This window comes from Vitis vinifera, chromosome 4 (genome assembly GCF_030704535.1).
Source record: "Vitis vinifera cultivar Pinot Noir 40024 chromosome 4, ASM3070453v1".
Classification (NCBI taxonomy): Eukaryota; Viridiplantae; Streptophyta; class Magnoliopsida; order Vitales; family Vitaceae; genus Vitis; species Vitis vinifera.
Genome location: NC_081808.1, coordinates 6611013 through 6733358, shown reverse-complemented (window position 1 = coordinate 6733358; position 122346 = coordinate 6611013). Strand labels below are relative to the sequence as shown.

At 32.2% G+C, this 122346-nt stretch overlaps 8 protein-coding genes and 3 non-coding genes across 20 annotated transcripts; 6 read left to right on the top strand and 5 right to left on the bottom strand.

The window, feature by feature from the left end:
• Positions 1-24438: 24438 nt before the first annotated feature.
• LOC100261065 (probable protein phosphatase 2C 60) lies at positions 24439-40736 on the top strand. Of its 5 annotated transcripts, none has more exons than XM_010650456.3 (12): positions 24439-24919; positions 25682-25780; positions 25968-26090; positions 32713-32776; positions 34516-34624; positions 34851-35007; positions 36275-36400; positions 36742-36865; positions 37170-37246; positions 38230-38282; positions 39756-39810; positions 40365-40736. In XM_010650456.3, the coding sequence occupies exons 3-12, from the start codon at positions 25974-25976 to the stop codon at positions 40554-40556; spliced, it is 1074 nt and encodes a 357-aa protein (XP_010648758.1). In that variant the 5' UTR covers positions 24439-24919; positions 25682-25780; positions 25968-25973; the 3' UTR covers positions 40557-40736. The 5 variants fall into 5 exon arrangements, with proteins under 5 accessions (XP_010648758.1, XP_002285549.1, XP_059592269.1 ...); XM_059736287.1 differs by lacking the exon at positions 24439-24919 and adding an exon at positions 25048-25120; XM_002285513.5 differs by lacking the exon at positions 25682-25780 and having other exon boundaries at positions 24441-24919.
• A 6687-nt stretch (positions 40737-47423) lies between these two features.
• LOC104879036 (UBP1-associated proteins 1C) lies at positions 47424-60071 on the top strand. Its single transcript, XM_010650455.3, has 3 exons — positions 47424-47706; positions 47804-48174; positions 58653-60071. Exons 1-3 carry the CDS (start codon positions 47613-47615, stop codon positions 59748-59750), a joined length of 1563 nt encoding a protein of 520 aa, XP_010648757.1. The 5' UTR covers positions 47424-47612; the 3' UTR covers positions 59751-60071.
• A 2335-nt stretch (positions 60072-62406) lies between these two features.
• LOC100266275 (uncharacterized) lies at positions 62407-64777 on the bottom strand. The gene is made up of 4 exons (XM_002285510.4): positions 63973-64777; positions 63439-63509; positions 62997-63219; positions 62407-62731 (listed from the first exon to the last, which is right to left on the bottom strand). The coding sequence occupies exons 1-4, from the start codon at positions 64078-64080 to the stop codon at positions 62597-62599; spliced, it is 537 nt and encodes a 178-aa protein (XP_002285546.1). The 5' UTR covers positions 64081-64777; the 3' UTR covers positions 62407-62596.
• A 1704-nt stretch (positions 64778-66481) lies between these two features.
• On the bottom strand, positions 66482-73066 carry LOC100247529 (pentatricopeptide repeat-containing protein At4g31850, chloroplastic). Of its 6 annotated transcripts, none has more exons than XM_059736283.1 (5): positions 69336-73048; positions 68992-69161; positions 67241-67413; positions 66942-67038; positions 66482-66868 (listed from the first exon to the last, which is right to left on the bottom strand). In XM_059736283.1, the coding sequence occupies exon 1, from the start codon at positions 72742-72744 to the stop codon at positions 69403-69405; it is 3342 nt and encodes a 1113-aa protein (XP_059592266.1). In that variant the 5' UTR covers positions 72745-73048; the 3' UTR covers positions 66482-66868; positions 66942-67038; positions 67241-67413; positions 68992-69161; positions 69336-69402. The 6 variants fall into 6 exon arrangements, with proteins under 6 accessions (XP_059592266.1, XP_059592267.1, XP_019075112.1 ...); XM_059736284.1 differs by having other exon boundaries at positions 66959-67038; XM_019219567.2 differs by lacking the exon at positions 67241-67413 and having other exon boundaries at positions 66959-67038.
• Positions 73067-83393: 10327 nt separating this feature from the next.
• Positions 83394-85509, top strand: LOC100243947 (uncharacterized). Its single transcript, XM_002285504.5, has 5 exons — positions 83394-83645; positions 83728-83783; positions 84114-84168; positions 84872-84952; positions 85069-85509. The coding sequence occupies exons 1-5, from the start codon at positions 83453-83455 to the stop codon at positions 85299-85301; spliced, it is 618 nt and encodes a 205-aa protein (XP_002285540.1). The 5' UTR covers positions 83394-83452; the 3' UTR covers positions 85302-85509.
• Positions 85510-93570: 8061 nt separating this feature from the next.
• On the bottom strand, positions 93571-94465 carry LOC100249108 (early nodulin-like protein 13). The gene is made up of 2 exons (XM_002285502.5): positions 94182-94465; positions 93571-94081 (listed from the first exon to the last, which is right to left on the bottom strand). The coding sequence occupies exons 1-2, from the start codon at positions 94366-94368 to the stop codon at positions 93732-93734; spliced, it is 537 nt and encodes a 178-aa protein (XP_002285538.1). The 5' UTR covers positions 94369-94465; the 3' UTR covers positions 93571-93731.
• A 331-nt stretch (positions 94466-94796) lies between these two features.
• TRNAA-UGC (transfer RNA alanine (anticodon UGC)) lies at positions 94797-94869 on the bottom strand. Its single transcript has one exon. It is a non-coding gene; the product is annotated as a tRNA-Ala (tRNA).
• Positions 94870-96578: 1709 nt separating this feature from the next.
• On the top strand, positions 96579-97219 carry LOC100254214 (uncharacterized). Its single transcript, XM_002285498.4, has one exon. It carries the CDS (start codon positions 96755-96757, stop codon positions 97061-97063), a length of 309 nt encoding a protein of 102 aa, XP_002285534.1. The 5' UTR covers positions 96579-96754; the 3' UTR covers positions 97064-97219.
• A 435-nt stretch (positions 97220-97654) lies between these two features.
• On the top strand, positions 97655-97814 carry LOC132253703 (U1 spliceosomal RNA). The gene has a single exon (XR_009465589.1). It is a non-coding gene; the product is annotated as a U1 spliceosomal RNA (small nuclear RNA).
• A 5380-nt stretch (positions 97815-103194) lies between these two features.
• Positions 103195-103354, top strand: LOC132253704 (U1 spliceosomal RNA). The gene has a single exon (XR_009465590.1). It is a non-coding gene; the product is annotated as a U1 spliceosomal RNA (small nuclear RNA).
• A 2973-nt stretch (positions 103355-106327) lies between these two features.
• On the bottom strand, positions 106328-114113 carry LOC100259324 (transmembrane 9 superfamily member 9). The gene is made up of 7 exons (XM_002285490.5): positions 113826-114113; positions 110029-110193; positions 109829-109938; positions 109619-109727; positions 109421-109533; positions 109173-109323; positions 106328-108040 (listed from the first exon to the last, which is right to left on the bottom strand). The coding sequence occupies exons 1-7, from the start codon at positions 113934-113936 to the stop codon at positions 106883-106885; spliced, it is 1917 nt and encodes a 638-aa protein (XP_002285526.1). The 5' UTR covers positions 113937-114113; the 3' UTR covers positions 106328-106882.
• Positions 114114-122346: the final 8233 nt, after the last annotated feature.

Genomic DNA, 122346 nt, shown 5'->3' with positions numbered 1-122346 from the left:
GGATTTCATTTTATCTAGCTATACTCTACTTTCTTGTTTTGGAAATATGTAGTTTCTTGATTGCTCAAAAGTTTTCACTTCATAATTGCACAATTTCTAGGGAACACTTTCCACTTCATTTAACTTGCTCTAATTCTCTATGAAGTGTCATCTTCAAACTGTCAGTTATGGGTGATAGGTATAAGGTCATGATTAGCATCTCCAAGCCATAAGTTAATTATACCCTTGTTTATACTTATCACTTCATTCAAGTTACATTACATGAATTTTTAGTCAGTCATATGACTCATGCCCTGCCTGCTTCTAATCTTATTAATAAATTTTTTCTGGTTAGACTTTCTCCGAGTATATATATTTAATTAGAATAACCAATCCATTACTATAAACTAATAGTTATAACAAAGGAGAAGAAGTCCTAAAATCTACAATTTAATACAAAAAAGGAAAAAAATAAAGTACTAAATTTAAACTACTTCAAAAGATAACTAAATAAGCTCCATGGCTAACTAGGCCCATTCAAGAAAGTGGGGTTGTGTTGGGGGGTGACAGTGCTTCAACCTCAACTCAAGAGGGGAGTTTTGGTGGCCTGGTTGTTGAGGATCTGCTTTCAGACAAGGACTTCACCAAGCTTATTGAATTAGCAGATTTTAGGGAATGCTAGTTGAGGGTTTGAAGAAGAAATCTGGTCTAAGAAGGCTGGATGTGGGACCCCAAGTAAAAGGCGGAAGAAGAAACTGGTGTCTTCTTCTCGTTTCAAAAGGGAGCTAAGGAGATTGGGTTGTTCGGTTAGTCATGGAGGTTCTTCTCTCTAGTCCAAAAGGAGCAGCAAGAACTATTGGGAACTAGTTCTAGTTGATTGATGAAGATTAAAATCCTTTCATGGAATGTAAGAGGGCTCAACGATGGTGAGAAAAGGAAGTTAATCAAGTCTATGGTTAGGACCGAGAAGGCAGATCTGGTATGGTTTCGTGAGACTATGGTGCAAGAGATGTCATTAAAGGTGGTAAAAAGCTTGGGTGTTGGAAGGTTTTTGAGCTGGGGTGTAGTTGATGCAAGAGGAGTGCCAGGAGGCATTTTGATTTTTTGGGATAATAAAGTTTTGGATCTACTGGAGTTGAGTGTGGAGGGTTCTCCATATTTGGTTGTTTTAGGAATGTTGGAGATGGTTTTGTATGGGTGTTCACAAGAGTCTATGGTCCAATCTTATTGAGGGAAAAAAAGGATTTTTGGGAAGAATTGAAAACTATCAGTGGTCTATGGGATGATCCTTGGTGCATAGGAGGGGATTTCAACTTTGTTGGATTAATAGGAGAAAAAAGGAATGATTTTAGATTCATGGCAAATATGAGGAGGTTGTTAAATGTCATTAAGGAGTTGAGACCTTCCTCCTTCTGGAGGTCAATTCTTGTGGTGCGGTGGTTCAAATTCTCAAGTAACTTCTAGGTTGGACCACTTCTTAGTCTCTAATGAGTGGGAGGACCATTTTTCAGGTATTTCTCAATTTGCCTTTTTTGTGATTGCTTTTGATCACTGTCCCATTATTCTCAAGGGTGGAGGGGTAAAAAAGGGCAAGACCCCCTTTAGATATGAGAATATGTAGCTCTTGATGGATGGGTTCAAAGAGCTAGTGAGAAATTGGTGCACTAGGTTTACGGTTATGGGTACTAGTAGTCATTACCTTGTTGAGAAATTAAAGGCTCTTTAAAAAGGATCTTATAATGTGGAACAAATAAGTTTTTGGTAGTGTCTCCTTTAGCAAATCAGAAGCCTTTTCTCGTGTTCAATCCTGGGCCTCTAAGGAAAGAGGTTGTCCTCTTTCTCTTGAGGAGGTAGAGGCTAGAAAGGGGGCCTTGGAGGATTATAAGAAGTGAACTTTATTAGAAGAAACTTCGTGGACACAAAAATATAGGGAAATCTAATTAAGGGAGGGAGAAAAGAATACCGGGTTTTTTCATAAGATGACCAATGCTCGTGCAAGAAGGAATTTGTTAGCCAAGGTGAGAATCAATGGGGTTACACTTACTGATGATGAAGAGAATAAGGTTGGTGTGTGAAGGGCTTACTAGACTCTTCTGTTTGAAACGGGGGATTGGAGACTGAACATAAGCATTTACGCTTCAAAGTGTTGGGAAAAGATAGTTCCAAAAGTCTAGAGGTGCCTTTTTTCAGAGGATAAAGTTTTTGAAGTCCTGAGTAGTCTCTCTGGTGATAAAGTTCAAGGCCTAAACAATTTTACCATGTCTTCTTGGCATTTTTGTTGGGATTTTACAAAATAGGGATTATAGCTTTCTTTGGAGAGTTCTTCTGTCATGTTATGTTCCAAAGAAGCCTTGATTCCACTTTTCTGGTTTTGATTCCAAAAAAAAGGAGTTGAAGACTTGAAACACTTTAGACCAATAAGTTTGGTTGGGGGATTGTACAAGCTACTTGCCAAAGTATTGGCAAACCGGCTGAAGACAACACTAGGGGAGGTGGTTTCAGAGAATTAGCATGTCTTTATTCAAGATAGACAGATTTTGGACGTTGTGTTCATTGCTAATGAGGTTGTTGATTCTGGGTTAAAGAGCATATCTCCGGTCTTCTTCTAAAAATGGACATTGAGAAGGCTTATGATTATGTTAACTAGGATTTCCTTCTATTAGCAATATCTAAAATGGGGTTTGGGCAAAGGTGGATTAGTTGGATCAATTAGTGTATTTCCACAGCTAGCTTTTCAATTTTAATCAATGGAACTCTTTCGGGCTTTTTCCATAGCTCTAGGGGCTTGAGACAAGGCAACCCATTATCTTCCTATATGTTCATTTTGGTCAGTTTCGAGCCAAATGAGGGGGCTTCATTTTTGGGTTTAAGGTGGGAAGAAGAAGTTGAGAAGGGGGGTTATGTCACATCTTCTATTTGTCGACTGCATGCTAATCTTTTGCGAGGCCAATAGTAATCAATTGAGATATTTGAGTTGGGTGTTTATGTGGTTTGAGGCACTTTCGTGGTTAAAAGTAAATATGGATAAAAGTGAGGTTATTCCTGTAGGAGGGGTAGAGACTTTGGAGGATGTTGCTTCGGTGGTGGGATGTAGAGTGGGGAAGCTTACCACTTCTTCCTTTGGGTGTCTCTTTTAAATTTGCAAGGGTGTGGGATGCAATGGAAGAAAGATTCAGAAAAAGATTAACAGTGTGGAAGAAGTAGTACCTTTCTAAGAAGGGGAGGCATATCTTGATCAAAAACATCTTATCAAGTCTTCCAATTTATTTCATGTCTCTTTTTGTCATTCCTAGAAAGGTGTGTGCAAGACTCAAAAAGATCTAAAGGGCTTTTTTATGAGGTGGTGGTGCCATAGGGAAAAGGCCTCGGTGAATTGGAATTTAGTTTATGCAGATAAGGAGGGAGGCCTAGGAATTCGTAATCTTGTGGCCCTAAACAATGCTTTGCTCAGGAAGTGGAGTTCAAGATTTGTAGAAGAAAGGGAGCCCCTTTGGAAACAAATCATCATCGAGAAGTTTGGAGTAGAGGAAAAGGGGTGGTGTTCAAGAAGAGTGAGGGGTGGCTATAGTGTGGGGGTGTGAAAAGCCATCAGAAATGAAGGAGGGCATAAGATGTAGATCCCGCTTTATAGTAGGGAGCGGGAAGAGGGTTAAGTTTTGGAAAGATTTTTGGTGTGAGGACCAAACTTTGAAAGAAGCTTTCCTTAACTTATTTCTATTAGCAATTAATAAAGATGGTCGGGTGTCAGAAGTTTGGGAGGAGGGCGGGGATTTTGGTAGTTGGAGTCCTTGCTTTTCAAGACATCTTATTGATTGGGAGATAGGAGAAGTGGAGTCCTAGTTTCGGAAACTACAACCCTTGGTTGTGAGAAGAGAAATGGAGGATATTTTGAGTTGGAGAGAAAATAAGAATGACAAATTTTCAGTTAGATCCCTTAATCACTCCTACACGAGGGCTTCTAGAGATCATTTTCCATGGAGTATTATTTGGAAGTCTTAGGCTCCAATGGGGGTGAGTTTTTTTTGCTTGGAAAGCGTATTGGAACAGAATTATGACCATCGATAAGCTGAAAAGGAGGGGATGAAATATCCCAAATAGGTGCTACTTGTGCAAAGAAGAGGAGGAAATCATTGACCACCTAATCCTGTTTTGTTGCAAGGCTAGAATGTTGTGGAATTTGATCTACTCCCTTTTCAATGTGCAGTGGGTTATGCATTCCTCAATTAGGAGGAATCTGTTAGGCTAGCACGATTCTTTTGTGGGTAAAAAAAGGGAGAAGGTGTAGAGGACGACCTCCTTATGTTTAATGTGGACTTTATGGAAGGAAAAGAATGGAAGAGTTTTCAATGATATTGAGTAATTCGACCAAGCTATTAAGGTTTTTTTTTCTTGTATACTTTTGTTAATTGGGCTAGGGTGCATATAGAGGATCACACTTTATCTATGATTGACTTTATAAAGTGGTTGGTTTTTTTAGTAAGGGAAATACATTTTTTTGTCTCTTTATTACCTAGTTTTTTTGGCGTGTTTGTATATTTTGTGTGTATTGTTTTTACTGCTTTTGGGTGTTTCTAATGCAAAACCCTTTATTTACCTATCAAAAAAGGAAAATGTACATCCTCAAAAAAACTCTATACCGTTTACAAGGGTAAAATTGTCCTTTACAAAATCAAGAAACTGCAATAGAAATAATAGTGATTCTTTGTCTTGTTCAATAAAGAACTACTAAGGAAAATAAATAGAGGAGAGAACGTAATTCCCTTCCTCTAATTATGGGATACAGAAATTTTAAACTTCCTAAACAGATTCCTCTAAAATAGGAAACAGAGTAAACTAGGAAAAAAAAAGGAATACAGTAAAATCCCTTAAATTACATGTTACGCATATTCTTGACTTTCTACACAAAAGAAACCAACTGGTTGGGTAATGGCTTCCCTTCTAGCTAAGCGTAGAAAAAAGATCAACAACTTCTCAGATCTCTAGAGATATCAATACATCGGAGTCAGCTATCAAATTTCCATAGGTCTCTTTCCTTTTTGGATGCCAACAAGGTAACAAAAATTGAATGCCCCTCCACCAAGAGATTACAGAGGCTCATATCATTACCTTGTAAATATCTGTGTTAATGGTCAAACCCTTTTCAATAGGCTTGGATTAGGCTCTCAACAATGTATGATTATGATTTTTGTCAATCCTCCAATCCTAGGCTACCCTAGTATACCATGAGTACTCCCATCAGAATTTAACTTAGGAAAACCCTCTGTGGGTGGAGTCCATACCAGCTGTCCTTCCTAATTATCCTCTTGGACTTATTAATAAGATTCCATTTTAGCAAAAGGATATTCAATGGAGTTCCCTCAAAGGCTTTAGAGGCAAAGGCTGAAAAGGAAGGTAAACAACAAAAAATAAAAATTCTGTATCCTACACTGCCTCCACAAATCTCCATGTATCTTAAAAATTTCTAGCATTTTTCTCCTGCCAGATTTACCCAATCAAAGTGAGGCTAACTGCATGAAAATGTACCCTGCCTTTGGGGATCTCTGAAAACCCTTGAGGGAGATGATCATCATATGTATCATGCTTGTAAAGGATGCCCAATCTGTATCCCAGTAAGTCTGGAAAATTTATATTGAAGTTGTAGGCCTACTGAGCGGTGAAGAAAAGATAATAAATAGTTTTTCAACTCCTTAAACATGTTGCACAATGGGTTGACTGAGGATTTTTATAAAGCCGTTACCATTGGGATGACCACCTTATTAGCCCCATGCCATGCCAAGACCTTTACCTTAGAAGGAACTTGGATTTCAAATGATGTAGTTGGAATAACGAGGATTGGGTAGAGGGGCTCTAGATATTGAGCAACTCAGAGACCAAACCCTTACAGTAGAGAATGTAGGCATTAAATATTCATACCTCATCCATTTCTTGATCAAACAAGATGTGGAAAAATTAGAGCTCCAAGGCTGGGAGGGAGAAGAGTAGCCTAACATGAAGATGAAAGAGGTTTTAGACTTCACCCTTTGAAAAGATTTGAGAATTGACCACGCAGGGGTTGCTTGATCCGCCTAAGATCTTCCACAAAATGAATTTTGTGCCACCATTTGTTGAAAAATGGGAAAAAACTGAGAAAACTTGTACAATAGCCGTTCCAAATTGAACAATGCTGCTACATGGTAACAATGACAGTGTCCTGTCCATTGTGGTGAGTATCAGAATGACCTCATGCCATAAAGCATTGATATCTTTCAGGAAAAGTCCATAATGACTTCCACTGAAAGTCTCTACTTCTTAAGGTGATCCGGCTCCTCCTCCCTTAGGCCAAGATGCTTTGATCCCAATTGATAAGGCGGTCCTTTTTCCCATCCTCAACACCCCACCAAAGAAAATTCCTTTGTACATCTTTTGCCCCTGATGCCACTCCTATTGAAAATCTTAAATATTAAAGTGATTGGAAATGACAAGCAAAACTGGAAAAGAGTTATTCTTTCACCGGGGACATATAGGCTTTCTTCAGACATCTAGTCAAATGGAAATTCTAGCCAACATTGTGTCTTCTCCCTTCCCTTCCGTATCAAAGGTGCCCATTGGAGATCCTACATCTTAAAATGTTATACATACATGTTCTGTGAGGTGCTGTCCCATTGTGTCTTCTCCCTTCCCTCATCGTGTCTTCTCAAATGGAATCTTGTACGGGATATTGTCATGTGGGGAATCAATTTACATATACGTTCGTGTTATAAAAAGGTCGGGGATGATGTTGCATCTGGTTGGTGACCAATCATATTATTGAACCTCATACCTCCAGTAGAGTTGAATGTAGAATGGAGGTTTGCATCTGGTTACGTTACGGAAATATACTTTTTCGGTATTTATTTAAAGACACCATCGATCCAGTGATGTCACATATATAATTTTAAGTCTCATTGTTTGCATCTACCTGTGTATTTTATCTTATTTAACTATCCAGATCTCATTATACATATTAAATGATTCAGATTTTTTTGTTCTTATCACTGTCCTTGAGTTCTTGCTTTGATTGAAAAATCAAAAGTTGTGACATTGATTTAAATAAATCAATTAGTTCGACAGCCAAAAGAGTCATAATGAAAATACTACATGTAATAAGTATGGATGCTTTATCTTGTATGGGGATTGGTGGGTAAGTGAAATGGAAAGACATTTAGGTAAATTGGGTGTGGTGAAGCATCATTCTGACCAACCCCATGGATCCCTTTTTCTCCTTTTCTTGCCAAAAATAATTACAGCTTTGCCATGCTTACTAAACTTTTGAACAAAGAACCTAAAAGAAAAGGAAATGAGAATGAAAGGAAATAAAGTACACCAATAGAATAAAATTGTTACAATCATTTTAATATTATATTTTAAAATAATCATGTCATCCTTGAGATATTTTGAATCGGCATATAAAAATCTTAGATATATGTGATCAAAGTGAAATTTAAATTAAAAATATTTTTATTTTACTTTTTAAAAATATGATTCCAATGGGCCATTCCAAGAGATATTTGTATGTTAAACTTCCTCAACTAATCCCATACTTGGTGGCACCTCACAATGGTTTCAATGGATGAGAATAAGATCCTTGTACAAGTATACAATACAAGATGCAACTAAAATTGAGGGGTCTAAGATCAAATGCAAGCTTTGGAACAAAATGTACACAAGAACTCTTGTTTAAGGCTTAAATGGTTTTTAATAAAGATTTGGGACTCTTTCATGTAATATACATGAACCATGGAGCCTTTATATAATAGTTGGAGACTCAAACTAGCCATTTGGAATAGTTTAGGATCGACTAGTCAACCTTTCGATCAAATCAACTATTGGCCATTAGGTGGCATAAGATGTTTACATTAAGTGATTGTTTAATTATAGGAGCTCTATTGGTAGATTGATGTTCAACTAACCCTCAACCGTTTTAATAAATAATCTCCATTTGGTTTAATGAATATGAACTTATTCAACGGGTTGAATAGTAAATCATTAAGTGAAAAAGAATATTTTCTTTTATTTGCTTATACAAACTATTAGGATCGTTTTCTTGAGAGAAGAGTATTCAATTAAATGAAAAAAAAAAAGAAAAAAATTGTGCCAATTTGCTTCTTTCCCTTTCCAAAAATAGATAGTGCCTTGCTTTGAAGAAACCCAATAATTGATCATCTACAGAAGAAAATGAGATGATTGAGATAATTTGACAAAAGTTTTGAGGAGGACCACTTAGCCCCAAAACAAAAGAAATCAAGTGAGAAAGAAAAGCCTAAAAGGGAGGAAAGGGGATTAAGACTTCTGCTGATGCTGATCCTTTCAGCCTTTTCTGCTCTCTCTCACACTCTCTCCCCAGCGACCTCTTCTTGGTCATGGACTTGATTATGTTATTGGGGATTTTTTTTTTCTTCCTTTTCAATATTTACATCAGTGTATTTAGGAGATTATTGGAATTTAAGGGGACAGCATAATTTTATAGATATGTAGGCCATGTGTGGATCCCCAATTGGCTGCACATGGCAGAATCAACCTTTTTGGGGCTCTCAAAAAATATCACAATTAACTATTTGACAAATAATTTATGTAATCATCGACCTGCAAAGCTAAAACATTTTTAGAAAATTCCAATATGAATTTAACATAAGATCCCAAGATTGTCCCAATAAATATAGTATGTAAGTTGCTAAATGTTAAGTTTGTTTCTATTTATTTTTTTTAAATAATTGCATTAAAAATAAATATATTTTATAAATAATTAAATATTATAAATTTTTATAATTTATTTTATTGAATGTGGTTTTTATTATCTTATATACATGTTAAAACTAAAAAAATATTAGGCTATTTTTAATTTAATTATATGTATTATTATGAGGGGTTTATATAAGGTAATGCTAAAATCTGTTTCTCAAACTCACGCCTAATCCATTTATTTTAATTCTAAACTCCTCGGGCCATTGTGGGAAATAAAGAGTCATAGTGAAGGAGGAGGGACGAAAAAGGAATATGAGAATAGCATGCAGCATATTTCTTCTTAAAATGGTTTGCCAAAATTTATACTATGTCTCATTTGCAGTAAATGAGTAGGAAAATTAAATGGGAGGGTCTCTACTAGACTACCATATAAAGGTTGGCCCATCACCAGACCTTCCAACCTGCAGACTGCAACAGCCATGGCTTCCTTTGCTAAACACATTCCCTTGCTCTTGCTGCTTATTGCCCTCTTGTCTAATGTTTCTGCAGGGAGTTATGGAGAAGATGACTATGGGGTTTCCAAGCAAGAAGAGGGAGAGCCAAGCTTCTTCCCGAATACTGGAGACAACTATGGGCTTGGCAACAACCCTTTCACCTTAGCGAGCAGTGATGATGCTGACCTTAGGAAGTCCATGGAAGCCTACGAACGAGGCATAAAATATGCCAAGCTGATGATGATGAATGGGATGAATACTTATGGTGTTAAGGCTGTTGATAACAATGATGATGATGATGATGATGACGACGACGACGACGATCTTATGAAATCCTTGGATGCATATGGACAAGGCATCAAATATGCCAAGCTTGTAAAGAGTCAGATGAATAACTATGATGTCAAGGCCATCAACAACAACAATGATGATGATGACGACGATGACGACTATCTTAAGTCCTTGGATGCCTATGGACAAGGCATTGAAAATGCCAAACTTGTAAAGAATCAAATGAATAATTATGGTGTGAAGGCCGTCGACATCAACAATAATGATAATGTTGATGATGAAGACGATCTTAAAAAGTCCTTGGATGCCTATGGACAAGGCATTGAATATGCCAAACTTGTAAAGAATCGGATGAATAATTATGGTGTTAAGACCATTGATGATGATGACTTGCCATGATCATGAAAAAGGGTTTACTAAATTCAACATTGCTTCAACCAATATAGTGATGATTGTATAATAAAACTTTGTTTAATTTGAGAATCTTTGCCTCCATTTTTGGGATTGGTGAAGTGGGTTGTTGGCTTAGGATGAGGAATTTTTTTTTTAAAAAAAAAAAATTGTTGAATGGGAAATTGTTTGACCATATGATTATGTGCTCCAAACTTTCTTTAAGGATTATGTGAATAATTTTCTTTTTTTTTTTTCATTGAGAAAAAAGTTATATGAATGAATGTGAGTAAGATCATCTCTCACTTCAGGGGCTTGAAGGATGTTTAAATTTCTTACCAACCTCGTATGGTTGACAAATGCATCTTTGAAAGAATGATCAACATTTTTCAAAGACATGGAATAAAATGTGTATTTGTTAGCAAGAGTTTTGGGTTTTTTTTCTTTTTATTAAGTTTGATAATAAAAAAAACAGAAAATAGTTTTTATTATTAAAAGCAAAAAAACATGGTGTTTTATGACAACATCATTTAATTATTTTTTAAGGAATATTTAAAAATAATAATTATAAAATATAGAAAATAATTAAAATAAAATACTATAAATAAATTTTTTTAATAAAAATATTTTTAAAAAAATATAGAAAATAGGTTAAGAGGATATTTCAACTTCTTAAATATTACTTTGATTTTATAAATATGAGAATAGTTTTAAAAAAACATTATTTTTCATAAAGGTTTTGGAAAACAGTCCTCATATGGAGTCATAATTTCTTTTGAATAAAAAAAAAACTCTTTTAATAATTTTTTAATCTCTATCTCACGTCAAACACTTTTTGAAATAAAAAATAAAATTGTCCTTTTAAAATTAATATTAATTTTTAAAATAACTATCATTTACTAATCAGGAATAATCATTAAAAATATATTTTAAATCTTTCCTATAATGTTTTTATAAATAATTATTAATATTTATATACATAAAAAAGTAAATATAAAAATATTGATAATTAATTTTCCTTTTATTTGTATTATAGGATTTGATATTATTTAATATACAAATATTTTCAATTTATAAAAATTAAATGAATTAAGATTGACCAAAAAATAATAATTAAAATATGCATTAAATGCATTAACCTAAGTTATCATCTACAAAATCTCTTAATTTAAAACTTTAATAATTAAGTATATTATTATCTCAATTAAAAACAATTAAAATAATTAAAAACATGTCATTGCTTTTAATATATGACTGTAGAAATCAAATTTTTAGTGAATTAAGTTATCACTAAAATGGTCTTTAAAATTGTGACTTCCCAATTCAACAAAAATTGGACTTGGTAAGTGATTGGTCACACGCGCATTTGACATGTGGTAAAATTTGGAAGGCTACAATACTTGGTGTTATAAATAAATTAAAATCTTTCAATTGAAGTCAAAAGAGAATTAAAAAATAAATATTCTCTTATTGACAAATTTCCATAATGAAGAAGACAAATTGTTAAAATTAAAGAACCAAATCCATTGACTTGAACAACTAAATCTTGGGAGATTTCAAATTTAATTTCCTAATTTCACCTATAAACAAGGGTAACTTCCTTCAATGAGAGAACTTCTTTGGATCGACAACATGACTTTACATTGGAAAAGAGGTTTTACAAAGAAGAAAAGACTTCACAAAATCTTCCTACAAGTTTGAAAAATGACAAAAGTGCTACACATGTAATCTTTGTCTTTCAACGAGTTCATTCAGGAACAAACCACTTATGACCCTTGATTGATATTTGAAATCAAGAAAAAGTTTTCATTGTTGTCTTTCAAATTATGATAAAGGTAAAAAAATCATAAAGAAATATTATTTTGTAAAAAAAAAAAATATTACCACAATGATTGTATCCCCATAATTATTAATTTTAATAAAATTTATGTTCGCATTATTTTTCTATAATTTTGCTTATTTTGCAGCATGAAATTTAAAATTTTGGCACGCTCAATGAAACATTTTTACCTTTTATCTCTTTCATTAAGAAATTTATCACTATTAAAATGATAAGAGTTAAAAAAACTCAAGTTGTGTATGTCAACAAGGGTGATAACAAAATTATCATTACGCAAGCGACATGTAGTACTTCTACGGGTCCCATGACTTGTAGCAATGCGAAATTGACTACTACACCTTTAGCAAAGCTAGCGAGTAAGCACCCCCATTTAATAAAATTGGTGAGGATATACAACACTTACCAACCGCTCATCACCTTAGCCTTTTTTGGGGTAAAGAGTCAAAATCCTCATAGTTGGGAAAAAAGCCTTTCAGCACTAAAGGACCTTCATTTAATAAAATCAATGAAGACATACAACACTTACCAGTTGTTCATCACCTTAACCTTTTTAGGGGTAAATGGTCAAAGTTCTCATAGTTGGGAAAAAAACCTTTCAACACTAAAAGACTTTGGGGATAAGTCACTCTACTCTTGTTGTCGATGCCAACTCTAGCATCAAGTCACGCTTTGGATCACCAACTAAGATGTCAAATGAGGACGAATCCTCTAACCATTTTGACTTTTTTACTTTTTCATTTGTGGTAACTATGTCGGTAATGACAATGAGCACTACATCCATGGAAAAACAATTAGCTAAAATGACTTGTGTCATTGCCAAACTCACCAAAACCATCGAGGAGAAAGATTTGTAAATAGCATCCCTCACAAGCAAAGTTGAGGCAAAAACATAAAATGCAATTGAGACAAGCCAAGGACTTACTCTCCAAAGATCGTGTCTTTAGGTGATGCACCCTATGCTTCTAAGTTAATGCAAATTAGAGGGTAAACTATTGAATCTACCTTAGTGATGTCACTATTTGTCTAACAAATTTAAGACATGATAACTAACATCATTAGAATGCAATATGGCGGACCTTCACAATATACACTTTGTACTCTAAGCCTTACATCAAGAGAATTGATAACCTACATATATCTATGAGTTATCAACCTTCAAAGTTCTAGTCATTTGATGGAAAGGGAAATCCAAAGCTACATATTACCCATTTCATTGAAACTTGCAACAATGTAGGTACAAAGAGTGATCTCTTAGTCAAACAATTTATTCAACCCCTCTAAGAGAATGCCTTTTATTAGTATATCAACCTTGCACTCAAGTGCATTGATAGTTGGGACCAAATGGAGCATGAATTCCTCAACCGCTTCTATAACACCCAACAAACCATAAGCATGATGGAGCTTATCAATATCAAGCAATGGAAAAATGAACTAGTTGTTAACTACATCAATCGTTTGTGTTCCTTAAACCTTAACCATGAGATGTCAACTATGGAGATGTGCATACAAGGCATGCATTAGGATCTTCTGTACATTCTCTAAGGGATGTGACCCTACACCTTCAAAAAGTTAGCTACATTGAGCACATGCCATAGAGCTTGTTATAAAAACAAATGAAAGTGAAAGCATGTCTATGGAAGAAATTGAAAATGATGGCACTAGGGGCAAAAGAATCATTGATGAGGATGAAGAGCACTTACATCAAATTTCACTATAATTATTTTTAAATCTCGACATTATATTATGCTCTAAAAAATAAAAAAATCTTCAATTAAGCAAGAAGGGATAAAATCTACTCTTAAGTTGGAGTTCAGTTCGTTTAGAAGAGGTGTCACTACAAATGTTCAAATAGTAGACAAGGTGAAGCCTATGGATCCACTTTAATTGTTCAATACAACAAAAGTTTGAAAAGTAGCGATGCTCTTTAAAGCATGAGATCAAATTGCATATTGCTCCTAACCTACGAGAACTTAAACTATGGTAACAATATAAAAAAAATAAAAAAAATCAAACTTATACCTAAGAAATTTTTTTTAGAAAAAAAAAAAAAAAACTTTATTCACAAACTTTTTGAACCAAGCAACAACTTCTTTGCATTAAAGAAGTCAAATTCAAAGAATCTCTAACTTCTCTAAATGTAAGTGTTTTTATTCAGCATGAGACATTCTCAAACCAAAGTTGTAACTCAAAAGCTAAATCCACAAAATGAAGCTTCAAAAGACATAATCAAACTCTAAATATTCTTCAACAAACTCATAGAAGAATATCAAAAGTGTCATTCATCAACCTTCAAAGCCAAAGAAAATAAAGTCGGGTTCTTTAAGACACTCGAGTAAGACACTCGCGGACATTATTGATAAATTTATTTGAGATCAATTCATTATTGACCCTCGATTAAACTTTACTCCAAGAATACATGTTTAGCATCCTTGGATTGAAATCAAGTCTAACATTGACATATTCTTCAACAAGTCTATGGAAGAATATCAAACACAATACAAAAGTGTCATTCATCCACCTTCAAGGTTGAAAATCAAGACAAATTCGAAGGACATTATTTTGTTCTTTAAAATACTTAAGAAAAATCTTCACAAGTTTGGTTGAGAATATATCATCTTTAATCCTCAGTTAAACTTTGTTTCAATAACATACATTTATTGTCCTTGGATCAAAATCAAGACAAGTGATGCTCCTGAAAGCACGAGCCTAAACTGCATGATGTTTTTGGCCTGTATGAGTTTAAATTGTGTATGACCAAAAAAAAAAAAAAAAAGTCTGCTAAGTTGAAAACTCGAAAAAGACGACTTAAGTAAAAGTTGTGACGTATACTTACAAGATTAAATTTTTTTAGTCTTGGCAAAGTTAGAGTGTAAATAAAAAAACAAAAAAAAACTACAATTGACTTTATCCTTACTCCATTAGGGGTACGTAGGCAACTTGAGGAAATTACCCAAGTTTAGTCACCACCATATAAAAAAAAAGTGTATTAAGTGCGAATCCAATTTTAATTAATTGTAAAAAGTTGTACACCACGTAGTCTTAAGGTTATGACTTGTATATATAGGTGTTAAGTGTAGTTCCAATTTTAATTAAATATTAAATTTTAAACATTATTATGCACCCAAGTCAAGCTAATTCACATGAGTGAAAACTTTAGCACTTAAACAACATTAAATGTCAAAAGTACAACACCATGCAACATTAAGGTTATTACTTGTCTACATAGGTGTTAACTATAATTCAAATTTTAATTAAGTTTAGATAAATTGGATATCACTATGCATCCAAGTAAAACTAATTTGCATGAGTGAAGACCTCAACACTTAAACTACATTAAGTCTTGAAAGTACAACATTGCACAATGTTAAGGTTATGACTTGCCTATATAGGTGCAATTCCAATTTTAATTAAGTTTTAAGAAGTTGGACATCACTATGCATCCAAGTCAAACCAATTCGTATGAGTGAAGACCTTAACACTTAAGCCACATTAAGTGCCAAAAGTACAAAATTGGGTGGCTTCAAAGCCATGACTTATTTGCATAGGTATTAAATATAATTACAGTTTTAATTAATTTTAAAAGTTGAACATCACTATGCAATCAAGTCAAGTCAATTTGACACTTAAACCGCATTAAGTGTCAAAAATACAATACCACAGAAATCAAAGTCATGACTTGTTTGCATAACTATTAAATATAATTTTGGTTTCAATTAAATATAAAACTTGAAGACACCGCATGAGTCAAACCAATTCGTATGAGTGGAGACTTTAGCACAAAAGTGTCAAAAACACCACACCGCTCCACGTCAAGACTACAACTTAATTATATGAGGGTCAAATTTTAAATATTCATAATTTTTTATGGATATTTAAGTTTGTAAAAAAATTCTTTTGAAATGTTGAGGTAATTTAAAAAAAAAACTTGAAAACAAATTTGTTTATGCAAATGATGAAGATCAACATATGTTTAGGAATGGTGAGTCTTTTTTTTTCCTTGAGAAAAAAAAAATCGAACAAAATTCGCAAGTTTAAAAATCGAGCAAGGGTGAAAGACTTCTTGTGGAGAGTTCAAAATGGATTTATCAAATTTTTGTCCTCTTTATATATAAAAGAATATATATGGAGGGTGAATTGTAAGAGAAAATGTTTATGAATAAAGGAAAGTGAATATTTAAATTAGAAACGTTCTTGTTAACATAAGACCTTCCTTTGATGCCAAGTAGAAAAGAAAGGAAAGAAACAAAATAATGTTTGGAAAAAATTGGAAAGAGGTATTTTAAAATTGGAAATTCTTATTAGAATATTTCTTTGAAAAAAAAAGTTTAAAGAAGAATGAAAGGTAACTTCAAGACCTACCTCATACATGTGACAAGGCATGTATGTAACACGTCTTGAAGTGAGAACATTTGTAAATATCAAAATTTTTAGTGACTTAAGTTATCGCTAAATTGGTCTTCAAAATTGTGGTTCCCCAATTCAACAAAATTTTGATTAAATAAGTGATGAGTCACACATACATTTGGCACATGACATGTGTTAAAAAAGTATCACGTACAATGACAAATCAATATATTAGTTCAATAAAATTAAATATATCTTTACATTTAATTTAAAATAATTACATTAACCCCGATGATATTTTTGTTTAATTTTCATACATAAGAAAATGCATTGGATTTTTTCAAGGAGTTTCAAGGAAACCTATTCTTATTTTGGAGAATAAGATTCCTAAGTAGGTGTTACATCTTTTATTGATAGTAAGTTTAAATTACCATTAAACTTACAATACCATATAAAAAAGAAAAATCAAAATAGAGTAAATTCTAGTTTTTATAAAAATAATCCAAATGCATTAATGAATTCTTTTATTTGCTAATACAAAATATGATGTATAATTTTCATGAGAGCTGAGTATTCTTGCCAGTTTGTTGCTTTTCCTTTCCAAAAATAGATAAAATTTAAGGGAGAAGTCCAATAATTTACCTACATAAAAAAAATAAAAAAATGAAAGGTAATGATTGAGATAAATTGAGAAAGCTTTGAGGAGGACTAACAAATAGAAAAAAAAAAAACAAAACAAAAGAAATAAAGTAGGAAAGAAAAAAGAGAAAAGGGGATAAAGATTAATAATTTAGTAAGGACTTGATCATGTTAGGGATATAGGAGATTATTGGAATTAAGGGGACAACATAATCTTGATAGATAATGTAGGGCATGTGTGGCTTCACACTTGATTGCACATGACAGAATCAGCCCTTTTGGGGTCTCAAAAACAGTCACAACTATAAACCATTAATTAATGTTTAGTGTTGTTTTAAATTATTTTATAATTTATATTTGGTTAGTAATTTTAATTTCTTTGTTAATGAGATTCATGATTAAAATATTTTAAATTTATAAATAAAATATTAATATCATGTTATTAAATATATAAAAAAACATTTTATACATACTAAATAATATTATATTAGTATTATTTTATATTGTTTTGTATTTATTTTTTATTTTTTAAATTTAAATTTAATTTTTTTAATCATTTTTTTTTTGTTTTGCTTAATATATGACATAAAAAAAAATGAAAGAAGAGACTAAATTTGTAATCCACGTATCTTAAATTAGAATTCTTATATATGATATAAAAACGATATCAAATATTATATTTAAAATGAAACATGATAAATGATGAAATAACTTAATTTATCATAACTTATTTTATTTCATCATCTATTAGATATGATATATTATCTTGTATCTTACTTGCCTAATGCTATGTTGGATCGATAAAAAATTGCCTAAAATTCTAAAAATTTATTAAATGAAAAAATTTATTCCATAAGTCAAATATAAGCTTGAACAAAAGCTTTATATTATTATTTTTAAATTATAAACTCTTTTAAAAAAATAATTAATCAGCTATAAAAGCTCTTATTGAGTTAAAAAAAGATATTTTGATTTCTCAAAAGTAGATTTAAACAAGGTCATAATACAACCCACAAAAGCTAATTCATCAATAATGAACTAAAAGTTATTATCCCTAATAATAATAATAATAATAATAATAATTTTTTATTATTATTATTATATAATGAGAGAATTTTCCTACTCTTATCACCTCTAGTCCATGACAACATCGTTTGGGGTGGTGGAAAATTTCTTTGGATGTGCCCACCAAGCATACACCAGAAAGAAATTGATTAATTTGCAACCAAAGTCAAAAATGGGCTATACAAATATATTTTTATATGTATATAAATAATGGTAGTGCAACAAATCCCATACAAATATATTTATATGTATATAAATGGTGGTTGGTGTTGGTGTTGGGAGAGAAGTCAATTTTGCTTTACATTTACCACATTCCAATGCTTATCTTATACGAAATTAGTTGGGTGTCATGGACCTACTAAAAGATATTTTTATATTCGAGTTTATATCTTGCTTTACATTTACCACATTCCATTTTTTTTTTATAGAGAATAAAAAACTATTAAAAAATAATAATTTTCCACCGTGATCTTGGTGTCTTTCTAACTAGCTTTTCAAAAAAAATTCAAAATTTTATTCAGTTTTTTTTTTTTTAATTTTTATAAACCCTATTGATTTAAATATTCATTGAAAAGATTTGGCTTCAATGTATCATGATTCAATGCATTATCACCTGACAGGTCATCAAACCCGTAATTTAAATAATAACACCTACGTGTCATGATCATGGGAGAATTATTTTTTCTTTTCCTTTTCTTTTAAGCACTACAGTGAAGCACCTCAAGTAATCCATTATACAAATAATAATAAACTAATTAATTCAATTTTTTAAGTTAATATTATAATGCTCATGACACCAAAGGTCCACGTGGATGGTTGTTGGAAATGCTCTTTTTAAATTAAGGAGGAATAATAATGATTAGGATTAAACTATGATCTGGTCCCATTAAAAAATTTGGTCCTCCTCTCACCTTTTCAATAACTTTTAAATTAAAACTTATTATTATTATTATTATTATTATTCAATTTCCTGGAACAACTTTTTATGATTGCAATTAAAGACCACATAAAATTGAATAATTCCATTAATTTTTAATATAACAATACAAAAATTCAATTTTCTCACAATATTATGAAAAATTGTAGGCCAACCCCTAAATTTAAAACTCATTCATAATTTTTCCCGATAATATTTTGCCAATCACAAAAATTTCTCACAGTCTAATGTTTATGCTATTTTTAGTTGGAAAGAGAAAAATAATAGGATTTATATATATATATATATATATATATATATATATATATATATATATATATATATATATATATATATATTTGATTTTACTGTTAAAAATATGAAATAAAATCAAATATATTAAATTTAATTAAAATGTTATGTATTTTTAAATTTTTAATCTTTAGATAGTAATAAAAATAAGTGAAATAAATTTAAAATAATACATAAAAATAATTTATTAATTTTAAATTTATTTTTACTTTTTTTAAGTTTTTTTCCTTTTATATTATTTATTTTTGTTTTTATATTTTTCTTATAAAAACCATACAAGCTATGTTTAATTTGTTTAATTTGTAGAATATAATAGGATAAGATATATATGTCTCAAAAATACATAAGATGTCATTTCATATTGAATAAAACATACATATCTTAGAATATTAGAGTTTGACTCGTAAAATATGATAAGATATGATATGTACATCTTAAAATATCATATCCTATTGACAAAATATTTTAATGTAACATATCCAATAAAATATCTTATATTATATCATATTTATATTTAATTTATGAAACGAAATTAAAAAATAATATGGAATATATATTATTTTATATATTTAAAATATTTTTTATTTAAAAAAATGAAATGTGTCTTATGTTTAACACCATTCATGATTCAAATATTTGAACTTTACAAATATATATTTTTATTTTATGTTATTTAATATATAAAATAATTTATTTGTCATATATCAATATTATTTTATAAAATATTTTTAAATTTATTTCAAAGTGTTGGTTTCTTAGAATTGAATCTATCCACACTTCTCAAAACTGCGGCTACAATGAAAGGATTGGGCATTGGGCCCTAGTTTCTGACTTTCCTCCATACCCATCGTTTTGCATGATATATTTATTCAAACTCATCAAAACATATACTACACATCTTTATACGATGTCCGACCATAAAGGGTATTTTTATGTAAAAGGAAAGGGATAACTTGGCCTCCAAAAAGTAAAAGTGCTATCTTTGAAACGTGTGGGGCAGGCGTAGAACTAGATCATACTCTCCCATGAAGATTTCCTATTGATTCAAACCCTATCAATATTCAATATGCCATTCCAATATCTAACGGTCCAAGATTTCCTATGGGTCTTATATGTGGCCTTAATTTCTACGAAATAGTAGGTAGGCCAAATGTTAATGGCTTATGTACCTACTTTGGGTCCATATTGGACTTTGGTACACTTTTCTTAAATATGGTGTTTTCTTTGAACCGACCTATAATTTGGAGGAAAGTATCCAGAGTGTACCCCTCCTGTTAATAGTAAATATATGTGTATAGGCCTAATTGGCTTATGTGGTCACTTTGTGTCCACATTAATTGGGTTCACTCTTCCGTAAGATATCTTGAATGATATCAAAAGTATTTTCTTTGGAATAAATCAGCTAGATTGTGTCATGTGATATCCAAATAGGGAAAAAAAATTAGTACATATATGTGTGGGTAAAATAGGCCTTAATTGGCTTATGTGGTTACTTTGTGTCCACGTTAACTGGATTCATTTTTCCGTAATTTGTCTTGAATAAATAATATCGAAAGTATGTTCTTTGGACCAAGCTACAACTTAGAAGAAAACATCTAGATCATGTCATGTGATATCCCATATCAAATAGAGAAAAAAAAACATTTAATGTTATATATATATATGAACTTCTCTTAGCATTATAGATGTGTTTTAAAGTTATGAATGTTTATTTTGATTTAAAATAAACAATATCTATATGATTCGGTGAGAATCATACGGGGACAACAATATTTTCTTGATCTAATTAAGACAAAAATGATTAATAAAGCTTTTTTAACTATTAAATAAATGAATTAAAATATGAAATATTGGATATTAAGATTATTTCAAGTTCTTATTATATCATGCACTACAAAATGTCAATTAAATGCTAGAGAGTTGGTTTTTAATGTTATGTTTGAATTTTAGTATAACTCAAATGTATTTGTACGTAAACATTCATCATCATTCATAAGAATGGTACACCATATTTTTTTTTCTATCTTTTTATTTCTCTCTGTGATATCGAAGCCTTTGAATCCTAAACCCTAGCCCCAACTTGGAGCAAATTTAAGGTACATGGTTTGAGCCACCTCCCATTACCCCTATGGCAAATGGTAGTGACTTTGTCATGCCTATGTATTGTCAATGTTTCATTCCTTGTAGCCTCTAATGCAATATCCTAATTTTAATGTCTCTTTCCCTATAGCCTATAATGCAATATCTTGGTTTTGATACCTTTTTCCTTATAACATCCAATACAATATACTAGTGCCAATGCCTCTTAATATTCAAGAGCTCCAAAGTTTTTTGGTTCAAATTTATTAGAATTTTCTTCTTCTTTGCTTCATACATGTATTGGTTTGGTTTCCTTCGTTTAACATATATTTATTTCTTCCTTATTACTTTCAATTCTATCACTCTCTTTCTCTCTCTCTCTCTAAAAGCTTCCTTAGAGATTTGATTGCATTTTTGCATGTCTTAGGAAAACAAATATGTCATGTTCAATCTACCTTTACTTGAAACTCATCTTATACTTCGCCTTCTACTTTGCCTCCTGTGTTATCTATTACATTAACTTTTGATCCTACTTTTCTTTCAACAAAATTTCTTTCTACAAGTTTCTCAAATATTTTGAAAATCTGACTCAATAAGATCTCATTATTCTTTTCTAATTTTTTTAATCACCAAGTTGAATCCACTCACCATCTGGACCTAGAGAGACCGCCCTCCACAAAAGTTAATGTTATCTTTAATTTAAATATTGATATTTATTTATTTATTATTAGTTTGAATTAAAATATAATATATAGAGCAAAAGTCTTTTATTAGTTTGAATTCAAGTAGTAGATAGAGTTTGAATTTATATATAATTTAAATGTATTTGTATATAACTATTCATCATCATTAGTGAGAATGATATACCATATTTGTTAAAATTGAGATGGAGAGAAGAACAAATCATATTCCTAAAGTACTAAAATCTGGAGTTGAATATTTGTTTCCCATTCAATGGTTGATTTAGAGGAATTTACCTTAATTTGCTCTTATTATTTCTATTCAAAATTTTGATGATTGTTGAATTACCATCTCGTATTTATTTATTTTGGAGTCATTCTTTGACAAAGTTCTGTCATAGTGAGAAATTCTCTTTTCTCCTCTCCTTTCTTCTCTGTGGATGTAGACAAATTATCAAACCACGTTATATCCTTATGTCATCATCTTCTTTCTTTTATATATTTTTAACTTGTTATTCTACTTTCTTTTCTTAATTTTACAATATTTTTCTCAATCTTCTTATTTCTCTATATTGCACCCATCTCTCACAAGCAAAGAAGGATGGTTGAAATGCCGCCATTTTATGTGAAAAATCTTAGTCTTATAATGATTTGTTTTTACATATTACTATTATTTTTTCTTTTCTTTACCCACTTTAAATACAAAGTTTAATACCATCTTTTAAAAAAAATAAAAAAATGAAGGAGTTCCATTACATAAAATATTTAAATAAAAACATAGAAGAGACTTACCAAATATTTTAAATTCATGAATTTTTTTAATGAGAAATGAGAATCAAAATTGAATCCACATGGTAATATTAACAAAAGTTTCTATAAAAAAAAAATCTATACCATTTGGAGCAATTCTAAACTTGTGCCCTATCTTATAAATATCTCTTCTTTCCATTGAAAAGTAAGTTGTCTTTTGTTTTTTTTTTCTTTTAGCCAAATCAAAGTTTTTCGTGACACATGGGTAATTGCTAATTATGTGAAGTATAGTAGTCTTTGGACTCAGAGGAAGTTGATTTGGGTCACTCCCTATCAAACTGGCATCACAGGAAATTTGTACAATAAAATTTTCTAACCTTTTTCTTAAAAAATAATTCGTATTTACCATTTATGCCCATTTTGAACTTTTTATTTATTTATTATTTTTAAAAAGGCACTTAAAAAGTGCTTGTATTGATCTTGCCTTCTAACTTCTAATAGGGGTTTTTTAAAGAAGCTTAGACAAAAAAAAAAAAAAAAAAAAATCCAGTGAAAGAAATAAAAAATCATTTATTAAAATAATTTTTTTTTTGGATCTGGAATCTGTTTTTGCTTACGAGTGCTTTAATTATTATTAAATATAATGAACAGCCCTCGAAGAGATGGGAAGAAGCTTCCTCAGGGGGTGAAAAGTAGATAATTTAAAAAAATTGCATTAAAATAAAATATTTCAAACAAACCCTTGGTCTCGTACAAAGTTTCATCCCTAGCTTTTTTTTAAAGGATAAGCATGATACTTGATTTGCCAACAATAAACAACCATCCTTGTCCCCCATGTTCAAGAAAAAAAAGAAGTAAAAAGATGAAAAATTTTAAATTTATAAATCTAACCTTTCTTGTGTTTTAACTTAAAATGTAAATCATTCTTTTTTATATAAATATCTTTTAATAATTTAACTATTTACACGTAAGTTTTAAAATTTTTACGGGAAAAGAAGAGAGTTTTTTTTTTTTTTTTTGGTTAAAAGGGAGTATTTTTTTTAGGTGGAAAAATATGGAAGATTAGATTTACAAATGCAAAATGATTTCATCGATTTTAATCAAATAACCTAAAAATAAAATCAAAGATGTGTTTATTATAAACTATACGAGCTTTTAAAAATAAATAAAAACTATTTTTTATATTATTGAACAAATTTTAGAGTCCATTTCATACTGATTTTAAAAAATGTTTATATACTTAAATATTTGGTAAAATTTAGGAAATATTTTTGAAAATCTGAAATCATTTATAGTATTAAAAAATAATTCCTAATACTATTTGAAACAAATACTTGATAAATGATTCTTCTCAACACACTTTTATTATAATTTGTCAAACACATCAAAAGCATAGAAACATGTTTGAGAACTAAAAACTGTTTTCTATTTTTAAAAATAAAAAATTGAGTGTTTTAAAAAAATATTTTTTAGTTGTTTTTCATTATTTTTCTTAAGACTATTTTAAAAAATAATCATACGAACATATAAAATGATTAAAAATAAGATATTACATATAAAAATTATTTTTAAAACGTATTTAAAAATATAAAAAATATTTAAAGTTTTCAAACAAACTTTTATTTTACAAAAATGAGAGAACATTTAAAAAAAAAAGACTCAAATTGTTTTCAAAAATTATATTTCAAAATTACTTTTGAAAGCTGTTACCAAACACGCTAAAAATGTTTTTGAAGAAAATCTTTTAATTATTTTATTATTTTTAAAAATAATCATTAAAAATAAAATATTACATATAACATTTACTTCTTAAAAATATAAAAAAACAAGGTAAAATTTTGCATATTTCCAAATAAAGTCTAAATTTTTCCAATTCATTGTAACTTTTTTTTTTCTTTTTATTGAATAGACCTAAAAAAAAAAATTCATGTGTATAATAGATATCAATTATTATCATTTATTATACACATAAATGATATTTGGGGTCATTCATAAAGCAAAATAGGGGTAGAAAATTGAAGCAGCAGGCACTGAGAGGAGGGTGATGGAGTCACTGATGAATTAAATGGCGAAGGAAATGTGGGGGCGATTGGGGTTTAGGCACAAATCACGAGTAGACACACCACCATAGCCAAGAGTCGTTTGCCAATCCAAACCCCCTTAAAAAAATAATCCCGAAATATCTTCTCTCATCACTTATCGAACAAAAGTCTTTTTTTTTTTTTCTCTCTCTCTCTCCGCCGCTGTATTTCTCTCTCTAGTTTCGTCGGCTAGTCGCCCTCTCTCTGTCTTGTTAATTTTCTTGTTTTTCTCTCAGATAACGGGAATACTTTTCTTGGTTTTTGTTATTTCTGAAAAAAAAACCACGCTCAGATTGTACCCCACTTCCGTCCTCAGCGCTCTGATCCGATTTTTCGTATTCACGCCCAATCGGGCAGTTGTAAGCACACTCCTAAACCCTAGTACACCCTGTAATTTTATGCTGATTTTGCCTTAGTTCAATCTTTTCTGTTTCAAAGTTAACTTCTGGGTTTTCTTTTTTCCTTTTCCTTTTTTTTTTTTTGGATTTTAGATTAAATTTTTTTGTATTTTGATGTTACTCTTCTTTGATTCCATCATTATATTTCGATTTAGTATTTGGGTCTGTGCGATTTTTCTTTTAATTGTCTGATTTTTAGGTTCATCGTGTTCATTTCACATAATTTTATTACATGGGTCTGTTTTTTTTTTTTCGTTATATTTCAATTATAATCTGACTCTCGATTTCTTTTTGAAACTATCTGTTGTTGATCTTCATTTTTTTTTTTGTCATAATGATTTGATATTGTTTGAAGTTGGTCTTTAATTTTCTGATTTAAGTTAATTGCCATTGATAACTGTTGATTAGTTTTGAAGATTCTATTCTGAACTTTCGGTAACTAATTCCTGTGTTTTATTGCTTGAAATCTACGTCGATTTTGAGTGGATTTGATCCGATCTAGGATTTGGTAAAAGTTGACTTGATTTGAAGATAATTAGATTGACCTTTGATTGTCAAATGAAGGAAATTTATTCATTGAATCTGATGGTATTTGCTGTTTTTATCTCCAAGAAGATTTAAAACTTTCCAGGACTGAATGGTTCTGTTGGTGGCTTTTGAGCCATTCGGTTTCTGATGATTAAAAGGAAGTGGAAAATCTAATGTTTTTTTTTTTTTTCCCAGCAACCATACGGGGCACTAGCATTTACACAATCTGATGATGCTTCGAGAACTACTTCTCTACTGAGGAGTGTTGTATTTTGCTATCTTCTTTTTTGATAGGTTCTCTTGGATTTTTATTTTTATTTTTATTTTTTTGTGCCTTCATTTTTAGCAAACCTTTTGATGACAAGAGAAAATAGTAGTTATCAATTTGTTTTTTCCTTTTTCATTTTTCTGGGTTGAAATCTTGTTGTGATTGAGAATTTTCTTTATTTACTCATTACTTCTTAATTTGTTTCGGTTTCAGCTAGAGATGGGTATATACCTGAGCACTCCAAAAACTGAGAAGTTATCTGAGGATGGTGAGAATGGCAGGGTTAGATATGGTTTATCATCCATGCAAGGATGGCGCGCAACCATGGAAGATGCTGTGAGTAAACAGTGAAATCTTTGGCCTTTCTAATTTAAAATATGTTGATTGCATTTGGGTTTATCTGATGTATGCATGTCATAGACAAATTGAGTTGGGTTGTGAAAATTAGTATTTATGGTTTGATATATTGAATCGTCATCCATTTTGTATCTTTATCCATCTTGGGAGGAATCAATTATATTGTTGTGTTGTGGCACATTATTCTGATGCTAGTTTTTCCGTTATGGGCCTCACAGCTCTAGTCAGATAAAAATGAAACTAAACTATTTTGAGTGCCTTTGAAGTTGATCTTTTTTCAATAAACGAAGCAATGTTGCTAATAACGGAGAGAACTCAGATAAGACAAAAAATTTGAAATCATTGGAGGAGCCTCTTACGATGCCACACTTTGGCCAATTTGGTTCATCTGTTTTAACAGCATCATTTGAAAACTGTGCTAGCTAATTATTTTAATGGTTAATAATATGGCTAGTATGGTATTTCTTTAGTTTCATCCAATGGAAAATCATCTATTTGATAAGGCTTCCATAGCTATAAAAAAGTGTGATGTGTGGTTATTAGGGGCCTTGTTACCTTGGGCAGATTAATCAATCGAAGAAGCCTTGTTGTTAATGATTCATTGGGCATCAAACCATATTTTTGCTGATGAAGTTGAAAGAACTAGATTATTGGCTGATTTGTTTTGTTGACCTGCTGTTCAGTATGGTTGTTTCGGTTTCTTTACTTCTTGTTTTATTGAATTAATCTGCTTTTTTATGAAGCTTCTTCTTCAAGTATTTCTGTTTGTAATGTTATTTACTGTTTTGTATTAAATATTTGCTTTCACTATATGCACACACACAACATACAAGATAGTACACGAAGGATGAGTTATCCCTTAAAGAGAGGAACAACTATACAATAAGGGAGAGGCAAAAAAGATAGTCACTGTCATCCAATGTTATCAAAGGCAATCACCTAGGTCGCCTAGGCCATCAGGCAGGGTACCTTTTGAAGACCTAGGCAAGGCGACTTGAAAGAGGCAACACCTAAGCAATCGCCTTAGGTGGTTGCCTTTGACCCTGAATTAAGATTAAACATACTTAGATTATAATTTCATTCAATCTAACATTGGATTAAATAAAGTATAAGATAAAATATTATATTATCAATCATAGAGATAATAAGATGGAGGGTTATCAATCTAATCTTGATGGAAGTAATGACAATTTTAATTTCAATAATGACTATGATGATGATGCCTAAAGCTTCTCTAGAATGTTCAATTTCTTATTTTGTTTTCTATTTTGCTTTTTAGATGTTTGAAAAATCAGAATATACATTTAGATAGGATGAATATCTTTAAACAATATGATGTTTTTTATAATATGGGGTATAATATTTAACACTTTCAATAATTATTACTATTTTGTTAATTTTATAAGACATCGTGAGTGATGAAAAATTACTAGTGTTGATTGTTGAAGACAACACTTATATTGGTTGAATATCGAATAGGTAAATATATGTATATTTTTTTATCGCCTTACTATTGTTAGGTTATCACCTTAATATCGCCTTTTGCTTTTGACAACATTGCTGTCATCATGGTATTATTTCTTGTATGGTAAGGATTATGGTTTTTTTCTTGTTTGTGTTTTTCCTTGCGGTTGCTCTTATCTATTGATGAGACCCCATCCCTACTTCCATTCTCATCCAAGTTTTTTGTTTTCTAGCTCTCCTCCTTGAATATTTTTTTGGTCCATTATAACTTGCAATGTTGTGCACCACCATTCATTAATATGGAGCAAGCCTGTTCTTTTAGAAGTTATTTTAAACATTTTTTGGGGGTATTATATCAGTAATTTTTTTTTTTTTTTGAAATTTTCATTTTAACATTTTGTGAAATCCTTCTAAAAACTAACAGTTTTTTTTTCCTTTTCTTTTTCCTTGTATTTTTCTTGCCTTTTTCTTATGTCATGGTATGTATTTCAAAGCTGCATGCAAACCTTGTTCTCATGGACCCTTATGGGTTAGTTTCTTATGTCATGGTATGTATTTCAATGCTACATGCAAACTTTGTACTCATGGACCCTTCTAGGTTAGTTTATAGGGGCTTGTCGTTTTTTTTCTTGTTTTTATTTATTTACCACATTTTTCTTTTTCTTACATTGTGAACAAGGTCTTCTCTCACTTGTTCTTCTTGTCTCTTCTAATAAATTTGTTTTCTAATAAATAAAAAAAAAATTAGTTCAATATTTAATCCTGCTATAATAACATTTCAAGATTTAGTTCAATAAGTAGGGAACTCTATCTAAAAAGATCTTAATACACATGAATTTGGCTTGATCAATGAAATGGTGTGACTCAAGGGCAATGAGTGTATTTGAAATATGTTGGATGAGGTCAATTATGAGAACACATTTGGGAGATACTATCACATGCATTATGATGACACAATTCACATTATCACTATGACCATTGACTAGTCTCCTCCAACCAAATGTTGTAATTGCTCGACAAATTCACAAGGGTCAACCCTTCCAATAAAGCAAGGATATCTCCTTATCTATATGTGTGTGTGTGTGTGTGTGTGTGTGTGTGTGTGTGTGTTGTATGTATGTATTGATTGCTTTGACTAGCCAAAGAGTGAGATCTTGCAAAGTTAAAAACTTTGTATTTTGGGTAATTGGTGTTAGGATTGTGGAGACATGCTTAAGATGGAATGTACATTCTTTCTTCAAAGAGAATCATATCTCCTTGAGTTAATTTATATCATCTGATTGCTAGCATCCAAGATAAATCCTTCAGTAAAGGGAGTGCTGAAACAATCCTCTATTATGTTTGTATAAATGAATATAACATTTTGGATAGCATTATAAAATTATTAAATTAGGTCTTGTAGGAATCTAAGATTCTTATACATCATAAATGGGTTGACAATAAAAGTTGTGTCTCTCCAAGGGCCATTTATAGATATTGAATTTCATCTATTTAGTGGATGCTATTTAATATCTAAAACATGGTGCTTGTTTGGATGTATTTGGTATAATGGGATTTGAATAACATATTCACAATCATTGACTATAATTACCTTATTTATAGGAGTGAATTTTAATTAATTACTCTTGTAATTTCCTTCAATATATGCGCAAAAATCCAATTTTTAATTTTTCTTCCAAGTTCTTTGATTAAGATATGATTAATCAATAAAAGCATAGAACATGCAACCCCACAAAAGGGCATAGGATTTTTGTTGAAAGCCACCTACAAAATCTCTTAGAGACTTACTCTGCTAGTACCTACACCTACTCTCACATCCACGATGCAACATCTCCATATTCCTTAGAGGACTCTTCAACAACTTGAGGGGATGAGATTTTGCAACCACGAACTCAATAAATTGTGATTTTTCTTTGTGAAAGTGTTTGTTAAAGTACAGAGGGTGATAATATAAAGCTTAGGTGCAACAAAGGCAAAATCGCGTGATATGAGGTGTATATATATTGAATTAACCTAATGGACTTGAAAATGATTTAAAAATCTTATTTTATCAAAAAATGGTTTAGGAAACTCAGGAAATCTTGGAAACTAGTGATTCTTGATCAATCCAGTGTTGACCACTTGAGCACTATTTAAGGCCAATTAAAGCACTAGGAGGGCTTGGGCTGTCATTGAGGATGCTTGCGTACTCTTATATAAATTTCCATTTTTCAATTTTCACATACCCAACTTCCTTTTTCCTCTGCTATAATATTCAATTAAAGTTTTTTTATAGATTAATCTGATGTTCGATTTCCATATGAGTACATTCTATATCTTTTATGTCATTATTTCCAATAACTCAAACCTACTTATCTGTGTCATCCTGGATTGATTTCGTTGCAATCTCGAGTCTTCATAAGTAGTGTAGATTACATGAAAGCATGTGGAGTCCTAAATGAGAATGAACAGGACAAAATTCCCAACATAACTAAATAACCTCACAAAAGTATGACCAAGTGGTATCTGCTTCAGCTAAGCCTGTTATGATACCAATATTTGAAGTTCAGTATTTTGATTTATTGTGAAATAACTCAATCTATTGAGAGATGATTTAGTGATCTTGCTCAAGAATTGGAGATGACTCGAACATCTTTGGTTCTTTGATGCTATTTATTGGTGTAAACATCACCTAGAGGTTAGATCTTATCAAGGCATATTTTAAAATTTTCAAAATACTTGTCAAACCAACATGTTACCAAAAAAAAAAAAAAAAACTATTTAACAAGTTACAATTTCAAATATAAAAAAACTGTATTGAATATAAAAATAGGCACGATAGTGTTTTAATATGGGTACTAATATTGGGCAATTAGATCATGATCAAACTCTAAGAAAATTGACTAATTTTATTAAATTTTATTTAATTACATTTTATTTTTAATACAAGTACATAAGGATACGAATTTACTTTTGTTATTTTTAGGATAACATAATTCTTAGAAATTAACAATTTCTTGTGTCGACATCAATCAAAAGGTCATAATTAATTTTTAAAAATTTATAATTAATTAAATTTAACATGAAGCTACGAAATAAAAGAATTTTTAATGTTAAAGACTAGGTTGAATACATATTCTTATCACTCTTTAAACAATGTTAAATGTGATGAAAATTTATTTTATTAAATTTTTTGGATTATTTAATTGTATTTATTTTTTGGTACCTTCTTTATAACTTTATTTTTTATTTTTTAAGCTTCCTTACTATCATATTATGTCTATGGTCTAATACTAATTTGAGATACCAAGACTGATGGTCCTCAAGATCTCCCGAATTGATGACCGATACTATGACTTTGAACCATGCCCTAGACCTCCCTTCTCTTGAGCCTAATTTGTTACTTCTTTATAGAAATTCTTTAAAGAGGTGGTTAAACCCTATTCCTCTTGATTTTTCACATGCAACTTGTATGAAAGTAAAGACAATAAGGGCTTGTTTGGTAACTATTTTCGAAAACAATTTTGAAAAATAGTTTTTGAGAACAATTTTTGAAAAGTGTTCTCTAATTTTTATAGAACAAAAGTCTGTTTGGAAACTTAAAATGTTTTAACCTGTTTTTAATATCTTTAAATATGTTCTAAAAATAATTTTTATATCTAGTGTTTTATTTTTAATTATTCTACATTGTTGTATAATTATTTCTTAAAATAACCCTCAAAAAACAAGTGAAAACAATAGAAAACAACTAAAAGATATTATCTGAAAAATTGAAAATATCTTGTTCTCTATTCTTAAGAACAGAAAACAAAAAATAGTTTTTGGTTGTCAAATGTGCTTTCTGTGTTTTTTGTTCTGGGAAATAGAAAACTGTTCTTAAAAATTGTTCCGAAATAGACCCTAAATGTCTACATGAGCCTTGGCTGGACTTGTGATCATATCCTATGTCATAGGAGGGACACCTTTCTTCTTCCTCTATATCGATCAAACTGAATATGTTTTGATTTATTTGGTTCTATTTTATGATTCATGATGAACATGTAAATCAGTTGTCTTTTTGTTCAAGAGAATATTTTTCTGTGCAGCTTATTTCAATTGTCTCTTGGAGTGTTTAAGATTTGTTTTTACATTTTTATCAGGTTTTTTTCTTCTTTTTATTTATATTTTTTTGGAAGGATATCTTGTCATTTATTGTACTTACTAATTCATTTATACGAATTTGTTGTTCCTGATATAAAAAAAAAGGGAAAAAAGAAAAAGAAAAGTTAGAAAACCAACAAAGGGGATTCTTTGGGTGTCTGTCCAACAAAAGCGTTAAAGCTGATTTACTGTAATAAAAGCTTCTTTATTTGCTTGCCATTATCATATCATATCTCATGACTTTGAACTTGAAGGTAGAGATGTGACTGCAGTGGAAGTCAGGTTTTACAAATGGTCAGTGCATCCACTGGTTTTGCAAAACCAAATGAACTGCTGAGCTTTCTGTTTTGAACTCATCCTTGGGTCATTACAAAACCAAAGTCTCCTTTCTTATTAACTAAATGACACAACTAAAGTCTTGTGCCTATTTAACTTGTGTAGATATTTGATTTCTAATGTAGGTTCTGTGTGTGATTTGTTGCTTAAATTTTTTTTTTCTTTTTTCTATTAAAATATCACACTTATTTTATTTGTGATTGCTTAATAGTGACTGCCAAAAAATTATAATTCCATCAAAATTTATACATTGTCTGTTGTGGGGAAGTGTATTTGATGGATTTTGTTTACAATTTGTGCTCCAGTCTGAACGTCACTGAACTGTTTGTTGAAAATGTGAAGTGTTTACAAAATGGAAGAGAGATGAGGATTCAGTTTGTCAAATCATCTCTCTTCCATTTTGTATAGTCTGAAGGAATTTAAGTGCATTTCAGAGAAATGTAAGATGGGTTATCAACTCAACTGCAATTCCATGTTTTTGTTTCATGCTTACAAATTTGGTATCTTGGCATTGTCTGCCTTTTGGTCATGATCCTCACAAATAAATGTTTAATTTTCAACATTTTGATCTTGGCTTATTGGAATTTGCATGTTAATTTGTGCACTAAATTGAACTTGTTAGTTTATTTATGCATATATATATATATATACTGTTATTTACCATGGTTATTTGTTATTTTAGCATGCTGCATACCCTGATCTGGATGCTTCCACTTCGTTTTTTGGTGTTTATGATGGCCATGGAGGTAAGAAAATGTCTGGTGTTTTTGGTGTTCTTTTGTTCATTCTATATTTAAGTGTTGTACTTTGTGTTACCTTCAATTCATTTATTTATCTTTTCCTTTTAACTTGGATTGATTTAATCAAATTGGATTAGTTTCAGGAATTCAGATGACTTTGCTCACAATAGATCCTATATGCAATTGGATCCAACCAAAAATTTTATTCACTGTACATTTTCTTTTGTGATTTATTTCTTTGTAACAAACACTGAAGCATGTAAATTGGCCATAACTTTTTTCCTCTTTATAGGAATCTGGATTGCCATTATGATACAGATGTATCATGTGTTCATAAAACTTTAATTAATTTAAAAAGTGCTGCAAATGTATGGTGTCTTTCGTTGTTTAAATTTCTTTTTAGTTTATGAATATTTTGTTACTTGAAGTTGTACTAGTCCTGCATATTTTTTCATTCTTTGTTTGCTATAAACTAATCCCTTTTCTTTTCTTTCTGATGATTATGTACAATATATTCTGCATGCTTTAATGCAAATAATTCAGCACTTCGCATCTGGGTGTTTTGGAAGCTGCCTGATCTACTATGAAACTTTTGTTTTTCTTTTCTGATCCTAAAGCAAAGACATGAAATAGTCATGCATTTTTCTTAATATTTGATCATTTTTATGAATACTGAAGTTGGGAACGAAATTTGAAACATTTTCCTTGATACAAACTGGTGGAATATGATGTTAAGAATTATCTAAAATTTGTTCAGTTTGTTCCTATGAAAAAGTTTACACTTTGATGAGTTTGAATGGGACTCAAACTGGAAGATCTAGGTAATGTGGTTGTGATCAAGCATGGGTAATTATATCTTTTATCTTTATTTTTGTTACAATATTGATTTCAAAAAACTCCAGTAGGTGGCATCATGCCCAAGTACAATCAGTATACAAGAAGCACCCAAAAGAAAAAAGAAGGAAACATTAACTGCAAAATGGAGCAGAAATGGGCTCTTAATTCAGAAGCAACCCTTAATGTAAATAAAACAAAAAGAACTATTCTTATAGGATCTTCCATTGGCCACAAAAATAATGATTTCAAGATTGTTTCATTCTTCTTCCAGCCATGGAATTCCACACCCCCCATCAGTCCAGTCCCAACCCCACTTCTAAGGAGAAAATGTATCTTTTTTATTTATTTATTTATTTATTATTATTATTATTGTTTCCTCTTTGATCACTAAGTATTCTATTTGAAGTTAATCCTTTCTTACCATTTAGATTTATATCGTGGTAGGTGGTACTGTCCAGTTTAAGTTTTCATGTTATGGAAAGCATTGGTAGTTAGGATTAGAACATCATCTTGCATATGTTTGAGTAACCATTTTTTGTTAAAATGTTATTAGCGCACTTGCTAACTTTTCTCTCTCTCTCTCTCTCTCTCTCTCTCTCTCTCTATTTATTTATTTTGTGGGGGTGAACTTTGTTTCTTTTCAATTCATTTTTATATTTCATTCTTTTGCCACATCCAATGTCTCATGACACAGTTATTATTTCGTTTAACTATGCCAAATTCATCTGTTATATTGTGGTGGAAGGCCTTTGTCTCAGGAAACACTGTAATAGTTAACTGTATTACAAATCACCAATCCCTTCTGCTCATGATCAAGCTTATGCATGAAGTATAAACATTAGATAGAATTGTCTCTCATAACACTGCATTTAGGTTCTTGCTGCTCACCCAAGCCCTTTAATTTGCAGGTAAGGTAGTTGCAAAGTTTTGTGCCAAGTATCTTCACCAACAGGTGCTCAAGAATGAAGCTTATACAGCTGGAGACTTGGGAACTTCTGTTCAGAAATCCTTTTTCAGGTTTGTTAGTTCTTAGATTATCTTTCCACTATTTTCTATTTTTTAGCAGCTGGTGTGATCATGATCTGGTAATGGTGCTATACTTTAATGGTTTAGGATCATAAAGTGATTGATTATGCACAAGCTCTGCTACCTTTATCCCCCTCTCTCTGATGACAAGCACTTCTGATTTTAGTTTATGTGGTTCTGACTTTCACCAAAAAAAAATGTGTTACTCTTGATGTAGAATGGATGAGATGATGCGGGGACAGAGAGGGTGGAGGGAATTAGCTGTTCTAGGAGATAAAATAAACAAATTCACTGGCATGATAGAAGGTTTGATTTGGTCTCCAAGGAGCAGCAGCGATGGTAATGACCATGTTGATGATTGGGCATTTGAGGAGGTAGTTTCTTACACTATTGGCAACTGTAAAAAAAATATTAAGCATTGGCATACAAGCTTTTTACTCTAGCATTGGCATACATTTGATTCAAAATTCTTTGTGACAATTTATGGAGGTTTAAAGAAGTTCCTTTTAGAAAAACATTTCATCTAATGTTCAACATTCATCAATTTGAATTTTATTTGGTTAAAATTACTTTAATCATGTGGAAATTTTTGGTAGAAATCCAAACTGATTTCAAATGCATGCTACATTGCTCTGTTGTTCAAATAGAGGAATATTTCTTTGCTTCATCTTCATTAAGATTTGTGTTATATATGTAGTGTTAAGAGTTCATATTTTTTATACTTGATTTTAACAACAGAATTACACTTCTTAATTGAGGGTAGCTGAATTTTATGAATTGATGTTTTGGATAAAATTCACAAAATTTTATGAATTTTATGAGTTGTGCAATATTTTGTTTGATTTGCCATTGAGGCCTGATCAAGTGGCAAGGGTTTGGGTGGGGTATGGGGTGTGGGAGGTTTCTGATTGAGTCCCAACCAAAAAAAAATATTAACCGTCAAAAAAAATTATTTTTGTTTGATTCATTAGCATTTGCTTTATGAAAGATAGTTACTTTAAGCATATTATTCTTTGTTTGAATTTCTTGAAGTGTATGCTGTGGATTTGGTCATGTTATTATGATGAGTTATTATGATGAGTTATTATGATGAGTACTTCCCATGGTTACTGGGAAGCATGTATTCATAGGTTAGCTGAACTCTTTGATGAGTGAATAAATTTGATGTTGAGGCTACTTGAAAATTTAAAACTGTGCTATGAGGATTCATGGTGATATTTCTTCTATTTATGTATTTTCCTTCTAGATTGTATTCTATAATTGAGAAACTGCAATAGAAAAGAGTTTATAAGAAAGATACTTATAGCCTCATTGGTGTGACTGTTCTGTGGATTTTGATACATATTTTGATTGGAATCCTATCTGCCCTTGTCAGAATTAGTTGGGAAGCAGAGGCCAGCTTCAAGAGTTATAATGTTTTTTATTGTAAACAAAGAATCTAGGGTACATTGCAGGGTATGCCATTTATATCAGCAAATAGAATGTGGCTTCTGTGGAATTCTGTAATTCATGTTTGGAATTGTCTATCCCATATCCTCTAGGTGATGCTATATACGGAAAGAGTTGTTTGATGAGTTTTATTTTATCTGTTTCTTTTATTATTCTATGATTTACTTGTTACTCTATAACTATTGTAACCAGGGCCCTCATTCTGATTTCGCTGGACCAACTTCTGGGAGTACAGCCTGTGTCGCAATTATTAGAAATAACCAACTTGTTGTTGCTAATGCTGGTGATTCTCGTTGTGTAATTTCTAGGAAGGGTCAGGTAAGTGACAGGAAATTTTTGAGAGACTTCTTTAAACATGTTTTACTTGCCCAACTGTGAGAAGGCAACTTTTTTTTTTTTTTTTTTTCTTTTGGTTCTTGAAAAGACAGTTGACACAAAACCAAATGACTTCTGCACCATAGGCAGTTAAAGATGTAACCAAACTTTTGATTAGTGATGAATGGACAGGCTCTGGCATTCAGAATTTTTTAGCATAAAAAACATAGAATTTATTTTTATTTTTTATTATCATTTTCATTTTTATGATAGATTCTCTATAAAATATGCATTTTGTAGTTAATTTGATTTTTTTTTTTTGTGTGTGTGTGTGTGTAATGCAGGCTTACAATCTATCTAGAGACCACAAACCTGATCTCGAGGTCGAGAAAGAGCGAATTTTAAAAGCTGGTGGTTTTATCCATGCAGGCCGAGTCAATGGAAGTTTAAATCTTGCAAGAGCCATAGGTGCTTGCCTGTTTGACACTTCTAAATTTCTAATGAACTACTTATTTTTCCTTCTTTTGTTTGTCTGTTCTTTTAATTTTCTTTTTCTTTTTTCTTTTTTGGTTATTCGTTTGGTATTTTGTTCTGGGGTTTATAGACTCCCAGCCCATTCTGTAGGCTGCAAGAAAAACCCAAGGTGCAGTGGCAGCTAGCTCCATAAGCTCAGGGCCATTGCTATCCATTCCCAAGTTAAACAGAATTTACACATGCACAAGAGAGGTTGTTTAGTTTTCATGTCACAGGCCAAGTTTTCTATTTATTGTAGGTGATATGGAATTCAAGCAGAACAAATTTTTGCCTCCTGAAAAGCAAATTGTAACCGCCAATCCAGATATAAACACTGTATGTATCTTCTGCCTTGTGCAATAGTTACAATATGATAAAATTGCTATTCAGTATGTATACTACAAGTATCTTTCTTCCTTGCAATAATTGATACAGGAAAAGTTTACCGTACAATGTATACTTTGATTATGTCCATGGTCAAAGAAGAAGCAAGTTTAATGTTATTTTTCTCTCATAATTGTAGAAATAACATTGATGAAGAGTTCAACCATAGAAAAGGTGAGAGAAAAAGTAGAAATAACTTTGATGAAAGGTTTAACTATGGTTCCCAAAAGATTAAGAAAACTAGACATTTTCAATGAAACTTATAACACAAATGTACTCTCATTTCAAATTCTTATGAGAAAGGAATCATGTATAAGCATGACAACCATTGGTAGAATTGCTTTGTGTCACATAGTTTGAGTGGGAGTCTGAGAAAATGAAATGGGTTTGAAGCAAAAATAGAAGATTTTCAAAAGGGAGGTGTTGTCCAAATTCTTTAACTTGGTCTATATTTTGATCAAATGTCTAGCATATGCTCTTATTTTGAATGGAACATGAATGCTTGTGCATGTGAGCTTAGGCAAAAGGAAAGGGAGAAGATCTACGAAGAGGGGTTTAAATTGTCTATGTATTGTTTGTGTGTGAAGCCTCAAGAAAATGGGAGGAAGAAGCACATGCTCTTTTTATTGCATTTTGATCTATATCTAAAGTTTATTACATCTATTTTGTATTTCCTTCATGGTTGTTAGGTCATGGCCTTGTTTGTGGCTGCTCTTTTCCTTTATTTGTTCCTATGGGGTACCTCTTATACCCATGTACTCTGGGGTTTGCCCCCTTCAGTTACCTTTATGTATATTTTTTTTCCTATTAAAACAATAGATGTTGGATCTTGAACACTTATGCGTGTGGTGGCACTTCATACTAATGTCATCAAATCTTCACCTAATTCTTTTTCTTTCTACTTTTTCTGATGTTTATTCATTTTCTAAATTTAGGTTGAACTTTGCGATGATGATGATTTTATCGTACTGGCATGTGATGGCATATGGTATGCATCTTATACTTTTTTCTTTGTCAATTCAATATAGAATCTCACTGTAAAATTGCATTGATAGTTAAATGCATTACATTAGTTTTATCAAAGGATGAATTTACCTGCATCCTAATTATCAGTATGAAATTAGTTTTGGTTTGCCTCACTTCAACAGAAAATGAATCTAAGGTAATGGTAATGGAGGTTTATATTGATGTGGCTATAATATTGTCATCCTATGTTGTGAAAATATTTGCATTCTTGTTCTCTTTTTATAAGGGGAGTATTTGCATTATTATGAAAGAGATAAATTGTTCATGGCTGAATGTTTAACAAAAAATGACACCCAAGGAAGGATAAAATATCAATGAAGAAGTCAGTTGCTTCATTTTGTTACTTTTTTACAAGTACACCGACACAGTCATGGACATTCATATGAAGATCAGTGCATGTTCTACTAGTATACACTCTAGGTCATTCTGGTTGTAAGAGAACTATAAGTAAGGGCATCTTTTTTATTTTTATTTTTAAAGGTTTAGTATCCGTTTGGATGCATTTCCTGTTTTTTATTTTAAAAAACAGAAAATGGTTGTAACTTGAAAAAGTATTGGTTTTTAAAAATTGTTTAAAAATTTTGAAGTGTTAAAAAGTATGTCTACACTTTTTGTATAGAAGTTATTGTTACTCTCTATTTTTAATAACAAAAAACAGGTTAGTGTATTCAAACAAGACCTTAATTTTTTTAATTTTTTTTCTTTTTTTTTTTCTTTGATGAAGAGAATATTGAATTTGGTTTATAACGAAGTATTGAATGTCTTGTGTATTTTGAGGCTCCTTGAGCCATTTTCTATATTTCCTTTTGCATAAGGTTATGAGCAACCTTAGTGAAAACACTATGATTTCATTTGGTTTGCGGAATGGAGTGCTGATTCCAGTTCTGTGCATAAAGTACCACTTTTGGAATTTTAATGGGTTTGCTACACCAAAAATATGATAAGTACTCACCTAGATTTTGAGGTTTAAGGCAATTTCTATGTGCCTTAGTCATTGGTTTCTTGTGTTGTGATATAGTCAGTCCATCACTTAGGGGGTGTTTGGTAAAACTTAATACTTAATAACTTAAGTTACAAGTTGGTTTACCAAACACCCACTTAGTTGGGATTATTGTACATGTATCTGAGTTATTTATTTTTGTGAATACCTTGTTGCATTTCCAAATCTTACATAATTTGTGCTGTTTTGGTTAGTTCAATTATTCTTGTCAGTCATATGACTCACAATTTCTCCTGCTCATCTTGGTGAGCGCATGCCTGAAATGCTCAATTTTGTTTGATCAGAACTGCTGGGACACTCCTTGCTAGGGTTTCTCCTACAAACATATATGATCAATACATATCTCCTGTTCATTATTGTAACTTGGTGAAGTTGGATTCAGTCCTTTTAATTTATGATAATTGAAACTCTGCTCCTTCTGTAAATATTTTCCAGGGATTGCATGTCAAGCCAGCAACTAGTAGATTTTATACAGGAGCAACTGATCTTGGTAAGTTAATTTCATCTTTAGAACTTCTGCTTTTCAAGTGTAATTAGAAAAACAACTGACTAAGTTTGTTTTCTTTGTTTATAATGTTAAAAAGCAGGAGCAAGAAAAATGTTTGATAACTGTTGTTTTTTTTTTTTATTAGAAACAAGAGAAGTATATATTTGTATTAACAAAAGCATGAGAAGGATGAGGAGCCTTGTCTGCTATTACAAAAAAACCCGATCATAATATGATTCTACTATACAAGGAATCTATGCAAAAGGTTTTTACTACAAACGCAACTCCTCTCAGGGATGTCCAAACCTTTTTGATTTACAAACCGAAAGCCAGTTGAGTTGGATGACATTGAGAAGAATACCTTTAAAAGCCTCGGTTTACAAGGCCTAGAAAGAGGAATAGAAGTAAAGTAAATCCCACAACCCCTCTATCATCCTCCACTTATCTTAAAAAATACTGGCATTTATTTCCCGCCACGCATGCCAAAATAATGTGTGACAAGCTATTTGCCAAAAGGTCTTGCCTCTAATTGATACCAAACAATGAAAATTATGCAGGAAAGCAAGCTTTCTGCAGTATGTGAACGAGTACTTGATAGGTGTTTAGCTCCATCAACAGCTGGTGGTGAAGGGTGTGACAACATGACCATGATCTTGGTGCAATTCAAGAAGCCCATCACGGCCACTCCATCAGGGGAGCAATCTTCATCATGTAACCAAGCTGATACTGAACCGAAACCAACAGAGTAAGTCATCCATCTTGCGTAGATGGGTGAATTTCATTCGTATTTAAGATCCACCCTCACACACGCTTGTTAGAATTCTGGAAGATTTCAATTCTCAGATTGTCTGTAATTGTAGATTGTTTAGCACTACAATGAATGAAGAAACACTTGAAAAAAAAAAAAATAATGTATGTTTGTTTCTTTTTGTTTGGTGTATGTTCATAGGTTTGAATTTATTATCACTATAATAACATGTACAGGTGATTTTTAATTACGATTTTTCAGAAAATCATCGAGGTTAAATGGGTAATTTTGTGATTAATTATGTTATATATGGCTCGAAATGTTGATAAATTTTGGTTAGTTATGCACCTTCTGCTTTTACCATGAGGATTTAAAAATCAGGAGTAGGAGTTATTAAAATAAAAGGTGTGTTCCATTACTCCTTTTTAGAAGTTGACTCAAAAATGACATGATCACAAATAGTATCATATCTAATGACACGACAATCTTATAGGGAATTACAAATAGTATCATAATTGATCTTGAATGCTTCTTTGGGAGCTTGTGAATTTGATCCTGCAATCTAATGGTTGATACGACATGAGGTTGAGGGGAAGAAGTTCTTGATTGGGTGATTGTAACTAACATCGACTATGATGCTATACATGTAGTGGGTTTGATCTCCTAATGGCAAAATCCATCTATTTGATCTTATGAGCGATAGTAGATGTGTGATATAAGGGGGTGGGTGATACAATATGGTAACTATATATATATATTTGATTTTAACTTTCTCCTGATTTGAAACATTTCTCATGAAACATGGAAGAAGACCCAGATTTTTTTGGTGAATATGATGGGGAAAATATTAAACAACCTATATTATTTAATTATGAATACAATTATTTTTAAAATATTCTTAAGGATTTGCAAAATGCAAATCATAGTGAAAGCATATTAAAATTCTGTTTGGAAGTGATCTTTTTAGTTTGTAGCACTTTTATTGATGGCAATTTCATTAAAACCATTTTTAAGGAGAATCATTTAGTATTTAGATATAAATAAAATAATAGCTTTAACAATGTCTTTGTGTCATGTATCATAAAATTTAAGAAAATTGTGATTTTTGAAAGAATCATTTAGTAAGTGATCATTCAAGAATCATTTTAAGTGATTCTCTAGATTTTTAAAAGTTTGACAAACATATAATTTTTGTAAGAAAAAGTTTGACAAACGTATAATTTTTGTAAGAAAGCATTTCAAAGCATTAGGAAATGTTATAACCCCTCAAAATCATTCCCAATAGGCTCTAATTATGATTAAAACTATAACCAAGAGTTATATATATATATATATATATAGATTATATTACCCTCCCATGATATAGAAGACTTCACAATATTGACTATATGACCATATTAATGCTCAATCATAATGATTGTCAATAATTTTATATTTGCTATAGAAAACTTCGCGATATTGTGGAGTCTTCTATAGAAAATAAAATAATGACTCGAGAATGAGGTAAATGGTGGTTAACTTTCAAATTTTGTATTAATTTATAAAATAATTTAATTCAAAGTTAATAAGCAATAAAAAGTAAAGGAAAGATGATGGATATACATGGTAGGGCACTAACTTGCATACATTTATGGTCTTCAAATTTCAATACAAGTCTCTGAGGTACTTCATTATGAAAGGATTCTCCATACCAAGGATACCTTAACTATATACTCAACATTTTCATGCAAGAATGATAAATATAGCTTTGAAAACAATACAAGAAACATCTTTGCAATTTTTGATAAGATGAAATAGTAGTCAATCTCAAAGTGCAATGAATAAGGTTTGTATGGGACTGACCAATAATCTTATTATTTATAGTCAACCTTATTGGTGAAGGATAAGGATTCCAAATTAAATGGAGAATTATCTCCATTATGTTTTTAACCAATTTAATTCAAAAACAAATTTTGAATTTCATGGAAACTCATCTACTTCCATCCCCTTTTTATTTGACCCATATGTGGATGGTGAATTTAAAAAAACATTTAAATTATAAAATCTCTCACTTGTCCATATTGGATAAAATCTCCCTATTTTTTCTCCCAATCTTACATCAAGTCATTTTCTTCATATAGAAAATGGAGTGTGCGACAAGATGAGAAACTATAAAGTATGAGTGCTTATGCTAAGTGTCCATCTCACTAGCACAACACATCGCTAAAAACAAATCTCGTTTATACTCTAGACCTGTTAATCACACTAGTTCAAACACCTTTAAAAGCCTCTCAATGAATCATATCTCAATTAAAAGATGCTTAATCCCAACTTATATACATATTTTTACTCATATTTATATCAAACACAAAGTTGATATAATTGTTTGGACTATTAGTTATAAATGGTGGTGTGTTACTAACAATCTTTCCTAACCAATCATGTCAGTCCATTTAGGTTTGACCGATTTCCAAACATATTTTATTAAATCATATCAATCATGATCTTTGGGTTACATGCTAAAGTAGCAACATATTACCCTTACTTCATGACATAGTCCTAGGTTTAAGGATATAGAGTAAATTTTATTGTAGTCTATAAGGGCTCATATGGTGTTGGGGCAGCAATCCATTCAACCACTCTCTTCAATGGTTGTAGATAGCGCATACAATATGATGTGTATGTTATGACGAGGTTCCCACAAGAGTGGGTGTGTCACTCCCTAGCGTCGTATGAATCTTAGTCTAGTTGTCTCCTTAAGCACCTAATATGAGTTTCTTAGCACAATCACTCATCAAACACCTGCATAAGATCTCACATTTGGCTTTGTTTAGGTTATATGAATTTGTGGAATAATTTCACATTTGAATTCTATATGTTTCATTTTAGCCTATCTAAGGCGACATTCCAAACATGTAGTTTATTTTGTTTTCTTTTTTAGCACCAAAATAAATATCGTTTGATCTTGCTCGCCATCTTAGTGTTAGGGTAATTGCCCATGTCAATGGACCAATTTAAGCCCGGTAACAATCAAATAATGTATGTTGGTGGTATCAATCAAACTAAAATGGAATCTACATCTTTGAAGAACAAATGCATAGCATACCCATATATAAAATGTCAAAACAAAAGGAGCCTAAAAACAAAATGCATATCAAAGTCCACAAAGTCCTAAACTCCTCATATGAGTTTGAAAGACATCTTTAGCAATGGTTTGTGGAAATGGATCAACCATCATTCTACTGGTTGAGATATGTTTTAGGACTACCTTCATCTGTGCAATAATGTCTTGAATGTAGTAAAATGAACATCAATGTGTTTGGTTTTGCCATGATATTTAGGATCCTTACTATATGCTAGAGAAGTCATGTTATCACTAAAAATAGTGATGGACTCTTTGACTGGAGGCATGACTTTCAAGTGTTGAAAGAATCTTCCCAACTAGATAACCTCCTATATGGCCACTGAACAAGCATCATACTTCGACTCCATAGTGGATAGATCAATGTAGGATTTTTTTCTTACTACACCAAGCAATAATGACACCATTAAGTATGAAAGCATATCATGTAGTGGATTTACGCTCATCTCTATCACTAGCCCAATCCGCATCACAATATTCTCTAAATTTTAAGTCTCCACCTTGATAATAGATGACAAAATCTCTAGTCTCTTGGAGATAACAAAAAATCCTTTTAACTGCTCGCAATGAACAGAGCCTGAGTTACTTTGGTAACGACTGACTAATCTAACTACAAAGCATGTCAGGTCAAGTACACAACATAACACACATCAAACTTCCAACTGCACTCACATAAAGAACTTTTGTCATTTGTTTCATTTCCTCATCATTCTTAAGGCATTGGTCAAAGCTCAAGGTGCACCTTTCTCAATAAAGTGTCAATAGGTTTGCAATTTTGCATCTAAAATTGCTCTAGAATCTTCTTAATGTAAGTCTCTTGAGACAAACCAAGAAGTTTTCTTGGGTAATCCCTTATGATCTTAACTTTAAGCACAAAATTTGCTTCCCTCATTTCCTTTATATCAAAAGTGGAGGACAACCATCCTTTGGTAGTGACAACCATATCCATGTTATTTTCAGTAAATAGAATATCATCAACATACAAAGATAGAATGAGGAAGTCTTTCCCTAATCGTTTGACATACATATAGTGATCCTCTTTCAACATTTCAAAACCAATAGAAATGATTACTTTATGAAATCTAAAGTACTATTGCCTAGATGATTGTTTTAGGTCATAAATTAAATGCTTGAGGTGACATACTTTGCGTTCTTATCCCTCAACCTCAAACTGAATAGGTTGATCCACATAGATCTCTTCATCTAGTTTTCCATTGTGAAATACAATCTTCACATCCATTTGGAAGAGCTTCAAGTCTAAATGTGCAATTATGTGGAGGTTTTCCATATAAAATAATTCTCGTCTTGTGTGTTATATTTTTTTTTTTAATATTCTCTATATTCTCAAAGGAGTTAATTGTATTAAAAAATTCATCTTTTTGGGTTATTAAGGTAAAAAGTTAAAAACACCTATTAACCCCTTTTCTCTCTCTCCCCTCAAGGTGTTATCCTATTGAATTATTGGGTTTTCAGTTGCAGACCACATGTGTTTAAGTTGAGCTAAACTACTTTTAAAAAATGGTTTTAAAATTATTTTAAAACTCTTCGAGTGCTCAAGCACCAGAAGAGCACTCAAGCACTCTTTAGAGCGCTCAAGCGTTCGTGCAAAGATCCTAATCTTTGCCAATATTTTTATTTCCATATTTTAATTGATTTTATTTTGGAAATATGAATTTGATTCCACTAGATATTTAAATTCTATAAATACCATGCTAAAAATGGTTTTGAGTTTTTTTATGTGAATATTGGAAAAATAACCTAATTTGCCTTCTCATCCTGAAACTCTCATAAATGTTTTGTCTTTACATTTGTTGGGTTAAGAAGAAGATCTGCATTCCCTCATGTGCTAAGGTAAGATCCATTGGGAACACATGTGGTGTTGTGTTACAGATGTGAAGTTCAATGTAGGTGTTGGAGAGTAAGTCTTATGAATAAATATGTTAGGTAAACTTGTATACTATATTTTTGAACCGTGGATTTGTGATTAGAGATCTTTGACCCCATGGTTTTTATATCTACACATTATGTAGGTGGTTTTTCTTTTAAAAAAAATAAAAAAAATCTTGTATGTTTTGTATTGAATGTTTTTGGGCTTCCTAAAAGAAATAGTTAAATAATTGAAAAGATTAAATTTTTGGACTTAAAACGTTGAAACATCCATTCACCTTCTCTAGGTGTTACCTAAAGTGAACCTATAAACTTTCACGTTCTATAAAAATAATTTTAAAATTTTCATAGTTTAAACCAAATTGAATTTAATATGAAGCTTGCATTAAAAAAGATGAATTAGTGTAAAAAAGTATTTTAAAAAAATGAGTTGAATATTTATTAAAATGATGAATCCATCTTTTGAAAAGATGAGGTGAACGTAAAAAAGAGTTTGGGTTTAATATAGAAAAAATGATGAAAAGACAAATTCAATATTCAAAAAAATAAATTATCCTTTGACAAATGACTTTTGTGTAAACAATAAATTCATTTTTTCAAAAAATAATTTTAATTTAAAAAAGCATAAGACATAAAAAAGAATCCATTTTGTAATACCCCACATCAAATAAGAGAGAAAGTTTCTAACACTATATAAGTATGAACTCTTTTTAACCATATAAATATGTTTTAAAGTCGTGAGAACACATTTGGGTGTAGAGTAGACAATATCTACATAGTTGGAAACGAGTCGTTATAAATGGTATCAGAACCGATTCTTGACCTTAGTGTGGGGGTTTGTTTGACCCCATATGAGGTGTTTGTCTGTTTGACCCTACAATCTTGTGGGACACAATAAAGACATTGCGTTTGCATGGAAGATCTTTATAATGTCTCACATTAGATATAAGAGAAAGTTATTAAAGCTATATATGTATGAGCTCCTTTTAACCTTGCAAATGCATTTTAAACTCATGAGAGCCCCTTTGAGTTTAGAATGGACAATATCTATATGGTTGGGTGTGAGTCGTTACAAATGGTATTGAAGTTGATCTATGACCCCAATGTAAGAATTTGTTTAGCTCCATGAGGGGTGTCTATTTGTTTGGTCCTTCAATCTCATAAGACACAACAAGGATGTAGTGTTTACATAAGGGGTGATTATGATATCTCGCATCAGATATGAGAAAAAGTTTCTAACGCTATATAAATATATATTTCTCTTAATGATATAGACATGTTTTAAAGCCATGAGAGTTTCTTTGGGCTCAAAACAGATAATATTTACACAATTTAGTGCAAGTTGTTACATATTCAATATATTAAAAATTATTGTACGGAACTGTTTTCAAAATCTATTTTCAGAAATAGTTTTTGAGAATAGTTATCAAAAGTAATTTTTAAAATCATTTTTTGATGTTTTTAAAACCAAAAGTGTTTGGCAATTAAGAATGTTTTCACCTTATTTTCTACGTTTCTAAATATTTTTTAAAGAATAAATTTTATATGTATTACTTTATTTTCAAATATTTTTTATATTTGTGTCATTATTCTTTAAAATAACCCCAAAACAAACTAGAACAACTAAAATATATTATTCGCAAATATTTTTTTTCTATTTTTAATAAATAAAAAAAGGCTTCTTTGTTTTTTTTTTTTTAATTTTTTATTATCATATATACAAGCCGAAAACAAATAAAATATATACCTTGTTTTTATTTTTTAATAATTTTCTTTTTCAATTTTTGATTATATAGAATCTCCCTAAAACAGGAATAGGCGCGGACAGTGGAAGGGCCGTTAGATGAAAGGCGTTTAAAATTAGAACACAACGCCTGTGTTGTACAGTCGTACACTACCAGTCCACTCCAGTTTGAAAAGTCTCTGGAATTTCCTATTTCATCTCCCACGCCAACACTACTCCACTCCAGTTTGGAAAGTCTTTGCAATTTCCAAATCTAAGGACCAAAATAAAAACCCTAGCTTTCCTCCATTCGCTATCAGATCATCATGCAGTTCCAGTTCAGAGCAGGCGACAAAGGAGCCTCATCCGACGTCCCTCCATCTCCATCCGCTCCGCACTACACTACTCAATCCTTCGTTGGTACCATTCCCCTTCAAAATTACACTCTCCTTCTCCATTCTGCGCTTGATTCTCGTTACTGTATTAATCTTTTCTCGGTGTTCTTTTTTCTTTTCAGGTAACTTGTGGAGCGCCACGGAAGACATGGGATCAGAACGTAGGGTCAGGAAGGAGCTTCTTGCGGCGCCAGCGACCATGCGCCATGATATTGAGGCTGAATTGAGGAGGGAGTTGATGATCGAGAGAGAGTTGGCAATTATAAGAGGCGGTGCTGGATTTTCCTTCTTGTTCGAACAACCGATCACGACTTTGCTTCAGCGATGGGGTTTTGAGGAGGGATTGAAGGTGATGACTCGGGTGCTTCATCGTGTGCTGCTTCCAGGATTCAAGGACTCTGAGATTTTGGCTTTCATGAGTGGTTTAGAAGGTGGCGTCCATGGAAACTCGACAGTTACTAAACCGCTGCCGAATGACGGTGTGCCACCAATGGTAATTACTCGATTTCAAGTCTATTTATTTTCTGCTATTTGTGTAAATGTTACTTGTCCTATCTGGATTATTTTGTTGCATCTAATTTGGTGTGGTGGAATTGGATTTATTGTATATTTAGTGATTGAATCGATTTTCCCACTCAGATTGAGTGATTTTTCAATTTCAAGGTTGTTTGTTTGGTAGTTTTAAATATATCCACAACTTCTTTTCTTTGCCCTTCTCTAAATTCATGCAAATTTGGCAAATCATTCCCTAGTGACAGCCTTTAAAAACCCAATGAATTAGGTGTCGAATCTCATGAAGTGATCTTGGAATGCAGGTGAAGTGCAGATTCAAAGAATGAAAAACGGTTGTAGTGGAAAATTCTTTCTTAGAAAAAACAAGAATTAGTTAAAAACTTCTTAACTACTTGTAATAAACAGTTGAGAAGGTGGATCTTAGGCTCCTTCCTTACCATGGCATGATCCTGGGGAATCCCTAGGGTTCCTTCCTTATCATGAAATAATCCTTGTTATCAATATTTCAACTAAAAGTGTTCACCCATCAATTGGATCCTCTTTATATAATCCTAAGTGAAAAATAGATTGTCTAGTAGGGTAACACCTAGATGGTGTATTTCAAAGATTTTAATATAAGGGTTGGAAATTTTTTATCCAATTAATTCTTTGAGAATGATTTAATCATTAATCCCTATAAGAAATTAGGAATGATCAAAACTCAACCAATACAAAGGAGACTTTTTTACATCGAAATAGAAAACTACGAGATCTAGGACCTCAAATCTAAAATTTACCATACAAGATCAAAGACATGTTCTCCAACATTTGTATCATAATCCATGTTCATGATGCAGCACATCGAGCTCAAGTGAATTTGTCTTTGCCTCTGAAAGGATGTAGGTCTCTTCAACAACCCAAAATTCGCTTAATGAACCTTTGAGGGCTTTTTGGGAATGGTAGAGCAAGTCAGGAATTATTTTTTTTTTAATGAGAGTATTAAACCCTAAAAGATATTTTGGTAGGGTATATATAGGTTTAGAGACATAGAGGATCGGAGAAGAAATTTTCTTAAAAATGTAAATCATGATTTTCCAAAATAAAACCCACCAAAATTTGCCAACCTTTGGAAGGAGTGCTCAAGCAGACTTAACCACTGCTTGAGTGCCTCGAGCGCTTGAATAAGTGTTTGAGTGTTAGCTTTAGCGCACAAGCGCTTGATCACTCCTGCAATTTTTCGAAAATTAATATAACTTATTTTGCTCAATTTTAAAACTCCTGATTTAACCTTTACCATTTAAAAAACTAACTTGCCTTTATCCAAACCTCTTAAACTTACCTATGACATTCTGGTTCAATAACAGAGATTCCAAGTAAGTCTAAGAGGTTTGGGTAAAAGGCATGTTGACTTTTTAAACTATAAGGATTGAATTAGAAGTTTTTAAATTGAGCAAAATTAGTTAAATTAATTTTTGGAAAATTGAAGAAGCTTTCAAGTACTAGCCAAAGCACTTGAGCGTTGAAACTAACGCTTAAGCACTTATTAAGCGCTCAAAGTGCTCAAGCGATAGTTAAATTCGCTCAAACACTTGTTCTGAAGGTTGCCAAATTTTGGCAGATTTTGTTTTGGAAAATCACAATTTTTTTATTTGAGAAAATTTCCTCTCTGATCCTCTAGGTCTCTAAACCTATATATATATACCCTACCAAAATGCGATTTAGGGTTTGATGCTCTCATTAAAAAAAAAAAAACTCTAACTTGCTCTACCATTCCCAAAAATCTCTCAAAGGTTTGTTAACAAATTATGGGTTGTTAAAGAGGCTTGCATTCTCTCAGAGGTTGAAGTGAATTCATTGGAGCACTCAAGATGTTGCGTTGTAGACGTGAATCATAATATAAGGTGTTGGAGAATAAGTCTTAGGTAGCATCTGTTAGGTAAAACCATGTATTTCAATTTCGTATAGTGATTTTAGATTTGACGTTTTAGACCCCGTGATTTTTTATCTCCATAGTTAGTGTGAGGGTTTTCCACATAAAAAAAACCTCATGTCTCTTTTGTGTTGGTTGGATTTTGATCATTTGCAATTTCTTATAAGGGATAATTGTTATAAAAAGGATTAAATTATTCTCAAAGAATTAATTGGATAAAAAATTTTCAACCCTTATATTAAAATATTTGAAGTACACTCATTCATCCCCCTTTGGGTGTTATCTTATTAGACAATCCATTTTTCAATTGGTATCAGAGTAGGCCTTTTGATAAAAATCTATTTTTTCTAGATCCTACTAATCTAGTATGGAACAACCAAAGGTGAGTTCTTCCATTAATAACCCACCATATTTTAATAGGAATAACTATCCTTATTGGAAGGCCCAGATGATTTTTTTTCCTAAAAACGAAAGGTAAAAGTGTCTGAAATGTAGTGGAATTTGGATGGGGACCCCCATTAAAATTAGATGTTTCTAGAAGATTGACTAGGGAACTCAAACCCAAGCAAGGGTGGGATAAATTGGATAATGAGGGTAGTGAGGCAAATTCTTAGGCCTTGTATAACATGTTTAATGGGTTGAGTCCTAACGGGTTTCGCAAGATAACCACTTGCAAACATGCTAAAAAGGCCTGAGACATCCTTAAGTAACCCATGAAGGTACTTCAGCAGTGAAGTTATCTAAAATTCAAATGCTTACCTCCAAATTTGAGAATATAAGAATACAAGAAGATCAGACTTTCTTTACATTCTATTTTGAGCTTGGTGATATTGTAAATTCTTCTTTTAACCTAGAAAAGAGAATCCATGAGTCTAGAATTGTTAGAAAGATTTTGAGATCCCTTCTTGAAAGGTTTAAATCTAAGTTAAACTGCCATAGAGGAAAGCAAGGACGTCAATTCTATGAGAGTCGATGAACTTGTTGGCTTTCAACAAACCTATGAGATGACTCTTCCTGACTCTCAGAAGCCTAAAGAGTTTGCTTTTTTAAGGCTTCCAAGAGTGAAGAAAAAAAAAATTAATTATGAAAAAATAGGAAAAAATGAACTTGCTCATATTACTAAACAAGTCAAAGAAGCCATGAAATTTTATAGAAGAGCAAATAGGAAGCAAGATTCAGGAAAGAGCAAAAAATCTAAAAAGATTTAAAAAAAATAAAATAAAATAAAAGAAGGGATTTTCTAAAGGGAAAAATATCAAATGCTTTAATTGTGATAGATTGGGAGTTGTTTTTTTTTTTTTTACTGTCCTAGTCCCAAGAACATTAAAATACAAACTACTTGAAGTGATGCAGACTCCAACGAGAGTAATTCCACAACTTGAGAGGACATCAAGTATGATCAAATTGATTTTCTTGCATTTGTTGCTTCCATAGATTCTATGCATGATTCGAAGAGCGATGTGAATTTAATGATGAAGAGAATACATACTTTCTTGAAAATATGATTCAAAAGTATCAATGTTTGATTTAAAAATTCATGAAAGTCAATACTATCGTTGATTCACAAAAATTTGAAATTGATATGCTAAATGAAGAAAAGATACCTTGAGAAAAACAAGATTCTAACTTGAGAAACTGAATGACAAAGAACATATTTTTCTTCCAATAATGAGGCTGCCTTTCATCATGAGACTAAAGCTTTGAATGATATTGCTGATAAATGTAAGTCCCATAAAGATGAGAGAGGCTTAGGCTACACTAACAAAATTGAGACTTCCACTAGTGGAGGCACAGTTTTTGTTAAGGCTAAAGAGGAAACTCCTAATCATGTAGCCTCTTCTAGCACTTCTCCCTTATGCACTTATTATAAGAAGTCTGGACACACTCAGAGTAGATGTCATAGCAAACTCTTTGAGAGGTATGAGTCTCAGTTGAATAGGCTAGTAGATGAGTTTGACTTTCTAAAGAATAAAATTTCTGCATACTAAGAAAAGAAAGGAAAATAGCCCTAAGCCTAAGACTAAGAAAAACTCCTCTAATTCTTCACTAAGGTTAAACAAATTTAGGTTAGAAAGGATAGACTTAATTGCAATGTTGTCTTTACTGCCCTTAGAGCTAGAGCCCATAGTGAGTGGTACTTTGATTGTGGATGCTCTAGGCATATGACGGGTGATAAGTCCTTTTTCACCTCTTTTGAGGATTTTAATGGGGGTAATGTCACTTTCGATGATGGTAGTATCGTCTATGTGAGAAGAAAGGGTAGTGTTTCTATTCCTAGATACCCTGATATAGATGAAATCCTCTTTGTTGATGGACTAAAGGCTAATCTTATAAGCATTAGTCAAATTTGTGACAATGAGTTTAGTGATTCTCTCAAAATAAGTGTGAAGTGTTAAAGGATGAAGAAATCACCTTCATTGGGCATAGAATCGTGGATAATTGCTATGCAATTTTATTTTTTTTTTCCTTTTTTAATCCCCAGTGGGATTTGAACCTGGAACCTCCCATAAACCCACCCTAGCCCTTTACCACATCCAATTAATTCCTAATCTAGTTCCTCTCTAGTTTGTAGTATGACTAAATATGGTGTTACCGTGGCATAGGAGATTAGGACACATTAACCATAGGAACCTTATGCACTTAGCAAATAAAGATCTTGTTAGAGGAATCCCCGAGTTAAGTGGTCAACCCAATACCCTTTGTGGTAAGTGTATGAAGGGTAAGTAAGTTAGAGTGTCTCATAAGAAAATTCAAGGGGATAACACATCTAGACCTTTAGATCTTCTTCACATGGACCTTATGTGTCCTATGAGAACCAAAAGCAAAGCTGGAAAGAAAAATGTCTTGGTGGTTGATGATTTCTCTAGATATTCATTTGTATCCTTTTTAAGAGATCAACTCGAGATTATTAATCACTTGACGACTCTTTTCACTAGGATTCAAATAAAGAAAGGGCATCCCATTATTAAGATTAGGAGTGATAGGGGAAGAGAGTTCGATAATGTGGATATCGATAATTTCCCTAGGTTTCCCCATCCTTGAGAATATAGTATTCACCGCCAAAGTTTCTAAAATATTTCAGGTTAGATTTCTTTCCTAACCATAACTCATGGGAAGTTTTATTCGTCTCTGGCCTAAGGAAAACTCTACTAGAAGTGTAACAAGTAATGTTAATGGCTTCAACCCAAAAATAAATAGGAGTGTCATGCATATGAAGCATTACTTGGGCCACTTCTTGAAAAACATAGTTCTTCATTTCAACCACTCCATTTTTGTTAAGAAGTTTTAAGGGATGAAAATTCATGCTTAGTCCCTTTTGATTTATAAAAGTGATCAATTTCAATATTATCAAACTCTTTGCCCCTTATCACTCTTAATCCTCACAATGGGATGCCCTTTTCTACTTGAATTATAGTGCAAAGAGTCTTCAATTTCTCAATAGTTTAAGATTCTTCTCTCAAAAAGGGTACAAAACAATACCTAGAGAAATGATCAACTACCATAAGAACATACTTCCTCCCACCTTTGCTTTCAATGCGCATGGGACCCATAAGGTCCATGTGGAGAAGATCTAAAGGCCTAGACGTGTTATCTCCCTGAATCTTTTTATGTGCCCCTTTGACGTGCTTACCCTTCATGCACTCACCACAAATAGACTTAGGTTGCCCACTTAACTTAAGGATGCCTCTTAGTAGGTCCTTATTATCTATGTGAGCAGGATCCCTATAATTAATATGGCCTAACCTCTTATGCCATAGCTCGGTGACATCAAGCTTGGCCCTACTACATACTAGAGAGGTTTTAGAACTAGGATTTGATTGTATCATAATTATACACAATTCTATGCCCGGTGAAGGTGACTTCTCCATTTTTGTTAAACACTCCACACAAATTTTAGGAGAATTTAACACTAAAGTCAATATCATAAGTTTGACTAATGCTTATAAGATTAATCTTTAGTCCATCAATAATGAGGATTTCATCTAAATCAAGGCATCTAGGGGTAGAAACTCTACCCCTACCTCTCACATGGGTAACACTACTATCACCAAAGGTGACATTACCTCCATTGAAATCTTCAACAGAGGTGAAGAATGACTTGTCACCCGTCATATGCCTAGAGCACCTGCTATTAAAACACCACTCACTAAGGGCTCTAGCTCTAAGGGTCATAAAGACAATAATGCACTTAGGCCTATCCTTCCTCAACCACACTTGTTTCACTTTAGATGGTTAACTAGAGGAACTTTTCTTCTTTCTTTTCTTAATGTGTAGAATTTTATTTTTTAGGAAATCAAACTCATCCCTTAGCCTATTCAATTGAGACTTATACCTTTCAAAGAATCTACTATGATATCCACTTTGAGTGTGTATATACTTCTTACAATAAGTGCATAGGGGAGAAATGCTAGATGAGGCTACATGGTTAGGAGTTTCTTCCCTACCTTTAACAAAGATTGTCTCCACTAGTGGGAGTATCAGTTTTGTTAATGTAATGTAAGCCTCTCTTATCTCCATGGGACTTGCATTTATCAAAAATATCTCTCAATACTTTAGTCCTAGGGATGAAAAACTTCATAATTGGAAGAAAGAAAGGTTTGGCATTCAATTTCTCGAGTTAGAGCATCGTTTCTCTCAAGGAGAGATTGATACTTAGTCTTAAGAAACCAAATTTTTTCAACATGATTTATTTTCTCTTCACATAGCATATCAATCTTAGATTTTTGTGAATCAACTACAAAATTGGCTTTCAAGAACTTTTTAATCAAGCATTGATACTCAAGAGCAATATGTTCAAGAAATTCAACATTCTATTGATTATTAAATTCACATTCACTATCCGAATCATGCACAAAATCAATAGATGCAACAAAGGTAACATAATCAGTTTGATCATACCAAGTGTCCTCTAAAGCTATGGAATCACTCTCGTTGGAGTCTATGTCACTCCAAGTAGCCTGTATAGATTTTGTAATATCCTTGGAACCAAGACAATCAAAAGAAACATGTCCCAAACCACCACAATTAAAATATTCAACATTTTTCCCTTTGGAGAATCCCTTGCCTTTTTCTTTAACAGACTTTTCAAAATGTTTTCCTTTTCCTGATTCTTGTTTCCTATTAGTCCTTCTATGAAATTTCAAAGCTTCTTTTACACATTTTGCCATATGGTCGAGTTCTTCTCATCCTACTTTTTCAAAACTTTTAAGACTCTTTTTCCTCATTCTTAGAAGCCTTGAAAGATGATTCTTTAGGCTTCTGAGAGTTTGTAAAGGTCATCTCATAAGTTTGAAGAGAACCAACAAGTTCATCAACTCTCATAGAGTCGACGTCCCTACTTTCCTCTATTGCATTAACCTTAGGTCTAAACCTCTTAGAAAGCGATCTTAAAATTTTTCTAACGATCTTAGACTCAGTGATCCCTTCTCCTAGGTTAAAGGATGAATTTACCATATCACTAAGCTCATAGTAGAATGTAGAGAAGGTTTAATCCTCTTGCATTCTTATGCTCTCAAATTTAGATGTGGGCATTTGGATTTTAGACAACTTCACAGCTGAAATGCCTTCATGAGTTTACTTCGAGGATGTCCCAGGCCTTTTAGCATGCTTGTAGGTGGCTACCCTGCAAACCTCGTCAAGACTCACCCTATTAAATATGTTATACAAGGCCCGAGCATTAGCCTCACTACCTTCATTATCCAATTTATCCCACTCTTGCTTAGGTTTGAGTTCCCCAGTAGATCTTCTAGAAACATCTAATTTCAGTGAGGGTCCCCATCCAAACTCCACCGAATTCCTAATTTTTTCACCTTACATTTTTAGAAAAAAATTCATTCAAGCCTTCCAACGGGGATAGTTACTCCCATCAAAATATGGTGGATTATTAATGGAAGCACCCACCTTTGGTTGTTCCATACTGGATTAGTAAGATCGAGAAAAAAATCATATTTTTATTTAAAGGTTTGCTCTAATACCAATTGAAAACCTAATGTCCAACAAGGTAATGCCTAGAGGGGGGATGAATGGGTGATCTTTTAAAGATTTTAAAATAAGGGTTGAGAATTTTAATCCAATTTAAACTTGTGAAAGGGATTTAAACCTTTTTAACTAAATTGAACCCTAATAGATTAAAGAGATCAATGAAAAAATCAATTACACACAAGAGACAACGATTTTTACATGGAAAACCTCCACACTGACTGTGAAGATAAAAAAACCATAAGATCCAAAACCTTAGATCAAACATCAATTATTTGAAATCAAGATACACAAATCCTAACGACTTACTCTCCAGTACTCATATCATGATCCACATCTGCAACCCAACACCTCAAATGCTCCAATGGATTTGTCTCAACCTCCGAGGGGATGCAAGTCCTTCAATAACCCAGAATTCGAATGTACAAATTATTGAGAGTTTCTTTAGAATGATCGAGCAAGTTAGGGTTTTTCTCACAAAAGCATCCAACCCTAAAACAAGTTTAGGAAGGGTATATATAGGTCCGGAGACCTAGAGGATTGGAAATGGATTTTTCCATAAAAAGTAAATTGTTATTTCCAAAAAAGAGAACTGCAGAATATGGCAGAATCAAAACGAGCGCTCGAGCAAACTTAAACACTGTTCAATTATTTAAGCGCTTGAGCGGTGGCTTTAGCACTAGCATTTTGGCCAATGCTTGAGCATTCCCGTTAAGCCAAAAACATTTTTTAACAAGTTTTAGCTCAAAATTAGGAACCTGACCCAATCCAACCCCTTTTCAAACCTAATTTGCCATGTAGACAAACCTTTTTAAACTTACCTGTGACAATTCAATTGAATAAATGGCAACCTTGAGTCTTCAATGGAGAGTAAGCCATTATCTGAAAAGGTTCCTATGTTGGAATGAAAAAGGATAAAATTGCCAACAAAATTTGCTTGTGCATGTAATTTTTATAATGAAGTTGTGATTATTAGCTCTATCGCCATTGACAAGAATAGGATGCTATCAATCATGATTCTTTTTGGGATTCAATAGGTGAATTCTCTAAGCCTCATTTCTTTTGGTAGGATACTCATGACTTATTGGTTAAAACTCTGTATGATTTGGCACTTCATATTTGATTTGCAAATGAATCCTTTCCTTGATTTTCTAGTTTGTTGTAAAACTTTTTATTAGTTTCATATCATTTTCTCTCCAACATTACTTAGAAATGTCTAATTAGTGAATGACTTAGCAAATTCATGGGGTATGTAGACTATTAACTTGTTATGTTTACACACACATCTAACAATCACCTTGGCACTCTTTAGGTCTGTCATGCAGACACATTTGTCAGCCTCTATAATAGTATCCTTTATTATGAAAATGAATAAGTGGTAATACTCAAAGAATGGTCTCAATGAAGTAACATACAGAATTTTGAGTTATGAATATGTTGCTCTTTTTCTTTGTTGGACACTCCTATCAGTCACCTATGAAAGCAGGGGTGTTGGATGCATTCATTACTCATGCACTCAGTCATGTTTAATACAAGTACTACACACATTTCCCAGGTAACTGAAATATTGCTCATGAGTCCCTAAATGTTGATCTAGCTTTGTTATCAATAAGTATGTGCTACAAAGATCACTTACCTCTTATGAGTATTGCAAATGATTATCGACTTTTTTACAATACTTGAGACTCCTGTACCAAAAAACTGTTATACCCATGGTTTCTTTTAAATTATTCCTGAGGCTGAGGTTGTTTGAATTAGTGAAGTGTCTAATATGTTCTACAATTATTAAGTATTCAACGTCATATTTGTAGAAAAAAAAAGGTAAATGATGCTGCAGTAAATTCCCATGGGAAGTCGATATTTAAAAAACCTCTGAAGTGGTCAATTATGTATATGTGTTTGCCTTTTGGCACATTGGTCAATGAGATTTACATTTGGTAACTGAGTGTGCTCTCATATGAGTATGTTGCTAACAGGGAAAAGCCAGGCCTTTAAGCTGGCATTAGGGGCCCAACTATGCAACAGGCATCTTCTTGCCTAGATGATGCTTCAACTGCTATAAATCCATCCTGAGGATTATTCATTTTGTTTTTTAACAGAGCTTCATTATATTAAAGTGAATATTCTTGTAGATTTTCATGCAATAAGGAGAAAGTAGGTAGAAGGAATTCAATTTGGGGGAAAAGAAAAATATTGATTGTTGTCTATTAGTGACTGTTCCTACAAATCATTAGCATGTTGGATTTTTCCTTATTTTTTTATTGTAGTTGTTTTTGTCATTAATCTTAATAAGCAGGACTATCCAAAGATGTAGTCTTTATCCATGTTACAGACTGACACTCGAGCATACAAAAATTGTTCACATGGTAAATGCATTTTGTACACTGAGATGTGTGTAGCAATTCTGTAGCTAATTTATGCATGAGAATGGGAGTGTGATAGGCTAATCTTTGCTTGCTGCATTTTCCTTCTTTTAAGACCCAATACATATGCTTTCTACTCTAGTTTTGAGCAAGAAGTGGCTTTGGGAATTTAAGTGGGGTTGACATGTTATTATTATTTCAATGCAGGCCATGCCTGTTGGGATAAAGAGGAAGGCAGAAGTAGCCGGTGGTGATCAGGCATCTTCATCTAGCAAAAAGAAGAAAACAGAAAATAAATGGACCTGCCCACTCTGTCAAGTGAGTGCTACTTGTGAACGAGGTTTGCAAGATCACTTCCGGGGAAAGAAGCATGAGGCCAAGGAGGCATCACTTAAAAAAAGTGAAGAAATGAGCCAAAAGATTTGCAGACCTGATCCATTTCCCGATGGAGATGAGGGCAAATCACAGGTGAGAGAAAAGCAGAAGGATAAAAAATTTTGGTGCCCAATTTGTGAGATTAGCACCAATGACCAGGCGTTGATGGAAATGCATTGGAATGGAAAGAAGCACATGGCAAAACTCAGGAAAAAATCTGGAACTCTCATGGCCATATCCTCCCCTGATGATGCCCAACACATTGGAAAAACAACAGCCACAGGGGAAGATGCTTCACCAAGTAATGCTGCAAGGACAGAGGAAATGGAAGCCCAAGAGGATATGTGCAAAGGAGACGAGTTTCTACTGAACATAAGGCAGACAAATCTAAAATTCTGGTGCCAAACCTGTAAGATTGGAACCACTAGTGAAGACTTGATGAAAAAGCATCAAAATGGAAAGAAGCACATGGCGAAACTCAAGAAAAATTCTGGAACTCTCATGGCCATATCCTCCTTGCCTGATGATGCCCAAGAAGTTGGAGAAACAACAGCCACAGAGGAGGATGCTTCACCAAGTAATGCTGAAGGGAATGAGGAAATAGAAGCCCAAGAGGATATGACCGAAGAACAAGACAAGTTGCTAGTGAACAAAAAGCAGACAAATCTAAAATTCTGGTGTGAAACTTGTAAGATTGGAACCACCAGTGAAGACTTAATGAAAGAACATCAGAATGGAAAGAAGCACATGACCCTGCTAAGGAAAAATGGTGGAGCTCTCATCACCATATCCATCTTACCAGATAATGTTGAAAATGATGGAGAAACAACAACCAAGAAGAAAATGAATGATTCAACGGCCAATGCAGACAAAAACAAGGAAACAGAAGTAGATGATGAAATTAAAATGGAAGCAGGATGGCAACAATGAAAACTGCTCTGTAGAATGGGGTAAACAACATCAGCTTACTGGATTATTCAAGTAGGGGCAAGAGCACTGGATTGTAAATTATAACTGCTTCCTCAGGTATCTCTCCTTTGGACCATTAGGTAGGTAAAAAGATGCAAGAAATTTATTAGTATTCTCTTCTAGTGATAGGCTCAAAGTAACAATTTTTCCAGATTTGACTGAACATAACTCTCAAATCAACTCTTTCCATTCTATTAGCTCTCACTCAGGATTATCTACTCAGGGGTTTGTTTTGAAACGCAACTTGGAGTGTAAATCTTTTGCAAGTTGCAGAAGCAGAAAGGGAACATTTAAAAATCATGGTTATGTTTGGTTCTTTAAAATTTGAGGGAAAGAGGAAAAGGATAAAGAAAAATGAAGAAAAATAAAAAATAGGTTTGAACTCAATAAATTATTTTTATATGTTTCTTTAAACTCGATTTACTTATTTTCCTTATTAAATAATTTTAAAATATATAATTTTTTGATCAATTTTAGAGAGAGAGAAAGAGAATAGATTTACAATTATTATCAAATAATTTTCCTCTCAAGAATATTTTTTTTTTTTTAGAGAAAGAGTGCGTGAGTTTGTGTTTGGTAAATCAACTTAATGATGTAATTTAAGTCATTAAATTGATTAACATAAATATGTTAATGGTAACTTATTTTTAAATATCTTTTATCACATTTACCTATATTTTACAACTATAACTCTTGATTGGCAACTCATTTTTTATGGTAAATATTTGTTTAGTTATCTTAGGTATTAATAATACTTTAAATATTAATGTTGAACAAATAAATTTATTACTTAAAATTAATGAAAATATAAATATTCATTAAAATTAATAAGGTAAATTTGTCATTATGATGATTTAAAATAAATTTAAATTTATTAAATAGTATTAATATTTAAAATAAAAATAAATAATAACTTTGAAGTCAATAATTTAACTGAAAATCATTTATTAAACAATAAATATTAAATTTTATCAAACACTTTAAATGAGTGTGAGGTACGAGGAAAAAGCTAAAGAATGATCAATTGATCTTTATTCAAAATCGATGAATCTAAGTCCCAAACACAATCGATCAATGCGTTTCATCAAACCTTAATTTAATGAAGGCGACTAATAAAAAAATTAGTAAAGGATTTAGTCAAACATGAAAGGCGCAATAAAATTTAAAAAAAAAACGAAAAGTTTAGGAGCTGTTTGATAATATTTTTTTTTAAATAGTTTTAAAAAACAATTTTTAAAAATTGTTTCTAATATTTTGTAAAACAAAAGTCTATTTGAAAACTTAAAATGTTTTTAACCTGTTTTTAAATATGTTTTAAAAATAATTTTTATATCTAATATTTTATTTTTAATCATTCTACATATTTGTATAATTATTTTTTAAAATAATTTTTAGAAAACAATTAAAAAATATTTTCTGAAAACAGTTTTTATTATAAAACGTGTTTTTCTAGTTTTTTATTTGAAAATAAAAAACTATTTTTAAAATCAGTTACTAAAGAGACCTTAGTACCCATTTGGATACACCTCTTATTTTTTATTTTTAAAATAAAAAAAATTAAAATTAAAAAATGAGTAGAAACTTACTTGTGACCTCAACTTTTTTACTTCCTCAAATTTTATTTATGAAAGTGATTTTTAAAGATTTAAGAAAAAATTATTTTTATATAAAAGTTTCAAAAGTGTATCCAAACCATGTAGATAGCGTTGAAAGAGTTTTGATCCTTACTTTTAGATAAAAAATTCCTATTTTATGTTTTTAAAATTAAAAAAAAATAGTAATACCTTTTACATTGAAAAAATAATGGTTTTGAAATATGTATAAAAAAATTGAGATATCTGGTAATGAGAGCATAAGGTTAAATTTCAAAGGTATTTATGAACTTTGAATAAAGATTATACTTGTAGATCTTAAGGTTAAATTTCAAAAACCCATGATATCGTATTGTGATAATACAATTGCCACTAACATAATTTATAACCTGATTGAACTAAACATGTGAAGGTTAACAGAAGTTTAATAAATTTTACAAATGAAAAGTTGGATTGGTAGTCAAGTGTGCATGCACTACTAATCAGTCGGTCGAAGGACTTCCAAGGTTATCATTCAAACAAACTAGCTTGAACGGAGTGTTGCAAGAATCAGGATTGAATTGTTGAGCATGTTGTATATTTTCCATAGCTAGGTGTTATATGGTTGTATAATAATATTTTACATAAATCCTGAAATCTTGCAAGGATCAATTTATTTCTTTGTTCCCTTATATAGCTTTGTACAAATACCTTAGAATTATTTTCTCTCTAACTTAAACAAACATACTCCTAAAGAAGAGGTTGCAGATGCGCTTACAATGAAGCAAGATGACAGTGATTCTATCCCCTTTCAAATCAAATAGAAATGCTTGGCCATCAGTGCCCCTTGGTGCAGTGAGTATCTTCTTCATAGGCATTCCTTTTTCTTTGCAATCTCAAATTCTGGCCATAGCTCACCTTCGAAGCCAATCTCTAAAGCGTTCCCTAATTCTCCCTCTTACTAAGCCAATATTTCCTCTATTCATCACATTCATAGGAAAATTAATACACACACATGCATATATATAGTGATGAGCCCAGAAACATTAACATGTAAGATATAATTCCTATGATTTGGTTAATGGGTGTTCCACATTTTCATGTGTACTGATTTATCAGATACTCCCTTTCCAGTTTGCACTGAAAAAGGAAAGGAATAAAAAAAATACAAAGAAAAAAAAATCTCAATCATAATCATCTATTGCAATGCCAATGAAGGACTAATCCAAGGGAAATTTAGACCTTCAAAGCCACTGGATCTTGCCATGAGATTTTCTTCTTCCCCTTTTTGTCATTGATCAAGCAATTCTTAGGCTTCCCCCTGACTCTCGGTGGCTCCAAAACAGCTTCTTCTCCCATTCTCTCACCACCCTGTAATGGTAGAACACAAATCAAGTGATTAATACAGTTCCATTTAACTCCATATAAAACAACCATGTTGCAAAAAAATTCCAAGTTCCAAGTCCAAATTCATTCCAAATCGTGGATATTCTCCGCCCTTAAAGAGAAATAGACTTTATTTTTTACGATTTTGAGCCTATATCCAAATTCATTCCTATTGAATATACTGAAACCATAAACAACAAATTCAAATTCATATTAAACACAGAAAGTTCTAAATTCAAATTCAATTTACCAAAATCAGGCCTGCAGGAGGTGGTGGCCTTTTCAGAACAGCTCCATTGGCACTAGGATTCCTTGTCTTTGCAATCTTTTTGCTCTTTACATCAACTCCATTGACATGAGGGTTCTTCTGCTTTGGAAGCTTTTTGCTTTGAATGTCTGGATTTTGCAGTGGCTCTGGTTTGGGTGGTGGAGATTGGATTTTTGATAGATACCTATACCTTCCTCTCAAGAATCTGAAATTCAGAGTAAACAAACAGTCTCCAATTCGTAAATTTTCTATGAACCACTGTTCGATTTCAAAGTAGCTTTTCTTTTGCTTTCTAACATATCAAATAAAGGCAACTTTCTAGCTCATTTTTTTGTCTTCTCTAAATTTTCTCAGTAACCAAACAAAGCAATACAGAAAATAAACCGATTACATTCAAATTTAAGATCCAGAAAAAAGACATTACCGAACTTCAGCCAAAAGGGTTTCTCTCTTCTGATTTGCTGCCAGTAGTTTCCTCTTCTTTGCCACAAATTCCTATAAGAAGATTGGCATAAAACCCAATTGAAGACCAATGGAGGATGATCAAATTAATCAAAACCTCATCAAATATCAAAAACCTTATATTCTTTTTATTGGTCGTGAGAAAGTAGGAAAAATACAGAAAAATAAAGTATAATTTTGAATTTCAAAACGTAAACGGAATTCCATTTTCTAGTTTCATTTTTTTCCCAAGTTTTCTCACCAGCCAAACAGAAGGTAATTTTCTGAGTTTTTTTGTCAGAAAACCTTTAACTACTATAAAATCAATACATGCCAAGGGCATAAAATCAAATCAAAGAAAGATTAGCTAAATGGGGTTTCACAGAAACATTAAACAAAAAAAAAAAAAACAATCCAAGAAAAAATCAACAAACACGAAATTCGAAACCCTAGATCTTCGATTAAAAGAGAAGAAAAGCAAACCCACAAAAAAAAATAAATAAATAAAAGCCCTCACCTTTTGTAATTCCAAGTAATCCTGCAATAGACTTTGATGTTTGAACCCAACCCTAATTTCATCGCCAAGAGCACGAGATTGCCGAGAAGCCAAAGGAACCCTCTTCATCTTCTTCCTCAAACTTGCATCCCCAATAACAGAAAACCCAGATTAAGCCCAGAAAACGGAGACCCAGATCAAATATAGGAACAGAAAGACGAGAGAGAGAGTGGGTGAGAATCCATTAAACCCACAAACAAAACTTGGAAATAAAGCAAAGAAGAAACAACCGCAAACCCAATACGTGGATAAGGATTGGGATTGAAGAGAGAGGGAGAGAGAACAAAAGGGGGATGTAATTATAGAGAGAGAAAGTAGAAGGAGCGAGGGTCGCGTCTGTGTATGTAGTTTTTGTTTCTGAAAGACATGGAGAAAGTGAGAAGCCCAAAAGGCCCATAAAGATTGGGAGGAGAGTAGTGAAGAAGAAGGGGTATTTGTGGGAAGATGCGGTGTAGAATAGCAGTGGTTGGAGGACATTTGAAGACACATATCTTTCCTTCTCTCCTATCTTTCCATCTTTCCTTTTTTTTGTTTTTCTCCTCTATTCTACATAAATTTTGGTCCAGCTGGGCCATTTTAGAGAGAGAAAAAATAAACCCAAGGGAGAGAGAGAGAGAAGGTTGTGTTGTTTCTTTGTTTCTTCTTGGAGGGGTTGGTTGTTGATTTGGTTCTAGAGAGAGAAAGTCTTCTCATAGAGATAGAGAGAGAAAGAGAGGTTGTGCAGAATCAGCAGGAGATAAATGGCTACTGTTTGTTGAGGACTTTGCAGCTTGTTCCTATGAACCCTTATAGTCATGGTGGTCTTTTACTTAAATGACCAAAATGCCCTCCTCATTTATCACAAATTACCATAATATCCTTCTATTTTTATTTATTTTTTATTGTCATATTTTCATTTTATTTGTATATATTTTTGTAATTTTCATATTTTTATCTCCCATGATTCATGGGTTATCGATTTCTTTCTCTTTTTTTCAAAAATATTTTACATTTTAAACCAATAGTTTTTCCTTTTTATATTTTTTTTTCTTTTTTTATTTAAGACAATAATTAATGATAATGATAATTATTACTATTATTAGAAAAGACAAAATAAAAAACTAAATAAAGATTAACTAAAAACATAAGAGTTACTTTTAAAATGGTGGAATTAGGAATTTAATGGCACAAATTAAATATGTATATATATCAAATTTATTATTATTATCCTTCCTTTATTCTTAAAATATACTTTTTCTTAACCTCATCTTCCCAAAGCTCATTCACATCCCAATCTTTATTTTCATTTTTTGGTTTTTTTTCTTCTTTTTTTTTTGTATTTTATTATATATAAAATAAATAATAAAAATTTTATTATTTAACTAATAGTATTTAAACTTTAATTAACTTTTAAGAATTTATTTTTATCTTATATGAAAAATAGATAGATTAACTTCTTAGAGAAAATACTTTCATTAAAACCACTTCAAATTATCAAATATAATCTAAGAGTCCATTTCATAATAGTTCTAAAAAATACTTTTAATTTAAAAAAATATTTTAAAAAAAATATTTAACAAAATTTAGAAAATACATTTTAAAATCTAAAAAATCATTTATAGTGTTTTTTTTTATAAAAAAAATATTTTGAGTAGAAATACTATCAAGCACTCTAAAAAATGTGTTTGTTAGTGATTTTACAAAGTATTTATACTATTTTTAATACTTAAAATTTTTTCAAATATTAAAAACATTAGAAACACTTTCTAAAATTACCATCAAATATACTCTAAAAATATGTTTGACACTGTTTTTATTAAAATCGTTTCCCTTAAAAGTGTTTTTTAAAATAATCATCTATCAAGTATTTTTTCCGTAAAACAATACAAGTAATTTTTCAATACTATAAATAATTTTTCAAATTTTAAATAATGTTTTTAAAATTGTCTTACATTTCACATTGAATCCAAAAATTAAACCAAGGGACATGATAAAAAAAAAATGGGGAATACCAGGAAGACACAATGAAGGATGGAAGAAATAATACTTATCAGGACATAAGTCCACTACTATCTGGGTCATAGAAAACTCTATACTGCCAACACATAGCAAAAGCTTTTTCACAAGCAAAACAAATAGCCACAACCTAGTATATCTAATGAAGCATTCAAGATTACTTTCAAAATAACTCATCAAGAATACCACAGAACACTCTCAGTAACTCACTGATCAATAACATTTTCTGATATCGCCGATTCAATCTACGTTTCTCGCTATATAGAAAATGCCAATGACAAACAAAGTAGATCTAAAGATGGCTCTGGCTGGATTCAGCAATCAGTAATTGAAAATTTAAATTTATGCACTTGAACTGACTAAGAAATGGAGATTGCAAAGAAAATCATGCACTTTCAAGGGAGGTAAGGAAAAGCTTAGAATTTATTATAACTTCAGAAAATATAACTTAAAAATAAGTTTTCTTGCTCGAAACTCAAAGCACTAAGCAAATCACTCATAGCAAACAAGTTTTTGTGACTAATTTGTTCATCAACTGATACTGAATAGCATCTGCATATTGCTTTAACAATTCAAATGTAAAAATCAAGTACAGCATGGTTATTAGGAATCCTCTTCTCCCTACTTATGCAGCATAGAAAAACCAAGAAAAAGATGCAAGTAGATAGTTGGAAGTTGGATTTGACAAGTCTGGTACATGAAACCCATAATTGGTTGCAACCATCAGTGAGCATAACTGGAGAAACAGCTAGAGACATCTTCTCCACAGCACAGAAGTACCAGCATTTCCAAATTGGACTCCATATCCAGATATGGTGTTATTTTGGATGACAATTTTCCTTTATGCTTTAATCTATGAGATCTGAAAAGTGCAATCCATCAATATTGGCCATCAACTTGACAACTACACAATGGAAAGAGCTTCTAGGACTCACCCATGGGGAGAACTTACAGTTCAAAACCTATCAATAGCAGCTCTAATGCTCAAGAATCATTGATTAAGGAAACAACCTTCGAGAAAGTACTTAGTTCCTGATAATAGACAAAAATAAAAACATACACAAAAAAAAGGTAACCAGAAAAGAATAGAGCCCCTCAATATCTCTACAACCCGATAATTATCCTGTATAAGTATTCATCTGAAATGTGTTCCCAGGAAAAGTAACAGTACTAATAAAACAAAGTAAAAGGAATGAAGAACCTGAGGATGCAAGGGAAGAAACTGCCTTCTCACCTTCTACTGTACAGCAGATAAACATGCAAAGTAGTTGACAGAGTTCTGACTTGAGAGTCCAGCTTAATTGAAAAAAGTAGGATTATAGGAGGTCTGAATTATTATAGTGAAGCCTGAATTTTCACAGAGGAATCCCCAAGTCTATACTTATATGTTGCAGGCAATGTGCACAGCTGAACAGAAACCATACACTAATAACAAAAGTCATTGATGTCTTCAACCCCAAATTATACAAAGTTAAATAGGCCTTATAACAATGTTTTAATATCTCAGTTCAACTTAAATTTTCCAAGGTTAAGGATGTCCAGTAGGCTTATTTGGTAGATCTTGCCTTGGCACTTGATACGAAAAGCCCATCTGATACACTCTTACATCAGTCAATCAATCATTCACTTTTTAGATTAACCATAGTTGTTAACTCATAAAACATATTCGTTTTTCTATTTTTCCATATCATGTATTGTAAGTTTTTTTATATAGGGAAAAAAAAAGAAAATAAAAAAATATATATTCATATACATGTGTATGCGTGTGTGTGTACGTATACGGTATATATACATATATATGTTTGTATATATATATATTGAAAACATTAAGTATAGAGTAATATATAGCTAATTTCATAATAGACGGTAGGATTTAAAGTGTTAAATTATGTCATACCATATGAAGACGTTAAATACTAGAGTTTTGAAAAGTTCAATTTAACAAAATATAAGTTTAATGCATAGATATATCACAAAATTCACAAAAATAAACTTTTTGAATTTTTAGATATGATTTTTAGTTCCAAAGTCTAATTAAGCATATGTACTTACATGTTGTCAATATGTATGGCTTTATGTGCCATCTCCAAAGATCCAATTTTTCATGTTTGTTGATCATGCTTTCCCCAACAAAAAAATAAAATAAAATAATTTATAAAAAAATTAATATGTTAAGTAAAAAAATTTATTCACCAATCACCATTATTTTCAACATCAACATTAAAATTATTCAAATGAAAACTTCCAATATTTAAAATAAAAATAAATTTATTTAACTTCCAACATTGCCTTTGACAATAAGAACGTAGTTTTTTTTATGTAGAATTATTTTACCTCTTTCTCTCTTTTATGATCAATTTCTAATCTTATTTTACAATTTTAAACAATTAACATAAGAAATTCCTTTGATGAAAAAAATTTTGAATTTAATTTTTCTTAAAAATTATGTAAAACAGTTAAAGGTTTATGTATCATTGATCGTTGTGTCGTGTATCATATAATGTATTATATCTATATTGTAAGATACATTTAAGATCATGCACAGACTACAATACGTATTGATTTACATTAAAAATATATCATATCATTGTATCCTATCATGTATTGTAAATTTTTAACAACTATGCCAATGACCTCTTTGCAGAACAACCTATTCTCCTTCCAAGTGAACCCTTTCAAATAAATCTTAGCACAATGACCTTGACAAAACAGATGCATCAAGATCTATGAACAATTTGATTGCTTATACAGATAAATACTTGCATATGTAAGACTAGAATGAATAAAAACAGTATATATATATACACAGTAAAATAAACTGCCTTATTGAATGACAAGATACGCCAAACAGGCAAAGCAAGGATGTGACAAGATATGTCATTTACACATTCCAATCAATGTGTTTCAGTACAGAACAAGACAACCATAGTTTACAACAGTATTCACAGTACTTGTGGATAACAATTTGGAAAACGTCACTCGCACCTTAAATATATGGCCCAGCATTGCAGAATCTGCTGGAGGCAGGTATGTTAACTACCCAACTTGCAGAAGCATCTGCTGCTAGAAGATGTAAAATCAATTGCCACAAAATTAAATTTGGATGTATGCCCCCCATGACCAAAATCATCAACAAAAATGAGGCTGGATCATCCCTGGCAAGAAACATGTGTAAACAAAACGAAATTATTGAAAAGAAAAAGAAGAAAAAGAAAAAACCCCAATAATTAAACTGATGAAAAGATGGTCAGAAAGTAAAGTTTCTGGAAGAAAAATGTCAGCTATTGCTTCCAGGATTTTAGAGGAAGAGCTAAAGAAGAGATTAGTACCTAGGACATCCCAAGCCTATAGATCAGCAAGCACAACAAATGAGTGGACCACCACATCTCTTAGATGTCAAGATTGATTAGGAAGTTGCGCAAATGTTCCTGTATTGGGTCTGCAGCCCCCAACCATCATCTTCTTGTAGACTGCATATGCACGGTCAGGGTTACCTGACATGCTATGCCCGCGAATGAGAGCATTATAAGTAAACACATTAGGTTCAAGGCCTTTAAGTTGGAGTTCCTCATACATCTTTCCCGCTTCCTCTACCATTCCAGCAATCCCAAGATTGAGTATTAAGGCATTGTAGGTGTAAAGATCAGGAGTAATCCCTCTATTCCGCATCTCATCAAAAAGAGAAAGAGCTTCCTCCACCCTCTGTGATCTTCCAAGACCATTGATCATAAGGTTATAACAAACCAAATCAGGATCCAGGCCAGAAAGCTTTAGTTCCTCAAAGTAGTGCAGAGCATCATCAACTTTCCCCACCATGCAAAGGCAATCCACCATAATGCTGTAGGATTTCAAATCTGGTCTTATTCCCTCTTTAACCATCCTTCTAAACAACTCACAAGCAGTTTCCACATCACCCTGTTTCCCAAATCCATTCATAAGAATATTGTAAAGCGGACAGTTAGGCATGCATCCATAATCCAGCATCTCCTCAAAGAACTGCTTCGCTTCCTCCAGTCTTCCTAACTTCAAAAGGCCATCAATAAGAGGGCCATATGTCCAAGGAGTTGGGGAGAAATCTCCACTCATAAGATCATAGTATAAATCTATAGCCTTATCTAAGCTATTAGATTTCACAAGACCGAAGATGACTATGTTATGAGTTATTGTGTTAGGTTTGCAGCCCCTAAAGAGCATCTCTTCATACAAATCAAAAAGTTCTTTGATCTTTCCAGACTTCCCAAGGGCATCAAGGAACAGGTTGTAGGTGAAAACATCAGGTGTACAGCCAGCATTCTTCATCTTATAAAAAAGACCCCAAGCCATTTCAGTGAGCCGGGCTTTGAGGAGTCCATCAATTAGAGAATTATATGCTTCTAGCGATGGTGTAATACAAAAACTTTTGGTAAGTTTCAGGAACACATTGTAGGCATCAACAGCTTTCCCATGTTTGCACAAAAACTTAACTAATGGTATCAATACTGAGTCATCCTCACAAATCGTATTACATACTAAACTTTCAGCGAATAATATAGACTGGCCTATTTCAGCTTCTATCAAAATCCCTCCCATTAAATCTTCCCAAAAAGACCCATCTGCATGATCTCCAACATGATGAACAAATTCCTTGGCAACCCTAAAAGCATCCTCAATTCGCCCATCTTTTATGACACCAGGAAGGAGGGTGCACAAAGTTACATAATCAGGATAAATCACTTTCTTCATCTGATGGAATAACCAGAATGCATAATTAACTCTGTTTTCTTTAATCAAGCCATAAATGACAGTGTTGTATGTTAAAACATCTGGAAAACAATTCATTTCTGTCATTCTAAATAGCATCTTCAAGGCCAAATCAACCTCACCATTCTTGCAAAGGCAGTCTAGAAGTGTGTTGAAAGATATTGTATTTGGAGGACAATCATCTGCAATCATACCCTTGAATAGCGCAGTGGCCTCTTGGACTCTTCCCTCTTTTCCCAAACCAGCTAGTAACGTATTGTAAGTCACAACTGTAGGGGCAAGCTTCATTTCCTTCATTCTTTGAAACATTTTCCATGCCTCATCTACCCGATCGGCCTTGTAAAGTGTGTCAATCAGAGAATTGATAATAACAACTTCAGGATCACACCCATTTTCCTCCATCTCTGAGAGCAACTTAATGGCATCATCAACTCTCCCAGCCTTACCATAGCATCTCATCAGAATATTATAGGTTATAGCATCTGGAGCAAGCCCACATTTTTTAAGTCCATTAAAGAACTCTTTTGCCTCTTCAAGCCTCCCTTGTTCTGCAAGACTATATAAAGATGCATTACAAGCAACAATATTAGGAACAATTCCATTAGTTTTCATCTTCTCAAATGTCTTGATAGCTTTGCCGGATTCTCCTGACTTTCCATAGTAGTCAATGAAAAGGATGTAAGTGTAAGCAGTAGTTTCAAGACCAAGAGATTCCATACTGTTGAAAAGTTCTAATGCTTCATCTAATCTATTTAGTCTCAAAAGCCCACAAATCAAAGTATTGTACGTATGAAGATTTGGTGCCACCCCTTGCTTTTTCATGACATCCAATGTACCAAATGCTTCATCAACTTTCCCCACTTTGCATAAAGCATCGATAAGTATGGTGAAGGTAACCACATCAGGAAGATAACCATCAGCTTCCATTTCACTCCAAAATTCTTTTATGGCATCCAAGTCTCCATGGTCACTAAACTTGTCCAATAAAGTTATGTAAGTTACTCGATCAGGTTTATGGCTGCTTGCTTTCATCTTTAGAAATAATTCCTTTGCATTATTAAGCTTCCCAGCATTACAAAGAGCATCAATGAGAACTGTATAAGTAACAACATCAGGACCACATCCTGCATCATCCATCCTTTTCAAAATCCCATAAGCCTCATCAATTTTTCCTGCCCTCCCCAATATTCTAATGCATATGGTAAATGTGTAAATATTAGGCCTCAATCCCAAGCTTTCCATCTCTTGTAACAAACCCATGACGGTTTCAATATCCCTTCTCTTTCCCAGTGCTACCATAAGTGCAGAGTAAGTCTTGAGACTAGGCTTAATCCCTTCAGACACCATTCTTCTATACACCTTCAAAGCCTCCCTACAAAAACCAGATTTAAGAAGCAAATGGATCAACCCAATATACGAATACCCGTTCAAAACAAACCCCACTTTTCTCATCTTTTCAAGCGCAACTGGGGCTTCCCGAAGCCCTCCCCTTATATAAAGAACCTTAAAAATAGTCAAGTAAGTGTTTATACTCCTCTTTATGATTTGCTTTTGCATCAAATTAAACACAACCACCATATCCTCCACCCTCCTATGAGCCCTCAACATTTCAAGCACGTAATTGCATGTCTCTGTGGTGTGAATGACTCTGGGCATTTCCGCCACAGAATTAAAGAAAGAAAAGGCCTGGTTCGGGTCTGAAATCGACTTTAAAACCCTATAAACTTCCTCAGAAGACATAGTACTTTCCGGCTTCCTTTTCACGACCACCACATCAAATGAGCTTCTAATCACAAACCCACAAACACCCACTTGTTTTTTCCTGTGTTTCTTCCAATTCACCCTACACCCAGATGGCAAAACCTTCAAATTCCCAATTTTGATTCCCCCTAACGACTCATTACAGCTCAAAACGGAGGGTTTAGTCCCAGTTACAGCACAACCATACTTGAACTTACTACAACAACTACTTGAAGAGGAGAGTATTATCACATCCATGGAGAGAGTATCAGAAACAAAAGAATTTACATAAAAGCGTGAACCTCACAAATCAGAAACACTAGGCGGCCTTTGAATGAGTGATGCTTGTTGAAGTGCTTGTGAGAGAGCAAGACATTGCAGTATTATTGAAATTAGGATATCCTTACCTGAACCTTGGCACTGAGACAGATGAAGAGAGGGAGAGAGAATTTGAAAAATGAGAAAGCAAGGATAATTGCAGAATCTGTGGTTGGCTGTTCTTGGCTGTGAGATATTTTCTCTGGGAGTTGACATGGGATAACGGGGTGTAGGCTTTTAGCTCCACTCAACCATAACTACGGACCCAAAAATTATATTATTTCATCAGTGAATTTAAACAAATTAATTATATGGTAGTTCTTCAAAAATTATATTATTTCGTGTTTCGGATTAATTCTAATTTTTACACAGGAATAAAAATGAATATTTTGTTTTCACTACTATTCCCTCTCTTAAATAATAATAGATTTGGTAACTTCGGATGTCCTGAGGTGATAATTTGTTTTCATTCAATGGTAAGTAAAAATTAAAAATAAATAAATAAATTTGTGAATAATATCCATATGCTTTAAAATAACTTTTTATTTTCAATTAAAAAAAATCTCAAGAATTTGTTTTTGCTAAATAATAAAAACCTATTGGTGTATAATTTAAAAACAAATTTGCTTTTAAAAAATTATACCATTATTTAGTTGTTGTTTTTTAGGAATAATTTTTAAAAACAAAGTAAACTAGAGAATTGTTCCCATTTTTTTTCACTTGAGAAAATGAATTTCAATTTTATTGAATTTATTAATAAGTTTAATGATTTTTTTTTAAATAATTTAAAACTAAAAATATATATATAATGATTATAAAAAACAATAGACATAATTAATGTTTTAAATTATTTAATAAATCTTGTAATTCTTAGAATAATTTAAGTTTTACAAAATTGATTAATTAATTAGACATTAAATAAAATAATTCAAAATGTCATCTTCCTAATTGAGCATATAATGAAAATTTTGGTTCATTTATAACTTAAAAAATTAAATTTTATTTGTTTTTACATTCATTTAAAATAGAATAGTATTTATAGTTATTATTTTTTAACAAAAAATTAATTATGATGTTAATATCCATATTTTTATAATATTTATAAATGCATAAAATCATACAAATAGTATTAGAAATTATTAATTTTGAATTATTATTATTTATTTTTAATAAAATAAATCAATTAATGTTAATATCTATATTTTTTATAATATTTATAAAATAATATAATTTATGATTTATTATATTATTAATATCCATATATTTATTAAAAACTATTTATTTATTTGTAATTAAAAAATTATTTTTTGTTTTAATAAGATGTGAATTAAATTTGGTTTACATTAATTACAATCTGTGTTATGAAATCACAATAAAAAATTATTTTTAAAAAGAAATTATCTAAAAAAGTCTTTAGTTTTAAAATTTTTAGAAAGTAATTTTAAAAATAACATAACCAAAAATATCTTTAAACAAAATAAATTAAAATACCACAAACAAGTAAGATTTTATTTCCATTATAATAACTTTTGATTTCATTTCATCATCATTTAAGTTATCAAAACATAAGAACAAATGAGAAAATGAATTAGATATTCATTATTACTCCTCTTTTCTCTTATACCAAACACATCCTATGGTGATGAAAGATTGTTTAAGTGTGCATGGATGGTAGATGGTTAATCTTTTATTTTTATTTGTATCCTAAATTGCATTATTGACATGGAATGCCAAATTTGTGCAAAGGATGTTGATGTGGCAAGGACATCTGTAATTAAGAAAAACAACAAAATTAATAGAAAATCAATGATGAAATCTGAAGAGATAAAATAAAGCTAATGATTGAGGATGATTTGTCTCTAAAAAGGGATTTTTAGGAAAGAAGAAAATATGATCAACACACGTCAAAGTGAGATATGAGACCATGATGTCAAGGATGAGAGAGAACTTAGTGTAAAAATGAGGTAAGTGTCTAAAGGATCTATCCTAATATCAAAGTAGAGTGAATGAATGTTATAATATATATATATACCAATAATCTATATGAATGATCTTTAACAAATTTCACCAGAAAAATTTATCAATTATCTTATCATTTATCATTTATGTTCAAAATAGCAATCGTAATCTCGCCTTTACAGGAAATTAAGTCCTTAAGGCTTAATATTTAGATTTGGATATTCCTAAATCCTTTTTCAAGTTGATAAAGAGTACATTGACGATCAAACATTTTTCATATAATGATTGTCCCTTTGATTCCTAACACTGAGAGAAGTGAAAGCATGCCTTTCATTTTGGGAAGATGGTGGTTAGGGTGTTCTCTTCGAATAATGGAAAATAGGAGGTTACTTAACCTTAACCACTAAGAAGGTTTATCCAGGTCCATATATGAAATTAAATGAAGCATAAATTATAAATCACTTAAAGAGTCAATTTGGTAGTAATTTTAGAAAGTATTTTTAATTTAAAAAATATTTTTACGAAAACATTTAGCCCGTTTGAAAGTGCTTTTAGGAAACACTTCCAATATTTTTATCACTTATAAAATTTTATCATTCAAGTATTATAAAAATTATAAATGTTTTTTAGAATCACTGTCAAATGCATTATTAGAGTGCATTTGATAGTGATTATAGGAAATATTTTTAGCATTTTTAACACTTTAAATTTTTTATCTTTTATGTGTTAGAGGGTCTAAAAATGTTTTCTACAATCACTGTCAAACATACTCTTAGAGTGCGTTTGGTAATGATTTTAGGAAGTATTTTTAGAGTGTATTTGACAGTAATTTTAGAAAATGTTTATAATATTTTTTAACACCTGAATGATAAAAATTTTCAAGTGTTAAAAATGTTTAAAGTGTTCCTTAAAATCATTGTCAAACATGTTGGGAATTGTCCCAAATTCCTAATTAGTAAATATTCTTTTTTGTAAAGAATATTGTATAGAATATTTCTAGGTTGATATATTATTGTAATATTAGACTTCCTTATAGAATAAGAAAGGTTGTTGGAAATATCTCTATAAATATTCTAGGTCATGAGGGGAAAAAGTTATGAGATGGAGATGGGCCTATAGAGACTATACGAGGTGGATAGAGATGTGAGGAAGAACGGGAGGTACCTGGTGGAGCGAGAGGGCTCGTAGTAAGGTATGGATACAAGGAGTGGGGAAACATGGGATGTTTCGGGAACCCAATAGTTGTATCTGGTTTTATCCTCTGTAATATTCTCTATTGTATAGTGAAATTATTCTCTCTCATCCGTGGACGTAGGCATGGTTGGCCGAACCACGTTAAAACCTCGTGTACCGTATGTGTGATTGTTTTATCTTTGTGTTCTTGAACTAACATCGTTGGCATCAAAGCTTTCGCTGGCACTACAATTGGTATCAGAGCTTGGGTTGAAGATTTCTGGAAGAGTAAAAGATCACAAAGCACACAAGATGAAAACAAAAGGAATTTTCACTGAAGGTGGAGTCAATTGCTCTTTCGTGGTGATATGATACAAAAAGGTTTGTGTCATGGAGAGATTGAAGATTAACTTCATGTAATTTGGTCCAAGGTGGAGATTGTTGGGAATTGTCCCAAATTCCTAATTAGTAAATATTCCTTTTTGTAAAGAATATTGTATAGAATATTTCTAGGTTGATATATTATTGTAATATTAGACTTCCTTATAGAATAAGGAAGGTTGTTGGAAATATCTCTATAAATATTCTAGGTCATGAGGGGAAAAAGTTATGAGATGGAGATGGGCCTATAGAGACTATACGAGGTGGATAGAGATGTGAGGAAGAACGGGAGGTACCTGGTGGAGCGAGAGGGCTCGTAGTAAGGTATGGATACAAGGAGTGGGGAAACATGGGATGTTTCGGGAACCCAATAGTTGTATCTGGTTTTATCCTTTGTAATATTCTCTATTGTATAGTGAAATTATTCTCTCTCATCCGTGGACATAGGCATGGTTGGCCGAACCACGTTAAAACCTCGTGTACCGTATGTGTGATTGTTTTATCTTTGTGTTCTTGAACTAACATCGTTGGCATCAAAGCTTTCGCTGGCACTACAATTGTTGTAGGGAATTAAACCGAATTCCCAACCCGTGAGAAACAAAAAATTAGAGAAAACACACGCCAAAGAAAAAACAATCACACACACAAGACAGTATTTACGTGGTTCGGCAATTTGCCTACGTCCACGGAGTTGTAGGGATATCACTATTATCAGGGAAGAATACAGAGTACAACTTAGCGGCTACAATATTCTCTATATATATATAGCACGGCAACCCTACCATACTAAAAAACCCTAATTACAAAAGCTGGTTCCACAATGGGCTAAACGGGCCCAACAGGCCTCAATAAATCTCCCATTAAAAAAGTCATGCAATATTATTCGGGTCGGGTCGTCAAACCAGATCAAACAAAACTAGGCTCCACAAAGCCCAACAAATCTCCCACTTGGAGACTAGTCCAATCACCAACATCAAACCGTTATCCTCCAAGAAACGATCCCTCATCCCTACAACTCATCCTCCTGTCCTCAAGCTAGAAGACCAATTGAAGCTGCGCACAGCTTCAACTTCTCAATAGTGATACCCTTAGTCAACATGTCTGCAGGGTTCTTAGATCCACAAATCTTCTCAAGTATTACCAGTTTATCCTCAACAAGATAACGGATAAAGTGGTATTTTGTTTGTATATGTTTCGACTTTGAATGAAAAGCCGAATTTTTGGCAAGAAAAATTGCACTCTGACTGTCACTGTGTAGAATGCCCATCTCCTGCTTCTTACCCAATTCATCTAAGAAACCATGTAGCCAAATTATCTCCTTTCCAGCTTCAGTTGCTGCAACATACTCAGCTTCTGTAGTAGACAAAGTAACAATCTTCTGTAGATTTGAAGTCCATGATATAGCTGTACCACCTAGAGTAAAAACAAACCAGTAGTACTTTTTCTACTATCAATATCACCAGCAAAATCAGCATCTACATAACCCTGCAGTTTCAAACTTGCACCTGTGAAGCAAAGACATGTATCTAATGAACCCTTCAGATATCTTAAAATCCACTTGACTGCCTCCCAATGCTGCTTTCCAGGCTTACTCATGAATCTGCTCACAACTCCCACTGCATGTGCAATGTCTGGTCTTGTACACACCATAGCATACATCAAGCTGCCAATAGCTGAGGCATAGGGCACCTTGCTCATATAGTCCCTTTCTTCTTCTGTCTTTGGTGACTGTTCTTTGCTTAGTTTGAAATGACTACCCAAGGGTGTGCTCACTGGTTTAGCTTCATTCATGTTGAACCTGCTGAGAACTTTCTTCACATACTCTGACTGTGAAAGCTTCAATGTACCATTAGCCTTATCTCTAATGATTCTCATACCAAGGATTTGCTTTGCAGCTCCCAAATCCTTCATTGCAAACTGTTTGGACAATTGCTTCTTCAGATTATTAATCTTCTCAATGTCAGACCCTACAATAAGCATATCATCCACATACAACAGTAATATGATGTAAGAGTTGTCAAAGGACTTAACATAACAACAATGACCAGCTTCACATCTCTTGAACCCAATTCTATGCATAAAATTGTCAAACTTCTTGTACCACTGTCTAGGAGCTTGTTTAAGGCCATACAAGCTCTTTCTCAGTTTGCAGACTAGATTCTCTTGTCCCTGAACAATGAACCCTTCTGGCTGAATCATGTAAAGGTCTTCCTCCAAGTCACCATGAAGGAATGCTGTCTTTACATCTAACTGCTCAAGATGTAAGTTTTCTACGGCCACCATTCCAAGTACAAGTCTAATTGTTGACATCTTCACAACTGGAGAAAATATCTCTGTGTAGTCAATGCCCTCCTTCTGCTGGAACCCTTTAACAACTAATCTGGCCTTGTAACGTTTGCTACCATCATGCTCATTCTTTATTCTGTATACCCACTTGTTGTGCAAAGCCTTCTTTCCTACTGGCAATTCAGTCAGTTCCCATGTCTGATTCCCCAACAGGGAATCCATCTCATCCTTCATGGCTAACTCCCACTTGCTTGAATTCTCATCTTGCAAGGCTTCATCATAACACTCTGGCTCACCACCATCAGTCAACAGGAGATAATTTAAAACAGGTGAATAACGCTGCGGAGGTCTAGTGTTCCTAGAAGATCTGCGAACTTCAACTACAGGTGTACTCAGATCTACCTGTGAATTTACATTCTCCTTATCTTCTTCACCCCCTTTTTGGACAGTACTTTCAGTCAATTCATCTAAGTTAACAAACTCAGATTTCTTTTGATCTATCTCTGTAACATCTGACGTTACAGTTGACCTATCCTTGTACATAACCTGTTCATTAAATATCACATTTCTACTTCTGATAATTTTCCTGTTTTGTTCATCCCAAAACCTATAGCCAAATTTCTCATCACCATAGCCAATGAAAAAACATATTTTTGACTTTGCATCAAGTTTACTACGAGCATCAGAATCAATATGAACATAAGAAACACAACCAAAAACTTTTAAATGTGAAAACTTCACCTCTTTACAGCTCCAAACCTCCTCAGGAAGTCTGAACTCCATGGGAACTGATGGTCCTCGGTTTATCAGGTAAGCTGCAGTGCTAACAGCATCAGCCCAAAAAGTTTTTGGTAGTCCAGCATGCAACCTCATACTTCTAGCACGCTCATTGAGAGTTCTATTCATGCGCTCAGCCACACCATTCTGCTGTGGTGTCCCAGGAATGGTCTTCTCCATCCTAATTCCCTGTGCTGCACAATACTCACTGAATCCTCCATCTATGTACTCTCCTCCATTATCTGACCTCAAACATTTTACTTTCAAACCTGTTTCTGTCTCAACCATGACCTTCCACTTCTTAAAAGTTACAAATACATCAGATTTATTTTTCAGAAAATAAACCCATACCTTTCTACTTGAGTCATCAATAAAGGTGATGTAGTACCTTGAACCTCCTAGGGATGCAACCGGAGAAGGCCCCCACAAATCAGTGTGTACTAGTTCCAATTTTTCAGCCTTCGGTGTCCTGCCAGTTTTCAAGAAGCTCACCTTTTTTTGCTTTCCTAAGATGCAACTTTCACACATGTCAAAATCAATGGACTTCAATTCTGGTAGTTTTCCTTTTGACAGCAACATCTTCATCCCTTTCTCACTCATGTGACCAAGTCTGCAGTGCCATAGGCTTGTATCAGTACTTGCATCAGCAACTGCAATTGTGTCTCTTGGACATGAGGTCATATACAGAGTGCCAGTCTTCTTTCCACGAGCCAATACCCTAGCTCCCTTTGTAACCTTCCAAGTACCACCAACAAATAGTATTGCATGTCCTTCATCATCAAGTTGTCCAACAGAAATCAGATTCCTCTTCAGGTCAGGAATATGTCGAACCTTCTCCAGTAACCAAACAGACCCATTGGGCAATGATATCCGGACGTCTCCCAGACCCACAACATCCAAGGCTGAACCATCAGCCAAATACACCTTACCAAAATCACCTGCAACATAATTTTGTATGATTTCTCGGTGTGGAGTGGTATGAAACGAAGCTCCTGAATCCAAAACCCAATCATCAAGTGGACTATCTACTGCAAGAAGTAATGCATCCTGTACCTCTTCTGTTACAGCATTAGCAGAATCATCTTCATTCTTCTTCTTAGGGCTTTTGCATTGCCTTTTAAAGTGGTCTGTTTTCCCACAATTCCAGCATTGTATTTGTTGGCCTGATCTAGATTTGCTTCTGTTCCGATTAGAATTTCTGGAATTTGATCTACCCTGATTTGAATTTCTGTTATTACCTCTGCCTCTTGTCTCAAGGTTTAGGGCAGAACCAGATCCTGAGGTTTCACCTGCATCTCTTCGGCGAATCTCCTCAGCCAGAATTAAATCTCGTATATCATTGTACTTGAGCTTTTCCTTTCCTGTAGAATTGCTTACTGCCATCCTCATTGCCTCCCAACTGTTTGGCAAAGAAGCCAAGACAATCAGAGCACGAATCTCATCATCAAAATCAATTTCTACAGACGACAATTGATTTGTGATTGTATTAAATTCATTCAGATGTTGTGCTACTGATGCATTCTCTGCCATCTTCAAATTGAACAATTTCTTCATCAGATGCACCTTATTGTTTGCGGATGGCTTTTCATACATACCGGACAAAGCCTTCATCAGATCTGCTGTGGTCTTCTCCTTTACAACATTGTGTGCAACAGACCTAGACAGAGTTAACCTAATAACTCCTAGAACCTGTCTGTCAAGAAGCGCCCATTCCTCAGCCTTCATACTCTCAGGTTTTGTCCCCAAAAGAGGCAGATGCAATTTCCTCCCATAGAGATAATCTTCAATCTGCATCCTCCAATACGCAAAGTCTGTGCCATCAAACTTTTCTATTCCAGACGCCTTTCCTGCTTCCTCTGCCATTGCTCCCACTCAAACCTAACCCTAGGCTCTGATACCAGTTGTAGGGAATTAAACCGAATTCCCAACCCGTGAGAAACAAAAAATTAGAGAAAACACACGCCAAAGAAAAAACAATCACACACACAAGACAGTATTTACGTGGTTCGGCAATTTGCCTACGTCCACGGAGTTGTAGGGATATCACTATTATCAGGGAAGAATACAGAGTACAACTTAGCGGCTACAATATTCTCTATATATATATAGCACGGCAACCCTACCATACTAAAAAACCCTAATTACAAAAGCTGGTTCCACAATGGGCTAAACGGGCCCAACAGGCCTCAATAAATCTCCCATTAAAAAAGCCATGCAATATTATTCGGGTCGGGTCGTCAAACCAGATCAAACAAAACTAGGCTCCACAAAGCCCAACAAAACAAGCTATTAGTATTTCTAATACTTTAAAGATAAAAATTTTCAAATGTTAAAAAAACTAAAAGTGCGTTTGGCAGTAAATTTAGAAAGTGTTTATAATATTTCTAATACTTGAAAGATAAAAATTTTTAAGTGATAAAAATGTCAAAAACACTTTCTAGAATCACTATCATATCTTAAAAACGTTTTCTAAAATCAATATACTCTTAAAGTCTGTTTGGTAGTGATTTTAGGAAGCACTTTTAACTTTTTTAACACTATAAGTTTTTTATTTTTTAAGTATTAAAAAAGGCAAAAACGTTTGTTATTATTACTATCAGACACACTCTTAATGTTTGGAAAAACTTAGAAAATATTTTTAAAAATTTGTAAAATCACTTATAGTGATGAAAAATCAATTGTAATGTTTTTTTTAAAAAAAAATACTTGACAATTAATTCTTCTAAAAATACTTTGTAAAAAACACTTTAAGTAAAAATACTTTCAAATGCACGGTTAATTATAAGCAGTTATATAACTTTTATACTCAATATGTACGTATATAATTAATTAAATAATTATCTTAAATCATGTGTCACCAAATAATGCGAATTCATGGGGATCATCGAGACTCATAGGAAAATACTTTTTTCCTCTTATAATCAACTTCTAAATTTGACTAAATATTTCATTAAAAAGAATCACCTATATTATAATATTTTATAAAAATTCAATTAAGATAAATAAATTAATTACCAATTGATTAATTTATTGGGTTCATGACTTATAATTCACTACATGTAAGAATGTGTTTGATAGTGATTTTAGGAAGTATTTCTAACATTTTTTATGCTTAAAAGATAAAAAAAAAAATTAAGTGTTAGAAGGAGTATAAACATTTTATAAAATTATTACCAAATGCACTCTAAATCTCCCACAAACTAATATCCGTAATCAAACAAGTTAATAATTATCAATTCCTCCGGACTAATTCTCTTATCTTTAAGAATAAGTTAGAAGTGTTTTTGGTTGTTTTTTTTATAAAGTGTTTGGAGCAATACTTAAAACTATGAAAATATGAAGAAAATTTTAGGAATTTTTGCATTGTATTGATAAAGAATAAATTAATAAAATTATTTTTCATATTTAAGTTTAAAATAAATTTTTGTTCTTGAAAACAATTAAATTTTCAAAAATTGTTTTTGAAAAGAGAAAATTCCATCCAATCTTCAATTTCCATTCCCTTGCAATGCCAAATTCACAAATTTACTCAAGACCCTTCATTTGGGAGGGTGGACCTTCCACCAGGACAAATCCAAACTTATTATTATTATAAAATACAAATAATTTATTAATATATAATTTTAAAATTCCATTTAATTTATTATTAAAAATGTAAAACTTCCATAAATAATTAAATAATATGTAAGCATAAATGTGTTATATCAATTTTATTATTTATTAAAGTTTTTTAATATTTTAATAAGTTTTAATTAATTTTTATTTTATTAATATTTTTATAATTTTTGATATTTTAAACCTTGGTCCAACAGTCGTATTGTTATTATAAATTTTGATTAATTTTTATCTTATCGATATTTTTATCATTTTTGATATTTTTAAGGGTATATTATTTATGTATGAATTTTGTTGATGGCAAAATAAGACAAACATTATGCAACATTAATTTTTAATGAGTGATGCCACGTCATGAGTCCGCACGTGGGAGTCACGAGATAAAAGGCTGGGCAACAGAAGCCCTATTAAAGCCCCGGTGGCCAGAAACGGAGGCAAATTCAGGTCGGTGAGAAGCATGGAGGGCAGTCTGGTGCCAGAATCGGCGATGGAGTCGGTGGGTAGAACCCTGGCCAACGTCAAAGATATGCAAACCCATTTGAAGGACTTCCTATCTCTCTGCGACCCTCAAGTCATTGCCCAATTGCCACCTCTTCAACGGGCTCAAGCTCATCTCACGCTCGCCAAGGCCACTACCACCCTCTTTGCATGTATTCTATTTTTTTTTTAATTTATCCCAATTTTAATTTTTAGGCTTTGGGTTGGGTTTTTACTTGAATTGATGTTTTGCAGTGAACTTGAGGTGTAAGGGCGTGAACCCAGATGACCATCCTATTAAATCAGAACTGGTATGTTACTTGTATTCATTATGATAATTTTTTTTCTCTGTCGAAGTTTTAGTTCATGGGTAATGCGGAATTGTCTTTCGCTTTTAAATTTCATAATGTATGAGTATACATTTTTTACTTTTGGATTCATTCATTGATTATCTTTCCGGTTTTAGGTCATGCCTAACGCTGGTTTTTTTTTTTTTTTTCCTGGTTTATTTGTTTGTATAATGTAGGAGACGTTAATCTAATGTTTTGAGGGTTATCTTTGCTTATTGTTGGGTATGATCGTTGAATATTTCTGTTTTGAAGTGTCAATCTGTTTCACCTAATTTTTATGTTCCTTTCTAGGAGAGATTGAGGTTGTATGAAGACAAACTAGAGCGGTTAATGGACTCAAATAAAGGTATATGTGAATATTTTTTCAGTTGGAAATACTGTTTGTAATGATAACAAATGCTCATCTCAAGTCACATGGTAATGGTTATTTTGAAGTTAATGTTTTAGAATCTGTTTGAGAGTAATTCTAGGAAGTGTTTTTACCCCTTTTAACATTTGAAAAATAAAAATTTTCAAGTGCTAAAAAAGTTAGAAGCGCTTCTTAAAATCACTACCAAATGGGCTTTTTGAGTGTGTTTGGTAGTGATTTTAGAAAACGTTTCTAATCTTTCTAATACTTAAATGATAAAATTTTTCAAGTGTTAAAAATGTTATAAATGTTTCCTAAAATCACTACCAAACGAGCCCTTAGTATGACCATTTTGTTTGAAATGGAAGGAAAACTAATAACAATTTTGTTTTGGAATGAAAGGAAAAATGATGGACAACATCTGTTCCCATTTCAATATTCCCCAAACTATTTGAAAATTGTTTTGTTTTGATATTATGAGAGAATGAAGTCCATCTTGTTTTGAGATGGGATTTGAGATAATTGGAAATGCAATTGTTGTGTGATTTGAGATGGGAGATTCATGATGGGTTTTAATATTCTATTCAGAATCCTGTTGTTTGAAAATGCTCTTTACAGTTATGCTTTTGAATATTAACTTTGGTTGGCAGTAATTTATTTATGTATTATTGATTGCAAAACTTCATATTTGTTCTTGAAGAACCATTGCGACCTTCTACTATCCTAAATCATCAGGCAGCAACCCGCTTCATTGAACATTCTTTGCCTGATCTTACGCCAGGTAGGTGGTTAATCATTTGCTTGTAATGGGCAGGACTTTATTTTCCATTTTGATATTGTTTTGTTAAATATTTTTCTTTCTTTCTTTCTTTCTTTCTTTCTTTCTTTTTGTTTCAGAGCAAAAGCAAAGTATGAGGGAGATCAGCAGGGGAGAGGGGCCAAAGATTAAGCATTCAGAGAGGAGTGGTCAAAAGAAGAGGAAGTATTCATCTGATAAACAATCTATTCAAAATGCTGCCCAGGCTTTTCTTGAAAAGGCAGCCCGTGAGCTTCTTGGTGATAATAAAGATGGTTTTAAGGGACCTCTACAAGTCAACTCCTCCGATGAAGATGACAAGCCTGACAACTGATTCTCTGTTTATTATGGTAGAGTTTTGTTTCATGTTCTTATTAATTATCGTTTTTGTCCTTGAGTTTGTTGGTTTTTGGTGTCTTCAATGTTGTTCTGCCTCTTAATGTCTTGAAGAGTTTTAAAAACGTTTTATTTACTAGATGCCCAATCCTTGGTACTGGGCAGTTGAAGTCATTTAGTACAATCTTTTCTATTTGTGTGCAAAAGCTAATTGCATATTGTAGATAGAGACATAGAGTTACCAGGTGTAGCATATGTTTCTTTTTATAGTTATCGCTACTGCACTAGTCTTGTTGGCTACTGTTTCACTTTTAAATTGACAAGCAGTTGCCAAAAGGGGAAAAAAATTTGAAAAATGATTATGCACCTTTGATTATAGTTGTGAAAGGTGCGCTTGAAGTGTGTGTAGGCTCAAGGCACGACCACTCCTTGGTTATACAGAGCATCACTTGCCAAGGCGCCATAGTTTCATTACTTTTTTGTTGAATGCTTCTTTTAAATATTTGGAATCTTAAATTTTTTGTTAATTGGATTGGATTTTTTTATCATATTTATAAAATTGATACACGTTATAAGTAGCATTTCACTTTGCTCAAACACCACCTTATGTTGTGCCTTGAGCCTAAGCTATATCGATGACTTTTGCATCTTAGGTGCGCCTTGTGCCTTCTAAGTTAATTGTTCGCTTATCAGCTGCTGAATTTATGTCATTGTTTTACTGTGTTTTCTGTGACATAATCTTGTCTTTTCTTGGTTCTTTGAGGGAATTATAGAAATCCAATTCCTTTCCATTCACCTATATGTAGGTTTTCAGTGGGAGTCCATGTATATTAGTGGGTGATTCCACAGACAACTTGGCATATTATCCAAAACATACATCGCTAGTTGTTGGAAGGAGAACAAATTTACATATTAGGATAATAGAAAGATTTCAAGCCTTTTTGGTGCTGCTTGTTACTTAAGTAATATCTGTACAACTTAAGTTAGACCTAAATATGGTTGCTTGGGGCCAGCTAGTTACATGGAATAGTATTTAAAAAAGTGAGAAGCCATATAATTTTTGTTTTCTTATTAAAGGTATTGCAAAACAGGCTATTATGGGGCCAGAAGCAACATATCCAGACCTCAATCTCAAGAAGGGGCTTCAATAATATAAACTCAGCCAATTTGATTTCTTAGTGTAGTTTATATCACAACAGAAATAGTTTGATTTAAATTTGAAATTTTAAGTTTAAGCAGTTGTTTTTATTGGAAATGGAATAACAAGAATAGCTTTATTGACATGCTAGGGAGTGGTTTTGTAATTGTAGAAGCTTGAGGTAGATGGTTGAGAAACGTAATGGACAGGATAACTATATTGCTCAAGTATTTGCCTGTAGTATGGAAAATTGAAGTCACTCGTCAGATCACTTGGTTAAATTCTTGGAATGTTATCCAAAAATTGAAGTAGCGCTAACAACTTTCTGTTCTAGCATGGAAATGTGATTGAGATGATCTCTTGTAATTTGGGTTGGCCTCAACCAAACAAGAAAAAGGGTCTGCAGACGTTGTAAAAAACTGAGATTAACTTGTAAGCTTTGGGTCCACAATTTTTATCATGCTCTTTAACAAAGAGGTTAATACCTTTAGTTGTAAAAAGGGAGCAAGTAGAAAGTTTGATCGATGAAAAGAAAGTATTGGTTTACAAGCCTGATGACCAGGGATCTGGGTCCCTTGGTTACTTAATCTATGACACATACTTGACAGGGTTTAAACTAGTGAAATGGATCAACTGATTAAGTAACAAACTGTGGTGCGGCTGTTTTCATCTGCTGGTGCAACCTATCCAAGGAAAAAGTGAGGAAAAAAAAGAGATAGATGCTAGTTGGGGCTCAAGAAAAGTATACAGCATTAAAAGGCCTCTTTTGATTGCTTTCTGAAGGAAGTAGAAGGAAGATGAGGAAAGGAAAGATGTTTCTTAATGGTTATTTTTATTCTCTATGTCTGACACTGTTGGTAAGAATCTTGAAATTAGGTTCTGCTCAAGTTGGCTGTCCTGATGGGTCATATGTTGCCATACAATCCAGAAGCTCAAGGTTTGGCAAAGCTCAGGGACTAGAAAGATCCTTTCTAAAACAATTCCTGTAGTTTGATTGGCACTAAAGAAAATTGGACACAAGAATCTGGTCTAGCAAGCTTGTTCAGTGATAAGATTCTTTGATTTGATGTGCTTTCTAGGACATGTTAAATTGGAGGAGTTGTTTTCTGCATATTTTGACCATAGTTGTCAAAAACTTGTAACTCATGATAAGATATATACAATATGAAACAAGTTTCTAGTGATTTTTTTTTCTTTTTGTTGGCAAATTTCTGTCCCCACTGGGACTTGAACCTGGAACCTCGCATAAACCCTCCCCAAACCTTTAGCAGTTGAGTCAAGCCTCAAGGGCAAAACAAGTTTTTAATGATAAGCAACATGTATCACCATTATGTATCACATCTTAGGTGTATCTAGCAATACATCTGTGATAGATATGAGACTGACACCTATCAACTTTTTAAATAAATATTATAAAGAAAATTCAATACCTATTAAAAAAAATACATATTTTTTCAGAAGTTCAAGCTTTAATAGTTTTTTTAAAAGACAATTAGATAAAGTGTTTAGAATGTCCTTTTAAGTTAGACAAGATATGCAGAAGTGGGAATGATTCTATATAAAACATGCTTTCTAGTTTCTACAAAGCCACCGGTGGAAGATACAATCTTAAATGTAAGTATTGATCAACATGCATTAGGAAGGTATTATTTGAGTGATTTGAATGTTGACCCTCAGGATGATGGCAAATGAAGACTTTTGCTTAATATATTAGTCTTTTTTTTTCATTATTTTTCTTTTCCTTTTTTGGGGGTTGAATGAATGAGTACTTGGGAGGTTAGCACTTTGAATATGAACATACATACAAGTAAATATTTATACGTGTTTTTTGGTTCCCTTTTCTTTTTTTCTTTTTATTGGCATATTGTTGTATATATTGGTTGGGGACTTGTATGAATGTGGAACTTTTTTTGATAGGCAAATAGAAATTTCATTAGCAAAGTGTCTAAAAAAGGCAGCCCTAACCAAGTACACAGGAAGTATACATGAGGATTGTCAAAAGGAAATAGAAAAAGAGAGAAAACCTCAAACCACCAATGGTAGCCTCTATGTAATTCTATCTATGATATCCAACAAAGAAACATTGACATTCCCCAAAATAACCTTGAAGCACAGAAAATGAAAGTTGAGGTTAAAAACTTTTAGCACTTGATCCATTGCACTTTCTCTTCAAAAATTATGTTGTTGCTCCCTCTCACTCTCTCCAGATACACCACAAAAAAGCAACTGGAGTGAGCTTCTTCACTTTCCTACGTCACTTACCAATCCCTCTACTATGCCAACAGAAAAGGAGCTTTTAAAGCAGCAGCAGCAGAAACACAACTTCATTCCAAATAACGAGAGCAAGAGAACCAAAATAGAAGTCTTGCTATGATGAATGAGAATATGATATGCTGACTATTTTATTTTACATAATGACCATTTGTTAACCAAGGACTGTGTTCTCCTCATAAGCTGATCAATGGCTAGGATTTTCTCCTAAACTGCTTCCCAGACAGGAGCATGCTTTGAGGGAAGCCCCTGAGCCCCAAACCTCCTTGTCTGAAAATTGGATAGGAGGCCCTAAGGATAGGAAAGGGTGAAAATATTTGACAGAAAGGCCCCATTTTTGGTGCCATTTCACACCTAAGTACCCTCACCACCCTCGTGAAAGCCCTCCTTGAGTTGATTTAATTAAAACTCTAATATTCTATACTTGCATATGTATGCTATGCCGAATGCCTATATTTTACTATCTTTAATGAAGTCAGTTATATTTTGCTCTATGCTTAATGTTTGCAATACATACACTGTTCATATAAGTATACATTTTTTTTTCTCATTATATATAAAAAATGAAAAAGATCTATGCTACATGAAACAATTTGATTCATAACATGGAAAAATATGAAAATGATACACAATTTTATTTATGAGTTGATAGTTGTGATAAGGACATTTTCACTTAATAGAATATGATATGCATGAAGATGAACTTCATCACAGAGAAGGAATTGTACCTATGAAATCAACAGTGTAAAGAAGATTGATCTATTTGTATTCTACACAATAATGTGATGTAAAGCATTTCTTAGCATTAGAAAATGTGGACCCAGAATTTATTTATTTATTTTTTGGATAGGTGAAGAAAAGATCTATTGAAAAGAGGCACCAAAAGAGCAATTCAAGGTATACAATACCTATACACCTATTGTCAAACCGGCCAAAAACTACAAGTAAATAAACGCCCAATCAGGTTAAAAAACAACCTTAACTAGAGCCCAACCAATCAAAAAAACTAACTAAAGTTAGAGGGTGATCAACTATAAACAACTCTGCCTCTGACCAATGGGAAAAAACAAAAAAGTATTTGAGTCTCTAGATCGAAAGCACATCATCTTTGAAGGTCAATCTATTTCTCGCTTTCCAAACCGTCCAAAAGATGTATAGAGGAGTTGCTCTCCACACCTTCTTACGCTTTTTGCCCACAAAAGAACCCTGTCAACTAAGGAGAGTCTCTCTAATGAAGAAGGCAGCACCCATGACACCCCATCCAATGTAAAGAACACTTCCCACAAGACCCTTGTTTTAGTACAATGAAGAAGAAGGTGGTTTATAGAATAGGACATTTTCACTAAATAGAATAGGAGATGCATGAAGATGAAGAACTTCATCACAGAGAAGGAATTGTACATATGAAATCAACAGTGTAAAGAAGATTAATCTATTTGTATTCTTCACAATAATGTGATGTAAAGCATTTCTTAGCATTAGAAAATGTGGACCCATAATTATTTTTTTTTATGGGTAACTTTTTTTTTTCTAACAGAGATTCAAACCCAGGACCTCCTTTATCCATAGTTCAAGTTCAATCCCTTGCCACTTGAGTTAGGTCATGGGTGTATGTGAAACCCAGAATGTAATCATTAAAACGTGCAACCAAGCCAAGGACTAGCCCTTCTGTTGCCATGGGCATTTGCCCCATTTATATGTCAAATATAGCATGTTATATGATATATATTGCATGATTGTTCCTTGAATCCGTGACCCATACTTGCATTTAAGCAATTAGTTAATGTACAATAAAATTAAGGAAAAGAACCTTATAATAGGATTGAAATTCATTTTAAAACATGAGCAAACAGAGCAAGGATGGGGAACAGAAACATTCATTATAAGAAATCTAAGTTATGAAAATCTAAGTTATGAAAATTAACTAGAACACTTCCAATCAAAAAAAAAAAAATTAACTAGAACACTCACACCGAAACAATGTATAATCCAACTAGAACAGCAAAGCCTTTAGTTGTCAAACACTATATGCCCTAGATCAATCCTAGTCTATCACATCGAGTTGTAGGGATGGCACCATTGTCTAGTGCAATGGTCATAGCCTTGGTCTGTAGGAGTATGCAGATACAAATCTTGAGAGTAGTCACTTGTGCAAAAATATAGGTGGTTAGGACTATATACAACTCAACCCTCCAAGAAATGCTCTTGGTGGGACCTGCATTGGGCAATGGTTTTAATGGCCTATTGAAGTAAAACATTGCAAAGGTTGTGAATACAAGCTATAGCATCAATGACAAATGCCTCTATCACCAGTGACAAAAATATCAGAGATAGAGACATAGAGGTGCCCTTAAATTTGAATTAGGGCTTAATTGAAAACCTTCATTGCAATATAAAGTAATGGTACATTGGTAATTGAGAAAATAAAGGGCTAATCTAAATATACAAAAATACCCAAGAGGGGGGGTGAATTGGAGTTAAAAAAAAAAATTCTTTTTAAACACAAGAAGCACAAATATAAAGAGATAAGGTTATAGAAAGCAAACTCAAATTTATAGTGGTTCGACACTTCCTTGCTACACCCACTCTCCTCAAACTCCTAACCGAGTGAGGGTTCCAGTTATACTTGAAGCTTCAACCAACTTCTAATCACATTTTACACTTAGATTTCGGTTCCAATGGGTTCTTACACAATTTCTTCAAGTCTCTACTCACTTGAAAGTTTTAACACTCAATTAACAAGTTTGAATCTCTCAACCTTGCTCAACAATGGCTCAAATACAACTCAAGGCTAGGATGAATCACAAAGGTGCACTAAAGAATATGCAAATGAAGATTTAATGTACCAAGAAAAGAATGAGAGTTTTTATGGCAAGAACAAGTAAGTAAACAAATAAATGTAGGTGTTCTCTTACTCATAAATGAAGGTGAGTTCTCAATTTATAGGTTTCTAACTTCGGGAGCTAAAAAACCAAGAAGCAGCCTCAGTCGGTCGAGCTGGTGGTCGACCAGTTCATTAGCCGTTGGAGCATTAAATGTTTGGTAGGTGACCGTTACTCTCGACTGGACCTCGATCGGGCTTTGACTAAACCTCGACCGGAAAGGCACATCTCTCCACTGGGAGAGAAAGGCTATTGGAAGAGAGAAAGTGTTTTTTGCATCTCTCGATTGAACCTCGATCGGGAAGGAGTAATTGGTTGGTCGGTACCCTAGCCGGTTGGCCAGTGCCTCGACTGGTTCACCATTTTTGGCCTGAAAACCTATCTTTTTTTTGTCTTTTTGTTTCTAACACTTAGGTAAAGTCTTTAGGTAAAATAATGTCAATTTTGAAACGTTTTACCTAAAGTTCATTTAATAGAACTCATATTTTGAAAATGAGGAGCTTTCGATTCATAGGTTGAAAAATTCTTTTGTATGTAACCTTTGGTTTTGGACTAAGTCGGTTGTAAATGAAGGTCCTCTTCTTTTATTCAGTTTTTTTGATTGGTTGGGTTCTAGATGAGGGTTGGTGATTTTTGTATCCCCTTTTCTTTTGTTCATGCCTTTTGGCGCCTCTTGTATACCCCCCTGTATGCTTTTGGGTCAGCCTTAAGGTGCCCTTTTTCTAATAAATTTTTTTCTCTATGTCTTTACTTATAAAAAAAAATAGAACTCATATTTTAATAGAAATGTAACTTTAATGCATAAACCGAGTTTTTAAAAATGGATGAAATGATATGAAAATCCTAAGTGCACCCATGCATTCATTACACATATGTTTCCTATGATTAAAAGGTCTTTCAAAAATCTTGATCTTGCATCCATTAGGTTATTTGATGAATATCCAAATTAACACCTGAAATTCTTTATAATTCAAACCAATTAGTAACTTAACCATGATTTGTTATCATTAAAACATGATTAGGGGTTCATCTTGAGAGTAAAAGAGAAAAGGTTAGAGAATTTTTAAGTCGGCACATATCATGCTTGTGTTCAACCAGTTGCTTTAGGTCAAATATTGTAGAAGTCATTAGTTCTAATTAATCACAGAATGGAGGCTCATGTTCTATTGAAAGCATTATCTCTTGGCCTCTTCTATACCTATGAAGATAGTAGCTATCTAGGCATTCTGATCATTTGACAAGGGTTAGATTTCTCTTGGGGTATGGGCACCTCCTTCAGTTGGGTGCCTACATTCTAATATGAAGAAGGCTTTGTGTATGTGCATGTACGTGCGTGTGTGTTTTAATTTTGATGAGATGGGCTAGGTTTAAGATGTTTAATGTTTCTCATTATTGTTTGGGCTGTGATTGGGTTGTTTGTTCTTCTTGAAAGAACCCACTTATTCTTCCTTTTTCTTTATTCCAGTTTAATAAATTTCCGTTTCCTATCTAAAAGCAACCTGGGTCACATTCACATTCTTAAGCAACCCTAATTGATTTGTTTGTTTGTATTGTGAAACCAGTGAGGATGGTGCTTGGATGAGGAAGATTAAGTTGTCTTTGATTTCTTTCAATGTTGAGAATTTTCTGGGGTTGTTTTGTTATTGTTATTTTGTCAAGTTGTTACTATGAAGCAACTGTAAAAATATGAGTGTTTTTAAATTATCCCACAGAATAAAGACGTTGATGAAAATTCATTGGTTTCCAGGAATTCATTTGGGTTTTGTACTGAGCGCGACCAAAAAAAGTGTTGAGACTCTTTGCAGAGGAGGGGCTTTTTTTTTTGGGTCTCATTCGCACATCACCTCCAGTTTCTCTTTTCCCTTTGTACCCTCCAGTTTCTCTTTTCCCTTTGTACTGAGCATGTTGTGTTGTCGTTTGATTAACAATGTTTATTAGGAAAGTAGTGTTCAGATTGAAGGAGTTGACAAGGCGCATGAGTAATAAATAAAATAATCAATGAATTAGTCTCAACTACATATCATGAGAAAAGCCCACATCCAAAAAAGGCAACCAAAAAAATTAAATAATTTCAACAAAAAATTTAGACCAAACTCCCCCCCACCTTCCATGATCAAATGAATCAATTCCCAAATCCCTACATCCACATAAACCCTACCAAAACCCCTAAAGCCACCAAATACCCAGCCTTGAAACTGGAAGCATCGCTAGTGGGAGCCACGGCAGGACCCTCTACCTCGGAGGGAGAAGGGGCAGGAGAAACGCCAACCAACCTGTGCCTCTGAGACAGCACCACCACTATGACCTTCTGCCCCTTCTCGCAGTGCCCGTCAGCCCCACTGATGAAATAGTGAGGCCCAGATTTATCCAGCGTCACCTTGGTGTTCCCGCCGTTGTACTCTTCAATGGCGTCTGATGTGTTGCAGCTTATGTATGCTTCCCTCCTCACCTTCAACACTGAATCTTTCTCTTTGTCGTATGTCCACACTACACACGCGAAAAAAACAAAAATTTATTAAAATCACAGACAAGAATGAGAGATGATGGTGATCATAGAAGAAGATGAAATTATTATTGTTATTATTACCGAGAGAGTCGCCGACCAGGAAGCGAGAGCTCTCAGCCCATTTGTTGAGAGAATCGGATTGGGAAGATGGGATCTTCCACGCATTGGTCTTGCCTCCAACCAAGAATTCTTTGGCTGCTGAGCAGGTGATGGAGAGTAAAAACACCAGAACCTGAGAATAACACAGAGCTCTCAAGAAACCAGCCATGGGAGTTGCCTGCCTAGAAAGAGAAAGAAAGACAAGAGTGTGAATTTTCTAGAGAGAGTGAAAATTTTAGAGTGAGATGTGAATAAGACTTGCGAGGATTCTGAATTTATAGAGGGGGAGAAATGTGGGGGAAGAAAACTAGCCGTTAGGAGGAGTCTGATGGCAGGTTTGAAGTGGTCCAGGTGGTTTTCTGGGTATTCAAGGATATGGGTGACTCTATCCGTTAGCATAACGTTAAAAAACAAAAGTGAAAAAGAGACAACAAGGTTTCAACGGTCAAAAAAAAGTAAAAAACATAAAAAGTTGTGCTGCAAAAGGTTTTGATGACACAATAAAAAGGATGCCACCTATGCAGGGAAACCAAATTAAAAGATGCCACCTAAGCAAGCAGAATAATGGAAGAAGGGAAAATAGTGGAGGGAAAATAGTGGAGGTGCGGGGGATCGAACCCCGTGCCTCTCGCATGCAAAGCGAGCGCTCTACCATTTGAGCTACACCCCCTCATGCCCCCATCATCGTTTCATATTTATTTGAATTTTTATTTTTTTTTCTTTTTTCTTTTGGTAATCTCAACGGAATATCAAATAGTTGTTTATTTTTTGTTTAAAGATTGCAAAAAAATTATAAATATTGAGAGATGTTTTAAATCATAGAGAATTTGAGAAAAAGAAAAGATAAAAGGAATTTAAGGTGAATATTTTTAAAATTAATCTTTTATGAAGATATCGAATTTGAAAAATATAATTTTTCTTTTTTTAATAATTTTTGTTAAATTTTATTCTTTTATGAGGGTAGAATGAAGCAAAATTAGAATTTTTTATGGAGTGAAATATAAAAATGATCTCAATTTAATCTCTAAATATTTTATTAATATTGATTTGAAAGTATGTTTGATAATTTTTAATACTTAATATTTAATTATTTAAAATAAATTTAAATTAAATCACATTTAAGTTATTAGATTATTAAGTTGATGTTTGATTTTTGGTATAATCCACATTTATCATTTAAGTTATTCAATCACTCATCATACTTTATATGATATATTATTCATCTTTTTTTTTTTATTCTATCTACAATAGATATAATAATACTATATTAAAATATCGATTGTCATTTATCATATGTTCTACTTTTTTGGTATTTTAGGATTTGTTTGAAAATCTAAAATATTTTTTATATTTTCAGATATATTTTAAAAATAAAATTTATATGTAGTATTTTACTTTTAATCATTATTTATATTTGTATAATTATTTTTAAATTAATCTTTAAAAAAGTAAAAATAATTTTAAAATGTTTTCTCAAAACACTCTATTTTTTATTTTTAAGAACAAAAAATTATTTTATATTTTCTTATTGTCAAATATATTTTTCTACTTTTGTTCTTTTGAAAAAAAAAAAACTATTTTTGAAAACAATTACAAGCATATCTTAATTTGTCATTGAATGTTGCCAAACTACTCTTTCTCATTCACAAAAGGACCTACAAATTTTGGTTGAAATAAATATGATAATAAATTAGTTATTTTAAAATAAAGTAGTCACCAAAATTATAAAAATACACGAATGAGGTTTATTATTAGGAACAATTTCGATAATGGAAAGGCTACAAAGAATGAGATAGTGAATAAATATATAAAGAATGAAATTTACACTGTGGTTAATAATGATTTTAAGAAATATTTTTTGTTTTTTTAATACTTGTAATATAAAAATTCCGAGTGTAAGAACTATTAGAAATATTTTTTAAAATCATTATCAAATATACTTTTAAAATCTATTTGATAATAATTATAGAAAGTGTTTTTAGTTTAAAAAGTATTTTAAAAAAAAATTAGGTATTTGACAAATTTTAAAAAACACTTTTAAAATTTTGAAAAATTACTTATAATATTAAAAAATCATTCAAAATTTGTTTAATAATGATTTTAGAAAACACTTTTAATATTTTTAATATTTTAAAATTTGTATTTTTCAAATATTAAAAATATTTTTTAAAATCACTATCAAACACAATCTTTCATTTTTAAAAATGTTTCAAAATTTTCTAACTTTTGAAAATTTTTATTTAAGTGTTAGATGGAATAAAATTATTCCTAAAATTAGGGCCAGCTCTTAAATACAGAGATATTGAACTAACGTTGATTCTACGTAATTTTGCGGTGGACAACTAATTCAAATAAATTACCGAGGCAGTGACGCGTGTACCATTCTAAGCCCGGAAACAAACCAGTGACTGCCCACTTGTCGAAACACCAAGACAAGAGGCGCAACGTGCCCAATTCTCAAACCCCCACTCAATGCCTCCCTGAAACGTGTCAGCCCACCATGAACCACTTTTGAACCTTTCCAGGCTTGAGGTGTTGATGGGAGACTAGGAGAGATGGGAATGAGTGGGAAGGAGGAGTGGAGGAAGATGGCGGACACCCACATGATGAAGGACGAAGAGGTTAAAACAAAGGGAGTAGAGGCTTCCAAGAGGCCGCCTGGACACAACCCAGGGGAAGTGCTGCACCAGAGGCGTAAATTGCCTTACAGTCCTCCAACAATGGCGGTTGCTGGCTTCCTCATTGCAGCCACCCTTGGCTACTTCACATTGTACGCCATGAAAAAGCCTGAGGCCACTGCCAAAGATGTGGCCAAAGTTGCCACCGGCACGGCGGAGCCCCAGGACACTCATCCTCGCAAGTAATGTTCCACTGCCGCCCATCATCATCATCATCATCATCATGTGGGGTGTATTCTTCTGTGTTTTTGTTGATTTTCTCTTCATGTTTTTACCTCACTAGCTGTCTATGAATCCATCCTTTACAAATAAAATTAAAACCGTTGTTTTTGTTCTCTTCAATGATATGAATGAGGTTTGGCCGTTTGGGTTGGGCGAAAAATGTAAGGAAATAGAAAGGTTTACAGGGGGAATTCAAGAATGGAAAAGTGAACTTAATTTGAGAGAAGAGGGCTAGCTGCTTGAATCCTTGGAACATAGAGGTAACGCACACATTGTGATTTTTAATTCACCAAATCCGAATAACATAGTATCATTCTTGCAATTCGGTGAGGTAATTGTAAACAGTAGGCTTTGGAATGGGCAAAGACGAAATGGTATAAAGTCTAAAGACTCTAAACTAGACGAGTATAGCCAAAAAGAGATGGGCGGGGCTCCAAACTCCAACGCCCCGCTTGATTTTGTAGCTACGCTTGTAAATCAATCCCACATCGGAAGCTAGCTCAAATAACGAGGGTAGAATGAGCTATAAATAGGGAAGAGTTGAGACTTTTCTCCATACTTACCTGGACGGGGTCTATGGTCGATCAACAAGGACTATGGCCTAGGGTAGTGACCTCCATTGCACATAGGAGGGGCACTCCCCTAAGATCTGCCCAAGTGGCAGAGTCTACGTCATAATTTGTGGTAGAGGGGGTTCGCGTCCGCGCGGCCCCTACCCCAATACAGTTCAAATTTTTTCTTGAAGAAACAAATTAATTGTGTTCGGTGTGTACTGAAAGCCTTCAAAAATTTCATTAAAGATGCTTTTTGAAAATTTAAGCTGCTTACCATCAAATTAAGTTTCTACTTACAGGACTTAAGTGGGCTTTTTCAGGGATTTTGGTATGTAATCCAACAAACCCTACTTATGGGCACAACAACCCAATGTTCACTCTAAGCCTTTGCTTTTTGAGTAATCTTGTGAGATTATCATGTGGTGCAAGGTCTTATAGATTTGACCAACGCCAGACCTCATTGGGCCGCGTGGAGAGCATTCATATGAGAGAGAAATGGTGGTTGTACTTGTAGTCTGTAGAGAGCCCATCAAGCTACAGCTTGTAGCCCAGCCCCGTCCGTAACCCATAGCCTAGCCTATGAGGCTCTGCCCGACCTACCCATGGCCTACCAATAAATTCTTGGGAGAATTGTGTTTAGTTGCACCCAAAAATTAATATTTCGTCCATATATCATGCATATTTAAGCCAAGACCCAAACAAAGTATAAAAATTAAGATAAAGGATATTGTCCTTCATTAATCCCTAAAATACCCTTAACCCTTATATAGGCACAAATAAGTGTTAATTTCAATTTTTTTGTGTCTTTTTTTTCCCTTTTTTATTCCCTATTAAGTATTACTCATTTCTATTTTTTTTTTCTTCCAATCTATATTTCTATTTTATATCAAATAAAAAGTAATAATGGTTTTTTATTTTTCATTTTCAAAGATATTGAATCTTTTTGCTCTTATTATAAGCAATGATAAAAATTTTGAGATTTTTCATCGAAATATTTTTTATCTTTTTGTATTTATCTTTTAGTTTAATTTTTTATTTTTTATTTTAAATTTATATTACACTTTCATTTATATTTTTCTCTTATTTTTAATTATTTTTTATATTTTCTACATTAACCATATTTTAAAAAAAATTTAAATTGACTATCACTTCACTTTATTATATATATATATATATATTAATTTTTAATGTTTTTATTTTCAAATTTTTAAAAAGATAAATTTGTTGAAAAAAATAATTAAGATATGAAGTTCTAATATTATATTAATAATTTTTCTTATCTAGATAGATTAATGTAAAGTATTTTGATTCACAACAAGAAAATTGTCAGTACAATTTTTTAGTAAAACTTTAGAAATTAAATTTCAAATAAAATATATTATATAAAATTTTATCTAAATATTATTGAAAGTGGTATTTAATTTTTTTTATTGAATTTCAAACTTATCTAATTTTTTTACTTGAAAGGTAATAGAACATATTTACCAAAAAAAATTAGTTTTTCGTTTTTTAAATAAATGAGTATAAATATATTAAAAGAATTAAAGATAATCTTAGTAAAAAATTTGATAAATATGATTATAATTTTAAATATAGATTCATTTGGATAAAATTTCACAAAAAAAAAAAATAGTAGAAAGAAATAACATTACTAAAACTACAAAAACAAAATATACAATTACAAAAATTTGATGATGAAATTTAAAAAGAAATTTTGAAACAATTCTTGAGTGAGAGAATTTGAGTGGGGAAAAAAAATATTTGAATGGAAAAAAATAGGAAAGTTTTTTAAAATAATTTGAAATCCTTAACAAAAAGTAGTCTTGTACACCCTTGTACAATTAGTAAATTTGTCTTGTACAGTTAGTATAATATCCTTGTACAATAACTCAAATTTCATATATCATCTCATGAATATCTGATAATAGGTTGGTTAACCATATTTGCATTGGTTTTGTTTTAAAAAAGAAGAAAAATTGTTGTATAATTTTGTTTTACAATTATCATAAGTAAGGTACCTATTCAAATGACCATATACAAGTTAGATAAAGTGCATGAGATGAATGTATGCCTAACCAATGTGTGTAAAGAATGTCATTTATTATCGGTTAGGGGAAATAAACAAACAAGTTTTTCAGAATCACTTAAAATCCTTCACAAATAATAGTCTTGTACACCCTTGTACAGTTAATATATTTGTCATGTACACTTAGTGTAAATACCTTGTACAGTGACTCAAATAAAATGTTATTTTATTTTATTTTCAATGCAAAATATAATTAAAAATAAGACAAAGAAATTACTTAAAAACTATTATTTAAGCCAAGTTTATTTATTTATTTCCTTTTATTTTTGGAAATAAAGAAAAAAGAATAAAAAAATTTATTTAACCATGAGAAATATGAATATAAGATCAGTTGGAAAATTCCAAATTTATTTATTTATTTCATTTTATTTTTGGAATTAAAGAAATAAAAAATAAAAAATTTATTTAATCATAAAAAATATGTTAAAAAATAGAAATAACCCCAAATTTATTTACTTATTTCATTTTATTTATTTAAATTAGAAATTAATTTATTTTAATAGATTAAAATGTGCACAATTGATTTATTACTTTGTTAATTATGGATATATTAAAATTTTCTATTAGACAAAAAATAAATAAAGAAAATAAAAGTAAAAGGAGTAATAAATATATATAATTTAGTTATTTAATTATTTTTCATGTGAAAATAGTCCCATAAAAAACACAAAATTGATCAATTTCTTTATTTAATTGTAAACATACTATATATATTTTTTATTATTAAAATAACTAATGGAAAAAAATAAAAATGGATAATCAATGAATGAAATTTAATTCTTATTATTATTTTCATATAAAAAATAGTACTAAACAAGGTTTTCAATTTTTATTTTTAAAAATAGTTTTCATTTTTTAATTAAATGTTTTTTCAAAAAAGAAAATATAAAAAATATAAATCATATTACTATTTTTTAGAAAATATTTTTTAAAATATTTTTTGAACATAATTTTTCTTTATTTATAATTTAAAATAGAAAATAATGCTGATTTTCAATTATTTATAAAAAAAATTTAAAAACAATGAAAAATCCAAATTGTTAAAATAAAATTATTATGGTTGCATGAATAGTGGTGTAATAAAGACAAAAAAAGCTTATGTGAAAGGTCAGAGGGTATTTTATTCCATCACTGTTTTATATCCTTAAAAGGTAATGTATAGAAATTTGAAGGATATATTGGTCTTTTAACATCTTATATCATTTCCATCAATTATGAAAGTTATATGGACCAAATATTAATTTTTGGGCCCAACTAGGCCCAAAACACAATTCTCCCTAAATTCTTCTACCTTTTTTATAAGATTGCCAAGATTTGGGCCCATGACCTCTTTCAAAAATAATTTATTTCTGTCAATTTTCCAAAATTTTTCTAATTTTTTTATAGAAATATTAGTGAATATTCTAGGCTAATGGAATTATATTATGCATTTTAAATACATTTTTCATACAATTATTATTATTATTATTATTATTATATGATTATAATTTAGGCATGAAAAATCATTTATAGGAAATTATTTTATTTTATTTTTACAAGATTAGATTTATCATTTATGTGGTGCAAGAGATATGACTAATGGAAATATTGATTTTTTAAAAAATATTTTTGCAGCAAAAATTAATAAAGTGTACTAAAAAATAATAATAATAATAATATATCTAATCTTCTATTCATTAATGGTCCTGAGAAATTTGAAGACAATAATTATAACATCTATCCTCGGAAAATTCAATATAACAAGTTTAAGAAACTCTTGCTAATTAACTTTTTTAGTGATTTAATTATTTTTACGTTGTAGCGCACATTATCCATACTTTTTATGTAACAATTTTATTTTAGACAAAAAGAGAGAATGCTTTCATTTCTATTTTTAAATAGGGGGAAGAGAGAAACACATGAACAAATTTAGGGATACGTGTTTTTAAGTTGAAGAAAAAAAATAATTCATGTTCTATAAAAATAAGGGTATTTGGAAAGTTGTTTTTTAAAACGATTTTTAAAATAAAAATAAAATAAAATAAATTATTAGATAACTCGTTTTAAATTTTTTATATTTTGATTTTATAAAAATATTGTAAATTTAATTTATATAATATTAATTTAATTTAATTTAAATCATATTAAAAATGAAATAATTTTGAAATTATAAATAAACAGCTTTTAATAAAATCATAAACTATATTTTTTTATAAATATAAGGATATTCATATCTTCATATATTTTCTAATAATAATAATAATTTAAATATAATAATTGTTAATGATATTTTATTTAAAATGAATGAATAACAAATAAAGTTTAAGTTTTTTAAAATATAAGTGAACCAAGGTCTTTTATTACATGCTATACTTTAATTTATTTGATCAAATTTCTAAATTTCAAATTATTCTTAAAAATTGAAGAATTTAAATAATTACTTATGTTTTATTTAATTTAAAATCTATTTCTTTAGTGAGAAAATGTAAAAGATACAATTATGGGTGTAAAAGATTTACGGGTCTAAAAGAAAGAATAAATTCATGATTTACAATATATCATTTTTTTATCAATTATATTTTTTTAGTGATTATATTTATTTTTTGAGTATTAAATTAACTTTAAAAATTATTAAATCCATTAATACGTTTAATACAAAGTTTTGCTTAATTTGAAATTTATTTTTATGGTGAGAAAATTTATAAAAATATTATTATGTATAAAATAAATAAATAGAGTCATCATGAATCAAGTTTTATCCACAAAATTTTAGTATTAACGGGTTAGTTATTTGAGTTTCAAATAATTTGAAAAAATTTACTAAACTCATTAATGATCCAATGTATTAAATCTTGTTTAATTTGAAGTTTATTTGTCTAGTGAAAAAAAAAAAAGGAAAAATAATGATTCTAAGTAAAAAAAAAACAATATAGTTATTTTAAATCAATTTTTGTTAATAAATTTCAGGTATTAATTATATCATAATTTGAGTTTTATTTTATTTTTAAAAATTATTGAACTCAATTAATGAAATGACTATATTAAGTTTTACATAATTTGAAGTTTATTTGTCTGATGAAAAATTTTGTATAGGATTTTTTCAAAAGAAAAATCATTTTTACAAGAAAAAAGTATGAATATTTTTATTAAAATAAGACCAAAAGATGATAGAAAGTTAAATTTTCAAAATCAAATAACCCTTAAAGTTAAAAGGAATTCATTGTAGAATTAATTTAATTTGTAGGAGATAATAGTACATGACTTAATGAAAAAGTTTGACTTGTCTAATACAAACTATCAAGTTTAATATTGAGAGAATTTGTGAAACATGTGTCACAAGGGCAGGTGGGTTCCAAACTCTAAACGGCCCATCCGTTCTGCAGCTGCAGTTGTCAAATCAATCCCACATCGGAAGTGAGTTCAAATAAGGAGGGGTACAATGAACTACAAATAGGCAAGAGCTAGGCCTTTAGACCATACTTACCTGGACGGGGTGTATGGTCGATCAAGAAGGACCATGGCCTAGAGAAGTGACCTCCATTGCACTCAGGAGGGGCACTGCCCTAAGATCTGCCCAAGTGGCAGAGTCTACGTCATAATTTGTGGTAGAGGGGGTTCGCGTCCGCGCGACCCCTACCCCAATTCAGTTTTAATGCTTTCTGGTTCTGGATGAACCGAACCAAATTATGTGTGTTTGGTGTATATTGGAACTTATTAAAATTTCATGAATGAGTGATTTTCGAAAATTTAACCTGCTTGCAATCAACTTCAAAATAAGCAGAAAAATGGTGGCTGTCGAGAGCCCATAAGCTATGATAAGAGTGCGGCAGTTTTAAAAAATAATTCTAAATCTATTTTTAATTTTATCAATTTTTAAAAAGAAAAAAAAAATGAAAGTGAGAAATTGTCTCTTCAAGAAAAGATTTTAAAAATTAAGTGAGAAATCGTCTCTTAAAAAAAAAATTAAAAGAAATTGTCTCTACTTTAAAATTAAAAAAAAAAAACACATACAAAAGTCACCACCCCCACAAAAAGCCAAAAGTGAGAAATTCTCACTTTAAAAAAAAAAAAAAACCAAAAAACAAAACCTTTTTAAAAAAAAAATTCATTATTTATTCTATTTATACAATAATACAATTATTATAAATATATATTATAAAATTAATTAATTTTATTTATTAAATTTAATTTATAAATAATATATTAAATTTAATATAAGATAAATAATATTTATATATTATTTTTTTGTTTCACTTTGAAATTAAAAAAAACTATTATCAATTTTACGTGAAAATTGAGTTTAAAAAACAAATCTACTATTAATTTATTAATTAATTATTTACAAAATAAATAATTTTGTTTTATTTAATTTTTAAATTAATTTATTATATAAATTTTAAGATTAAAAATATTAATATTTATTAAAATTTCACTGTAAAATAAATAAAATATTTTAAAAAATAAGTTAAATAATTTTATAATATATATTTATAATAATTGTATTATTGTATAAATAGAATAAAAAATGAAAAAAAAAGAGAATTTTTTAAGGTTTTGTTTTTTGGTTTTTTTTTTTAAGTGAGAATTTCTCATTTTTGGGCTTTTTGGGGGTGATTTTTGCGTGGAATTTGTCTTCTTTTTATTTTTATTTTTTTTAAATTGAGATTTTTTTTTTTTTTTTTGTGTTAAAATCGTCTCTTAAAGAGACAATTTTTCGCATGGTTTTTTTATTAATTAATTTTAAAGTGAGAATTTAATTTTTATTTTTATTTTTTTATGAAAATCGTCTCTTTAAGAGACAATTTCTCACTTAAGTGTTTTTTTTATAAAAAAAAATTAAAGTGAGAATTTAATTTATTTATTTTTTGTGAAAATCATCTCTTTAAAATACGATTTCTCACTTAATTCTCACATTGCTTTGTATTTTTTGAAATGGTCTCTTCAAGAGACGATTTCTCACTTACAATTTCTTTTCCTCTTCCTACCTGAATAAAACTATAGTAGAGTTGAAATTATCTTTCCTACTATAGTAATTTAGGAATTATTTTTAAAAACTGTCGTACTCTTATCAAAAATCCGCCATTAGTATAGGTATCAGGCCTACCCGATCCATAGCCCATGGGTCCACCATTAAAATTTTCTCTTTTTTATGAGACTGCAAAGATTTGTGCTTTCAAACATTTTTATTATACGTTTAAGAAGTCCAAAATGTTTCTAATATCTTTTTAGAAATATTAGTGAATATTCTGGACTAATGGAATTATATTATGAAAATATATTTTTATATAATTATTTAAGATTTATTATTAAAATAATTATAATTTAGGCATGAAAATTTATAAATAAATGTGGAACATAGGGAGGTATATTCTATAATTTTTTTTTTTTTAACAAACTTTAGTTAAAATAGTAATAGATTAGATTTATATGGAGCAAGAGATGATTAAGAACTTAATTCCTCTTTTCATCTTGCAACTAATAAAAATATTAAATTTTGACGACAATAATTATAACAACTACCATAAAAAATTCACTATCTCCCTGTGAAGAAGTTTCAGAAACTCTAACGCACTAGATAGATGAAGCTAGGCAAGAGAGCACATCCACTTGATTTTGAAAGAAAAATTGCTGTGCTTGTTTTTATGTAATAATTTTATTTTGAATTATTTAACATTTTTGCTAGGCAAGAAGAGAGGATGCTTTCATTTATATTTTTAATTCTATAATACGAATAGATTACTTGGTTTTCATTGGATAGAGGAAGAGAGGGAAAACCCAGAAGGTTGTGGTGAACCAATTTATTTATTGGTATTTTGCATGTGTAGTGACAGGTGTCGTTACACAAAAATGAAGCAAGCAACAGTTGTCAAACTCACCGCCTTTATCAAGGCTGGGTTGGCAACACAGTCTTGACTCTTGAGACTCTCTTTAACCCTGAAGAAGCATCAGAGTGGTAGAGAGAGATGGGAGGCGATGAAGACGCGAGAGGAAAACAGGGGCAGAAGTACTATGGAGGAATGACGCAGAACCGCCGTAACTTGGTGGCAATTGGGGGGGGCCTCCTCTTAGCAGCCACCGGCGCCTTCTACTACTACTACTACTACAAGAAAAGGCCTGAAACCACCCCACACGACAACCGTAAAACCTCCGGCGGCGCTTGATCTCACAGTCACCACTCTCAGGCCTCGGGGTGGTTGTAAATTGCACTTAGCTTTTTTTGTTTTTACCTCTCTTGTATTAATAATCTATTGCACCCCCACTTACCCTTTTATCTTTCGTGTCTTCTATGCTGTAATTCGTAGCCCCATCCAATCCCTTTAGAACTTATTTATGATATTAATATGAATTGAAAAGGGCTGGCCTAAAACTCTAGAAATTATGTTATTGTTTTCAGCTTATAACTTTTTATTCTTTAATAATAACTCGATTTTTGAATGACTTATCTTCCTGGGTGTTTATGATTCTATTCTAAAATGGATTATATAACTTGCAAGAACATATTGGTTTGGTTTGTCACACTTTTATTTTTATTGATTTTGTTAATTGTTATAAATTTAGATATTAAACAAAGATGCTCTTGCTATTTGAAACAATTAAACGATAATGAGATGAAAGAAGGCAAAATATAGTGTTCCTTCAAGTTACAACTTGATTTACAGAGAATATAAGTTTGATATTTGAGGTCCCCACACGCAGCAGTGCTGCCCTTACAACTTGGCGGTGGGCGGCCGGCTCATGGCAGCCACCACCGCCAATTTCACTGTGTGTATTCAGAAGACCCCGAGAGGGTGAATCCTCTGCCCAAGAAATTTGTTTAACTAAAAATAAATAGAAAAGCTGGGAGGTGGTTGCACTTGCACCATTAGTAAAAGATCAGAGGAACTCTAGAAGAATCCTTTAATCTTATCACAAATATGAGACACCATATAAGATCCAAAAGAATATCAGAACAAAAAAGGAGCACAATAACTACTATCAGAAGGTGGTATTCTTCCTCCTAAAAGAATACTATGACGACAGAATCATGAATCCTCCCACTTTTAAAAATTTAGCACAAAAGGCCACATTTGAGAGGCATAATAAAGCATTTCAAATCTTTACCTGGCATGAGTTCGCATTCCCCCTTGAGGAGAAAAGGCCTCCACAGTATTCGGTTGGCATTAATCAATCAATCTTCACCGATGAGTAGATGAGCCTTGTGAACCAGAAACATGCATAGAATCCGATTGTACCCGTTAGCACAAAAAATGCATAGGAAACGATCAGCATGTACCCGAAGTACAATGCCCCAGAAACCAGCTTTGTGATTTCAAGCTTCGTGAAGAAATAGAAAGTTGCATAGAGGAAGAGATATAGTGCTGACGAGCCTGACGTCAAGTATGCCCTCCACCACCACAAGTAGTCCTCACTGCACAACTGGAAGTAGCAAAGCACAATCGTTATTTCAGCACATGTGATGAGGAGGATGACGAAGACTATGAAGAGGAATCCGAAGATGTAGTAGAACTGATTCAGCCAGATTGAGGTAAGGATGAAGAAGAGCTCAATGAAAACTGCTCCAAAGGGGAGTATGCCTCCAATTAGAATAGAGAACATTGGGTTCATGTACCAAGCTTGCTCTGGGATCTGCCTTGGGATTTTGTTTGTCTTCACAGGATCCTCAATTGCAGGCTTCTTGAACCCAACATAACTGCCCACAAACACAAGGGGAACAGAAATCCCGAACCATAAGAAAACCAGAGCAAACATTGTCCCAAATGGCACTGCCCCCGATGATTTCTGGCCCCAGATGAGAGCATTTAAGACAAAGAAGATGACAAAGACGGTGGCTGGGAACATGAATGCAGTCCTTAGAGCAATTTTCTTCCATTCTGCTCCCTTGAACATTTTGTACAATCGAGCAGAGGAGTAACCAGCAAAAAGACCCATAAAGACCCAGAGGAAAAGCATGGCTGTCATTAGCCCACCGCGGTTGGAAGGTGAGAGAAACCCAAGGACGGCAAAGAGCATGGTGATGAGTATCATCCCAAAAAACTGAACACCTGTTCCAGCATACACACAGAGTAAATCTGAGTTGCTTGGTGGTCTGAAAACATCGCCGTGCACTAATTTCCATCCGGTCTCTTCTTGGGCTTCTTCTTGGGTCTCAAGTTCATTATACTTGGAGATGTCACGATATAGTGTCCGCAACATGATCATTGCTACCATGCCCGAGAGGAAGAGAACAATCATCAAAGAATTAACAATTGAGAACCAGTGGATCTGGTCATCACTCATGAGAAGATAGGTATCCCATCTAGATGCCCACTTCACATCACTTTCCTGTATGGCAGAGATGAGAAAAAAAAACCATAAGAATCATAATAACCTTAACAGGGGCAACAAGCAAGTTGGCTTTTCACCAATTATTAAACTTGGTTAATGGATATAATGGGAATCAATCATAGAAAAATCAGCTAATCATCTAACAATGTATTCCAAAAGGAAGAGAAAGACCAATGTCAATAATAATGTCAAGAAGCAAAAAATAAAAGACACTAATGGAGATATTGGATATCAATTGTAATGTTAATGCTGGGAAAGAGAAAAAAGAAATAATTAGATAGTAACAAACAAGATTGGAAGCAAATGCAATGAACTGTACAGATGCTGCGTGTGCAACATGCAAAGAACCAAAAATTAGGTTACAGGAAATACCTACTGCTTCAACAGCCATCATATCCAAGCACAGAACAATATATAAAAAGGATTTTTACCACGTTATCAGGGCATCGATTTGGTAAATAAATCAATATTTTACAAACTAAAATAATATATCTATGGAAACTGGAATATATTATGGTCTAAATCTAACAAAGATTTATTACTCTAAGCAAAAAATCAAATATTAAAAACTGTTTGTTTTATTAATAGCTTACTATGGTGAACAAGCTAGTTACAAATTTATTAAATTTTACAAGTATTATCTATTTTCTAAATAAAAAATTAATAAATTAGTTCAACAACAGCAAAAACTGGAAAGAAACAAAGGAAGAAAGGAATGTAGGCAAACCAATCTTATATTAGTTTTACTCAGTGTATAAATTTAATAATTTATATATCTCAAAACACTTCCAAAAAGAAACAGCATGTGTAAACACATAGTATTGACATTATGATTTATTAGAAAATAAAACGTGACTATGAAATCTTCACCAAATTATCTGATGGTGGTGGATATTGGACATATCCATAAATAAAGAAATTTTACTTGTGCCAGTCAAAGGATAAAATGTGATCAAGAAATCGTTACTAAAACATTCATCTGACAGTGGTGGAGATATATCCACATATATACCAGATTCAGACAGATATCCTCTTTGTGCCCATGGATGATATAATGATGCTCATACCACTAACAATAGGGGTAAGCAGTCAACATAATTTACTTGTAGTTTGATGTCCAACAGCCTACCTGGAACTCAACATCATATGTGAATAAAATTTCCTGGTTCACTTCAACTTCTTGAGGAGAGTTGGAATTAATAACAGTGCGTTTTGTATGGGGGTCACAGGTCAATAAACGATTCTTGCCATTCCATTCCCCTTCGTATTCATGTTTAATACTGGATGCATCCAATAGCAAATATTATAATGTCATCAGTATATATACTACTGGGGGGAAAGATCAACTTCAATAGTCAACGACCAGCAAGAACTCACCTGAATGGTTTGACCTCAAATCCCACAATCCTTGCTGAGTCAGTTTGCAAATCTTTATGAAACTTGACGGTAAATATCAAATGATTGTGGATAAAATACTTCTCTTCCTTGTTCTGTATATAATTATAAAGTAAGCAAATGAAAAGCATGCACAATGGCAACAACTAGATTCCTGTTACTAATAGCTAATCTACTTACTCCAGCATATTGTGCTTTAAGCCCAACATGATATCCAAGCTGATAAAGAGGAGGAGATTCTTGATCAAGCCTCCTTATGGGAACAACAAGAGGAAGGTTATCCAGAATCCTGTCACATGAATGGTTGATTCAATAAAAGATGCGGTTCAAAGAAATTCTCATGGAAATTAGTAATTTGAATTATGGATCCAAATAAGAGGGTGCCCCCACATGTTGACCCGATACTCATCTTCAATCTTCTCTTTAAAATCCTTCGCAGTTTTTGCATTGAGTTTTAGGTGGCAGATAACATTGCACAACTGTGGTTCCCGCATTTTAAACTGCAACAAATCCACTCAGCTAAAAGAGTCAATTATTAACATAAACAAGCAGCCCTCAACTTGTCAAAAAAGCAAGATGTTAAAACTGACCACATAAGGGGAGTTTTCAATACGATCACCACGAAGCACTTCCCCGAGATTCTCTGCATTGTCCACAATTTTTCCTGGGCGGCAATAAGGCAGAGAATAGTACGTGTAAGGAAGTTGAGTCTTTGTAGAGGTTAATTTGTTCACTTTCACCTTCAATGGATCTCCCTAGATCAAAAAACATACAATCCCAATTCACCATTAACCTTTGATGATCTCAATAATATTTTTGACACAGAGAAGAACATAGAGCATCATAAGAGGGAGATACAATGCAGCATAAAGTCAATATTTCTGGCAAATAAATCACATTTTAGTCAAGCCAGTAATGTGGTCTATAAAATGCAAAATGTTGAACATATCACAGCACATCCAAATTGAATTTAAATCTGGAAATCGATTTTCCTTTTTATTCTCCTTTCTGCCCTAACTTCCAAAGAGAAGAATGCATAGCCAATTACAACACACACACACACAAATAAAGAATAAAAAAATAAAAAACAAAAAAACCTAACTAAATGCAACTACTGAAATGTTTCTTCCACTTCTAATAATGAATCTGAAGTTATCTATCAACTGAGACAGTACGGCCAGTTTTTACAACATGGTGGAGTAACACAACTCTGCCAATATGTGTAAATCAAATTTACATATGCCCTTGTCATGCTTTATACATAATATGGGGATCATTGAACAATCTCAATGTGTCATACTATCCCAGAATGCATGTGAGTTATTAACCAGTCCCTACAGAAAGAAGATCTAGCCCACTGTCAAGAAAGTTTGCATCATAAAGTCACTCCCAAAAATAGTTGTAAGAATTACTAGCTCTGTGCCTGCACGTTGGATGAAAATGTTTGTAAAACCAAAAAATCATCTCTTATGGTTACCATTCAGGAACTTATCACATTTGGAAAGGTGCAATTGGCAAATTTCTGAAAGAATTTTCTTTTAATAGGCAAACAGGAGTGCCTAATTCTTGCATAAATCCTACAAAATACAAGGAATAATTTAACCATTTTTTTCTTATAACCAAGGAACTTTCCATGGTTGAGCCCTTCGAACTCTCCATGGGGACCCAAACCTTGGGATGCTGACCACACCCACTACAACCAGCATCAGGTAATTCAAGGCATTCAACTAGAGACACCACATGCCTCTACCACACATCCTAACCAACTAGGCAACATAACGAGCTAGTCTAATCTTTTTAATTTATGGAAGCAAACCCTAAGAGAAAAGAACTTAATTAACGGGAATAAAATTTAAGGAATGAAATATCATTTTTCTGTCTCTTGTTTGGAAAAGGAAAAGTTCTAAATATGAAGGAAATGTACATTGACATCTTTGCTTTTAAAGTTAGAAAATAAATAACAAAAGCATAAAGAACCACCTAAATCCCACTACTTCTGGATGGAATTCAAATATGTATTCAGAACCAATCCTCACCAGTTTCTTTCCTGCTACAAATAATGTTGGCTCCAAACATCTACACTTAGTAATGTCAATTTAATTCCTAGTTTTTCTGCCCAAAGTCCTCCATATGAAATGCAGCCTACAGAAACATACCCATCCCCAATAACCCAAAAAACAGAGACTCTTTTTTCTTCTTCCCTATGCCAAAGGGACAAATATTAATAGAGAATCGTGTGTTTCAAATGGAATTTTGGATAGTAAGTCATCAAGAAGTCAGAATTATTAGAAAATATTGAGAGATCCAATGCAGCAGCAATAACTGAATTAAAACAATCTTTACCAAAAAAAAATTAGCGGTAAATTAAATAAGATCCATCTCAAAATGGACTGCTGCTCTATGAAGGATAGAATTCAATCATTCCAATAACTAAATGCAGAGTCACATAGGGAAAACCAGGCCCTACATGATAGACATAACTAAACTTTTGGAAAGAAAATTGTAAATAGGAAAAAATCGATGAGCCAAAGAGTCCCATTTGTGTTTTCGTCATCTTCTGAATAGAAAAATCTTACTTGCAGCATTGCTAAACAAAGAACAGTTTTTTTTTTGTCATCATAATGAAGAGGCCTTATGATTCCAGGTTGGTACATCTCCAATCCCAAAGAGACTTTGCTAGCAGATTAACTGGCAGCTCCATCTTTACCAACTTGTTGAATAAGTGTATTGTCTTGAACAGGCAATAGAGCCTTTTTCCTTGGCACGTCTAATTTATATGCATTATCCACCTTATTTATCCTCTCTTCCTCCTAAAGAACACATTTTTAACAATAAAAAGCCAACCAAGATGCATAAACTTGTCAGAGAAGATCAAACTATTTCCCCAAGATCACATCAATCAAGGGTGTTGTTGGAATAAAACATAGTCCAAAATCAACCTTAACGACCAAAAAGTGTTTCAACATGGCCATTGAATTCCATGAGTGGATTCCAATTTTACTATAATTGTTTTCAACTTTCAAAATTTCCAAGTTTAGCCAATCAAAATTAATTTTCTGAAATTTGTTTGCCATTGTCTTGATTTCCACAAACAAATTTTCAAACCAATTCTGAAAATTTCATAATTTGAATTTTCTAAAATCTACCTAGTGTTCAAAATCCCAATTTGAAAATTTATTTCCATGATAGGAGGTTCAATCTCAGTATACAAGGTTTGACCATATTTTCCTGAAATCCTGCCAATTATTTCTGGTTGAATTTTTTTTTATTTTTAGTTATAACAGTTTCTCACATGTTCGTGACATCTTCTTCTCCAGTACTTACCATTCAAAACTTTATTTTGTTTTATATGTCATATTTTCTGTTTGACCAATATAATTTTTAAATATTTTCCTTTTTGGTGATTTTTTAACCAATTTTTTAATTGTTGTAATATGTTGAAGAACCGGCCTATATCATTCTTCTCAGAGTTCTCTCCTCTTCTTTTACATCCACTATTGTTATTTTGGAAAACTAGATCAACAGAAATCCCTTAGAGCGTACTTCCCAGCACTATAAACATCCAAATTTTCAAACCAAGGGTAGCATGCGGTAAGGGGGGAAACAATTACCCAGCTTGCTTATTAGGTAAACTTCTCGTTTCTGAGGACTGGGGAAAAAGGGGAAACGAAAACAAAATTTAGTTCTCAAGTTTGCTACAAGAATAATATCTAGTAGTATCACACATTTTTCATTTCCATACTTTTGTCTGAAAAAATGAAATTAGAGACAACAGAATTATATCAAATTAAGGGGCTCTAAACATCTAATGCTCAATACCACAAGCCATCCTTCTTGAGAAAAATAAACAGGACTGCGGTGCTCCAAGTGAAGCTCTTAACCTTGGTCTTAACTCTTATTCTTCCATTGATGTGCCAATATCTATGCATAGGTGATCCGAAATACCTATTACTGAAGAAAAAAAAAAAAAAAAAACCTCTACTCTCTTTCCAATTTGGCATCGCCATTGATATCCAATCAATATCTCCATGTCCTAATGACATGGCACAAAATGACATTGTATCCCATCTTATTATTGGTAACCCAAACAAAAGACCACAGAAATTACTTAAGCCAAAAAGAAACGACTATTTTCAACGCAGTTCTCCATTTGGTTGCCAAGATAAAACAGGAATATCAGAGAAACTCACACACCAATTCAACTGATCCGCCTTTTTCCTTCCACACAAGCCAAAACAACACCAAACACAAAACTCAAACAACAATGCCGTTCATTGTTCCTCCTTTTTCTCAGAAGCCAAACGCAACCCGCGAGATCTAACATAAAATTCACACAGATCCAACAAAAAACACAAAACGGAAACACGGAAAGAGGGAGGGAACTGACCTTCTGAAAGTCCTGAGGACTGACGCCGGGGAGGTAGAAGCAGTGGGAGGCGTGGATCAGAAGGAGAAGAATCGCAGTGCCAAGGAAGACGATAGATCGCTGGGACGCCATGAGAAAATGCCGAGAAAATGCCAAGAAAATGGATTAGATCTGAGAAAATGCCTCCCTCTCTCCTTCTCTCCTCGGAGTTTTGTCTGTTGGGCGTTGTGTTGTGTTTGGCTCTCTCCCTTATATATCTCACGCCATTGGGCGTGGTGGAGTGGACTTGTACCAGATCTTGATTTTTGGTGATTCAGTGTCGGTGACCCTTTCTGATTGGTCCACTTCATCTTTTTCCTTCAAAAATAAATATTAAATCATTGTACATTTCCCTCGATGCGCTTACGTGTAAATTTCTCAATAATAAAATAATTAATATTTATTAATTTAAAAATTCATCATATTTCACCATTATTTTGAATTTAAAAAAAAAAACGAACGAAAATATCAAATAAGAAAAAAAATATATATTTGATGAAAGCTCAAATAAATGAAAACTAAGTATATTCAATTAAAATTTCCGAGAAGGTTAATTAATCCTATATTTAACAATACGTTATCTATCAATTATCACATCAATTTTAAGTCATGAGCATCTATTTTATTAATTTGATAGACATTTCATTAATATAATATATTTAGTTAAAATATCGAAAAAGATTAATAAAATTAATCCTATATTTTTCAATGTGTTACCTATCAATTATCACATTAATTTTAGGCTAAGGGTATATATATTTTATTAATTTGATAATTTATTAATATAATGTTTGAAATTTAGTATCAAATATCAAAATAAAAAAAGGTGACAAATTAAATGGAAACAAAATGAGGAGGATGATTGAGGACATATTGAATTTATAATTCTAGGTGAGGAGTGACATAAGAGTCCCGCCCCACCAAATCAAGAGTTAGGTCAAAGAAAATGAAATTTAATACCATTCTATTTTGCAATTTATTAAGGCTATCATGCTTTCTTTCATTTGTTATAAATGTTGTTTTTGCCCCCACTCATGAGAAATTCAATTGGATGTTATAAATGGTTTTAATTATATTTGGAAAATATAATCACATATATATTTTTTTTTAAATCTTATTTAATTAATTAGTATTTTAATATACCAAATCCACCCCGATAGAATAGGTATATCTCAACATACTATCTTTTGTGGGATCTGATATCTCAAGATATTATATTTTATACGGATGGATATTATATGAGATAATTATTATTTAGGGTTAGTTAAAGTAAATAATGGATATCAGGTCCACATATTTAGTATAATTGATGTTAAGGATATGAAATATGATTGCGAAAAATAAAAAAAGTGAATACATTTATGGATCTCATCATTCTAATTTTTTAACTTTTATATATTCTTTTCCTTTTCCTTCACTCTCACTATTGTATTCTCCATCATTGATCTCTAAGTGTCACATTTATTTCACCATTTCAATTTATTTTCTAAAAATATTTTTTTATTAGAAAATTTAAAAAAAGCAAAGCACGATGGACATATTTAGTTATATCTTTTTAATTTTTTTTTAATTTAATTTAATTTTTATATTTTATAATTGAATATGTTAAGTTTTAAGTAAAAACAAATATTTTCTATAATTTAAATTTATTTTTAGTTTTAAATTTATTTTCATATTTTATTTTATTATTAAAAATATAACATTTTTGTAATGTTATTGAAAGTAATTAATAACTCCTTAAAATTTAATACTAGTAATATAATTTTTGAAATGTAATTTTCATATATTTAAAAGAGAACAATAAGAACTTTCATCCTATATATATTGTTATTATATGAAATAAAAAATAATATTGAAATCATTTAAAAAAAAAATTTAATATTTTCATTTTAAATTGTATTTTGAAAAATAATTTAAAGTTATATGTCGAAATAAACTTTTCAAACCAAGATTTTACTATGTGGATTTAATTTATTTATTTTTATCATTTTAAAAAATAAATTAAGAATTAAAAGTCTAAGAAAAAAAAAAGTAATGTGCATTGTAGACAATACAACATAGTTATACGGTATAAATTCATTTCATACAATTTTCATATCATTTGAGTATTTTTTAGATTATGTAAAAAAAAAAAATCATATTGTAGACCCCCTAATTGGGATATATCTAAAGCATTTTTTGCAATTAGTTTTTGGCAGGTGTCGCGCTCTTAGGTAGCCACGTGTCACTCCCGGATTGGCTGTTGAAGATTCAGATGGGTTTTTGAGGAACCAATAGAAGCTTGACAGAAAAAAGAAAAAGAAAAAGGGGGCTGATGAGAAGGAGCCGTTTCTCGGGCAGCCAAAGAGGATGATGGGTGAGCTGTTCTTGAGCAGCCCAAAGAGCTTGAGGTGACGGTCTAAGGGAACAGAGGAGCTGGGGCTGCAGGGGTGACAGAGGAGATATTTCAGTGACCTGCTGAGGTGGTGAACAAGAGGACGTGTGCGGATGATTTTTGGAGGGAAAGGGAGTTTTTCTTTTTTTGGCGGAAAAAAAAAAAAAAAGGAAGCTCGATTGGTCTTCTTGAGGGGGAAGTTTGGCGAAAGGGAAAAAAAACTTTGGTTTGAGAAGAGACCTCTCGGGTATGAACACTCGGTATTTTTTTTCATTTTTTTTTCTTACTTTTTACTTTGTCTGCATTCCTTATTGTTTCAGGCTCATATCCGTTGCTTAAATGTGGGTATAATTGAACATATGTTCATTGCTATTATCTCTTTAGATTGTTGTGCTATGCCTAGATGAAGCATGTTGCTCTTTTTGTAGTTTTTGTATAAGTGCGGTTTGGCTTCATCTTAGCTGCCTGTGATATGCCCAGATTAATGTTTTTGTTCTTGTGCCCATCTAAGTTCCTTATTTACCCATAAGCTCATTGATGTCAACGCGGGATGAGACCTATTTTTGTGATTCTTGGGTTTGTGTGATGCCCTGTTTTTGGGATGTTCTATTGTTGTGGTTTCTTTGTCCCGGGCTCTCATTCAAATCTAGGGACCATATGGAAAGAAACCCAGGTCCGGTTATGAACTCCCGCATGAGTATATGCCCTGAAGCTGAAGCGTGTTGTCAGAGAACAAAGTTCTCCTTCTCTTGATTTGATACCTTTAGTTGGGAAGCCATGGATGCATACGGCAGAAAAACCCAATGAGGAAATCGTGTTCAGTCTGGGTTAAAAAGATATAAAATATAAAAAAAATGAATGAAGAGGAGAGATGCAAGCAAAGAAAACACGACATTTTTTTTGGTGGTTGGAGAATGAGGATGGCATTAATTCAGGTTTTGCTTATGGATCCAACTATCTTGTTATTTGATGGACTCACCGATCATCTTGATTTAGAAGCTAGTGACTGGTTGGAGGAGACATTGATGAACCCGGACTGTATCTTAGTTGTGGTTTCCCACTCCCAGGATTTTCCGAATGGTGTTGGAGGTCCAGACGTGATCATATCTATTTTCTTGAACTCTCGGAAATGCAGGGTTTGGGGATGAGAAGTCATGCAAATAGGACACCTTGCTGCCTAGCACCACAAGAACCTCATCTCTGGTCTTCTGCCACTTCGCAAGCCATGAACCCCATGTACATGAGGTCACCATATATGAATACATGGCCAATCCCTTTTCTCATTCTCCAACTTCCCGTCAAGCTCTCCACACTTCAGTCACTGTTCACTCTTTGTTTGCTTACCACCTTTCAATTATTCCTCTCCATTAACCACCCATTTCCATTATACCCATTTATCTCTCTAACCATGCACCCTCCATGCATAGTCACTCATCCATCCCTTCAACCTCTCTTTCATGCACAAGGTCATCATCCTACTACCCATTCCATTTATCCCATCCCATGTCTTCCATATCCATTCATTAACGTGTTAACCCTCACTATAGCCCACCTAAACCTTCATATACCCATCACCACACACTCTCTCTCTCTCTACACCACAGGCCTCCCAAGCCCATCATCCATACTTCATTTTTCATCCCATACATATCCTCATTTAACTCCACCCCCCCCTAAACCCATTCCTCTCTCTAAGCCTTCATTTTTTTCTCACCACCTTTTCTCTCTCATCACCACACCATGCACCCTTCATAACATTTCCCAAATACCCGCCAAACCCATTTCTCCCCACTCTTGCATGGCCATGCCATGCCCATTTCTCCCTTATATCCATACCACCAATCTCGTGCATACATCTTCCTATCACCTTCATGTAGGGACCTCTCCCTCCGAGACACGTGGCACACATCTTACAGTGACACATGGCACGCATTGTCACCCGAGTCACCCTCATCCGGATCTCCCTATAAAGCGCACATGGCACACTTTTCCGGACTACCTCAAGGAAGACCAAACGACATTTATAGACATATCATCCGGAGGGCTTACACAATACATCTGGATGATCAAGAAGACCAAACGACACTTATAAACGTATCATCCGAATGGCTTACACAATACATCCGGATGATCAACATATGCCATCCGGATACAATGGCCCGGATCATTGACTGAAGTAAGCGAGTCTTACACGCTATCACAACAACCAACCATGGCCCACGTCCCATCACCTGCAGAGTGAAAGGACGAGTTGAGGTGACAACAAGTCACTTCCCACGATCATTCTACATGATCACTTCCCACGATCTCTGACAACCGCTTCACCTACCACGGTTTCTGATAGCCGCCCGTAGGGTGGCAATGACCATGCTGCCACCTCATGTCATCATAACAACACAAAATATCTCCTCATCATTAATGAGAGGAACAGTACCCCTGACATTATATATAAACCTTCACACGAAGAGGAAGGTAATCTCCTGATATCTAGTAAAAGGCCAACTGATTTATATCTCTCTCTCTAACCATGGCTAACAAAACCATCGGAGGGTGCGTCCGGACACCCTGTCCGGATGCCTTTTTGCAGGTATAACGACTGAATCAAGAACCTTTGTAGGTTGAGATCGCGTGTCCATCCATTCAACAACTGCGTGGATCATCAAGGACACGAGGCATCAACACTTCATACTCATATCTCATCACCCATGCCACCCATGTACAAGAATATAAACCCATTTCCCATTTCTCTCGCTACCCGCTTTCATTCTTCTCATTTCTCCATACCACCAATCCTCATGCATGCATAAACACACTCACCCCCCATATCCATCTTCCCTACAACTCATACCCATCCATCATGCCAACCATCTCCATACCCATCTTTTTTACTCACCACCATTCTCATTTCCCCAAACCCGCATACCCATCTTCATACCCGTTTCTCTCTCTAAGTCATCTCCATGCATACCTATTAAACCCGTCTTTCATCCTCCCATCTTCATACCCACTACCACCAAACCCTCATTTTCTCACTAACTCATTCATTTTCTACTCCCTACCCGGTTATCTCTCTACACCACATACCCATTTTCCAAATACCCATCAACCCTATTTCCTCCACCTTTGCATGGCCACCTTGCTTGGCCCACTTCCAAAGCCCACCAATTTTAAAAATTGTTTTTTTGAAAATCTAGTTTTTAAGTAATTCAACTCTCTAATATTTCATCTTTAGATTCTTTTTAGGTCTTCCCAATTCCCGTATTTATATATTTAATTATTATTATTTTTGCGATTATTCTTATTCTATTTATTTATTCATTTATTTTAAAATTCCACCGTCAAACAATTCCAATTTTCCAACTTTCAAATTTAATCTCCAATTTCAAAAAATTCCACTATTCACGTTCATTTATTTAATTATTATTTAAGTCATTATTATTATTATCTCATTTATTTATTTATTTTAAAAATTCTATCTTTAAACAATTTTTTTTCAAACTTCTGATTTCCGAATTAAATTCCTAATCCCGAAATTTCCCATATTCACATTAATTTATTTAATCACTAATATTTCATTCATTTATTTCAAAATTCCATTTTAAATCAATTCTTTAAAATTTCTGATTTCCGAATTAAATTCTTAATCCCGAAAATTCTCGTACTCCCATTAATTTATTTAATCATTAGAATTTTATTCATTTATTTTAAAACTCCATTTTTAATCAATTCTTTAAAACTTCTGATTTCCGAATTAAATTCCTAATCCCGAAAAATTCTCATATTCACATTAATTTATCACTAATAGTGAGACTAATTCATGCAAAAATAAATCGGGCTTTGGTGGGCCCCCCACATATGTGATTTCATGACTAATTGATTGATTGATTGATTTATTTATTTATTTGCCATGCGTGATTGATTTACTCTGTTCTTGATATACATATAATCATTCTGTGTTTATTCACTAACCCCATTCCATGATAGCGCGTTGCTGTTTGCTGCCTAGGTACGCATTCACTCATTCTGATCATTCACTATACATATTATGATTCTCATATACGCATGATTGATGTGAGTATCTATTAACTTTCTTATTGACTGCCACATCAGCTTCATTTTATTAGTAGAGACCCGACTTTAGGGACTTAGAGGGGTGCTATGGTCTTTACCGTACCTTCCCGATAAGTAACCTGACCCCCGAGCCCGATCCAATTTTTCGTAAGATCACATTTTCCAAAATAAGGAGTCGCACTTAGGGTTTTCTTTCTTATTTTGTTTACCCTTTTAAAAATAAAACAAAAATAAGTGGCAACTCCAAGTTATTTTCTTAATCAATAAAAATCATTTTTCAAATTAAAATCAAGCTCGCCATCGAGTGGGAAACGCATGAGCCGAAATGCGGGGTCCACACATATCCTTCAAATTAATTATAAATATTTATTAATCTTTAAGCTGAATTTTACACTTAAATCCATTATCAATTTTATCTACACTTAAAGCATAATTGTATCATATTATATATAAGGAAAAAAATATCATAAGATATTATATCAAGTCGTGTATGTTATCATATTAATATTTGATTTATAAAAATAATAATAAAATGGAATGAAAAGCATATTACATTTCAAAGTTGTACATTTATTTACAATTACGTCAAGATATTTACTATTAAAAAATAATATAAAAAAATTCCTATATTGAGTATTGTTTGCAAATTGTCCTATAATTTATAATTTAATAAATAATTTAATATTTTTCTATTAAGGATATCAATAATTAAAATATTTAAAAAAATTAGATGAACAAATTATATTATGCTGTAAAACAATAATATACATATATATATATATGTTGCTTTATAATACATTTTATACATATTTCTTAGTTTTTTTTGTTGAACTACAAATTTATTTTTTAATCAAAAATTTTTTATTTTGTAAATCAAGTAATAGAAAAGTATTAAAAATAAAGAAAATGGAAAAGAATAATAAAGATTTGTTTGGTAGTTGTTTTCGATAACAGTTTTCTGTTATTCATAACAAAAAAAGCTAGAAAAACAAGTTTTTGTAACAACAACCTATTTTCTATTTTCTATTTTTAAGAAAAGAAAATATGATATTTTCAAATAATATATTTTAGTTATTTTTTATTGTTTTTACTTATTTTCTAATAATTATTTTAAAAAATAATTATACAAATATAATGATTAAAAACAAAACTCTAGATATAAAATTATTTTTAAAACTATTAAAAATATGTTAAAAGTATTTTATGTTTCAAAATAAATTTTTGTTCTACAAAATATTATACAACAATTTTTAAAAACTGTTCTCAAAAACTATATTTTAAAACTATTTTAAATAACAGTTGTCAAACATGCCCTAAATTTGTAATTCGTAATATATATATATAGAGAGAACTTTAAGATTGTTATCTCTCATTTCATCATTCATCATAACCTCTAATAAGATTTTTTATTCTATCTCATTATTTATGATATAAAATATGTTATCCAATTTCTTACTCATTTCATAGAATATCTGATAACAATATATAATAAATAGAAAATAGAAAACACAAAAATAAATAATATTTTTGTAAAAGGATGTTTTTAAAATGGGATTTTAAAAATAATATTTTATTTTATTTTTCACATATTATTATTATTAATTAAGCATCTACTATAAAAAGAAACTTAAGATATTTGATATATTTTTCTTTAAATGAAATTTCAATTATAATAGCAGTTTCACCATCATCATTTTCAAATAAAGTATTTTTTTACGATAATATCATGAATAGTGCATAACATAATAAAATAAAAAGATCCTTTTAAACAAATTCAAATAATTTTTTTTTTTTTTAAACGATAATACCATGTATAGAACATAATAGAATAAAATAAAAAGATCCTTTTAAACAAATTAAAAAGAAAGCCCTTTTTTTCTTCTGATATTTTTTTTTATTTCTCGATCAAACGAATAACATCTTATGAAAATCCTAGTCATTCTTTGCATAATATCGGGAATCTCATTGGTATTTTCGAGCTCCTATGATGATGATGGACCGATGATAATTAAAAATTAAAATTAAAATTGTCTTATGGAACGGTAAATGATAAAGTAC

Excerpts from the sequence above, each read along its gene's own strand:
- LOC100261065 (XM_010650456.3), top strand. The coding sequence starts at position 25,974 with ATGGGTATATACCTGAGCACTCCAAAAACTGAGAAGTTATCTGAGGAT. Across the intron at positions 35,008-36,274 it reads ATGATTGGGCATTTGAGGAG|GGCCCTCATTCTGATTTCGC; the intron begins GTAGTTTCTTAC and ends TATTGTAACCAG. Across the intron at positions 39,811-40,364 it reads TACAGGAGCAACTGATCTTG|GAAAGCAAGCTTTCTGCAGT; the intron begins GTAAGTTAATTT and ends AAAATTATGCAG.
- LOC104879036 (XM_010650455.3), top strand. The coding sequence starts at position 47,613 with ATGCAGTTCCAGTTCAGAGCAGGCGACAAAGGAGCCTCATCCGACGTC. Across the intron at positions 47,707-47,803 it reads CACTACTCAATCCTTCGTTG|GTAACTTGTGGAGCGCCACG; the intron begins GTACCATTCCCC and ends TTTTCTTTTCAG. Across the intron at positions 48,175-58,652 it reads ATGACGGTGTGCCACCAATG|GCCATGCCTGTTGGGATAAA; the intron begins GTAATTACTCGA and ends ATTTCAATGCAG.
- LOC100266275 (XM_002285510.4), bottom strand. The coding sequence starts at position 64,080 with ATGAAGAGGGTTCCTTTGGCTTCTCGGCAATCTCGTGCTCTTGGCGAT. Across the intron at positions 63,220-63,438 it reads ACCCTTTTGGCTGAAGTTCG|ATTCTTGAGAGGAAGGTATA; the intron begins GTAATGTCTTTT and ends TCTGAATTTCAG. Across the intron at positions 62,732-62,996 it reads CTCCTGCAGGCCTGATTTTG|GGTGGTGAGAGAATGGGAGA; the intron begins GTAAATTGAATT and ends CTACCATTACAG.
- LOC100247529 (XM_002283291.4), bottom strand. The coding sequence starts at position 72,744 with ATGGATGTGATAATACTCTCCTCTTCAAGTAGTTGTTGTAGTAAGTTC.
- LOC100243947 (XM_002285504.5), top strand. The coding sequence starts at position 83,453 with ATGGAGGGCAGTCTGGTGCCAGAATCGGCGATGGAGTCGGTGGGTAGA. Across the intron at positions 83,646-83,727 it reads CACTACCACCCTCTTTGCAT|TGAACTTGAGGTGTAAGGGC; the intron begins GTATTCTATTTT and ends GATGTTTTGCAG. Across the intron at positions 83,784-84,113 it reads ATCCTATTAAATCAGAACTG|GAGAGATTGAGGTTGTATGA; the intron begins GTATGTTACTTG and ends GTTCCTTTCTAG.
- LOC100249108 (XM_002285502.5), bottom strand. The coding sequence starts at position 94,368 with ATGGCTGGTTTCTTGAGAGCTCTGTGTTATTCTCAGGTTCTGGTGTTT. Across the intron at positions 94,082-94,181 it reads CCTGGTCGGCGACTCTCTCG|TGTGGACATACGACAAAGAG; the intron begins GTAATAATAACA and ends TCGCGTGTGTAG.
- LOC100254214 (XM_002285498.4), top strand. The coding sequence starts at position 96,755 with ATGGGAATGAGTGGGAAGGAGGAGTGGAGGAAGATGGCGGACACCCAC.
- LOC100259324 (XM_002285490.5), bottom strand. The coding sequence starts at position 113,936 with ATGGCGTCCCAGCGATCTATCGTCTTCCTTGGCACTGCGATTCTTCTC. Across the intron at positions 110,194-113,825 it reads GTCCTCAGGACTTTCAGAAG|GGAGATCCATTGAAGGTGAA; the intron begins GTCAGTTCCCTC and ends TTTTTGATCTAG. Across the intron at positions 109,534-109,618 it reads TTAAAGCACAATATGCTGGA|AACAAGGAAGAGAAGTATTT; the intron begins GTAAGTAGATTA and ends AATTATATACAG.